At 48.5% G+C, this 107,097-nt stretch overlaps 4 protein-coding genes and 1 pseudogene across 7 annotated transcripts; all 5 read right to left on the minus strand.

Moving 5' to 3' along the window:
- Positions 1-1,314: 1,314 nt before the first annotated feature.
- On the minus strand, positions 1,315-52,728 carry TFEB (transcription factor EB). 4 transcript variants are annotated; one of them, XM_039536816.1, is made up of 9 exons: positions 52,598-52,728; positions 12,468-12,715; positions 12,098-12,352; positions 11,446-11,526; positions 9,403-9,523; positions 9,112-9,168; positions 7,885-7,960; positions 7,060-7,207; positions 1,315-5,198 (listed from the first exon to the last, which is right to left on the minus strand). In XM_039536816.1, exons 2-9 carry the CDS (start codon positions 12,663-12,665, stop codon positions 4,755-4,757), a joined length of 1,380 nt encoding a protein of 459 aa, XP_039392750.1. In that variant the 5' UTR covers positions 12,666-12,715; positions 52,598-52,728; the 3' UTR covers positions 1,315-4,754. The 4 variants fall into 4 exon arrangements, with proteins under 4 accessions (XP_039392750.1, XP_039392746.1, XP_039392749.1 ...); XM_039536812.1 differs by having other exon boundaries at positions 9,394-9,523; XM_039536815.1 differs by lacking the exon at positions 52,598-52,728 and adding an exon at positions 50,549-50,566 and having other exon boundaries at positions 9,394-9,523.
- Positions 52,729-58,519: 5,791 nt separating this feature from the next.
- Positions 58,520-68,348, minus strand: LOC120404383 (gastricsin-like). The gene is made up of 9 exons (XM_039536817.1): positions 68,243-68,348; positions 65,156-65,306; positions 64,582-64,699; positions 63,053-63,171; positions 62,206-62,405; positions 61,415-61,537; positions 60,839-60,986; positions 60,246-60,344; positions 58,520-58,766 (listed from the first exon to the last, which is right to left on the minus strand). Exons 1-9 carry the CDS (start codon positions 68,266-68,268, stop codon positions 58,614-58,616), a joined length of 1,137 nt encoding a protein of 378 aa, XP_039392751.1. The 5' UTR covers positions 68,269-68,348; the 3' UTR covers positions 58,520-58,613.
- A 2,369-nt stretch (positions 68,349-70,717) lies between these two features.
- On the minus strand, positions 70,718-76,400 carry LOC120404013 (annotated as a pseudogene).
- A 1,235-nt stretch (positions 76,401-77,635) lies between these two features.
- LOC120404384 (pepsin B-like) lies at positions 77,636-83,702 on the minus strand. Its single transcript, XM_039536818.1, has 9 exons — positions 83,647-83,702; positions 83,180-83,333; positions 82,459-82,576; positions 81,291-81,409; positions 80,128-80,327; positions 79,497-79,619; positions 78,791-78,935; positions 78,111-78,209; positions 77,636-77,810 (listed from the first exon to the last, which is right to left on the minus strand). Exons 1-9 carry the CDS (start codon positions 83,700-83,702, stop codon positions 77,658-77,660), a joined length of 1,167 nt encoding a protein of 388 aa, XP_039392752.1. The 3' UTR covers positions 77,636-77,657.
- An 8,257-nt stretch (positions 83,703-91,959) lies between these two features.
- On the minus strand, positions 91,960-99,072 carry LOC120404577 (pepsin B-like). Its single transcript, XM_039537355.1, has 9 exons — positions 99,017-99,072; positions 98,553-98,706; positions 97,849-97,966; positions 97,012-97,130; positions 95,838-96,037; positions 95,512-95,634; positions 94,750-94,894; positions 92,443-92,541; positions 91,960-92,117 (listed from the first exon to the last, which is right to left on the minus strand). The coding sequence occupies exons 1-9, from the start codon at positions 99,070-99,072 to the stop codon at positions 91,965-91,967; spliced, it is 1,167 nt and encodes a 388-aa protein (XP_039393289.1). The 3' UTR covers positions 91,960-91,964.
- Between the last annotated feature and the right edge of the window lie 8,025 nt (positions 99,073-107,097).

Below are 107,097 nucleotides of genomic sequence, written 5' to 3' on the forward strand. Positions count from 1 at the left end.
GCCCACCCACGCAGCTCTCAGTGCAGAATCAGGGCTGGAGATGGGGCCTGATCTAAAAAAAAGCCTGAATCCGAGTGCTCCTGAACTTTGAGGATTGGGATCCAGACATTACTAATAAAAGAAGGATATTACATCATTCTCCAGTAAAGGCCCCACACACTACAATTTGCTGTAGCCTTCCTGCAATACTTAAGGCAGTTACTGGGGTATAATGTAATATCATTACTAGGGCTGTCAATTAATCGGTGTTAACTCACGCAATTAACTCAACAAAATTAATCACACTGTTAAACAATAGAATACTAATTGAAATTTTATTACAAATATTTGCACTGTAAAAATGATAAAAGAAATAGCATTTTTCAATTCATCTCATACAAGTACTGTAGTGCAATCTCTATCATGAAAGTGCAACTTTCAAATGTAGTTTGTTACATAACTGCACTAAAAACAAAACAGTGTAAAACTTTAGCATCTACAAGTCCACTCAGTCCTACTTCCAGTTCAGCCAATCGCTAAGACAAACAAGTTTGTTAACATTTACAGGAGATAATGCTGCCCACACCACTTTCCCTGCAAATTTGATAAAATGCAAAGAAGATACCAAAGTGAAATTTCTAAAGATAAGCTACAGCACTCAACCCAAGATTTAAGAAACTGAAGTGTCTTCCAAAATCTGAGAGGGATGAGGTATGGAACATGTTTTCAGAAGTCTTAAAAGAGCAACACTCTGATGTGGAAACTACAGAACCCAAAACACCAAAAAAGAAAATAAACCTTCTGCTGGTGGCATTTGACTCAGATGATGAAAATGAACATGCATCAGTCCGCACTGCTTTGGATCATTATCAAGCAGAAATCATCATCGGCATGGACACATGTCCTGTGGAATTATGTTTGAAGCATCAAGGAACACATGAATCTTTAGCGCATCTGACATGTAAATATTTTGCGACGCCGGCTACAACAGCGCCATGCAAATGCATGTTCTCACTTTCAGGTGGCATTGTAAACAAGCAGATGGCATTATCATCTGCAAATGTAAACAAACTTGTTTGTCTGAGTGATTGGCTGAATGAGAAGTAGGACTGATTGGACTTGTAGGCTCTAAAGTTTTACATTGTTTTATTTTTGAATGCAGGGTATTTTTTGTACATAATTATATATTTGTAAGTTCAACTTTCATGATAAAGAGATTGCACCACAGTACTTGTATTTGGTGAATTGAAAACTTTGTTTTTTACAGTGCAAATATTTGCAATAAAAAATAAATATCAAGTGAGCAGCGTACACTTTGTATTCTGTGTTGTAATTCAAATCAATATGTTTGAAAATGTGGAAAACATCCACAAATATTTAAAGAAACGGTATTCTATTTTAATTGCATGATTAATTGCGATTCATTTTTTTTAAATCGCTTGACAACCCTAATCATTACTAAAGATTGCCCCATCTTCCCCATATACCCCTTAGGCTCTTACTGTAGAATACTGTTGTCTTTTCTTTTAAATAAAAGTGATGCCCCCACCACTGTTCCCCACCCCAATTCCCCTTGTGGCTGTGCCGACATCAACAGCACTGAGAAAGCAGAAAGCAATTGAGCTACAAAGCTGTGCAAAGAAACTCTTCAGTGGTTTGGCTCTTTAGGCCAAAAACTATCTGAGGATAGCCGGAGGGAGAGGGGATTGACTCTTAGAAGCCAAAGAGCCCTGGCTAAGATTTTGGCAATCGTTACCAATGTACAATCCTCCTCCTGCTGCTTCACACCAGGGTGGCTGCCCTGTTACCCAGTCTCTATGTGGGGGCCCAGATACAGGTTTACATTAAGGATCCAGAAGACATGGTATAAAGACCGATTTGCCTTCTGTCTGAAGAGCCCCAGCTCAGAATTATGACAACATGAATGAGGTCAGGAGCCAGTGCTGGTCATGTTGAAGGAGTCCTCGATTCCATTCTCTTAATGGACCAAACCTTGTTTTGGTCAGGGATGGAAATATCCTCTTCCAATCAGCGAGAACATAGCTTGTGTTGCCAGAAACATGGAAGCAACTGGGGGCGAGGGGGAAGACAGAGAGCCACGATGAGGACACAGAAGAGACCTTTCCCAGAGTAGGATAACTCCTTAATATTTGCTTTTGACCTCAGCAAGGCTAATTTCCATGGTTTCTAGGATGCCACGCCCAGTGAGAGAGAGACGAACCTGAACATGAAGACACAGGAAGTCGAAGAGGGACTTGTTTCCTCGTCAAAGGGATATTGGTTCTGGGATCAACCTCAAGAAAGGGCAGCATGGGTTGGAGGAGCACCCACCTGAGAGATTTAGAACTCCAGTTTCCCCATATCACTGAGTTCCTCAGTGCTGCCCGAGAACCCAGTAGAACAGAGACCTTGTTCTCCTCCTCTTCAGAGCCAAGTTCACTGAGCAATGAACTCAGATTCCCCCTCCATCCTTCCCCTCCACCCCATGTAACTTCCCCCAGCTTCTACCCCTGGCTGGCAGGGCCGGCTCCAGGCACCAGCGCAGAAAGCAGGTGCTTGGGGCAGCCAATGGAAAGGGGCGGCACGTCCAGGTCTTCAACGGCTATTCAGCAGCAGGTCCCTTAGTCCCTCTTGGAGCGAAGGACCTGCCGCCAAATTGCCTCTGAAGAACGAAGCGGCACAGTAGAGCTGCCAAAGTGCCACCAATCACGGTTTTATCTTTTTTTTTTTTCCCCCCACTTCGCCACTTGGGCAGCAAAAGAGCTGGAGCCGGCCCTGCTGGCTGGGTTTGTGCTCTTCAAGGGCAGAAAAATTCCCTCCCATGGACATTTCAGCAGAAAGCATTTGGATCCAGGTCACTTGACCTCATGTGGCCATCTTCCACGTGTTCGTGATGACACTGAACACACTGAGCCAAACCCAGAGGCCCCTTAACTCAGGCAAAACCTCCCACTGGCCCCAATGGGTGGCTTGCCTGAGTAAAGACTGAGAAAGAAAACAACTCAGCCAGGTTTTTCACTTATTTCACTGGGAGCAGAGGGCACTCAAAGCCTGCCAGGATTTGGCCCCCTGAGTGTTTTAACGGAAGACGAGATCTAAGCTCATCCTGACAATAACTGAACCAGTTATTTAGGGTGCCTTCCATGAGCTTGATTTGCTAGGTTCAGGCACTGGGGATGCTGGGTATGAGGGTCCTAACTTGGAGGTTTCAGTGCACAGGGGCACATGCAAACCCCTTTTCCAGGTGTGGTTCATAGGGGAGGTTCCCACACACATATGCCCCCAGGTCTCAGGTTCAGATGCAGCCCAAAGACGTACTCGGTAGTTGCAAGTCATTCAGGGCACGGCTACGGGTGCAGATGGGAGCGCGCCTCCCAGCTTGGGCAGGCGAACACATGCTTGCTCTGCTCCAGCTAGCGCACTAAAAACCACAATATAAATGGCACAGCACAGACAGCAATGCACGCCAGCCTGAGTACAAGCCCGCCTCAACCCCTGGCTCGCAACGCAACCAGCATATTACTGTTCTTAGCCTGTTCGCGTGAGCCCCGCTACCACGTGTCTGCCTGGGCTGGGAGGCTTGCTCCAGCTAGGGTGACCAGATGTCTTGATTTTATAGGGACCGTCCCAATATTCGGGGCTTTGTCTCAGGCGCCTATTACACCCCACTCCGATTTTTCACACTTGTTCTCTGGTCATCCTATCCCAGCTGCAGTGTGAATACACCCTTAAGTGCATTTGAAAAAGCCACCCAAGTGCTTTATAGTGCAAAATGGCTGGCACCAATAAGTGTGGGTGCAGAGCCAGAAGCTGGTATCTGGACACATCAGTAAGGGTTTAGTTCCATACCAGGCGCACACTGATGGTTTTGACTGAATGTCACTTGGAAGTTTCGGGATTCATCTGAACAGACTGAGAGGAAGCAGAGATGGGCCCAAACCAGCATCCCAACCCCCTAAACGCTTTCGAGTGTTAGGAACCCATCTCTAATGGGACGGAAGTTGAGTGGGTCTCAACAGGTCCACTCTCAAAGCCGTTGCCTTTACAAACCCTGGTGACAAATAAATGAGACTGTTGCATCCAACTCCTGCTCCTGGCTTTGAAAGTGTCCCTCTGGTATCACTAAATAATTTGTTCAGATTACCCTCCTCCTCCCCCCTGCACCTTCTTACCCAATGAGCCTCCCCTATGCCGTGACGGCCAGGGACACCACACCCTCCCTCAGGAAAGCTGCACAAAAAGAGAAGGGGAAGCCTAATGCGGGAACACGGTACGAGGCCGTCTCTGCCGACGTCTTCAGGACGATAGTGCCAGGGCTTGGGAAGACTTTGAGGGAACGCGAGTTCAAGTGGTAAAGCTTGGCTGGATGCACATTTGCAGCAAGGCGCTCTGAGCGACAAGCCCCCTGTTAGCCTCCACCAGGACTCGAAGGCTCCTTCTCATACCTGACGGGCCAGCTTCCAGCCTCCACTCCTGCATTGCGTGCGGCTTGTGGGAAGTTTAGCTGAAAGGCAAGGCAGCTGGGCTGTAAATCTAGGGTCATTCGAAGCCAGGGAGCTCTGCTCAGTTAATGGCAAAGCAAGAAAGTTTGCAGATCGAGTTGTAGCAACAAGGGTCTGACTTTCCCAGTGACTGTGACAACACTTGCATAGAGAAACGTATTTCTATGTAGGCTCAAGTGTGGACTGGGGTCCTCTTGGGTGTGTGTGTGGGTGGTGTCTTCACAGACAAGCCTCACTCCTCGTCCTTTTCCCCAGGCTCCGAGCGGCTCCTTGTCACAGCATGTCAGCATCCTCCATGCTGAAGCTGCTCCTGCGACTGCTGGCCTTGGAGGCCTCGGGAGACATGGCGGAGAACAAGGGGTCAGCAGCCAGAGGTAACATGGTGTCCTCCATCAGCATCAAGTCCAGCTCCTTCTTGGATAAAGAGGGGAAAGAGACATTGTGGCTGGGGTCCAGCTGGTCGCGGAACCCTCTGGAGCCATCGTCAAAGCTCAGGCCGTGGGTAAAGTCCAGCTGGTAGGAAGACGGAGGCAGCAGCGCCAGGGGTGGCTGTTGCTGCGTCTCCTGGTCTGGAGGTAGCTGGGGCTGCTGAGGCTCCATCGACCCGTCCTCTCCGGTCACTTCTTGCTTCACGACCTGCTGAACTAGTTCTGCCACGTTCACGCCGGAGGGCGAGGAGGCGGGCAGCCCATGGAGGCGTGCCTGCATCTCCAACTCCTGTAGGACAGAGCACACAAGCCAGGAGTCCTTACTAGGGGCACCAATGACACAACTGCTCTGTGGGGAACCCTCCCCCAGCCTGAGAGCTGAACTGACACACACTGGCAGCCAGGCATAATGGGTGAAAGGCGCCACTGTCACATTAAGGACCGCAGGGTTTACAAAGCTGCCAGTGCAGACGCTACAGGCCAAGACTGTCCAAAGTGACTAGTGATTTTGGGCTCCCAACTTGAGACGCCTTCAGAGGGCCTGATTATCAGACATGGCTGAGCACCCACCCCTCTGAAAATCAAAACGGTTTCAGATGTCTTAAGTCAGGCACTTTTGACCACCTTCGCCCTGACCACCACTCACTCCAAGTACGGCAAATAAGACCCATGGCTCCCAGAACCACTAGCAGCATTATTGTGGTTACTCCCACCTCTTCCCATTGCCACTAAGAGTGGTTCACTTCAAATCCTCAAGCTTCACCACCCCTTTCAAACATCCTGTCAGGGGACTGAACTGGTGACAAGGCCAGCTGGAAAAGGCAGACAGCCGGGGACCTTGGGAGAGGGGTGAAGAGATTCCAAGAGAGACAGCAGAAGAGAAAGATAGCAAACTACACAAAGAGAAGGGGGGTGGGAGGGGATGCCTGGGGAAAGAGAGAAGGAGAAAGAGACAAAGAAGAAAACAGCACTTCAAACTTTAACCTATAAAGTCCCCAGTCTCTGCCAGGTTTGCTATTTCGTAGGCTGAATTCCAGCGGTCAGTGACCCAAGGATAAGGTGAGACAGACATTGCAGGCTCAGTGCTTTAGTGCAAGCAGGCTGCTCGCTACCCTACATGAAATCCCCGGCTAAAGCTGGCGCCAGCATCCTCACCAGGTACCATAAACCCTAAGTCAACCTGGCGGCCTGGTAAGCCTCCTAAATCCACACTGAGGCTCCTTAAAAACCTCTCTTTAGGTGCCCAGAGATGGATTTGAAGCCTGCCATTAGCAAACAGGTTTGAAAGCGTTAGCCCAAGTGCCACAGCCCGGGAAGCACAGGTCACCCCACGGCAGGGACAGCTACAAACACAGCAAACCTGGCTCCCATGCGAATGCCATGAGCTGCAAGTGTTCCTTGTGCCAAATGGAACTTCTCCCAAACTAACTCATCCCTATCACTGGTGGGCACCAGTCAGCTGCAAGCCAAGGGCCTGGCCTGGAAAGCAGCACTCACAAGTCAGAGTCACAAGTCACAAGACAGGAGCAGCCCCCACCACACCTGAATGTCTGCAGTAAGTGAGCTGTGCAAACAGCATTTCTAGGGGCCTGATGCAAAGCCCATCGAAGTCAGTGGGAATCTAGCCAGTGACTTCATTAGCATTGGCTCAGCGTGTGGATGGAGCATCTCAAAAGGGACAGAAACGAATTTCAGGTGATTCCAGTGTGAGTCTGGATGGACTCCACTTAGGTCAATGAAGATGCTCCAATTAGGGCCCAGAATCTGGCCCAGACCCACTGGGAAGGGGCAGGAACAAGATTGGAGCCCCTGAAGATGTTTTAGGGTATGTCTACACCAAGAAAAAAAAAACGGTGGCACCTAGTCTCCAAGTCTGAGTCAACTAAGTCAAGCTCGCAGAGCTAAAGACAGCAACGTAGGTCAGGCCGGAGCCTGCCCTCCAATGCCCTTTCCTGCACAGGGCTTCAGAGTCCGGGCTCCAGCCCAAGACTGCACGGCTACACTACAATTTTTAGCATGCAGCTCTAGCCGCGTGAGGCCAAGTCAACTGACCCAGGTGACCCGTGGCCGTGCCATGGGTCTCTCATTACAGTGAGGACCTACCCTCGGGCTGGGTTAGAACAGAGGGACGGGGAAAGATGGGAACCCACCTGGATACGGATCAGTAACTGCTTATTCGTCATTTCCAGACGCCGAGAGTGATTCTCCAGATCCCGCGACCTCTGCAGGTCCTTCTGCATCCTCCTGATGTAATCAACCGAGGCCTTCAGGATCGTCCCTTTGTTCCAGCGAACATCCCTGGGGTACAACATGGGAGAAGTCATTACAGTCTGTGCTGTCAGTTCCTTCTAACCAGCTCCAAGGCCAGACAAGTTCTGCAGAGCACGGCTGTACTGAAATGCCCCTCTGCAAATGTAGTGCCCTGAATTACCTCCTGGACACACTGATGAAGGGAATGACACTGGCCTGGGTCAATACACACACGCCATTATCCCAGTCTCTGAAAACACCAAGCACCAGACTCCTAGGGAATCCAATGTGGGACCAGACACTGACACCCGACCGGCCAGTATCAAAGCAGTTGCCCAGCTGGAAGATCAGATGAAGGAATGAAAATTCTCAGTGTGTGAAACAGAATCTGACTTGGCACTGGAACAACCTGTTACCAGGACACAGCAGACAATCATCTATATCTAGTCCATCCCCTGGCCAGGGCAGGCTTGATCTCCATAGTAAATCCTCAGGTGCCTTGTCCAGTCAAGTTTTACATGTCAAACAATGGGACCCCCACTGTTTCTCTGGGACGAACATTCAACAGTTGCCATTAGGAAGTTTTCTCCTGATCTACAGAATAAGTTTCATCCCCCAGGACCACACCATTTGGACCATCCTTAACAATTCCTCTGCCATGCACCACCAAATCCACATGGGATATCTAAGACAAGGCGACTCATACTGCTTGCAGTGATACTTACAGATCATTGGCTTTTGGGATCAGCATTCCGAGTTCTTTGATGCGATCATTGATGTTAAACCTTCGTCTTCTCTCAACTAAAGAGAGGGAAGAGAAAGAGAAAGATGGAAACTGACCCAGGTTTAGGAACTTGGGATCAGCCTCAACGCTCTGCGGTCTGTACCACGCTCAGCCCGCACTGTCCCTAGCCTGGATTATGGGAATCACCAAGTTCCCCAGAGAGATTCTCGTCCCTCGTTCTCCTCACCCAGCTTTGGGCGAAGGGACTAGGAGAGCAATTCAGAAGCTGGCCTGTCCGTCACCCAAACATGCATCCCTAAATTCTGGAGGACTGCAGTTTACATGTGATCGATTCCACAGGCACAGGGCAGTCAGAGGTGGGGTGGCAAAGGTCTAGATGGGGAAACATTCAGTGGATGAGGGACGGTTTAGAGAGGAGGGTGGGTTGCAGGAGACATTGGGAAAGGTGGGGCCGTGTAGAGCCACATTGGATGGGAGAGAAGTGGTTGAGGGTAGCATGTGGTGTCATAGGAGGTACTGGATATGACAAGAGGGCTCGGAGGTGGGGTGGGAGAGATTTAGGGTGCTATTTAGCATAGGAAACCATTGAGACCAAGAGCTTAGCACTATTCAAACAAAGGAAGAGACATTTCTATGGAGGAAGAGAATATTAGAGTTACATTAGACATGGTACCAATATCTATGGGATACAAACCCTCATATTTCAGGGCACAAGCCAGTGATGAGGGCCTGACAGTGCTCATGAAGAAACTTCCCCCAAAACAGGTTATCCCATAACTGTCCAGAAGGGACTGTCTCATCTTACTTCGATTGTAAGACCTTTATGGCAAGAACTGTCTCTCTGTTCTGTATGTACAGCCCCTAGCGCAATGGGGGCTTGGTCCATGATTGGGGACCTGAGGCACTACTGCAATAAAAATAAAATAATCACAATAATGGGGTTTCTTATACTTTCCTCCAAAACATCTGGGGCTGGCCATTGTCAGCCAGGGTACTGGGTTAGATGGAGCCCTGCTCGGGGGATGCTGTGGGGATCCCTACACGCACACCATGCACGAGAGGTGCTAGGTGGAATGGGCTGTTCAGACAGATGAGTAGGAAACCAGCGATACAGACAGAGGGGCCTCCAGGAAAAGAATAGGGGTTGGGCTGAAGGGAACTAGGGCAGGAGACCCAGCCGTGCAGCTAGAATGAACCATCCACTCACTCAGGTTGTGATTGTCCTTCTTCTGACGCTCTTTAGCCAAGGCACGGCTCTCGGCATCTACAAGAAAGACCCAAGAGGTCACACCATGCGTGTTACAAAGCTGTGTTTTCTCACCATCTCTCCCAGCATCACTCAGTATCTAATGTCAAACAGGCTGGGCAGGATTCTGTTTGACCCTCACCCCACGTGACCCGCCCCACCATCAGTGGCACGAGCATTGACGCAGGATTTGGCCCGACCTGACAGACATGGACACACATATAGGCTGCGGTCAGAACTCACATGCGTTACCTGTCAGGTCTCTCTTCTGAGTGAGGTCGGCGGGGCAGGAACTGCTGGTGGCACCCACCAGGGGGGCCATCAGCTGGGGGTCACCACTATATACATTCATGTGACTGCTGGACATTGGAAGCTGAAAAATAAGGGAGCACGTGACTAGTATGGTTCTCGTCCAGTAGGAGGAGGAGCAGGAGATGGGATCAGGGAGCTAGAAAGCTCGCTCAGGGCTGATCTCCGGGAATATTCCAAATCATAAGGCCTAGCGTTAAGGGCACCACAATCTAGGGGCTGCATGCAACCGGGATCTGGAAACTCCTGATTTCTACTCCCTGCTCTGCCGGACCTTAGGCGAGTCACTTCACCACTCCGTGCCTCAGTTTCCCTATGTGCAAAATGAGACCAAGGCTGCTGACCTAATTCACAAGGGGCAGGGTGCTGATGACTCGGACACTGAATCCATCAGGCTGAGGTTTTCTAAGGGAGGTATTGACTTTCACTGGGCGCTAAGCACTAACTCCCGTAAGCCCCACTGAAAACCCCAGCTAGAAACATTTACAAAGCGCTAAATAGCCTCACCGCTGCATGATACATTCTCACGGTGGGATGCTAGGTGACGGAAAGGGAGAGGATGTTAAAAATATCAATCAATCAATCTTCACCTTGCTATGGTGCCTTCCATCCAAGGACAGGATCTCAAAGCACAATCAAAAAAGCCTCACCACGCACCCTGAGAGTTAGGTATCCTTAGCCCTATTTTACAGATGGCAACACAGAGGTAAATGGACTCGCCCACAGAGACACAGTGGCTGAATCAAGAACTGAAACCAAGACTCCCGATTCCCCTGCTCTAACCACCAGACTGTGATCCTCAGAGTCAGGCCAGAAGTTCAAGTGGTAGCAGCCTGTGCTGGGAGTGCAGGCCTCAAACCCTGCTGAGTTTGCACAATGGGGGACAGTCGCGGTTGCACGAAACAGAATCTGGGTTTTTTTAAATCAAGACCAGAAGTCTTTGGGAAAAAAAATAAATAAATCAGGCATCAGCTCCTGCACAAGGAACCGCTGGGAGAGGTTCTAGGGCTGTCGTAGAGGACGTCAGACTAGATGATTATAATGGTCCCTTCTGGGCTTAGAATCTGTTACGCCCTCCCAGCCCTTTGGGGCTAAGTAGGAGCCTAAGGAAAGGGTTCGTGGAGTCTCAAAGCAGTCAGTCATGCAACTGCACAGCTTTCCCCTCCCCCAGCCCACACACAGCAATGCCAACCTGATGTTTACTGTCTCTAGGTCAGGCTGCAGCCAGCTCAGACTAGCACTTGTTGCTGACTTACTCAGCAATAATAATCACTACAACTCTAGGGGCTGGGCAGGGGGAGAGAGGCTCAGTCAGTTTGTACACACCACGACACATGATTTCCCACTGCCTGCTGGGAAGAGCCAGCACTGACATATGGAAAGTGTGCAGCAAAATCCCAGGCTGCGGCCTTGACAGCCAGTAGCAGCAATCAATGCAGGCACCCTGGTTGCCAGATTCTCAGTTCCAGCCAAGCTCCGCTCAGGGCAGGAATTGAGGGGACAGCGTGGTAAAGGCAGCTTTATGCCTCCGGTGAGCCCCACTATATTTTGAGCCCAGCCAAAAGCCTGTCTGGCCCCCAGTGTGAGTTAGAGCAGCCACTGAGGCTGCTCTAGCTTACTCTCTGCTCCCCACAGCCCTGAGGGGTTGGCCTGGCAGCTGAGAATAGCAAGAACACAGCAGTGCTCCATCCACGCCCCCTGTGCCAGGTCTGCTAGACTGCACCAGTGCATAGCAGTTACCCTGGCTCTCGGCCACCAACAGAAGGGGCAGAGAGCCACAGACAATCCGGCCCAGAGGGTATGGGTAGCAGAGTCACTACTTTCCCCGGAGGGCCCCCTGCAACTACTCTTTAGGGTTAGGGGAGACTGAGCTCTTCCAGCTAGAGCATATATACTGTAATTGTTCCCTAGCCAGCACATGTCAAATGCAGGCTCCTCCCCTTCCTCCAGAGTCAGGATAACAGGCCAGGAGTCAGAGACACTCACGGTGTTGGGCATGTGCATTTCCGGGTTAATATAGCCCAAAACGTCATCCAGACGCATGATGTCATCAATGACCTCGTCTATCTGGAAGAGAAAGTTGCATTTTGATAGAGCACATGGCTGGAGGTGCGGGGTCACTGGGCGAAAACAAAGACAGCTGAGGGTTTCCTCAGTTCAGTGGTTTCATTTTTGATGCTATGTGCTACCTTGTCCATGAAATGCGCTACAGGCGAGTCTCATCTTACGCGGGGGTTCCGTTCCGCGGTTAGCGCGTAAAGCGAAAACCACGTATAGTCAAAATTACATTGAGTGGATTGGCGGGCGGAATCGCCCACACTACAGGTACAGTATTAAAACTATTTTTCTCTTTTGGGGTTTTTTTTTGTTTTGTTTTTGCCGACCGTGTAAAGCTGAAATCGCGCATGTTAAATGCGCGTAAGATGCGACAGACCTGTACATGCTAGCTAGGTATTTGTATCTCATGTTCCACCGCGCCTCCTGCTGGGAAATCCCAGCTCTCCGCTCTGCTCCTTATCGCGCCTCCTGCTGAGAGAAGCCAGGACTGGAGAGACCCTGATCACATGCCACTTTTAAATCCTTCCCCTTCTCTCCCCTAGTCATCTTGGTGCTCTATAAAGCCAAGCCATTTCCTTACCTCCCTCTCCGGGTTGGAGCTGATGTTGAGCAAGGCCATGGGACTGTTGGGGGCGCTGTTGCCGGCTGAAGAGGGCATGACATGGCCGGGCCTGACGCCCGGCGAGGCGGCAGGGGGAGGCTTCGGAGATTGCCGGATAGGACTGATCTGAGCAGCAAACTTGTTCCCGTAGGTTTCAGAGATATACTCCTGGACCTTCTTGTCCCGTGACTTCTGCAGATGATATGTGGTGGGGTTCTCCAGGTACGACTGAACCTAAAAATCCACATACACCCCAGGCAGGGAAAAACAATTAGAGCTCTCAACACAGCCAAGACTTCCCCCTCCCCTCCCCCAGGAGAGAAGGGAACAAAACTAATCCGCACTGTACCTTTAAGACCTCTCCTGGCACGGATGGCGGGGATTGGAATTGGACTGGAGTGTTGATGGCAGGCGTGGGGGCCAGCGGCATCTGCTGCTGCTGCTGCATATAATGCATCACTGCCTGCTGCTGCATCCGCTCCCTCTGCTCCTCCTGCTGCGCTTGCTCCCGCATTAGCTGCATCCGCAGGCCGATTCGCGACGCCATGGTGCACGTGTGGGACAGGTTACAGCTCCTCCCGCGGCACAAAGGAATTGCTGAGAGAGAGAAACAGGATGGTTTGGACCATAGCAAAGGCTGCAATATGATTAAATCAAGCCCCAGGGATCGGGCTCTAATGGCAGTGCTCTTGGGTTGTGCCCATCACCTAGCTATCTCAAAGTGCTTCATGTGGGGAGAGTCAGTAATGATATCCCCATTTTACAGATGGGGAAACTGAGGCACAGGGCAGCAAAGGAGTTTGCCCATGGCCACCCAGAATATTTCTCTGTATGACAGCTGCATCCACAGCCAAGTGACCGCTACCACCCAGCCAAGATCAGGGCCCCAGTGTTCCATAAGGACTGCAAGCCTAGTCCTACTAAGGCAGCGCCAGCCTGTGATTATTCCCTGGGGGGTCGTTCTAAAAAGCACGATATAAGGGTTAACTATGAGGACACGAGGTGCTGTACATACACGTAATGAAGCCCCCGCCCAGAAGAGCTTACAATCGAAATACACGAGGCAAAGGAAGGATTATCATCCCTGCTTTATACGTGGGGAGCTGCAGCAGAGAGAGGCTGAGTGACCTGCAGGCAGCCTGTGGCAGTGCAGGGAACTGAACCACGGGAAGTCAGTTCTCTAACCAGTGTGTCAAACTGCCTCCCCGACTGAGGAAAAGACCCTCTGATTCCCAGTCAACACCGAGCAGAACAGGGCTTCCATCTTTGGGCCCCAGCAAAAACAAACAGCCACAGCAATAAACCAACCCCCAAAAGAGGAATACACAAAAAAGCCATCCACTGTTTCCCATGACAGCTTCAAAAATTGTCCTTTGGTTTGTAAAATCCTAGGGGTTAAAACAAACAAACAAAAAAAACCCCACCACATTAAACTTGGGGCCAAAATCATCATCTTTCCACCTTCAGCCACTGATCTGGAATGACCCACTGAAGGCACTCGAATAAATAATAATCCCTAGCTCTTATCTGGTGCTTTTCATCAGGAGAGCTCAAAGCTCTTTATAAAGGAGGTCACTGACCAGATGGGGAAACTGAGGCACAGGGCAAGGCTGAGACTTTGCCCAAACTCACCCAGCAGACCAGTGGTAGAGCTGGAAATAGAACCAAGTCTCCTGAGTCCTAGTCCAGAGCTCTATCCATTAGGCCATGGTGCATGCTCCCCATTCATTGACCCAAACCCCTTTCTCAAGGGATGCTGCCATATCAAGGGAACAAAGGCACAGCCCTCTGCTAGGGAAGGGGGCAGACGAGTTTCCAGTGATTCAGGCCTGGTGTTCTCCACCTCACAGACCTCAATAAGGCCATCTTCTGCTGGAAATTCAGCCAAGATTTTCAAAAATAGGGGTCTAAAATGCGGTGCCCTAGTCGATATTTTGGCACCTGGATAAGCGAGACCTGATTTTCAGAAATGCCAGGCACCAGAAGGCCCTGTGGGCATAGCAGCTGCACAGAGTCACATATCTAAGTAGGAGCCAAGGAGCCTCAGTTCAGGCCCCTCCATTTCTTTTCAATCTTGGCCTTCGTCTCTCTAGTTCCGCTGTGCCTGGACTCGCTGCTGTCCCTGCTCTGGGAGAGGAAATGATTCAGGTCTGGACCCTGTGTGTACTCGGATGCCAGGCTCTTTCATGACAAACTCACTTTGCCTTGCTGTCAAACCCGGGCCAGTTGGCAGAAGACGGGGAGAGAGCTCCTAACCAGAGCCAGAGCCCGACAGGAGCGAGAGAAAGTGGGTGGGTGAAGAAAACCAGCAGTGCGTGGAATCCTTGCAGTGAGGCGAATCCAGACCCCAGCGCTCACTGATCTTTTTGTGCTGGTTTCTCCTGGAAGCTGGAAATCGATGCCCTGGATTGAGGCACTTCCCAGCTCTGAGACAAGGGACCAGTCAGGGTTCCAGATATTCTGCCACCCACCCAGACCCAAGACTGCCTCTTATGTCCATGGAGAGGTTCCAGGTGATGTCTCTATTGCTACAAGAGAAACCCAAGGGCCAGGAACCCAGCTGGGGGTTGGGGTGGTAGCACAAAGGGAAAGACAAGAGACTAGGCCAGAGAGAGAAGAAAGAGGGTAATAGCCAGTTAGTTATTCCTGGATTTCAAGGGAAATCCCATTGATGTGCTGCTGGTGGGACTCAAAAGAAAGATGTGAAGAGAAAGAACATGAACGAGAAAGACGGCCAGAGAAAGAAAGAGGAAGAAAGAAAAGAGCCTTCCACAGGAAGTGGAATGACACGGTTTAACTGTCTCTTAACTGACCTAGCACGACCCACACCCAGTCTCTCTTGTCCCCTAAACCTAGAGGTGTTTCCCATAGCATGGTGGTGAGGAGGCTGTCAGGAGTAATTAAACCCAAAGCCAGAGGGAAACCTTAACCCTCGAACAATGCGAACAATGCTCCTTCTGTCCCACGAGCCTGCACGCAAGAGTCTGGAGGCGAGAGAGGCAGCACGAGGCAACGGAGAGCGACGCAGCCAGACACAGACAGGGCTCTTGTTTGTCCATACAAAGGGGATGGGAGCCCATTCGGGTGCAGTGAAGCAGTGCTAAAGAAGCCTGCAGAGACGAGAGGGCTCCAGAGGGAGCCGCCCTACCTGAGCCATAACTGAGTGTTACTGACTCATCTCCATCCTGGGAGGTAGGTACGGCTCAGTGTCATTACTCCCATTTTCCAGATGGGGACAGGGAGTCAGTGGGAACAGAACCCAAGAGTCCTGACGTGACCATCTGCTCTACCCACTAGACAAGAGTCGCCCAAATGGTGGGTCCCAGGAAGGTTCTAAGTGGGTCACCACATCCAGGGCCAGATTAACACATCACGGGCCCCTTGCCGAAGCAAACATACACTCCCCCTGGCCCGAGACAGAAGGGAGTTCCTGCAGGGGTGAGGGTGAGCCCGGAGCTTGGCCCAGCCCTGCTGGGTCAGTGCAGGCGTGGCTCACTGGGGTTAGGGTTGTAGTGCCGGGGCAGAGAGTGCATGTATGTAATGATGGGTTGCAAAATATATATATGCATGCAGTTGGTAAGTCACCTTAGGAAAAGGTTTGGGAACCAATCCACTAAACCACCCACCCATGCAGGCTGTGCAACTGAACCCAGGGGTCTTGACTCCCAGTCCACTGCTCTAATTGCTAGCTCACACTGGGACAGCCCATCATCCATAACCTGGGGAAGATGGCGAGTGGTTCAAAGCAGAATTTTCCCTCCAGACTGCAGTGGCTGAAGACATGTTGGGGGAGGAGGGAAGAGGAGAAAAATTAGTAGAGATGAAGAAGGCAGGAGGTGCACAATTCAGCAGTAGGAGCAGTGAATCTGGCAGTGCAGGGAAGGGATGCTTCCCTGTATATTTTGAATGGGACTTTTAAGGAACTGAGTGTGGTATGGGGGAAATGGGGTACCTTTCCCACTCAGCCAAGACATGCCACTCCCACGAATTGTGACACTACAAAGTGTCCTACAGAGGCCAATCCAGAGCAGAAAAATGCAGCAGGGGGAGAGGACTTGTCTAACTCCCATCCCGCACAGTCCTGTCGGCGCTTCACTTCTGACCCTTGCCTCTCTCTCTTCTCCAAGGTTTGCACACTCAAACACCTGGGAACCCATGATGCTGATAACCAAGGAAGCAGGAGGAAGGATGATCTTGTGTTTAAGGCACAAGCCTCAGAGCCAGGACCCCTGAGCTCCATCCGTGGCTTTCGGACCACGAGCAAGTCCCCTAAATTTTCTGCGCCTCATTCTCCCTGTTTGCAATGCGAGGCTATTGCTACCTATCTGATGTGGAAGGTGTGGGGTACATGGAGACACTGTCTGAACAGGTGTGTTGTTTTTAAATACCGTATCTTTGCTCCCCAACACGCACGCACACACACACAAACCAATCAACAGCTCTGGATAATAATCCAGTCCAGAGGCCAGACAATGACTTACATTTACTGAGTGTTTTTCATTCAGAAAGGCCCCAAAGCATTTTAATATTCTAGGGGGTGGGAACACATCAAAACTGGGCTCAGAATGGAAACTGTCTCTGCCCCTACACTACAGAGTTGCTGCTATATTAGCAATCAGTTCTCGCACTACTAAAATGCAGTCACCTCTGAGGCAAAATACAAGGTGCTGTTTAAAGATACCCAATAACAGCAGCACTGCATTTTGGAGAAAATGAATGCCGTGGAAACTGCAAAGGGTATTCGTGGAGGCAGGATGCAATTAGCTCAAAGGGAATTTGTCCAGGACACCTGAGCTAACATCACAACGCTTGCAAAAAGAGCCATACATGACCCAGGGGGGATAGGGCACTGGAGACAGTGGGGCTGAGTCTCAGTGATATCAAGGCCCTTCTGTGCTACTCTGGCAGCATAAAGGGGCCTTAAAGGGTGTGGAGCGGGCCCCTGAGAAAAGACATTGCACGACCAAGTGTGAACTAGTGAAAGGGCTCCATACGGCCTCTGCTCCCAGCCCCTGGCATGGGGCATCAGAGGCATGGGCAGAGTGTACTGTGCTGTAGTTATTCTTTGCTTCCCGAGGTCTGTAGGGGACTGGGCAGGCCCATGCATGGCTCCAGAATCCAGGCAGTGCAGAAGTGGCTTAAAGCCGCCTTCCCTCCAGCATGAAAATGGAGCAACTGAGAATCAAGCTCTAGGGTCTGGTCCTGGCACAGCCACTGATTTACGGTGTGACCTCAGCCAGGCAAGTCACAGCCCCATTTCGTGCCTCAGTTTCCCCCACTGGTCAAACAGGAACAATGATACTGACCCACTGTTATAAGAAACTCAAGATCTATGGGGGTGGGGGGTGGGAAGAGAGATGCATCATCATCATCTATCCTTGGCACTTACTGCACCATATATCTGAGCACCTCACAGTCTTTTCTAAAGCATTTCTCCTCACAACCCTCTATGATGCAGGGCAGGGCAGGGCAGGGCAGATGAGGAAACTGAAGCACAGAGACGCTAGGTGACTTGCCCAAGCTCTCACAAGAAGTCTGTGGCGGAGTAGGAAACTAAACCCAGGTCTCCCAAATCCCAGATTAGTACCCTAACCACTAGGCCATCCTCCCTCTCATGCCCTACAAGTGGGCAGGGAGTTTTACATCTCAGGCAAAAGACACAGGCCAAGAGTTTCAGAAGTGCAGTGGCGCTCAACCTTTCCATACGACTGTACCCATTTCAGAAGTCTGCTTTGTCTTGCCTGCCCCCAAGTTTCACCCCCCCTTAAAAATGACTTGCTTACAAAATCAGACATAAAAATACAAAAGTGTCGCAGCATACCAATACTGAAAAATTACTTACTTTCTCATTTTTATTATATATTTATAAAACTAATACACTGGAATATAAATATTGTACTTGCATTTCAGTGCATAGTATACAGAGCAGTATAAACAAATCATTGTCTGTATGACATTTTAGCTTGTACTGTCTTTGCTAACGCTTTTTATGTAGCCTGTTGTGAAACTAAACAAATATCTAGATGAGTTGGTGCACCCCCTGGAAGGCCTCTGCCTACCCCTGGTTGAGAACCATTGCACTAGAGATTTGGGGGCCTAACTTGAGACCTCTTAAAGGGGCCTGACTATCAGACAGCGCTGAGCCTCTCTGCCCCTTTACGGTGTCTCTAACTAGGCATCCAAAAGCACTAGTCACTTTTGAAAATAAATAATAAAATAAAATAAAATAAATAAATAAATCGAGGCCAGGGTCCATGGGGGGGGGGGGGGGAGAACTGCACCAACTAGTAGCTTATTTGGTCTTTTTTCCATTCATTCCAGGGCACAACCTGTGCCAGCCTGATACCAATTTTTAAAGAGGGAACAAAGAACAATCAGGGTAAAGACCCTCTTTGTGCGTTAACTCACATCCTCTACCAAAAGGAATGAGGAAATATTTAAAGGGGAAACACAGAAGCCAAACAACCCGGGTTTACTTAGGAATAAATGTAGTCAGACAAATCTAAAGGGTTTTTCTATTTAAACAAAATACATAATGTTGGCCAGAGGAGATGTGGTGGATACAATATATCTGGATTTCAATGAGGCATCTGATACACAGTGCCACGCGATATCCTAAGGGGGAAATTAAATCAAGTCGGCTTGGACAGAAATACGATTACATGGATCAAAAGCTGGCTATTGAACGGCAAGAGGAAGGTAATTAATTATATGTGGTGGCTCATCTCGCTGGGGGTGAGGGGAAGAGTTGTGAGAGGTGCCCATGGGGTCCCACTGGCAGGGGAATTAAGTGTCATTTCGGTTAGATGACTTTTGCAAACTAGCTAGAAGACACAGCAGAGGACATGGCGAAATTTGTAAGATGATGCTAAGCCTTGAGGGGCAGCAGTCAAGGGAAGTGCAAAAATAAACACCACAGGGATGGAGAGACAAGAGTGGCCTGGAACTAATAAAATGAGGCTGACTGTGGACAAGTACCAGCTAATGCAAGTGAGGAGTAATAATCATAAACATCAAGTGTCCCATGCAAGGAAACGCCTTAGAGCAGCAATGACAACAAATCATATGCGCCCATCTTTGGAGGCACCCAAAAGCATTTTGGAAACCGTCTTGAAATTGCTTCCCTATTAAACAGCAGCTGTTTAAAAGCCACACCGCAACTCTACATAGCCAGGAGAGCAAGTGAAAATTAAACCCTGAACTGGAGGAGCACATTTCATGAATATACCTGGGGCACGCTTTGGCAATGAAGCAGTTAATAATCCCTTCCACTGAGGACAGGGTGGCTTGGGGAGGCTGATAGGAGAACAGCTGTGCAGGTGAGGGATTTCAAATCCAGCCCTTGTGAAGTTGCTTCGTCACCTTTGGGATGAGAGTGGGCCTCGGTCTATTTCCTTGCATACCGGTATCCACAGCACAGAACCCACCAGCACTCGCTAGCAGCAACCAGGCCAAGGCCTGCCTGGACCAGAGAGGTCCAACTGCCTTCTCACATGCACAGGTGGTCCCCTTGGGTCAGGGAATAGGAGGAATTAGTGCTGCCATTGGAGGCTCTGAATTTGCATCCCCAGCTCATGTCCAAGGCCAGCAGGGACTGGAAGCGCCCAAAGAGGGGGAAGCTGTAGGAACAAACCTAGAGATGAGCAGGATAGGAGAGGGAGGAGTAGGAAATGAAAGAACAGAATGGCTCTCAGCCTAGTGCATTGAGTAAGCTCTGCTTCCGCTCCAGGATGAGTCTGCCTCTTTGCCGAAACAGAGGCCGGGTCCTACAGGATGCCAGTAGCCCACTCTCGGCCCTTCAGAGTCAGAACAGGCTATCTACTGGGGAGGAGGGGGTCATGTGACGTGCACCAAGCCATGACCACCCACCTCAGATTACAACGCAGGCTTGTCCCTGACAGTCACCGTAAACCAGAACCTGCTTCCCTTCCTGCCCCATCGCTGCAGCCCAAAGTCCACATTCCCATGGGAGCAGACCCAGGCGGTGCAGACAGAACGATGGCATCCGTCCCCCATGCCCAGCAACGGGACCATCCATCCAGTCCAGACCCTGCTTTCAGCGACCCTGTCAGAAATGTGGAACAGCTGCGCTGACTTCAGTGGAATTACTCCAGATTCATGGCATCGCAACAGAGCACAATGCAGCCCCTCTCCATCCAGGGTCTTACATGGCCCCTTCATCACTGCAGTACCAGAGCCCCCAGCAACGCTCTTTGCCTCCTCACTCTGCCACGTGATGCCCAAGGGACCCTGCTCCTCCTGACTCCAGGTTTCTGGTCGGGTTTGCATTTCTCCCTCCTTGCTGACGCAACCAAGAGATGAAAGAGATGACATGGGGGGTGAACTCTGTCAGGTGCCGAGTGCCTTCATGTTCCTTTGGGGGGCTGAGGGTACTCTGTGCCTTTCAGGATCCAACTTGGGATTGCCATGAAAGCATCTGAAATATCGGCAGATCAAAGACAACTGGAAGCACTGGGGAGTCTACACGGAAACATGCACCGGCACAGAGGATCAATGCACAGATTAGCAGGTAGCAAGGAGGTTACCTCACACCACTGTAAAATATGCTAGGGGACAAGAAAACCATCCATGGCGTATCTTGACTGAGGAACTTATTTACATGCCCTGAGTCAGCCATCAGTGCCTAGCAGTCGGTGTAGCTGAGCCAGGGCTGACCCCTATGCTTAGGCAAGTCTTGCCCTGAACATTGTTGATAAGAATGCTGTAGCTTGGCATGACCAGATTGCATACACCACGTAAATAAATACAGTTTAAGCCCAGAAGAGGCCACCAGATCCACCAGTCTGACCTCCTGCATATCACACGCCACCACCACCACCCCCAAGAGCAAGCTGGGGTTTGCATCTAGTGAGCTAACCAGGCATTGATCTTCATTAGCTCAGTGGGTGCAAACTCCTGCATATCTGTCTTGATGCTTAAGAGGTCACCATCATTGTTCATTATTTCTATGAGAGTAGCACCTAGAGGCCCTATATTAAGGTCAGAGCCGCACTGTGCTGGGTGCTGTACATGCACAGAGCAAAAAGGCAGCCCCTGCCCCAAAGAGCTTGCACTCTACATACAAGATAAGAGCAACAAGCAAGAGTGAAATGACTGTGATTGCTGGCCACTGGTCTCACAGTGGGGCTGTCTGTGAACACAGACACGGCCTAAGACAACCAAGAAATCTGCGCCACTCAGTGCCTCTCTCCTTCCCCTAACTGTGAACTTGCTTTACAAGAAACAGGGGGTGGCGGTGAGTGGAGAATTCTGCTATTTCCCCTTAGGAAATTCCTCAGCCAATCACCTGAGGAGAGGGAGAGGTGAGGGTGAGGGGAAAAGGGAAGCCGAAGTGAGGGCAGGCCCCTGATGTGAAATGGGGAGGGGGAAATCAAGCCGGTTTTAAAATAGCCCGGCTGGTTCTGCTTGGCTTCACCCTCGGCAACGCTCAGCAGCTTCTGCTTTCGCTCTGACTCACCCGCAGCGTGGGGGGAGGCTAACAGGTCTGACAGAATGAGAATGAAAACCACTGGAGTCACAAGGGCCGTGAAAACCGAAGGCAGCAAGCTCAGCCTGGAGAATAGCCACCACAGACTGGGGTCTCATGAACCCTCCTGAACTAAGCTGCGGGAGGGGAGCCTGTCAGCACTTGGAGGAGAGACCTGCCCTAGGAAAGCCCAAGGAGCTACAGGATGTGGTGCTGGTGATTCACTAGGGGGCGCTCTTCCCTCCGAGAGCCAACGAAATCGCTGGCCCAGAGCAGTGCTTTCTTTCAGGCTGGATGTACAAGTGAGGTCCCGGTGAGCTGTTGACCATTAAAGATTCTTGTTATTCTTTGCAAGATGAGCGGCATTAGCCTCAATGTCATCCAGTAACATCTACATCTAGAGACAAATAGCCACAGACAAACTAGATCTAAGTATAGCTAGACATAGATGAGGTAGATTACAGCTCAGATCATTCTCAGGTTCCAGCTCTCACCCAGTCACCTTGCCCCCTTCACTCCACCACTCCAGCCACGTTCCCCACTTCTGTAACCCCTTCCCCACCTCTGTTAACTCCGTCCCTCCCTGCAGCTAGAATGTGATATCCCATTGACTGGCTCCTACCCCGGAGCAGGAAACAAGTGACTCGCAGAGAGGCAGGCCTCTGGCAGGGGGGAAGAAAAAGGACCCTTCCTCGTGCAAGGTCTTACAGGCACTAGTGCAATCGCATCTGAGTCTAAACCCAGATTAAAGCTGGACAAGGACAGGGAGAGGGCCCATCCCAGCTAGGCAGGGCCTGACATGAATCTAAGCAATTGCTCCTCCCAACCAAGCCAAGTCCCCAACCGAAAGGCACCACCTGGCTGCTCTATCTTGGGCAGCAGCCCCCAGGCCCGTCCTCGGGGCTTGTAGGGTGCATCAGTAGTCAGCCAGCAAGGCAGCCCTGCCAATGGGATTGGGTTTCCTTCCAGCCCTGCAACCTGAGCACCTGTTCCCACTGGCCCCGCTCAGAGCAGTGCCTCCTGTCAGTCACTGGGAGGTAAGGCAAGAGGACACGCAAAACAAAGGAGGGGAAGGGGAGGGAGTGGGAACGGCAGACAGGAAGGAGAGAGAGTGTATAGGCATCGGAGGAGGGGAGGAGAGAAAGGAAGGGAAGAAGAAAATAGAGAGAAGAGAGGCAGGAAAGGGAAGAGAGGGGGCAAAAGAGAAAAAAGGAGGAAGATAATAGAATTTCTTTGCCTTCTGCCCCAGAATCTGGGACAGGATCATCTGAAACAGAGCTCTGGACACCCACCCCAGAAGCCACCCTCCCTGCTGGAAGCTCAGGGCAGGGGGCTCCAGCAAGCAGGGCAATTACTCCACCACCCAGGCAAGGATCATGTTCTCAGGTTACAATGGGTCTCAATGACCCCCGGGGCTGGTGCTGCTGCTGCTGACCTGGGGCTGAGAAACGGAGAGGAAGGAACTCAGAGGGATGAGCCTCCAGGAGCCCTGTGGCTGCCCCAGGGCGGGAGCAGGAGAGGCAGGGACCCACCAGGCTTCTGGGAGTGATGCTTTCTCCCTGCAACAGCATCTGCTGTTGCACTGCAGGAGCCTAAATGGCACAAACGGGGAGCTGCAACCAACCAAACAGCCCAGGTGCCTTCTATAAATCACTCAGCTCATGCTGTGTCCCTGGATGACCCTTCACTGGATTCCAGGCTTCTATATATTTAGGAAAACATTGGATTTCATGTCAACTGTGGGGCAAGGGAGAGGCAACCAGGGTTGGAAGGAGGTCATATGAGGGCCCCAAGAACACTCACCCTCACAGGTGTAGAGGTGCCTTGGGCCGGATCGACCAGTACCACTCCCCTCCCCATTATCAGGTACCTCCAGCCCCAGGATGGGAGAGCACTTTACAGGGAGGGGAAGGGTCACTTCAGAGGCCGACCATGCTGCTTACAGGGAAACATTCGTCCTTGTGCCTTTAACTCACCACCAACCACATTCTCGGTTACACAGCAGGCACTAAGGGGTTAACACCCTATTCCTTTCCTTTTAGGGTCACTACCTGTGGGCTGGTCCTTACGGTCACTGATCTGTCCCATGCTGGCAGGGCAATTCTATTACTGGACATACACCCACATCCATGCGGTCTGTGAACTTTTCTAGATAGTATGTGTTGCTACGTCTGGTCTGACCCCACGCCAGATGTAGGATAACTTCCCCTTTCCCTTAGCTTCACTGCATCTCTTGCACCATGATGAATTATTGTTTATTGTGTGCATTACCACAGCACCTAGGAGCCCCAGTCACAGGCCAGGACCCCATCACGCAGGGGTACATTATGTTTCTCAGAAGACCAGATCCTCAGCGGATGTAGATTCATGTCAATGGAGCACTGCCGATTTACACCAGGTGACAAGACAGCACAAGCAGCTTTCAATAGGGGTGGAGGATTTACATCAGATTCTGAAGATCACCTCCCAGCCAGACTGCATGCGAGCTGTTTCGCAGGGCTCAGTCTCACACGGTTCGGACAAAGTCCCGAGCCTGGGAAAATACAGGCGTCCGGTAGCCTACGCCTCAGGGAAGCCTGGAGTTGTGCAGAGGGCAAGCAGTAGGGCCAGGGAGACGGACAGGTCTGGTCAGCTGCGGGGCTGGAATACCTGCACAGGAGTCCTGCTGGGATCTCGGAAGCTGGAGTCTTGTTCACACCCCCCAAAACAGACATTGTCCAGCCTATGAATGGTGAGCAGAGGGTGGATCCTAAACTCAGACGGATTAGGGAGCAGCAGGGAGGCGGAGGGTCCAGAGCAGCATGGGAAGCGGAAGAGGACGGGAAGCAGGCGCAGAGCAGTAAGGGAGACAAAGGAGGAGAAAAGAGTCCTGACCAGCAGGAGTGGGCCCAGTGTGCACTAGGAACTCGATACCCAGGGCCTGGTCCCCAACTACGCTGCTGAGGGCTGGTGTCTTGGCCCCTTGTATCATCCTGCTAGATGTCCCCGAGCTAAAGGGCTGCTCACTCCCCTACGCAGTCTCCAATGGCATCCTTGAACTTGCGCCCTGCCTGGGGGACGGAGTGGCCCACTCAGAAGCAGCGATGCTCTGCAGTTGACGTGCTCTGCGTCCCAACCCCACTGGCTGGAGCTCAGGCTAACAAAGGCACTGTGTGTGCAGCCTTGAGCTACAAATGGGAGCCTCGCAGAGCCGCAGCTGGGGGTCAGGCCAAGAATTCGACAGTGCAGAGAGCTGCTCCTCCCTGGCTTGCAGGACCTGTATGAGACACATCGGGGTGGGGACTGGCTGATTCATACCTCACGCTAACACAATGCTGATCACCCACTGGATGCCAGCCGGGGACCAAGAGAGGAAGATTCATTCCCTGCAGAATCTGGGGTATATTCCTTGCCTGAGCCAAGGTGCAGGGAGGTTGCTGCTATCACCTGTTGGGGAATTTCCACGTTGATACCATGATGGCATTTGCTCTCTGGCAGGTGGGACTCTAGGAACAACACGTTGGGCCAACAGAGTTATGGCAGGAGAGAACTGACCTATTTCTCTGATTCTCCTCAATTACCCCTGATACTAATGTGGTTACTCCAGATTTACACAGGGATAATTTAAAAGGACAATCAGACTCAGGCCCATCACATTTAAAATCCTTTAATCCCAAAGGATCCCAGTGAGCTTTAAAAGTTGATCTTCTAATTCTACATGGGAATCACCTCACTTACCACTCAAATGGAGCTGTCTCTGGGGTGGAATGCGGCAAATCTTTAACAGTGCACACAAGGGTAGGTTTAAATAATATCTGTATGGTTCTGAATTTGGATTCAGATCCAAATTTAGCACTTTAGGACCTATTTCCAGAGTAAAGAGAAAAGAACACACACAAAACCCAACAGTTTGGATTTATATAGCATGGATCACAGTTGGAGATCCGCTACACTAAGAATCAGTTTTTCTAAAGAGCTGTGTTCCCATTTAGGTAGCATAATAAATGGCCAATTTTTCCAAAAGACAACACATTTAGGTGCTGAGCCGTTTAGAAAGCCTGGCCCCAATCCTGAGCACTTGTAAATCTAGCCTTCGGATCTTTGGAAAATCTAGGATATATCTACGCTAGAAACACTGCAGCAGCACAGCTGCAGCATAGATACTTACTACAGCGATGGAAGGGGTTCGTCCATTGATGCGGTAAATCCACCTCTCCTAGCAATGGCCACGCTGGGTTATATGGTGGCTTAATTATACCGCACAGGGCGTGACATTTTTCACAGCCCTGAGCAACGTAGCTAAGCCAACCTAACTTTGTAGTGTAGACCAGCCCCTAGTCATAGGTTTGCAGGACCATGCCCTAAGTTTGTGAACTGCTTTGGGATCCTGTGGGGAGAAGTTGCTGTGTAAACATAAAATACTAGGCTTAATCCCAATCTCATCCATTTTACACCAGAGTAAATGACACAATCACACCCACTGTGATTTTGCAGAGAGTTTGTAGCATGGGAGCTAACCGCTTCTTTCTGATATCCCCAGTAAATTAAATTAATGGACTGAAATACAACAGATGATGCCAGAATAAAGAATTAATCTTCCTTAAAAGTATCTCACTGTTATTTACTGATGCACATTTTGTTGATGGATCTTTTTCATTTTCACTGGGGTCGTAATCTTATAGTTCTCTCATTTGCACCAGTGTCCATCTGAAGTAATTCCACCAAGAACAGAACTGGTGTAACCAAGGACAGAACTGGTCCCTGTCTGTCTATGATCGGTTTTATACAGCATGCGTCACCATGGAATGAAAGCCCGCAGGGTCTGATTCCCTACCTGAGTTGTCCCTTGCACCTGTGCAAAGTGAGTACAACACAGGTACAAAAACGTTACCAGTGGTGGGAGTGGAAGGCTGTGCTTTGGGAGGACTTTGCACTCCCTATGCACAGGTGCAAATTACACTTGTGACGCACCAGAGAATCAGACCCCTGAAGTCGTTTTTACTGACCGTTCATGCATCTACCAACAGACAGCAACTCCTGGTGCATCGGGACAGTTGCTTGGCAACAGGGTGTATTTTCCGAAGTTGCACACAGCCATAGCTCAGCGACTGACCAGGCTTGTGGAGCTGCCTGTTACCAAGCACCGCTGCGCTTGCCCAGAAGCTAATTATCACTCAGTTGGCTCAGTACGCCCCGTGCCATTATAAAATATGCCCCGCAGTTATTTATACAGAAGGAATGGCAGCCTAACACCCAGCGCTGCTTATGGCTCAGCTTCTCCTTCACACAGCAAGGTGCTGCCATTTTGAACTACCCAAGCCCCCAATCTCCTACCGTCCAGATCTCCCAAGCAATGGGACCCTCCTTGCCACCAAATGACTCTGGGGAAAGTCTGAGCCACGCAGTCAGTGGAAGCGAACAAAATAAAAATCAGGACTAAAAATAAAGCTTGTAACGAGCCAGTTTCCAAATATAGCACATGCAAAGCACACAGGATGGCTCGGGTTACAGGCCCCCACCCTAGCCAAGGGGAACCAACTGCCAGCCTGATCGTGGTACTCACTGGGAGGCTGAAAAGGAGGTACGATAGGCACTCCTGTAGGCCTCATGCAGGGCTCCCCGGCACAGGGGTGAATATCAAGGCTCATATGAGACTTCAGCAGCTCTTCCTGCTAGCACCTCCACTCTCAATTTCATTCTGTGAGTACAGTGTGTTCCAGACAGATGGGACAGAAGGAGGGGATGCTGCCTCTCCAAGCACTATCGGCGCTTCTGGTAATGGCTGACAGAGATTCACACAGGCAGGAACACTGTCCTGCATAGCAGAGGAGAAACTGGGCCTCACCATAGAAGACACATTTAATGCACCATAAATAATATATCTATAGAAGGACCACAGATAAAAGCTGTAAGGTAGAGGGGCCAAGCAGTCACTTGGTGACAGGGCCCCTGGATGCAATATCCTAGGCACGGTTGCCTGTCCCTGCCACGGATAATATACGTCCAGCTGCCAAGGCACATGCACAGCACCATTCTTTCAGGGCACAGTCAGGGCAGAGCAGCTGCGCCGTTACAGGGAGGTGAGGTTGTGTGATCTGGTATCACTGATACATCAGCTTTATAAGGAGTCACTCTGACTTACATCCCTGGGCACTGGATGCTACGCACAGGTGGACAGGATCCCCTGTGGAGTAACAGATTTGCCTGGAGTGTCCCACAATCCTAGAGCACAGGCACAGGTGCTGGAACTAGGGGTGCTACTGCACCCCCTGGCTTGAAGCGGTTTCCATTGTATGCAAGGTTTACAGTTTGGGGTTCAATGGCTCTCAGCCCCCCCGACTATACAGAACTGTTCCAGCACCACTGAGCACAGGGAGCCAGAGTGCCTGCCCCAGAGACAGATCCACAGTGCCACGTACAGCAGGGCAAGCTTCCTACATAGTGCCCTACAACCCTGCTCTCAAAGGATCTCTGGGGAGCAGGGGGAAGCCTCTCTGCTCAGACGCCCAACCCAAGGGACTAACCGTGGTGCCTTCGACACCTTTCAGCTGGAGACGGAACTACAGGCCACCAAACTCATTCCACAAAGGCCTGCTGAACAGATACAAACTGGAGGCCGAGAACGGGGAGGCTTAATGGCCCATTGCTAATCTCCTGAGCCACCCAGACATGGTTGATCATGGCGTTTTATGAATGGAAAGATCAATTAGAATATTGACTCCCAAGCAGTGGAAAGGTTGCTACAGGAAGCCAATGGGGAAGGCCCGGTGGGTGGGGGGAGATCTGACCTTTGATACTCAGTTTGTGCTGCTTCACTGAAAAACACAAGTGTTTAGGAAAGGAAACAGAAAAGAAAGAAATGAAAAAAACTGTTTCTTTATACCAAAAAAAAAAAAGCAATCTTCCTTCCTTGTTTCTCTTTTCTGAATGCCACTAAGGGAAGGAAAGGGCAGTGCCCACCAAGGGGTGGCCCGGCTCGGCAGCAAAAGCCTCGCACAGTTTTGGCAGAGGCCCAGGAAGCAGACCCAAAAGATATACAGACATACCTAAAAAACAGGGGCACCCAAACTCACCCCAACCAAGCAGCTGCTACTGGCTCAGAGCCACACCCAGTTTGCAGGGCCCTAAAAAAAGGCCAGGCGATCACCACCATCCTCGAGTTTAAAACTTAGGCACAGCCCACAGAGACTCCGGGGCCCAGTGATGCAGGCCCCAGCTCATGGTTAAAAAGTTGAAGGTCACGTCACAGGCTGATTGGGGGGGGGGGGGGGGGGAGGACAATCTGAGCGTCCCTGCGCTAGATTTGTGCCACCAGCGATGGGCTCACAGGATACCAGAGCCAGGAGGAGTCAAGGAGGGGACTCTACTCACAGCTGGCACAGAGGTCACTGCACAGTTGCATCTCTCAGCTGGTTATTCCACACTGAGCTCACTGCCACCCTGCATAGCTGTAACAAACAGGCCCTGCACTGCAGATGGCATGGAGCGTTTTATCCCATGGAGGTGCTCACGCTGTGCACGTCACACTGCGAAGGCTGCACTGCACAGCAGGTGTAGGCAGAGCTGCCAGCTGCACCCCCGCACCACCCAGCTGGTGCCCAGAGGGCACTGCAGTGGTGCTGGCATGCACCATGGGGATGAACAGGGAGCAACAACGAGGGAGGCACACAGACGTAGGGGTGACGAAATTGCCCCTATTCCCTTCTGAACCGAATGCTTGTTTGTCTGGTTCAGGACGCAGAGCCGGTAAGAACCAGCAACCGAGACAGGGTGCAGAGCAGAGACGCTTACTCTGCATTGAGATTTGCTCTGACAGGTGCCAGGCCTTTCCTGTCCTCACCCCACCGTGACCAGTGGCTTTGGTTTGTTCTTGTTTTCCCCACTATGAAATTGTAATGACAACAAACAGCTGAAAGCTCGGACATCCATCTCCCTCTGGACAGCTCCCCCTGCCCTCTGAACCCCAGTCCCACAATCCCAGTGCTCTCTGGGGGCACCACGAAATTGCAGAGCCTTTTTCCTCCCCACCCAGAACGGGCTACTCTCCTACAAGGAGTCCCAGGAACAGAGCCCCCTGGCACTTTAAACCACACCCGCTTTCAGCCCTCCTTCCAGCATGGGGGAACCAACACGCTCTGTCATCACATAGTCCCACAAGTGCCCTCTGCACCCACACCCCCCTCTCCTGTCCTGCAAGGACAGCCACTTGCTCTGCTCTATCTGGCACCCACTGGGCGTGGGGCCAGAGGAACGTGCGACACGCCCGCTGCTCAAGATTATCGTTACCTGAATGCCGAGAGTGGCTCCCCGCAGCCAGGAATAGTAGAGAGATGATATCAGATCCACCCTAGGACAGGGACACCCAGCAGCATCCCCCTCTCACTGTCCGGGTAAATCTGTCCGACTCTTAGACCGCTCCTGCATTTCCTCATTTCCTCAGGGCCCCGCTTTTAATGTAGCGCCCGGCAGCAGTGGGAGAGAGGAAGTTGCAAAAGGCCCCCGGGACCGCTTGTCTCATTCTCTTAACGAGACGAAGAAATTACTAAGCCAGGCTAAAATAAATAAATAAATAGACCCAATGGCCACGAGGCGTCACCACATCTCCTGCCCTCCTACCGCACGGACTGTGACCTCTCCAAGAAGAGACACACATTTCCCGCACCTCCCAACTGCTGCCCGCTAGCTGGAGGGGACGTGAGCAGCCACCTGTGATGTGTGGGAAGGAGGCAAAGCTTCTGCAGTCACACTCAGATGCCCCTTGCATGGGGACAAGAGGTCGAGGGAGCATGTCTATAGTTCCTCTCTGCCAGCATGTAAGGCTTCGGCAGCTCTGTTCAACCCTGGCATAGTCTTATCATGGCACTCATAACAGCCAGGCACTATTATTACATGATATTATCCAAGGATCTCACAGTGCTTTGCAGTCATAAATCAATTAAGCAAGCTTCACAACCCACCACACAAGACAGGTCATTATCCTCCTTTTACAGATATGCAAGCCAAGACACGAAGCAAAGCTACAGAAATTGCCCAAGGCCACACAAGAAGTCAGTGGCAGAGCCAAGAACAGACCCAAGGAGGCCTGACTCCCAGTCCTCTGCTCTAATCACTAGGCCCACACACGTCTCCTAGAGGCTAATGAACCTCCAGTGAATAATACTCTGCCCTTCCTTTGCAACTTCTGCCCACTGATATCAAAGCGCTGCACAGATATTTATTAACCAAGCCATGCAACACCTGTGTGGCAGGAATTATCAGCTACATTTTACTGACAGGGAAACTAAGGCAAAGACAAGTGATGCGACTTACCCAAGGCCAGGGGGAGTCTTTGGGATACCGGTCCCAACACCTGTGCTTTCAGCACTAGACTTGCCCTTTGTCCAAAGGGCACTCAAAGAGCTTTACGAATTTGGAGGGCTCAGAGTTCCCACAGCTGAAATGCAGCTGCCTCTGGGGAAGGAGAGACTTGTTTAACAGCTGCATAGCAATTCTGAGCAGCAGCAGGAAGAATCGTGGATCTCACTGAAATTGCACGGGGAGAGGGTGGAATTTTAATAGGAAGGATCCAGTCACCCAACTTAGAATTTGCCCAGGACCCTGACACTAACACCCTTATTCTTGAGAAAAATTCCATGTGATCCTTATTGACCAAGAGAGGTCAGGGCCTTGATTTCACATCTCACCCCAAAGACGGCACTTCTGGCAGCAGAGAAGCCCCTGATATGATGCAATCAAGTGTTGTTACTCTGGGTAGAGTAGGTCAGTGACAGGGTTAATGAAACAGAGGCTGCTGAGCTCACATGGCCACAAATGGTGAGAAGCCATGGGACCAACTCCTCTCTCACACTACGCTATCTTCTCCAGCAAAATTCCCCTGATTTCCCCCTAAAACTCCCCCTTGCTATCACCTGCGGGGCTCTATCAACAGAGCCCTATAGTAGACACGGTGACAGCATTTTAACCCTTGCGTCTCCTAGACTTGCTCTGAGTAGGGCTAGACATCCCGATGGCCAGACCCTGAGCTGCCAACCAGAGTCCTGTCTACCCCTGTTGTCCTACCACCAGTGGGATCAATGATGGGGAAGCAGTAGGGAAAGACAGCTAATATGCACCCTGTCATAGCAAAGCTGGGAAATTCAAAGGGAAACAAGGTGCATTTCAGAGATGAGTGAGCTCTGCTATTTGCGTTTGCCCTTGCAAATGAATCGCATTCTAGTCCAGTGGCTGGGCATATTTGGTCAGATCCTGAGCGAGTGTAAGCGAGCGTAGTTTCACTACTTTCAAGGGAGCTGTGCTGATTTACAGCAGCTGAGGATCAGGACATGAGCTGGGTCCCAGCCAGTAGTTAGGAGCCAACGTAGAGCTAAGCCAACACCCCGAGCCAAGCCCTGCTTTGCCGCTTGCAGACTCAATGCCACCTAGGCAAAGAGGACATTGACTGTTGCCCCGAGTGTGAATGAGGGAAGAAGCCTGGTGTGCTAAAGTTTTACACCCACCTTGCACAGGTGTTGTCAGTGACCACACCAGGGGCCTGATTCTCCCTACACCTCGGGGGGTTATTTCCACCAGAACAGAGCAGATGTAAATCCTTGCCAGTCCCACTCAGTAGTGTTTTACGCTCCCTTTTGTGGGATCACGAAGAATCAGACCTTAGAATTTCCAGTGGCCCGGGGCATGGCCGTCAGCTCCCAACCTGACAGGTACAAAGTCCGGATTCGGGTCCAAACTGGACCCCAAGTTCAGGGTGCCTTGATGTGTGTGTGGGGGGGGGGCGCGTTGGCTTGGCCTCATCTCTGCTCCTAACAACCCAAGCCCCTGTCCATTCTGAACACACAAACCTGTAGGTTGTCTCATGCTTTGGTCTCCCGCGCACCCATCATTTGTGGTTTGCACAAGCTGGGGGGGAAAGCACAACCGCTGCAGCTTTTGCCCCCAACCCACGTGAAACAGCACTAGCCTGTTGGGGCAAACGAGCATGCAAAGCTGCTGCGCTCAGAAAGATGGTGCATGTGGAAAAGCGGGGCTAAGCAGATGAGAAGCAGCTGTGGCTACAAACCAAAACCCCATTTGCAGCATTTCCCCTGCCCCTGGGCACACCCACAGCTGACAGTGCCCAGGTAATGGTGCAGGACATTCACAGCTAGCTCCCATACTCTGGGGGAAGGATGATGGCTCTTGCACGCACACAGCCAGCTGTTCCTTCCCCAACCCCCCGCTACACTCTCACTAATATCTGCCCCCACCCAGGCTTCAATAGCAGGAGCCTCGCGCTCCCTGTGGCCATCGGAACACTCCAGAGACACAACGGTAGCTCAGACAGACGCGGCATTGACACCAGGAGCCTCTGACTCCAAGCTGGCACCGGCGGGAACCCCCGGGGCGAGAGTCCGATTCAGAGGGGGACAGCGACAAGGACTCTGTGTGAAGGCTCACACAGCTGGCTCCACTGCCCAGGGACTCCAGTACACACCCTCCCTTGTGGAGAGTCTATTTATTACCTCCCCCCTTTGTGTTTGGGGTCGGAGAGGCCCCTACAGCAGGGCTCCCGCTGCCAGTATTCCCAGGCCAGCTGAACTGAAGGGCCTATCTTTATCTTTTCACTTGTATGTGGATTTAAATAGCTAGGAGGGACACGGACGGCCTCTGTTTATTTACCAGTTAATGCATACAGACCTCGTCCACACGCTGCTGGAGGAGGGTGCGGGGCTGAGCGCCCTTCTCATCAGCAGAATCCTTCTAGGTCCTGTTCACACAGATCAGAACTGGGCACCTACAACTGCAAGTCAGGGGCTAGTTCTCTCCCCCTGTGTATGGGGATGGGGCACAGATCTCCTGGGCATCCTATGCCTCCCTCGGCTGGGGGGCCTCCTAGGGTTTAGGAGTCCCCCATTACGAGCACAGAGCAGGGACAGCACTGGCAGCCGCAAGGCAAGCTTCCGCCACTGGCCCCAGCCTTCCCCTGGCGGGACCCTGTGGGGCATGAGCGGGGAGTTCAGTGTGACAGCCCTTCCGGTCCTTGCCCCTCCTGTTAGACTGACACACAGGGCAGCACTTCCCACCCCCCTGCTCCCAGCCACATGATGGCAACCTATGCGACCTGGGCACCTGTCTGCTACCCAACAGACCGACTCCCACCTTGATCACGTCGCACAGCCAGACGCCAACAACTCTGGCCCCTACTGACTCGGGTGGGATCAGAACCAGTGCCAGGCTCCACAGTAGCCCACCCCCAAGCCAGTCAGTTTACCGCAACACGCATCTCTCAGTGAGCCACGGTAACGAAGGGGCCGGTCCAGCTAATCCTGCCACCTCTCCAAAGGCCTGATCCTGATGGATTCCAAACTGCCATGCCCTGCAATTCCCAGGATCAGGCCCAAAATGAGCAGAGAGAAGAGACCACAAGCTGCCGAAAGCCTCCTCACCCAAGCCCTCTGAAACAGAAGGGTCAAAGCAGCTAGCACCAGAGGTACATCCCACCCCAGGCAGGCATGAGAGGGGCACTATGAACAAGAGGCTAGTGTCCCCAAAGGACTGCAAGTCTTGTTTTACATGGGGGAGCACAGGGCAAACCTGAGGAGACGTATCCTATGAGCCCACACTGAGACAACGACTGGCTGCTGTCGCTCGGGCTATTTACAGCCCTTGGCAGGCCCTGGAAGACTATCATCGGAAAGCCATCTCTGTGGCTCAGGCAGCTTCCTGCAGCTTCCCGCGAGGCTATGTCTCTTCGCATGCTGAACACTGAAGGGAGGGCTGGCCTGTGAGACACAGGAGGTGAGATTAGATGATCTAATGGTCCCTTCTGGCCTTAAACTCTAGGACTGATCCTTACTACCTTCTCCATAGCGCCTGCCATCTTTGTGGTACTTCTCAGTCACGGGAAAGCCCTCGCGACCCCAGAAAGGCCAATGGCAATAGGGGTTTGCACACTCACATCGCCGGGGTCCATCTCACGAGCTGGTGGCATGCTGGAGTGCCAGCAGTGTAGTTTGGGCGTACTAATAGTGAAAGAGCCGACTGCTGGTGCACTGGAGGAGCAGCAGTGGCATATTTCTGGAAAACTGGTTGTGAATTGGCAGAGTAGCCTTAGTATGCTATTTTTGTACTGCCAGTTCACTACTGGCATACTAGTAATGCACCACTGGTGTACTATTCATGCACCAGTGGCACACTTGCTGTGCACTGCGGATGTACTAGCTGTGCACTGGCATACTAGTTGTGCCTTGGTAGTATATCACTGGTGTCCGAGCTCTGCACTACTTGCACGCTCGCTGTGCATTCATGGTTCACCACCAACATACTATTATTATTTTTGTCACACTAGTGACGTTTCGTGGTGGGCACTAACGACAGTTCAACCGACTCACTCTCCGATCCAATCCCATCTAGTGCAGGCCCCTAGACTAAGCAACATGGGCAAAACACAGGCGAGACACCTATGTGGAAACAATGCCCTGCTGCTCACCAGCAGATGGAACAGGAATGAAACCTGCCAGCCATTCACTTGGCTTTGTGAAGGGGCTGAGACGCAAGGGAACGGAGACCAAAGGGGAAAGCTAATTGATGTCGCTGTTTCCAAACATCCTTGGCACCCGGCTGCATAAGCCCAGTGGCAAACTGTGAAATTCTGCCCTCGCTACCTCACAGCTGAAGCAGGCAGGAGCGGAGAAATCGATTAGGCAGATGGACGGAAGACAACCGCCCACAGCCGCATGGGCGGCATCCTGGGCTGGGCCCCCTTCATGTCACCAGGGACACGCAGCCTCGAAAGGGAGAAGCGGCCCTTTAATAGGCATGGCAGGCCCCCCAGAGCCCCTCAGGAGAGGAGACCTTAGCAAATAAGGGCAGGAGGCCAACGAGCGACTGAGTCACAGGGCCTGTTTTTAGCTCCGGCATCTCAGCAACGTGGACCACTGTGTTGTTAACAGGCACTTGGGTCAGAGGCCAAATGTTTTCCCTTCCCTTACTTTAAATACCACAGTCAGAAGCAGCCCAGACATTTAGCACAGTGAAAACATTACCCTCCAGGCGGGCGTGGAACAGCAGGACCTGGGCTGAGGGGGACACGCAAGCCCTATTTACCTTGGGGGCACTTCCACTTGTGTCAGGGTTTCCGGAGCATCCACAGCCACCTGAACTGGACAGGTGCTGCCCCAGGCACACAGGAGGATCCGCTTCTGACCCAATGTGCCAGGTACATCCATCCCCTTGGACAAACCGCCATGCCCCTAGCTGCTCTCTGTGGCAGCAGCGACAGGGTTAATAAAAGCAGCTCTCTAAACCTACCAGTGCCCTCATCCTAGGTGAGGGAAAGCAAACCCAGGGCAGAGAGATCAATGATCAATCACACTTCAAAGCATGGCCCCTAGCCCAGCTGGAGGTCGTGGTCTCCAATGGCCCTATATGTGGGAGGAGGAAGGAGTAAGATCGGCTTGGCACCATGCCCGTCCCTGGATCTGGTCCTCCTCGAACACTGAGTGCCTTCGCACTCATTCCCCTCGTCCCTTGACTTAGAAACCATGCAACTGCTGCAGAGGATTCTGGGTACGCATTCAAGTTGCTGGAAGCGGAAAGGCGGTATGGAAAAACACACAGGGATCACCGTAGCTGATCAACCCAGTGTTCCGCTCTGCCAGGGGAGCCGTCCACCAAAGGGAGAACTACTCCGTAGTCCACCTGGCCAGCTGTGCGCTCACAAGGAGGGGTGGCAATCCCCCGCCAGAATTAATCACCACAAGCCAGGCAGCGGGGGAGGGAAGGGGACAAGTGAGCAAAGCTCACTAAAACTGTGTCCTGACCGAGTCCCAAGACCACACACCCTGGAGACACGGCAGGAGATCAATCCTCCATTTAAGATAAATCAACTCCAGCTCAGTGACCCAGGAAACGAGGCAAAGGGAACTCAGCAACACCCAGGGACCGAGTGTTTAAAACACCCCCACCCACCCCAATCCTTTTTATCCTTGAGCAAAGGGAAAATCAGAATGACCTTGGCCAAACCCTTGGGAAAGGCTCTCCCCACATACACGGGGAAAACGGCAGCTCTTCAGATTAATTTCAGCAAAAGCCGCACTTTCTAATGGCTACCCCAAGAGGAGCGATCCCTGTACAGCTCATGTGAACGGAGCGGGAGAAGGGGGGAAAACCTACCAAAAAAGGATCATGGTCCAGTAGTTAGCACAGAAGATCAGTACTCAAGCAAAATCTGAATCTGCTCTGACTCAGACAGGTTAAAGGAGATACAGCAATGTAAACTAGAGGTAAGGCGGATCAGAATCTGATCAGTACACTAGCTCTGAGCTCGCATTAGGACTCCTTGAGCTGGGAATTACAGCTCCAGCTCGAAGCACAGATATACCTGTAAGCTCCTGGCAATCTCAAACGAAAGGAACAAAGCAGCCAATTGTTGAAGGAACCTTCCTAAGGGAGATGGACCTACATGAAACCTCTATCCATCCCCCTCCTCTCCCCTCACCTTGGCTGTTTTGGAAGATGCACCACAGTGCTGGGAAGCAGGTAGTATTTATAAATGTGCATCAGCCAGCCCCCACTGGGCTGCTGGGAGGGTTAACACAAGGTGGATTGCATGTAATTGTACCGTGCCTGCGTCGCCCCGTGAGTTCTCGGCCTCTCTGGACACAGGAGCTGCAGCTGTTACTCATACCCAATAATAAACAAGTCAAAAGGACAGAGTGTGACTTGACTTCCCAAATAGCCCTCACAACTGTCCCTGCTTTCACACCCGGATCCACCTTTGTCCCAGCCCAGAGCCCACTTCTCAGGCATGTTAATTAATGGAGGGCAGAGTTCCCAGCTGTAAAAATGTAACTGACAATGGAGAAAACAGCAACACCAGCTTTGCTCCTCCTCCCCCTCCCCCAGCCCTGCATTTTAGTGTTTATTGAAGGTGACGTTTGAGTCTGACCTCAGAGTAATCCCACTGAAAACTATGGAGTGATGCTGGCACAACCAAGATCAGGGTCTAGCCCTAACGGGGCACCCCCTTGGCCTGGGTTCTCAGTGGGGTCGAGAGCTGCCACGAGGCTCCGACTATCAGGTGCCAACTCAAATCACTAGCGAGCTGAGAGATTCTGGCCCAAGCAGCTGGGTCTGATTATCAGCACTGTCACTTAGCTTCCCAAGGAGGGTATGGTGAGGAGACGCTTGGGGAACAAAGGGACAGAGCCTATGAAAGGAACAATCCAGAGGAGCAGAAGGGCATAGGTTAGAGTCCTGAAAGACAAGAGAAGGGCCTTCGCTCGGAGGAGATGGATCAGGCCCCTGTGCCCTGAACCTGTTGCAGACGAGGAAAGAGGTGAGGTGACAGGGCTGTATTTCCCACATTAGTGGCTATTAAATATATTTAGTGGTTTGGAGAAATATCTGGCAATTCGACTGACCCAGGGTGGCTCGCATCATTCTCCCCATGCCCCTCTGGCCTGAGATAGAGCTCTGCAGGGCAATAGCATGGAACAGCTCCCTCCGCGCAAGGTTACACAACTCTGCAGTCCCAATTAATTGGGCATCTTCTTGGGAGCCTCACCCCATGGATAGGGTGTGGGTCTCCTCTCACACCCCCTCCTCCTCCCAGTCACTCCATGCTGAAACCAAACCTCACCCATCATCTTCCCTCAAAGGAGCAGGGAAGTAGCCTTCATGCTAGGAGGAAATGGTCTAAAGCTAATGCTGTCCTCAGCGATTCAGGAAGCTAGAGGAATCTCTTCCCATTCCCTCCCACCTTTCCAAAAAGTCCCCTCTCTGTTCTCTGGCTGTAAACGTGTCTTTCCAGTCAGGGGAGGGGAGCATGTGTGTTCCTTTTGCCTCCCTCCTCCTCTCCCCCACCCCCGGCTTGCCTGTGGTTTTGCATTATCATCTGCTAATATTACAACACACTGTTTACCTCAGTCTTGCTGCAGCTTTGAGGCCTTTCTGAGAGTTCCCACCAGGCTGCTAGGGAATCTGACAAATCAGTCAGGTGACTGGCTGCTCTGATTCCAGCCTGCACCAATGAGGCACCCTGCTCTCAGAAATACAAAGGATGAATCAGCAATTCCCTCCTCAAGCAAAACCTCACCCACATTAAATATTTGATTGGCTCACTTTTCAACACTGATGGCACAAGTGCTGGTAGTACCATCTAGGGCGCTAGCCCCACATACAACCATGAAGCCAGCCTGGTCAGTTTCACTTTCTGTTTCTGCTAAGTTTCCATTCCTGGTTCTCATGCAACAATTGCACAGTTGTACTTAGCTTTCAGCCCTCTGGGGGGCTATTTAAATCCAAAACAGAGCTACTCACATGTCACAGTGATGGAGGAGGACGACGGATAGATTAGATGCATGCAATACAATAAAATCTTCATGTAGGTATCCTGAAATATTCTGGGATTCCTCCCTTTAACACAAATACCTACCTATAACTTCAGTTTCAGGATTCTTTATGTCTGAAGCAAATTTTCAACAATAAAAGTGGGGAGACACTCAATCTGCATGAAACATTAGTGACCCTGGGTCTTGGGGTTTATCTATACAAGAAAGTTGCACCAGCTTAATTTAAAGTATGAACTTAAACAGATTAGACTGTAAGCTCTTCGGGGCCGGGGCTGTCTTTTTGTTCTGTGTCTGTGCAGTACCTAGAACAGAGGGGGCTGGATCCCAGACTCAGGTTCCCAGCTGCTCCCTCAATACAAAAAATAATAATTCAGTTCAATTCGTCACACCCCTGTGTGAATACTCTTATTCCAACAAAAAAATGGCATTTTTCAGTTCCGCTTACATTTGTCTGAAACCTGTTCCCAGTCAATCAGGCTAAGCCGCTCTTAAACCAAAACAGGACCATCAACGATGGCATTCACACCAGTTTAATTATATTAGTTTAAAAACTGATTTAAATTAAACCAGTGCAATGTTCCCATGTAGACAAGACCCAAGACGATGGACATTTGAAAGGCGTGGATAGAGAGATGCAGAGAAATGCAATGAAATCCATTTCATGACTATTTCCATTAGGTTTGAGCCCGCCTTTTTTCTTCTATTGGACACGCTACCCAGGCAAAGTCTCTTTAAATCCTGGGCGTCCACATTCTGTTCCCCATTACAACCGTGGGACCACATCAATGTCCGTAGGAACTGCACCAGCACTGCATTTGGCTCTAAGTTGTTCAAATTTCTTAAGTACCGTATTGTAAGCCAGTTCATTTATAAGCCGACCCCCACAAGATAGATAAGTAAAAATGGCAATTTTTTATGACCCATTCATAAACCGACTCTATAATTCAGGGGTCGGCAAACTTTGGTTCCCGGGCCATCAGGATAAGCCACTACAGGCATGGAGATAAACCTAAGTAAACAAAGTGTCCTGGCCTGCCAGCGGCTTACCCTGATGGGCCGGGACAGCAACTGGTGGGGAAATATTTTGGGAGGGAAGAAGCTGGAGGTCAGAGGAGTAACCCTGTGACCACCGCCCACATGACCCCACCCCTAACCTGGAACCTCCGCACGTGACCCCTCCCCATGTAGCCCCTTCCTGTCCCACCCCTAGCCCAGGACCTCCACATACTCCCCATCCCATCCCTTCCCACCTTAGCTGGGGCGGGCCAGGGGAGGATGTCTCTGGCTTGGCCGCAGCGTGCTCCAGCAGGCGGGGCTGGGCGGCGCGGTCACAATATGCTCCGGCAAGCAGGGCCGAGCAGCACGGCCGCAGCCTGGCAGCCCCGAAGCTGCAGCTGCTTCGGAGGCTGTGGGGAGAGCAGCGTGGCCAGAAGAGGAGAGACTCTGGCCCTACCTCTTCCCTTCTGGCTCTGCTGCCTCTCCTTGCCCCCTCTGTTGGAGGATGGGGCTGTGTCTCACGTCTCCCCGCTTCTATACCAGTTCATAAACCGACCCCCTTCTCTGGTGCTTCCCTTTTTTACTAAAAAAATTTGGCTTGTGAACAAGTATATACAGTATATATTTTAAATAAAAGCTTTAAAAAAGGCAAAACCACCACAAATCATTGAATTACCACCCCAGGTGTTTTGCTTCTAAAATTAAAACAAAATAAAAATAAAAATCACTCCAAAGCCTCGTGCCAAGTTTGCCACACCATTTAAATCCATAAAAGCAAGGATTTATACCACATGACCTAAGTTAGAGCCTAAACATATCCAATAACCCCCAAAAACCTGCTGGATTTTGCCCTTGTTAATAATATATGATGAAAGCTGATAATACATAATCGACAATAATAATAATACCTCGAGAGTAACTCTTAGCCAAGAGCCTCAAGTCACTTTAAAAATAGTAATGAAATCTCACACGTTCCCTGGGATGCAGTTACGTATTGTCATCCTTATTTAGGTGGTATTATTATCCCACTTAGGAAAATGGAGGCACAGACAGAACAGAGAATGAGCAGCATCCTGGAGTTAACCTACTCAGCCAATGAAGGCCTCCCCAAAATATATTTCAAGGCTGAAATATGGTCTAGATCCACATATTTTTAAAATCAGAAGGCATTTTGTGATCATCTAATCTAACCTCCGGTATAACACAGGCCAAAGAATTACACTTCTGTATCACAGATTCATAGATCTAAGGTCAGAAGGGGCCATCGTGATCATATACTCTGAGCTCCTGCACATCACAGGCGACAGAACCTCACCCACTTGCTCCTGAAGTAGACCCATAATCTCTGGCTGACTTCAAGAACTTGTGTCTGACTAAAGCTTATCTTCCAGAAAAGCATCCAGTCTGGATCTGAAGACACCAAGAATGGAGAATCATCACTAGTTTGTTCCACTGGTGAATCATCACCACCGTTAAAAATGCATGCCTTATTTCTAATGGTCTAGTAGCTAGAAACAGAGCAAGTTAATGACAGAATCTTGAAAAGAATCCAGGAGTCATTCAGCACCTGTGGCCAGTGCTAAATTCACTTAAACTTTTCTGAAGTTACATTCTTCTGAAGTTCTTGTACTGTCCTCATCACCATAATACGAGTGCTTCCCAGACGTGCACTGAGCAATATGACTAACATCTGTCACATGTGGTTCTTTATCTCTCTCTCTTCCTCTATTCACAGGGAAATTGTGTGGCATTTTTCTCTCTTTATAATGTACTATCTATAGGTACATTACTTGTTTACATCAGCAAAAGCAATGTTGAAATGCAAAATTTTCAAAGAAGTTTGTAAAGAATTTTGGCATTTTTCAAGGTGACGGGTACTATATAAACATGAGATATCGTTGCTATGGGGCAGTCAGCAGATGGCAATGTAAAACTGTGTAACACGGGGGCGGGGTTCTTAGTGTGGGAGCAGTGTCTTTGAAGATATGCTATATTTGTACTAGCTTTTTGAGGCAAATTATCTGGAGGGAGCTGTTGCATACAGCAAGAAGGATTGGTCTCTCCCTTGATCTCTCTCTTTCTAGAGTTAATTCTCAGTGCAGGATTGCTTCTGGAGAACAGGACATAGGTGTTTGATATGAGATTTGTAAAAGAAGGGATTGCCTGTATAGCGTTTGTGATCACCAGGGTTCCCAGACTAGTGTGTCTTTGTGTAAATAAAGAAGTCACACTATGAAAACGCCCTCTCTCAGTCTCACTGATTTCTCCTCCAACAGGAAACCTGCAAGGCCTCAAAATCTATCAGGAGGCAAAGGCATGGTATTATTATAAATCACAGGGGATCTTCTGGGGATCTTGCTGAGGAAGATACATGGAGAAAAAAAAGTTAACTCATACTTCTTGTCACTGTGATACATCAGGGGGAAAAAATCCCTTTGTCTTCCAGCACATTAAAGCCCAAACTTCTCTTTCTGCACTTCAGAAAGCATTTCCTGCTATTAAAATAAGAACAGCAAATTTGGACTCTCTAACACGGCCCCCTCCAGCTTACATCTTCCTCTCAGTCACTATGTGGCTCACCAGAAACCTTTTCTGGGAAACAGCCATCAGCCAACTGGGAAGCGGGACGAGGCAGTGAGAGTTGCCTTCTGGTGATTTCAAAAAGTGGGAAGACGTGCTAACAAGCTTCTCCATGCTGATGCAACACAGTCCTAACCTAGAAGGTACTAATATGGTACGGTTGGGGTACCATGGTTTTCTATGCTGGCATAGAGTCCTGCAGGCATCAGTTGCCTTCCAGAGTGCACCACTCAGAGAGCCATCAACTGCAACAGAGCCATCTCTTGTTGTCACCATGGAGAAATGCAGTCTCCATATTCATCCAGTCTTGAGCTTCCACTGAAACCATGTTGTTTCCCCCAACATGACACCAGGTTTAAGCTAGGACCTGAGCGGACTGACCACACCTGGTGCAAGAGGAATCCAGTTGCTCATGCAATCCTAGGTTCTCTCCTCCCCCTCCCCGCATACTGTGCTTTACCAATATCGACCATGAGTACAGAGACAATTGCGTTGTCTGACTACGCCATCCACAGCTTCAAGAGCTGGTACCCCGGCACGTCTGCTTGCCTGTTGCATAGCCCAGCTGCGATGCAGTGCTACGTTAGACGTGCGCTGAGCCTCAACCCATGCACTCTTGTACAATACCATAAAACGCTGAGTATATCAGCTTCTGTAGCTTATAAAGTTATTTGCTTTTGGAAATTACAAAGATGGCACCATGGCAGCCCCTGACCAGAAACGGTGACCGTGAGCCAGCATGAATCAGACCCAGGAAAACACAATCCCATGCTTTTTCCAGCCGGCCTTGCCTTTTTGCACTGGGGAGTGCTACAAAGAGAGGCATCCTGCCCTGGAAAATCACAGTTCCTGACACCTTGCCAGACTTAGAATAATGGAGTAATCAGTATCATTGACAGGCAGCATGGGCTAGTGGCTAGGGCACCGAACTGGGACTCGGTAGAGCTAGGTTCTACTCCCAACTCTGCCACTAACCTGCTGTCTGATCTCCGGCAGGTCACTTCCCCTCTGTTTCCTCTCCCACCCTTTTCCCTCTAGGTGCTGCCACAATAAATATGTGTAACAATAACAAACATTACAATAGATGTCTGCCCCCTGGATATGGCTAGATTAGCCCGCCCAGAGAGAATTTATCCTTAGGGCTCACATACCCATGGCAAGGAAGCATTTTCATTAAGAATAGGCCAGGATACCCCAGAGTCTTAACTCCCACTGCCATGACTTACAATTGCCCACATTCTCTCCTACCAGTATAATTCAGATCCTCCTCAGGATCAATTCCAGCAAATGCCCTAAACAGACTTCTTTCTGCCAGCTGGTGCTGCATCCTTTCTTGAGTATGAGAAAGCATCATTGGTTAAATGAGGAAACAAAGGGATGGATGCATCAGTCCCTGACCCCTCCTGTCTGGGAAACACACTTACCCAGGACAGGAAACACACTTACCCAGGACAGGAAACACACTTACCCAGGACAAGGGGGTTGTTAAAGACTAATGACTTGGCCCTTTAAAAAAAAAAAAAAATCAATGGGAGTTTTGCTATTTATTTCTATGGGAGCAGCCATAGTTTCTTGAGGGAGAATTTCTGTGGGAACCCTTTGATGAATTATCAGCAGCATGTTGCAGGGTATCAAAAGCCTGAGAGTTGTTAAGTCTAAGAGGCCAAAAAAATTACTGGTGCAGCACACACAAGAGCTCCAGTTGGATTGGTCCTGACTACCTGAGAGGTCCTCTCTCTCTCTCTCTCTGGAACCCCCACTTCCCAGAATGGGTACATCCAGGGGTGAACTGCAGACGGTTCGCAATGGTTCGTGTGAACCGTTTGCTAAAATTAGACGCCGGACAGAGAACCGGATGCTAAAGTTCTCGGTCCGGCGTCTAATTTTAGCAAACGGTTCGCGCGAACCGTTGCGAATTCTGCCTCCACCTCCTGCCATGAAGCTCCTCCTTGCTTCTCCTCCCCCACGGCTTCCCGCGAATCAGCTGTTCACGCGGGAAGCCTGGGAGGGCTGAGAAGCAAGCAGGCTTCCCCGGCCCAGGAAGACAACGCTGAGGTAGGAAACTGGGGGCGGGGGGCGTGTGCCCTGGCCGGTCCCTGGCCGCGGCCCGTCCCCGCCTCCCCGGCCGCGACCCTGCCCGGCAGGGTTGGATGAGGTGGTGGGGGCACTCAGGGACAGAGAGAAGGGGTAGTTGTATGGGGTAGGGGTTCTGGGGGGCCATTGAGAATGAGAGGAGGGGTTGGGTGGGGCGGCAAGGGGCAGTCAGGGGACAGGGAAGGGGGGATGGGTCAGGGGTCTCGGAGTGTGTGTGTCAAGGAACATGAGGGGTTGGATGGGGCACGACCCCCCCCCCCGAGGGGGGGGGGAAGGAGGGAACCTGTTAAAATTTTGGCAGCTCATCACTGGGTACATCCCATCAGAACAGTGAAACAATTGACCAACAGGCAAAGGCTCATAAATGCAGGAGATGGAACTTTCACATGAGATTGACCTAGACTGTGGAACTCACTGCCTCAAGAGACTGTCTCATTCCTTGCGCTCCCCTATCTATCTGTCTGTCTGTCCCCACCTGTTGTCTCTTGCCTTATACTTTGATTGTAAGCTCTTTGAGGCAGGGACCATCTTCTTGTTGCATCTGTACAGTGCCTAGTATAATTGGGTCCTGAGCAACGACTCCAGCTCCTAGGTACTACCACAGTACATAGATAATGTAATGAAGAACAACAACGAGATTAGACACACAGGCCTCACCGTGCTCAGAACTAAATGCAAAGCTTAAGACTCAGCTTCCTCTTAGTAATCATCTCATGCACACACACCCCCAAAGACAGACACGCAATGCAACACAACACAACCACATGAACACACAACACACCCACTTGCAGACACACAATTAATCAGGCTATTTCTCCTACAGACCAGGAGGGAAGAAGGGAGATTTCAGTGCTATTTCTAAACACACTTGGGGAGCGCTCAGATGCTATCCAAATGTTGGCCATATAAGCACCTAGACAGACCAAAATCTGGATTGTCAGTGTTGCTAAAGGAAATCTATATGGAGAAGAAAGTGAGACTCACCCTAGTTTTCTGTGTTTAATGGAGGCCTTTGGACTTCAGCTAATCCCAGTGGGAGGTTTACAAATACACCATATCTATGGACAGAAACAGGAAGAAAGTGACCAAGAGCTAGCAACACAGACACTGATGGAAAGAGGGAGCTGGATCACCCTGAGATGGAATCAGTTTGGTGGGCGTCAGTCCAGTACCTTCTGGGCCCCATCCCAATTCTATTCCAACTAGGTTCCTTTATTGCCCTCCTCACGGCAGTGCGTGGGCACCTTCCAGTGGTGCATTAAATGACATGACTAACAGGTGTGGTTCACTCACTCTCTCATCCTTATCCAAGGGGGAGAACTGTGCCTGGAGTGGAGAGTTTTGTTTTTGGGGGGCTGGCTTTTTCAAATGGCCGCGCTGCTTTGTGTTTATGTCAGAGAAGGCAGGTTGAAGAAACACACCTTGCAGAGGGAGGGGAAGATAGTGAGGTCTGTGACCATTCTTTGTTCCTGTGGGAGTTCGTTCCACCCCTGTACCTGGCCTCATCATCAGGGAAAACCACCCTGGAGAACTACTCGCTAGGGGCCCCTTTAAAAGCCAGTTGATGTATCGTGATGGAGATGCTTGCCCTGCCATGGCCCGGGCCATACTCTGAACTAGAAGCTGTTATTCTCCAGGGCTGTCATTCTAGCAACTTTCACTAGGACTAAATTAGATTACAAGGAATAAGAGATCACATCACAGTCTGCAGTTCACCACCTACGTTACTCTCCAGAGCCTCCCTGTCGGCTACAGGTGCTGAGAGACTCTATAAACCTCAGCTAACCAGGCCATTAAAGCAATAACCAAACCCCGGGGAAAGCCATGCTGAGCCAGCGCTCCAGAGATCTGCAAAGAGCTGAATGCATCTTAACTGCCAGAGCAGCCCCAGCACCCTCAGCCCAGGGCTGGCATCACACCATATGACTCAACGACCCCGGCCACGGCACCACAACACTGCACAGAGCTTCCCAGCACATCACACAGTGTCATGCCACGAGACAAGAGGTCAACCAACACAAAGCCATGACAGGAGAGCACCGGGTTTCCCAGACTGAGCCCCAGCTTCGTACTTCTCGGCAGGTTGGGAAAGGTTGTAGGGGAAGCAGAAGGGCGTTTACAGGAGTGGCCCTTCAACCCCTTTCCCCAGCGTGGCGCTGGGGAAGTCCCTTGCATTGCCTCCACAGCCTCTCTGTTTTAAATTATACAATAGGTTCTGCTGCTGCTCCTGCTGCAGGTCAGGCTTTACCATTACATCCTCCAAGCACTGTGGCTGACCCTCACCCCCAAACACACACAATGACTAATCACTTCAGTTCCTACGAAATACAGGGCTCTCTCTCTTCCCTTTCCAGACAGCGTTGCAGAGAGATTGCTGTCTCCCCCGGCCGGCTTTGCAAACCTCATCGCAGGGTGGGAGGCGGAGCCTGATTTCAATCGCTGGGACCTGCTGCTCTGGATCGAAAAACGGAGGCTTCAAACAAAGCATCCGGAAACTGGACTCATGCTGTCCCACCGAGCCACACCTTGGTGTAATTTCCTACTGATAAGGGCAAACCCTGGAATCAGGCGAGCCCAGTGTCCCTTTGAAAACATCCCTGACCTCCCCCGCAAATACCCTGGATGTTAGAGTGTGTACTTTGAAGTTATGTAGACACACAAGTTGACCTGCTACCCTTTTGCTCACCCTCCCACAAGGTGACCGGCCCACAGCACACACACGGATCACTAATACAGCAGGAGCCTCTACAGCAACGGTGGACAAACTTTTTTGCCTGAGGGCCGCATCGGGTTTCCAAAATTGTATGGAGGGCCGGTTAAGGGAGACTGTGCCTCCGCAAACAGCCAGGCATGGCCCAGCCCAGCCCCGGCCCTCCATCCCCCCCGCCCCCGCTTCTAGCCCCCAACGGCCCCCCCCCGGGACTCCTGACCCATCCAACCCCCCCATTCCCTGTCCCCTGACAGCCCCCCCAGGACCTCTGCCCCATCCACCCCTCCCTGTCCCCTGTCCCCTGCCCCTGACTGCCCCCTGCCACCCCATCCAACCCCTCCTCTCACTACTGACTGCCCCCCGGGACCCCTGCCTCATCCAACCACCCCTTCTCCCTGACTGCCACCTGCCACCCCATCCAACCCCTCCTCCTCTTCCTGACTGCCCCCCCGGGGCCCCTGCCCCCATTCAACCTCCCTGTTCCCCGCCCTCTGACCGCCCTGACCCCATCCACACCCCTGCCCCCAACCACCACCCCGAACTCCCCTGCCCTCTATCCAACACCCCCTGCTCCCTGCCCCCTTACTGCACTGCCTGGAGCACTGATAACTGGCAGCGCTACAGCCGCGCCACCCAGAGCACCAGGACAGGCAGTTGTGCTGCCCGCTGGAGCAAGCCACGCCACCATGCAGCATAGAGCACCGGGTCAGGCCGCGGCTCTGCAGCTGCACTGCCCGGCAAGAGCTCGCTGCCCCACTCCCCAGAGATTGCACTGGCAGCGCAGTGAGATGAGGCTGCGGGGCAGGGGGTACAGCAGGGGAGAGGGCAGGGGGTAGTCTCCCAGGCCAGGAGCTCAGGGACCAGGCAGGAGGGTCCCGTGGACTGTAGTTTGCCCACCTCTGCTCTACAGAAATAGTTCAAGTAGCAGTGACAATGTTCAGATACCACAGCGATCATCATGGGATGAATAGAGAGGCAGAACTCTTTGGGGCAAAGAATGTCTTTCTGTACTACAATCAATTAAATAATAATAGCGTAGAATAGTGCCACATGTACATTTATGCATGCAAATACAGAGACAGGTATAAATGCAACAAGTTCCTTGAGTACACGCACTAGAGATTGGTGAGCCATTTGTAGTGAACAATCAGACGCATGAATGAACCCAATATGTTGGGGGAAGGAGTGATTTCCCTTTACAATCTATCAGAATTCTTTGAGGGGGTCAAGAACCATGTAGAGGAGGGTGATTAAGTGGATATAGTGTACTTTGACTTTCTGAAAGCCTCTGACAAAGTCCCTCACCAAAGGCTCTTAAGCTAAGAGAGCAGTCATGGGATAAGAGGGAAGGTCCTTACAGACAGGAAACAAAGGGCAGAAATAAATGGTCAGTTTTCACAGTGGAGCGAGGTAAATAGCAGAGTCCCCAAAGGACCTGTACTGGGACCAGTGCTGTTCAACACAATCATAAATGATTCAGAAAAAGTGGTGAACAGTGATATGACAAAGTGTGCAGACGATACAAAATTACCCAGGATAGTTAAATTCAAAAAGCTGACAGTGAAGAGTAGCCAGGGGATCGCACAAAAAAGGGGGGACTGGGCAACAAAATGCAGAAAAAATTCAATGTTGATAAATGCAAAGTGATGCACATTGGAAAACACAATTCCAACTACCCATACAAAATGATGGGGTGTAAATTAGCTGTTATCACTCAAGAAAGATTTTGGAGTCAATGTGTATAGTTCTCTGAAAACATCCGCTCGATGTGCAGCAGCAGTCAAAAATGCTAACAGAATATTAGGAACCATTAGGAAAGGGATAGATAATAAGACGGAAAATATCATAATGCCTCTTTATAAATCTATGGTATGCCCACAGTTTGAATACAGCATGCAGATCTGGTCACCCCATCTCAAAAAAGATATATGAGAATTGGAAAAGCACAGATAATGGCAACAAAAGTGATTCGGTCTATGGGACAACTTCCATACAATAAGAGATTAAAAAGGACCAGGACTCCCCATCTTACAAAAGAGATGACTAAAGGGGGATAGGACAGAGATCTACAGAATCATGAATGGCGTGGAGAAAAAGTGTTATTTACCCCTTCACATAACACAAGAACTAGGGGTCATCCAGTGAAATTAACAGGCAACAGACTTAAAACAAACATACGGAAATAGTTATTCACACAGCACACAACCTGTGGAACTCATTGCCAGGGGATGTTGTGAAAGCTAAAAGTATAACCAGGTTCAAAAAAGAATTAGATACATTCATGGAGGATAGGTCTATCAATGGCTATTAGCCAAGATGGTCAGGGGTGCAACCCCATGCTATGGGTGTCCTTAAATCTCTGACTGCCTGCTGGGACTGGATGATGGGATGGATCACTCGATAAATTGGCCTGTTCTGTTCATTCCCTCTAAGTATCCGGCACTGGCCACTGTCAGAAGACAGGCTATGGGCGAGAGGGACCATTGGGCTGACCCAGTCTCATCATATCTTCTTAACTATTCATTGCACAAGCTCCGCCCCTTTTTGCATTTGCAGATTATCCACCAGTAAACATGTTACTGAGCTGCTTGCTAAGGATTGCTCCCTGACTACTGCTTCAAGTACTTGGGATTCATCGTTTGCTTCTGGTGCTGCACAATTGGTCACCTAAATCACATGGCTTCTGCTGTCCAATTGGATTATTCCCAAAACCTAAAATGCTTTCAACAGTGGCTACTCCATAGCCCTAAAAGTATATGGCACCACTTTTCCTGCTGCCTGCTCTGTGGTTAGCCTGCAGGGATGTCAATCCAGACCCTTTCACCAACATGAACTCTACATATGTAGAAATAATCAGTTGACAAATCCCTGATCCTGCAGTTGGATCCACTCAGCCAGAGTCCTAAGCATGGAAACCCAGCCCACATGGACCTGATTGGAGGATCAGGGCCTTGGTAGTCCTGTTCTAATTGTCTTTGAATCAGACACACACATGCTCTGGAAATAAAGCAAGCCACTACTGCTATTTACTAGATCCGTCCACCTGACAGAGAAAGAGAGAGAGTCATGTTTAGGTGTAGATCCAGCATTCATAAACAGAAGTACAAGGAGAAGCACTAAGCAGGGATCTTTCCACCCAGCCCCAGTCCAAGCCCCCACAGACAGGAGCACTGTGGCATGAAGTCAAACAAACATGGCAGAGGAAATTAAAAGGCAAAAAAAAAAAAAAAAGAAAGAAAAAGCTAACCATTTACCATCTGTTCAACTCTCTTCAATAAAGTCTCCAGGCCCTCAGAGAGGCAAGAAGCAACCCAAAATCATTGCAAACAATTCAAGGAGAAGCCCCCCTGGTCACATGAAGAATCTGTTGCGTTTTAAAAGAAACAATAATAAAAAAACCACGTTTTTTTAAAGGGAAATTTCCCCATCATCTGACTTGCTGAGGTTCAGTGGAATCAGGAAACATGCTGGAGGGCTGTTGCAATCCTTCCTGCTTTATAATTAATCAGAGGCAGTAGTTGCACCCAATCTGAATCTGGCACAGTGTGTTCTCACCACTAACAGCACAAGACTGGAAGCCAGGCACCCCTGCATTTTATCCCTGACACTAACACAATTAATTGCTTATCAAGTGACCAGCTTCCCTAGGCCCAACTCACAGCTGACCTGTACTTTGTGGAGTCATTTACGCCAGTGCATCATGGATGTGAAAACCACACCAAATCAGAAGGGCAGCATTTTACATCCACTCTACACTGGTGTAAATAGCAAGGTGCAGAGTAACAGCAAATATGGATTCGCTGCCTCAGTTTCCCCATCAATAAAATGGGGATTAACAACACTTGAAGTCAGTGAAATCAGTACAGGCAAAGGGGCTTACACTAATGGATCCCAAGGCAGGACTGGGGCCTTCTACTTCAGAAGGGGTTGGTGAGTACTAGCTAGCTAAGGTTTGCAACATGTTTTGAAAACATGTAAAAACTGCACACAGATTAAGGCTGACAGTGTATCTTCCTTTATGTCCGGAAAGTGCCTGCAGCTACCACAATCTAAATAATAACAGTAGTGTAATAGCAGTGCTAAGTTATTATTAATAATGCTATTAATAATGAACTCACAATTTTAAAAAATAGCTCTAATACAGCCCGTTGGGTATGATTTGTTTTGTGTGTTAAAGGTTCTGATCTTGAAACAGGATCTGCACAGGCACCACTCACCTCCTCCCAGATACAACTGCAGGATCAGGGCCTCAGAGTCTAAACATTAGATGCAGCATGCATCACCAAACGCGTACACTCAATCCTTAGATAGTAAATAATAAAGCACAGGCCATGTTTGTAGAGTGCTTTAAAAGCAAAAAAGCACTGTTGCATCCACACTGCGCCCATTGCGAGCTGGACTCTCAGGTGAGCACTAAGTATTTATTCATTATTCAGTCTAAACATCCCACTGCAATCACACAACAACCGCCTAGAGAGTTTGCCACCCAATATTTTCCAAACACTTGTCAGTATCAATAACAGCAGAAAGCTCCTTCCTACTGGACTTCTGGTGCTGTTTTCACGCACAGGGAAGGACTTTCCAAAGTTGATTTCATCTTTAAAGAAAACCCTGAGCAGTCACTTCCAGAAGGCAAAAGGAAGAAGTACAAAACAACTCTGCTGCTTGGCGTTACTGAGAGCAGCGCAGCCCTGCCTGACGCTCACACGAGCACTGGCTTCCCACCGTAACAAGTTACATAAGATCCATAAGACTCACTTTTAATCTGCTTTCTGCGCGGCTGCAAAAGCAGACACCCCCCGCCCCAAAATACACACCCCCCCTCCTGCTTTCCCCCCTCCCACAGCCATGGGGTCTGCTGGGAAAAGGGGTAACTCCCCCCCCTCGTTTGCTGTGCTCAGCTCCGAGCCCCTGGTTCTGGCACCGGGTCCAGAGTGTGCGTGCCCCCCGCCCGGGAGGGTGCCCCATCTAGCCACTCATGCCTGCCCCTCGGGTGCTAGTACCGGAGTCCAGCCTGCCCCCTCTCTCCCTGAGCGGCTACAGACCCCTGCTGCCACCACCACCCCGGCCCGCGGCAGCGAACCCCCGGCTGCACCCCCCTCCCGTGGCAGGGAGCCCACCTGCCCGCTCGCCCCCAGCCGGTCCTGGGTCCGCCACCAGATCCAGGGCCGCTCTCCGGCCACGCACTCGGGGGTGGGGACCCCAGCGTCCCCCCAACACCCCCTGGGCCCCAGCTGCGTCCGCCCCCCACCCCACGGGCTGCTCTGCAGGCGGGGGCCGCCGCCCCCGCCCCGCGCACTTACCCTCCCGTGAAGGTCAGCGCCCGCCGCGGACTTTCCCCAACTTGCTCCAAGTCCCGGCGGCCCCGCGCGCCTGGCCGGACACCCGGCCGCTCCCCGGGGGGGCCGCTCCAGCCGCCGCCGCCCGCGCTGCGCCTCCGGCCGGGCTCGTCACCCCTGCTGGGACCCCGGGCGGGCAGCGCTCCCCCCGCCCGCTGTCAGGCACCTTCTCGCCCGCTTCCTCGCGGCACCCAAAAGAGGGCAGCACTCCGCGGGCGCGCGCCGCCGCGGGGCATGCCGGGGCTTGTAGTTCGCCGGGGCCGCTGAGGGGGGTTTGCCCTTCCAGAGCCACCCGGCGCCCATTGCATGCCGGGGCTTGTAGTTTCGTCCTTGTTCCCTGGCGCTTTTTTTTCTCCCCGCCCCCACACATAACTTTTCTTTTAAATTTTTCATTTTTACTATATTTTCCCCCCAGATTGATTTTCACTGGGAAAGTTTTAAGAGGTATTTAGGCCTCTTTTTCTTCTGGGTTTGTACAGCGCCGAGCACAGCAGGGGTCCAGATCTGAGACCGGGGCTCCTAGGTGCTACTGCAATACGAAATAAAATAATAATAATAATTAATAAATCATAGTTAATAATGAATAATAATAAATAGAGATGAGACAAACAGGGAAATACATCTGGGACATTTCGTCACACTGGGGTCTGGTCTCCACTACAGCCCCGTTTTGTTATGACTACTTCGCTTAGGGGTGTGAAAAATTCACACCTCTGAGTGATGTAGTTATATCAACCTAAGCGCTATATCAGCGGGAGAGCTTCTCCTGTCGCCAGAGGCGGATTAAGATTTATTGGGGCCCTTGGCACAAAGAACATTTGGGCCCCTCACACCCTAAGGGCCCAGGGGTGCCAGATCCAGGGAGGCCGGTGGGCTATGGCTCCCCACACTTTTAAAAGTGGGAGGGCCATGTCTGTCCACTTTTTAACCTGGGTGTAGTAGCCTCAGGCAGGCGCAGAGTGGTGGCAGCATGGGCGTAGTTTGGGGGGGCAAAGAGGCATTGCCCCCAAAAGCTGCAAGCCTCAGGCCAGAGGCGATAGGAGGAGTGGTGCCATACATGTGTAGCCCTGAGGATTAATCTGTTGGTCTGTATAAAATGTCTTTTTGATAAAAGTGTGTAGGCTTTATAGATTATAGAATTATTTGCAATAGAAATGCAAAACACCTACAGACATCCAGGCCAGACACCCTGGCCAACATCCTGCGTGACGCTGAAAGCAACCTTTAGGACCCTTACTCAGAAGAGTAATAATAGAATACAGACCTTTGAATGTCTGGAGACCTTTCACCTAGTAAAGGGTGGAAAGTGGGGATTTTTGCCCACAAATCTAACAAGTACACCACAGTTACGTACATATCTGTCACTCATACGCACATAAAATGTTAGCCTATGAGGATGTGTACCCTAACATTTCCGTGGGGGAAAGACAAATTTGGGCATAGGAGGAAGAATTTCTCCCTATAAAAAGGGTGATAATACACCATTAGGTAGGCGATACATCCATCTTTCTATCTTCCATCGTCTCACCCTGTCTCTCCCCTACGAAGGCTGTCAATTACTGACAGGTCGTGGTGGTATTTCTTTTCAAAGCTGTGAGTATAAAGGACTCTAATTTCTGCTTTATCTTTAAAAGCATCTAGTTTATAGTGGGTTAAACTTATAACCATTTTATTACTTCCTTTATCAAAGGTGTGAACAACACCCAAGTGTCTATTGCACAGAGTGAATTTGTCATAAGTATATCTCTTATAGAACTGTGATATTTGTAACTTTGTAATCTCAAACTGCTTCTAATATTTTTATATTTACTTATTGTTTCATTGATTTTAAATAAAAGGTCTTGATTGACTATTTCTGTCTCAGTGTAAGTTCCTGTCATATACCCCAAAACTCCTTATATAAATTCTGTGAAGCCTGATTTAAGACGAACCTTATCTTCTAATCACACATATTGGCAAACCATATCCATATTATTAATATCTATTAATTATTACTAACATTATTAATTAATTAGAAAATTATCAAATAAAACTAAATTAAGTGGATAAACTCCACTGACCCTACTAACACACCCCAAATCAGGCTACACATGGTTGCTGCCTTGGGCACAAAGCCCAGGCAGCAGCGGGGGCAGCCTCTCACTGGGAGCAGGAGGGACCTGGCGGGGGGGCAGCCTGGCAGCAGGAGGCCAGGAGCCAGGTGCAGACACTGAGCGAGCCTGGGCAGAGTGTGGTGGCCGCTAAGGCTGGGCCAGTAGCTGTGAGAACTGTCCTGGAAAAGCCCTCCCTGCTCAGCTCCTTGCTGGCTGTGACCTTCCCAGGGCTCCCCACTGCCTCCCAGCCGGCGCAGGGCTTCCTCTCCCTGCAGAGTGTGTCTGCAGGCCCTGGGGAGGCGTCAAGAGGCCGGAGCAGAGCCCTTGCCCCTGGGTCCCACCAGCAGCGTCGTGCCTTGGAGGGCAGAGACACAGGATGGCGGATGCTTTTGGGCACCCCAGCCCCCATCCAGGACAGGTGGCGGGTCTAGAGCTCCCCACAGCAGCCTAAGCTCCCTGGGCAGCTCTTACCACTGCCCGTCTCTGGCTTCCGGCCTGGCCAGGGGGCAGGGCCTTGTAGGGTGACCAGATGTCCCGATTTTATAGGGACAGTCCCAATTTTTGGGTCTTTTTCTTATACAGGCTCCTATTACCACCCGCCCCCTGTCCCAATTTTTCACATTTGCTCTCTGGTCACCCTAGGGCCTTGAGGGGAAGAGGAGGAGGAGCAGGGGCGGGGCCGCAGTGGAAGAGGAGGAGCAGGGGGCGGAGCCACAGTTCCAGCACCGGTGTCCCCCCACACTTCTACCCAGGTTCCGGCGCTCCTGCGGAGACTCTCAAATTGTCCGGGGGCCATGCATTAATCCGCCACTGTCTGTCACATAGCTACTGCCTCTCAAGGAGGCGGATTAACTAAACTGATGGGAAAGTCTTCATTAAAGTGCTACAGCAGCATTTTTAAGTGTAGACATGCCCTGGGCCTGGTTTTTAAATGTGTCAAGCACACCTCACAAGTCAATGGGGGCTGCACGTGCTCAGCACCTCTGCAAATGAGACCTAAACAGCCAGCTTTCCAAAAGCACTCGCCTCCCATTTAGGCCTCTCACAAGAAGTTGTCAAAAATGCTCTCATTAGCTCCCATTGTTCTCAGGGGAGGAGGAGTCTCTGTTGTTCTCAGTGGCTGCTGCTGAGCCCTTTTGCAAGTCTGAAGACGGGTCTACACTTCAAAAGCTGCACCGATGCAGCTGCACCGCTGTAGTGCTTAAGTGAAGCTGCTCCAGAAACTCTCCCGTCGGCGTAGTTAATCCACCTCTGTGAGAGGCAATTGTTGTGTCAGTGGGATACGCTCTCCCACTAGCATAGCGCTGGCTACACCAGGGGTTAGGTCGGTTAAACTACGTCAGTCGGGGGGGGGGGTGGATTTTTCACACCCCTGGGCAACATAGTTATATCGATATAGGTCTGTAGTGTAGCCCTGGCCAGAGTATTTTTATTAGGTGTCTAAGTGAGTGCTAGGCTCTTTTGAATCATTTCCCTGCCACTGCAGAGCCTCGGGCACTGGTGCACCTGAGTCCCTCCTGTTCCCTGCCTGCAGCACATAATAGTCTAGTCTCCCGTGGTTTAATTTCAGTGGGTGAGTCTAGTAGGTGGGTGGTGTTGGTGGCCTTGGGCAGGAGTTCTCAAACTGTGGGTCGGGACCCCATTTTTATGGGATCACCAAGGCTGGTGTTGGCCCTGGGCCCCAGCAAGTCTCGAGCACAAGCTCCACTGCCCAGGGCTAAGGTTATGTGCCCCCGCCCCTCCCCCCATGCCTGGGGTGGTGGGGCTCAGGCGGACTCAGTCTTTGGTCCCCACTCCTGGGGTCGTGTTGTAATCTTGTTGTCAGAAGGGGGGGGTCACGATGCAATGAAATTTGAGAACCACTAGCCTAGGGTGACCAACTAGCAAGTGTGACAAATTGGGGAGGGGGTAATATGGTCCTATATAAGACAAAGTACCTAATATCGGGGCATCTGGTCACCCTATGGTGGCCTGTGCTATATAAGAGGTCAGACTACATGAGCTGATAGTTCCTTCCCAGCCTTTTGATTCTTTGACTATAAAAGCTGGGCTATAGTGTGTGGTTGGCCTGTGGAACTCCATGCCACAGGAGGTAAAAGAGTCAAATACCAGTGGTTAGATTTTTTGTAAAGGATGGGATACTTTTATGACCAATATTAATATTTGTCATTATGCAGATAAGATCCCATGTAAACTGATCACTGCAGGAAGCTGGAAGGAAGTTCCCCCTCCCACGTGTAACCCTGCCCAAGAGCAGTGTGGGAGAGTTCCCCATCATGTGACGCATCAGGTGTTGGATTTAGCAGGAAGCGGGAGACTGGGTTTCATAAACTGCTCACCTGATCCAGTTTTTGTCATACCCCAGTGCATGCCGGTGAAATTAAAGGCATTTTTGTCTTCTCTTTCCCCTAAATATCGCTATGACTATAGGGCCAGATCTCACTGCAACTGTCTGCAGCTGTCCTGCTGCTTCACCAAGTTGGTATTGCAGTCTTTGCTGTACGGGTTACTTCTGGTCACCCACTAGGTTGTATGCAGTATTGTTGTAACCCTGTTGGTCCCAGGATATTACAGTGACAAGGGGTGGAGCAGGAGATATTTTTTTACTCTCTCATCAACAGAAGTTGGTCTAATAAAAGATACGACCTCACCCACCTTGTCGCCCTTACCACTAGATTATCAGTTAGACCGCTAGATGGCAATATAGTAGCATTGATATCACCTTACATAAGGCATTGCCTACAGTTACCACCTTCTTCATTTGTCCTATAGGACAAAAATCTGGACATTGCAACATCTAGATGTGGGGTTGCATGTTGGGATAGATTCCAATACCTCCAAACTTTGGGGAAGTTAGAATCCAGAGTCAAGTCATGAAGCTCTGCCCCGCTCTGCTCCTCAATTATTTGCAAATACACATGAATGATTCATGAAACATTCATGCACGCACTCAAATATTTGGGCACACTTAGTGAATTGTTCAGGAACAGCTCGTGAACAGCTTTGACCAGGGGGTTGGACTAGATGACCTCCTCAGGTCCCTTCCAACCCTGATATTCTCTGATTCTATGTGATCATTCCTGTGTATTTGTGACAAAGCCACAGACACTCCCTTAGGCTAGTGAACAATCAGCGACTGCTCAGGGGTTCGAGAATGCTGTGCAAGCTGTTTGCAGGGCAATTCTGCATTGAGGTCCCGATTCTGCTATGTATTTAAGCACATGCTTGAACATGGACCTCAATGGGACTTTAGCATGTGCTTAAATGCTTTGCTGTTTGGGGAGGGTCTTAAAGCAATTCTGTGGGTCATACTGCTGCCTCAGCGAAGTGATCATTTATCTGTGATAGCAGATCAAAGGTTGCTGTACTCTTCACTGGCCTTCTGATGAGAAGCTGGCAGCAGCGCCTCCTTCTTCCAAACAACAGGGTGGCAAAGATCCACGGGGAAAAGATAGTACGTATGTTGAGGCAGAGCATGAAAGGGAAAGGAAGGGGAACTTGCAGCATGGAGAGACTGAGGCTATAGAGACCCCAATAACCTACCCCAAACTCTTTGTGGCAGGTGCTGGGTGTCAGCTTGGCTGCTGTTATCTGACCTTGCGGACCATTACAGGTAGAAACTGAGCATTGTAGCAATACGTGTTGCTCTCTCGCACCCCCCTGGGCAGGAACAGACTTTGAGACAGACTTCGAGGCATACATGACAGACATCGAGGCATACATTGCTTTTAATGATTTATTGCAGCAAAGGTTATTATTACTGATTGAAGGAAGGAAAAAGAGAGCCCAGAGGAAGGTTAGTTCAGAAGGATCCGTCCACAGGAACTGAAGTGTGTGGGAAAAAACAGACAAGCTGCCCAGCCCAGCTCAAGTGATGATCTGGAGGTCTAGGCAACGGCAGCAAAACCGATTCTGTTGTTGCCCATGTCGTAGACGGAGTAGTACTGCCTGAGGAAGACATCTCCCAGGATCCAGAGGGGCTGCCCGTTCTGGGAAGGCAGGTACGTGGGCTCAACCCCAACGGAGCAGTAACCATTGTTCTGTGAACCAAGGAGGTAGGACATGATGAGTGAGACTCAGAAAGGTTGGGACATCATGAGCACAAGGTAGCTCTGGGTGGAAAACTGAACAAATTACATCCAACCCGTGTAAACACCCCCCTACTTCAGCGCCCTCTGCGGGGATTGCGAGAATGCAAGTGACAGGCTGGCCATTACACAATGGGCAAGGAGAAGAAAAACAGGTGACTGCAGCATCCCCAGGCGCATACAGCTCTGCTGACACCCTCTTCGTTGCAGGAGCCAGCTCAGAGCTTCCCGCCTCATCTGTAAAATGCGCCACAGGCTTGTTGCTGCCAGCCTGACATGTGATTTATTTATTATATTGCCACAACGCCCACAATGGGCTACACCTACTCCAAACACAGAAGGAGAGAGGATCTCAAACTTCTGCCTTCTCTATACCCACTGTTTGCATAGCATCAGCCTCCTCTCTGGCCACCCCTATCCATCCTTCCAGCACTGTAGCTAACTAACTCCCTCAATATGGGTGTGGTTTTTAAAAGCCCCAGCTGCTGGAATCTGGAGAAAGCATGAGATTCTAAGCTTTTTTTTTTTAAAGTACGTTTCTAGTTCTCATGGTTGCAAAGAAAAGTTGAAAACATGAAGCAAATGGGCCTTCAAGGCTCAGAATTCAATAGGCAAATAAAAAGCACCCAAAATGTATTGTTTTAAAGTTCTTAGGATTTGTAAGTGAATTTCATGATATTTGCAGTCTCACACATGATTTTTATATGCTTGCGGTTGGCAATACTGGAAGTTTCTCTCTATCTAGGTATTTATACCGCACTCACCATAGCTTTATCTGAACTCCCCACAAATGTCTATTTTATATCAACAAAGAGTCAGATTCTCCATTGTTGTCAATGCAGCTACACCAGTTTACACCAGCTGAGGATCGGGTGCAAAGAAATCTATTATTCTTACTCTTCTGTTCCACCTGTCATGATTCTTTGCAGCTCCGAGTCCTGTAGTCTGGAACTAACTGCTTGTGCCTGCTCTTCATTGATTCTCCATCTCATGCCCAGTCTCAGCTGGAAACATCCCTTTTCTCTTTTGCCTGTGACTATTAATTTTTTCCTCACTCTCCTAGTGATTATTTAGTTGTGTAAAATTATTTGGAACGCAGTTATTGTGTGAAGAAGGCTATGTTAAAAACAATTATATTGACATGCATTCAATTTTATTCTATTGCATTGCATTGCAGTGCACTGTAATACACTCTGTTGCATTGCATTAGTCTATATTGTAGTGCATTGTACTGTACTGCATGATACTGCATTGCATTGCTTTGCATTCTGCTATGTGGCACTGCAGTGCACTGCACTGTATGATATCATATCATCAGAAATATTTCCACACAGTCCCACTACTGACTACGAATCATGGCTCTCCTCTCTGTCAATCAGATTATAAAGAGATATCAGAGGAGCTTTTCCCTTCCAAACCCATAATACGTACGTTGAGGATGTAGGCCGAGGGAGGCAGAGGAAATGAAACTCCATTGATGGTGAAGGAAATGGTGGGCAAGCTCTGGACACTGCTGCAGTCAACCACATACTGTGAAAAGAAAAGCAAGGTCACATGAATAGACTGTACCAGCAGAGAGCTGGGACTCTGGGAGGGACACTGTAGCACTGACCATGAGGTGGTTCCCTGGCCTCCACAGTGCACTGAGCACTTTCGGAGGATAGAAAAGCTAATTATCAGCCTCATTCCTTCCTCCACCCAGGCTCTCATAAGCACTGCGGGGTGGGGGGGGGGCGTACTCAGCCTCACCAGGCCCAATGTGCCATGCTTCTCAATTCCTGGCATTCCATGAGCACAGAGCAGTGGCTCTCAACCTCCTTACCACTGTGGGCCACATATGCAGCTCTCTGTGTGTTATGTGGGCCTCATCCACACAATATATATACTACCTCTATGACCCTGAGGATGTCACATGAGCCGCAGCTGTGTGCTGATTGGGCCTCAAGTAGCCAGTGGAGCACGGGTTGAGAACCACTGGCATAGGGATACCATCAGTGACTCTGTAGTGCAGCTTCTCCACCTACCTCGCCGTACTCATTCTCCTGAGCACCTACATCCTGCAAGAAGGTGTTCATGAGCTGCTGTGGGACAGTGAGGAGGGAGGTTCCTGTATCCACGATGGCCTGGCAGCCCTGGCTGCACCAGCCTGTTGCCTGTCCACCAATGGCAAACCTAAGGAGGAGATAAATGCAGCTGGGCTCACGGTGCAAACATTGAGCCAAGTGTGAGAGGCTCCCCCTATACACTAATGGCTTACGGATCCTTACTCAGCATTGCCCACCTGCTAGGAAGCCAGGCTCCAGTGCTAGCTCCTGGGCCAAGTTATGCTTTGTGTCACACCCCTGAAATCCCACTGAGCTCAGTGGGAGAAGTATGAGTCAAAACAAGGGCAGAATTCAGCTCCTTATTTTGAACCCCTAGAGCCATGAGTTTTCCTTGCTCATGGGGGCATCAGTGCATTTTATACTGAGGATGATAAAGTCCCCTCCTGAGCTGCGTGCAAGGGTCAGACCCAGCGATATGGCCCCACATGTTCAGTTGCAGAAGCCCACTACAGACGATGAATGATTTTGAAATCAGGGCTCGGAAACTCAACTCACTCATCAATGCCGATCTGCCAGTATAGCTCTTGAGTGACGGGAGCCCAGTAGATCTGCCCAGAATAAAGGCTGCTGTCTACTCCTCCAAAAACGACCTCCCCACCGTATTGAGAGCTTGGCTGGCTGTGGGCACAAAGGGAAAGGATCAGCTATACACAGTCATCTCTAAATGATCTAGCAAAGACACTGTATATCTGGTGGGATTAGAGACTTTCAGTAGCTCTCCAGACTTAAAAGGACAAGAACATCATTCCCTGCCTGGTGATGGGGATTTGTCAGCATACAGAAAAGCCCCTTCTTGTTTGTCTTTGGTTTCCCAGCAAAGCACATGGGTCTGAGGCAGATCGACAGTTAACACAGGGGTGGGATTTCAATTCAAGGTAAATTAAATGAAAACACGCAAACAAAGGAAGAATGTCCCTCTGGCTCTTGACACTACCTACATTCACAACACAATACAGCCAAGGCCAATGGAGTGCAAGGAAGGGAGCGGCTGGTTACATCAAAAGTGATGACGTCCTCGGTTAGCATTTCTACAGCCGACTATGTTACCAATGAGAAGAGAAAGGAGACACAGAGAGCGAGAGAGTGGATAGTTGAGGCAGAGAGAAATAGAGGAGAAAAGAAAGATAAAGAAAAGCAAAGACAAAAGAAAAGACAAAGCAGGGAGAGAGACGTGAGAAAACACGGAGAGATGGAGCCCGTGTGAGCGCTTTGGGGCCTAGACTGCCTTTATTTCTTGGCACTAAAATAAATAATAGGATAGATGGATGGTTCGATTGCTCCGTTACCTGCTCAGATAGAAACTGAAGATTGGCTGAGAAAGCAGGTTTTCCTGCAGCATCCCTTGCAAAGCAGTGGTAGCGCCTCCTGCCGCCAGGCTAGGGTAAGCCATACCCAGAATGCCATCAAACTGAGCATAAATGAAGTTGGTGCCAGGCTCGTTTTCACTCAGACCGAACTCCTGGTTGGTGACGGCGATGTTCTGGAGCTAAAGAGAGGACAGGAAAATGTCACTAAGACTGTTTGCAGTGGTGGTGTAGCCGTGTCAATCCCAGAATATGAGAGAGACGAGGGAATAGCTTTTACTGAACCAACTTCTGTTGGTGAGAGAGACACGATTTTGAGCTACACAAGAGTTTTGTCTCTCTCACCAACAGAAGTTGATCTAATACCAGATATCACCTCACCCACCTTGTCTCACTGATACAACCTGTGAGGTATGGAGAGGTAGAATGCTTCATGGTTGTCCTATGGCCGAGTGGCCTCACTGATGCCATTCGAGGGTCTCCTTGTCACCTTTTCCACTAGTGATGGGGGTGGGGGACACAGGGAGCAGAGTGGCTACCACAGCCCGAAGGATGAGGGGAAGCTTCCTAAGTGGTGACTGACACCAGTACTAAGGGACTGTGAAAGGCCTCAGATTAGTGGCCACAATATGTCCCGGAGCCTGGTTCTCCTCTCACTCACACCAGAACAACTCCATTGTGAGAGGGAGGGAAGGCCTAGGGATTCATGGTGGAGTGCCACCCCAGGGCTCTGTGTTGATAGGTTTTGGCCAGAAAGATCCTAATGATTGTTAGTCATCACTAGACTGACTCACTTGATGGACTGTTGTGTCACAGAAATAACACTTACTTTCATGGTGTCATAGCCGAAAAACCCAGTGAGACTGCCACTGCCATACTGCAAGGAGAAGGTCTGCCCGTTGGATGAGTAGGTGGAGGACTGGCTGGGGTTGAATCTTGCATGGTTGCCTAGAAACACAATGCAATTTTACCACTAGTTGTCCTCCTATCTTGCTTTCCATATAAACTTGCATTAATATATTCTGTGGTCTCAGAGTTAGAGGATGGGAGTAGGAGACCAGAGTCCTGGATTTGATTCCCAGCTCTGAAGGGTTGAAGTTAGGGTTGCTAACTTTCTAATTGCACAAAACCAAACACCTTAGCCCCGCCCCTGCTCAGAGGCCCCACCCCCTTCCTGAGGTCCCGCCCCCACTCACTACTTTCCTCTTCCCTCGATGGCTCGCTTTCCCCCACCCTCACTCACTTTCACTGGGCTGGGGCAGGGGGTTGGTGTGTGGGAGGGGGTGAGGGCTCTAACTGGGGGTGCGGGCTCTGGGGTGGGATCAGAAATGAGGGGTTCAGGGTGCTGGAGGGGGCTCCAGGCTGGGGCAGGGAGTTGGGGTGCAGGAGGGGGTGAGGGCTCTGGGATGGGACTGGGAATGAGGGGTTTGGGCTGCAGGAGGGGGCTGCAAGTTGAGGCAAGGGCTCTGGGCTGTGGGTGTGGTCTCTGGGGTGGGGCCAGGGATGAGGGGTTTGGAGTACAGGAAGGGGCTCTGAGTTTGGGGGCGCAGGCTTGGCTCAGGGCTGGGTCAGGGGGTTAGGGCTTGGGGTTGGGACATGGGCTTACCTTGGGCAGCGCCCGGTCAATGGCACAGTGGGGCTAAGGCAGGATCCCTGCTTGTCCTGGCTCCACGCTGTGCCCCGGAAGTAGCCAACAAGTCTGGCTCCTAGACGGGGGTGCTAGAAAACTCCATGTGGTGCTCTTGCCCACAGGCACTGCCCCTCCACCACACACCTGCCAGCTCCCATTGGCCGCAGTTCCTGTGTGGAGCCAGTGCTCGAGGTGGGGCACAGTGGGTGCCAGGACAGGTAGGGACTAGCCTGCCTTAGACCCGCAGCACCACGGACCAGACTTTTAACGGCCTGGTCGGCAGTGAGCGGAGCCACCAGAGTCCCTTTTCAATGGGGGTGTTCCGCTCGAAAACCGGACACGTGGCATCCCTAGCTGAAGTGAGGGAGCTAGGAGCCCTGACTCCTGGGGTCTATTCCTGCTCCATCCCTCTGGTTACCCATTTGTATATTGGAGGTAGTAACACTTCCTGAACTCCCATGGAGTTTGTGAGGCCTAATTGATGCCTGGAAAGTGTGTTGCAGTTATCTGGTGAAAGGGCCAGGTATTCATGATTCATTATAGGGGCTATTGTATAGAGATCGGCCTTCAGAATCCAGTTGGCTGTGGCTTCTTGACAGATGAAAATTCAGTATGAATTCAGTTTCTCAGGAATCGAGCTGTCCTGAGGACATGTCTGTGCATTAACTGAAGGCTCTAATCTCCTAGAAGCAAAATTCTTTAACAGCCGACCGGGATGGATTACTCACTGCAGGCCTGGCTCTGGCAGTACGTCGAGGGCACCCACAGGTTGGATGAGCCAGTGTCGAAGAGCACCAGGAAGTTCTGGGGCGGGGTTCCAATACTGATCTCCCCATAGTAAGATGCCTAGAGAGGGCATATTGCAATATGAATTTCAACAGAGGTTCTCCCAGAGAGGACAGTGAGCTGGACTGAGTTGTGGTGTAACTCCCCGTGCAGCCAGAGAGTTACACCAGAAATAATGCTGGTCCCTTGTACACTCTGGAGAACAGACAGTAATCCCCAAATCAGATAAATTTCCTGTTTCTTCAGGATGGTCACTGAGGGCTGGGCACTCACAGAGGGAAAGGGAGATTTGAGTCCCAGATGCGCCCCTTGGCCAAATGAACGTGAAATGTGACAAGATGCCTGTCAAAGATCTTGCAAGTCGGGGGCATCTTCTCTGGCACATGGTACAAGCCATGTCCCTTAAAGATAATGTATCCTGTGGTGACAGGGCCTATGGAAGAGAGATGAACAGAGAGTGATTTGTGTTGAAAGAAAGAAAGAAAGAAAGAAAGAAAGAAAGAAACCATTACTCACATCCATATACGCCATTGGTTCAAAAGCAACACTGTACTCATTGAAACGGTACTTGCTGGCTGGATCGGTTTTGTGGTGCTTCAGATATTCCACCAGCACTCCCTTCTCCTTCATTACCTCTCGGATAGTCTTACCTTTCTTGAGGGTCAGTCTGCACAGAATGAAGAGAAGAGGCCAGGGACTCAGCAGGGAAATTGCTCATCCTTCAAGCATTTGTCCATCTAGGGACCCTACCATGATGCTGTTCCCTACTTTTGAGTCCCCCCACAACTAATTATGTTGCCACTCACAGGGCTTGAGAAGTTGTGGCAATTAAAGGTTAGCCATGAACTCACTATAGACAGGGACTGTTGTGTTTAGCATCATGTCAGCAGCTGATTGTTAATTGTAGAGTTTGCCCTTGGGTTAAGCATGACTAGCTGGTGCAATGGCCTTGTCTTCACCGAGAGTTTAACATAGTATTAGTTACCGTGGCTCTTCAAGGGTGAGTTCTAATATGACCTACTCTGCTAGTGATAAAGCCAGGTGCTGCCTTGCTGCATACGTGTGCACTGCTCCAGCTATCTGGCTGGCCAGTGAATTACTCTGACCACAATCACCACCATTGCCTCTGAGCTGAGATACTCACCTCACCAGCCCCTCTGAGAGCTGGAGGCAAACCAGGGCCAGGATGAGCCACTTCATGGTGCCTGGTTTCTCCACCAACCAGCTCCTATACGGGACACGTTGGGTACTGCAGCAGAAGTGATTTGAAGTCTAGCATCCCTACTTTTATACCCGGGGCATTGTCCCATGGTGCCCTATCTGTTTACACTTCATTTTCCCATATCACTGCACTCACCCAAGGGCAAACCTTTGTGTGTGTTTTCTTGCCTTAAGTATGCTAAGAAAGTCCTTTACAGCTCCACTGACCTTTCAGTAAAAGCAAGTATTGCCAGTTACAGTAGCATGAGGTGATTAGGATCTGATAAGGGGGAATAAACTTGCTGATAAATTAGGAAGAAAATTGAGGTGATCAAGAAGTCAAAAGACTCAGTTATTTTAGTCACCTCAGTCCAAAGTTTCTTTCAGAAAATAAAACATCCATTAAATGGTGGGTGTTTATAAAATTAAGCAAAATGGATTTTATTTATGAGACACTTCACCAGAGTTTAAATATTTTAGTCCTTGTCCATGCTGTGAGGTGAATTGTGTTCTCATTTAAACCAAAATGAGTCTGGAGTAATGGCACTGAAGATAATGACATTACAGCCAGATTTACACCCTCAATCAGAGCATTCAGCTCCTGCGGCTTTTAAACCATGTAAATGAAAATAACATGTTTTTTAAAGTGTTAATGTAAAATATTTTTAAAGTATGTGTCATGTCCTCCTCTAATGGCTGGTTTACATGTAGGATAACAGCCTACTTCTGTCGTTTGCTTCATGTCGTTTACTCCTTTAGCTCAAGTAGTGGTAGGGGTGTGTACTTTGGTGCAGAAGTTTCAAGATTCTAAATACTGTTGAAGAAACATCTTTGACCTCTGCTGGTCTTGATCTCAATTTGACTGAACGAGGTTAAAATAGGGTTAGAAACAACATGGACTAGGCTTTATAGGACTGTCTTAGTCAGTCCTCAAGGGCAATCCCACAATGCCATACAGAGCATGCGTTTCCAAACTAGAAAGTCAACCCAACGCCTGTCATCTGATTTCACATTCAAATAAGGTGATTGACATATTCATTTGAATGTCCAATGTTTTACATGTATATATGGTTTTGTAATTTGAATGCATAAGCATTCAATTCAATTGTATTTGGGTGCATTGCTGTATCCAGACCGATATACCAGGGTCCACGCATTGCTAATTCCATCTGGACCGGTATAGTTGAGTTTGCATGGTCTCAGAAAGGAGAAGGGTTAACCAAATGTAACCAACACACCTTCTGAGTGTGGTGTTCTGTCCCATCTAGTAGCACTGAGACCACTTAAGAGAGAGAGGTAAAATGAGTCTACTCTTTAGCTCATGCAGTAGAGGCTCATGCACTAAGCTCCAGAAGCCCCAGATTTGATCCTACCCATCCATGACTGGGGCTTGTTGCTTTTCCACTAACACATTTTAATCCACGTTAATTTATTAAAGGCAGTTTTGGAAATTGTGCTTATCAGTCCCCTGCTATTCAGCGGGAGCGGACAGATAAGATTTGTCCACGTACTCACCAAGGAAAATTATCAGTCACAAACTGAATAAACAATGGCAAAGGTTCACCTCAATTTACCAGGTATGTTTTGCTTAAGAGAAATCCAAGAAGGTTTTTTGAGAGCTCATGAAACAGAACACCAGGTATGGAGTCTACGGGATCCAACAAACCTCTGCGTCCTGAGGCATAGAAAAGTAGCAACTTACTATTTTCATTTCAGCCTCCCCTCTTTTTTCTTCTTGTCCCCTTTTATTTGCCCTCTCAGTCTGCCTGTCTACCTGCATTAGTGTTATATGGTCAGATTTTTAAGGCTAGAAGGGATCATCATGAGCATCTAGTTTGACCTCCACCATAACCCAAGCCATAGACTGTCACCCAATAAGTCCTGCATCAAGCCCATGACTTCTGTTTGAGCTATAGTACGTCTTTCAGAAAGACATCCAGGCTTGATTTTAAAACCTTCAAGTGATGGAGAGCCCACCACATCCCTAAATAAATGGTCCCAGTGGTTAATTTAACCCTCATTTAAACATGTGCACCAAATTGCTAATCTAAATTCATCTAGCTCCAGTCCACCCACTGAATTTCAATAGGTTTATGTTAAAGAGCTGGCTTGCATCTCTTCCCCAAGATGGTCTCCATCACGATAGTACCTGAGCACTCCCCAAATATTGAAAAATAGAAATGGCTTAAGTTATTCCATGGGCCTATGATGATTGCCAAGGCAGACGCTCCAGGGACAGATTGAGGACTTGCAGGTTCCCCTGCTCAGTGTAGGTGACCAGTGATAAATTAACTCAGCTGAAGGGAATTCAGCCCTCAGGCTCCCCTCCTTACACACTTCTTCAGTATAAATGTTTGGTCAAGAGAAGGTGAGAGAAGAGAAAGAAGTACAATGTTTGCTCACCTGGGCAGTTCATGAACCAGCTCCATTCCTGAAACAGGTTTGCTCTATTGGCTGCAACTGAGTCCTGCTCAGACCTCAAGAGCATCTCTTAAACCATCTTCTCCTGATGCCCCAGCTACCTCCATTGATTAGGCATGGGAATCAGTGCAAAGGATTCTGGGAACACATCCAGAAAGGGTTGGTGGGTGGCTGAATGTGGAAGGGGTCAGGGGAATGAGAAATACTGAATCTGTCTGTAATTGTATCACATAGGAAACCCCACTATAGTAGTGCGAGATCAAACCTTCCAGAACATGGTAATAACAATCACAAGTTATGCATAACAAACAGTTAGGTTGTTCCTGGTGCCTTGAGCCCATGATACATCTCTCAAAGGAGTGTGATCAGTGAGCCAAAGCCAGCTTTCAGTTACACTCATGTCACACGCTGAAGTAGCAGAAGGGATAGGAGAACACCTGGGCTCTGTTCCCCATTTTGTCACTGATTCACAGTGTAGTCTCAGGCAAGTCAATTCCATGTTCTGTGCCAAGGTTTTGCCCATTGTAAACTATTTACCTCCTTGCAGGGAAGAGGGGAAATTATCTCACCATTGAGATCCAAAGATGAAAGGCCTCTGTCTGTGCAAAGTATTAATAGACCCTTCACTCTCCCACGTGGGTCTTTAGACTTAACTTTTCAGTGTTAGTATTTGAAGACAGAACTCATTTTCCTTATCCTGCTGGACCCTGAGCAATCTTTACCCCAGTTTAGGTGAATACAGCCAGCTGCTGAGGCTGGAATTTTCAAAGGAGTGTAATGGAATTAGGAGCCCAGATCTTACTGGCTTTCACTGGGGTTTGGACATCTAGACCTTTCAGACTCCTTGGAAAATCCCACCCTGAATGCATAGGACCTGATGTTTATGTGCTGAAAAGCACTGAGGTCTTAAGACGATAAAGGGATGTTCATGTCACTGCTCTGTCTGCACACCCAACACCTCCTAAATTAGGCATCCGTCCATGTGGACAGGTTGCTGAGGATTTCCATGATAATGCTAAATGGTGTATATGATGGCTCACTCTATTTCCTCTCTGCTGTAGTACCTAGCCAAATTAGCCTGCAAGCTGCTTGCAGCTGATGAACCAGGTCGGACAGGGATCGTAAAGCCATTCACCCGACCCTGTGATTCTATGTTAGTAATAAAGAGATAGACTATGAGGACTGAAGAGGAGAATAGAGTGAGGCTAGCAGTTCAGAACCAAAGCCAATTTGTCTAGAAGTTTGGGTGGCTTAGAACTTTCCTCTCCACACCCGTTCCCCCAATTCAGGCTCATCTCGAACTGAGAGCAACTGTTCAGGATGAAGTTTTTCAAAAGACCTTCAGACAACCCCTAAAATTGTATCCATACATTTTCACCTCTACGTTTTTGTGTGTGCGCATGCAAACACCTGGACTTGTGTGTGCAAACTGCATTTACACATGAAAATCAAACAGTTCTGTATGTTGCGCCCTGATCGGAGCAGTCACACCGTAACAGTTGACATTTTTTCAGCTGCCTTCCAGCTGATAATCTCAATGCACTCTACAAACATTAACTAATTTAAATCTCTCAATCCCCCATGAGGTCAGTCAGTGTTATCCCTGTTTTACAGTAGGGAAAATGAAGCCCCTGATAAGTAATGGGTCAAATCCTGAAAGGTGCTGAGCACCTGCAACTCCCATTGAATTCGATGTGAATTCACGCTATTCAGTAGGTTTAAGTTATGATCTCAAGTGGTCACACAGGGAGTCTGCAGTAGATCAGGGAACTACAGCCCAATTGTCCTGAGCCCCAGTCTTGTGCCTCAACCACATGGTTTCCCCTTCCCCCATCCAGTTTGTGTGCAAAGATGCAAGGGCCAGATCCTCAGCTGGTGTAAAGTGGCACAGCTCCACTGAAGTCAATGCAGTTAAGTTGATTTACACTAGCTGAGGCTCCAACCTGATATTTGTCCATGTAGAAACATAGACCTGGAAATCTGCTAGTGCCATTTCAGAGGCTGTTTTGGAAAGTGTGACCCTTAAATTAAAAGTTGACTAGGAAGGACTATATTTTCCATAATGCTCAGTTCCCATTTAAGCACCTAAATGAAATGGCAGGAGTTTTACAAGTGCTCAGCACAGAGTAGCACCCATTATTCCCAACAGGAACATAGTGGAGATTTTCCACTGTTCTCACTGGGAAGCTACTGAGGTCTCTGCTATGTTGAAAGTCTGGCCAGAAACGTATGACAGAGGGATTAATTTGCCGCTTTATACCCACTGACTAGTTTGTGTGCAATAAGAAGGCTGCAGGACTCACAAATAAACAGCTGTGCTAAATCTTTACTCAACAGAACGCCAAAGAAGACAAGAGACAATTTGACTCATTGCCATTTTCTTGCAACAATAGATGTAGAGAGCACTGATTAATATACAAAAGCAGAAGGCAGGTTCACACAGTACCCATGGTACATTTAGAATGATACACTCTGTCCATATAAACTTAGTATGATTCCATCAGCGTCCAGGAGAGAAGATTTAGGCAGGAGAGGGACTGGTATGGTCCTTTCCAGCTGACTCCTGGCTGATGGGGCAAAGCCCGCTCTGTTGATGGCCATGTCATAGACAGAAGAGCATTCCTTGAGAAGGACATCACCCAGGATCCAAAGAGGTCCTCCGTTCTGAGAAGGCAAGTAAGTGATCTCAACCTCGGCCATGTTTCTGTAAGAGAAAACAGACAGGGGCAGCTTCAGTGCTGTGGTTTGACTACGTAGCCTAAACCCTGAAGCCCTGGCATAAGCACCGGGAGATTTAAGTGGCTTTGATGGGAGCAGGAGCAGGTTCCTAGAAAGTCACATTGCTAGAAGACTAACCCCATCATTTAGAGATCTGTTAGAAAGGACAGTCTAACAGAGCTGCAGCATGGGGGAAAGGTCTCTGAATCTGCACCGAAACTCACGGGGGCAGAGGGAACTGGGATCCATTAATGAGGAAGGTGATGGTCAGCATGTTTTAGACATTGCTGCAGTCAACCATGTTCTCTGGAAGCAAAGAGACAGAGGGGTTAAGTCTAACAAACGAGAGCAGAGGATGCCCTTGCAGTGCCTATCAACAGAGGAGATTGGCACTTCCAGGTATCAATGCTTCTATCCAGCAAAGGGGAGAAATCACCCTGCTGCACTCTGCCATCACACGGGCAGCAGCTTCTTCAGCCTCACTCATGCTCCCTTGTCCCCTGCCTTGCATGGGAACAGCAGCAAGGTTACGTTCACTAAGCCTGCTTCAGATCTCCTGCTGATTTTACACTGGGCCAGCTGAGATTAGTCAACATAACTCCTCTGGCTTCAACAGAGCTCCGTGGATGTACACCAGTCAGTGATAGGCCCCCCGGGCTTCAGTAGATTTATTTTTGATTTACAGCGATATAAGGGAGGTCAGGATCTCTCTCTCAGAGAAGGACTTTCTGTGCTTACTTGCAAATGTAGTTAATGTTGTTACCAGCTCTAAGCCTCCAGCTCCTGGGCTCCTCTATGAATCTTTGCCTGAACACACCACAGCCCAGCTTTATGATCTTGGAGTCCTTGTATCATGCATTGCAAAAACCCTCACAGGACATCCTCAGCATCTGTGCAAACCACTCGTAGCACCTACATCCAGGTTGTTCTGCTGAGCACCTACAGCCTCCAGGAAGTCCCCCATGTACTGCTCTGGGATGGTGAGCAGAAACGTCCTGGTGTCTACAATAGCCTGGGCTGGCAGCGTTGGCTGCACCAGCCAGTCACCTGCTGTCCAATAGTGAACCTAAGGAGGGAAGCCCAAGAGATTTCACTGTACACGTCTGTCAGCCACGAGAATGCCTCTGATGCAGGCTGAGCCAAGAGCACAAGGCTTCTGATACTCAACCTGCAGTTCAGAGACCCTTATTCTATAGAGCCAAGCACTGTCACGGGCCCCGATTCAACAAAGGGCAGAAGCACTCACTTAACTTTCAATGCATGCTTAACTCCCTCTCTGTTCATCAAAGCATGCAGCTAACTTTAAGGGCTTTCATGTATCTAAAGTCTAGGACATGCTGAAGAACTTTGTTGAACTGGGGCCTAGGATAGAAGCTTTTATCATTACTGGCTCCAAGCACCTTTTGAGAGTGTCTGAAATCCAGATCCCGATGCCAAGCTCACCTGGGCCAAGTTCAGACCTCTCTTTAAGCAGTAATCCCTCCATTTTATCTTGAGGATGGCACAGAGGTTTCTTCCTTTGTTCTGCCTCCTGCCCAGAGAGGATGGGTTGACACAGGGCAGCTGACTCCACTGATGACATCTGGAGAGGCTCCCCAAAAGACAATAAGAAGGAAAAGTTCATGCCCACATTGATAACAGGGATTCGCCAACAGGACTTACTCCTCAGTACTGAACTGCCAGTAATGGATGTCCATGTAATCTGACCAGGGAAAGGCTGAGGGTCAACACCTCCAAACATGATGTCCCCTCCATAATTATACGTTGGCAGACACAGAAGACAGACTGGACAAGCAACATTTGGTGATATAGAGAATTATAGCAAGAGAGACGGAGATCTTACCGGGAGAAATGGAAATTGTAGATGGGTTCAGTAAGCTGGCTCTGCTTTGTACCATCTCCTGCATAACTGTGTTGTGTCCTGCTAGCACTAAGACAGACTAAACCATTCCCCAAATCCCACTGAAATAAGTATAGCAGAAGGGGCTGGGAGGCTCATCCTCATTCCGAGCAAATGCCTGGTGTTTGAGGACAATGTTCTGGACCTAGAGGGGAAGAAAATAATTGCTCCCAACTAGAATTTTACACAAAATTATGGTAACTTAATCAAATGACTGTCTCATTATTAAGGGTAAGTGACACTCAAAAAATGAGATAAAGCATCTCACAAAGGTTAGATGCTGATCTGATGCTTTTCTTAACAGCTGCATATACTTGATCTGGGTCAGGAGTTAGTGGAGACCACACTGCCTCAGAGAAGAAAATTCAAGGCCACTATATAGACGAAAAACAGCAAATAAATATCTATATCTTTATATATACAGACACTCCCCGGGTTACGCAAGACCTGACTTACGCAAATTCACACTTATGGAAAAAGTTCCATAAGCCAGAAATAGGATTTTCAAGTTGCAGACATTTTTGCGTAACGTATGAGTATACGTTTCCGGCTTACACAAAATTCGAGTTACTCAAGGCTTTCCGGAACGGAACGATTGCGTAAGTCGGGGAGCATCTGCATAGCTATGGAACTTATGCCTAGTGATGGTCAGTGTAGCTAACATTATTCCTAACTGACCCACGCCCTGGTTAAGTCAGAGTTTGGCTCAGTGAAAAAGTTGCACTAGTTTAACTTAAAAAGCTTTTAAAACCAATTTAATTAAACCACTGCAAACCCCTCGGTGAATGCTCTTGTTTTGATAAACAGTTAGCTTTATTTCAATGTAGCTTAAGCAAATTAAGCCAGGCTTATGTTTCAAAGATAACGAGGTCAAATGATTGTGATCCAAACTGCTAATCAGAACAGAGAAAGCTCCTATCAAAATGTCAGGCCATGGGCGTGTTCTCTCTTTGCTTCAGAGGGGTTAATTTGCTGCTCCAGACCTTATATATCTGTACAGCATCTAGCACAATAAGCCTCAGAGCCGTCCAGAGGATTCAGGGGGCCTGGGGCAAAGCGGGGGAGTTGCGGCGCTTGTACTCACCCAGCGGTGGTCCGGGTCTTTGGCGGTATTTTGGCGTCAGGGGGCCCTTTAGTCACTCCGCGTCTTCAGCAGCACTGAAGGGCCCCCTGCCACCGAAATGCTGCCAAAGATCTGGACTGCCGCCAGGCCAGGGCTCACGGGGTCCCTGCGGGGCCCGGGGCAAATTGCCCCACTTCCCTGGCCCCCTGTAGTATCTAATCTCTCTCACACTCTCCAGGCCAGACGCCCCTTTTCACTGGTGCCCACAGGCACCAATTAGCTAATCCTGCATTCATGGCTGATGGAGTTTTCTCATCCATTCACTGGTAAATGATGAAGTTTTAGTAGCCAGCTCCCCACCAACAGCTTCATCACATAACAGAACCTTCCTCTGTCCTGAATCCTCAGCCACTCCAGCAGCTCATCGGTGCTGTCTGCTTCAGTCTGTCTGCGCTGCACCGCCGAATCCTGAGCGCATTGAAGTCAATGGCAGAACTCCCAGAGACTTCAACGGGCGCAGGGTTTGCACAGCTGCTGCTCATGGTTTCTTCTAGTCCATCGCCTCTTTAAGGCTGAGCTTGTGTTTCCGTATTAGGGTCTGCACTGGCAACATGTGACACAGTAACGAGTCTCAGGCAAAACTAAATCTACAGAGGTGCAACTATGAGAAGGCAGGGGCACCACATACCACTCCACTGGTTAGGATAGTCTTGGCAAGGAACAGAACCAGAGCCTCAGGACGTCCATGCAGTGTTACAGCATGTGAATTATACTGGCATTAGAAAAGGTTCAGAGAAGGGCAACTAAAATGATGAGGGGTTTGGAACGGGTCCCATATGAGGAAAGATTAAAGAGGCTAGGACTTTTCAGCTTGGAAAAGAGGAGACGAAGGGGGGATATGATTGAGCTATATAAAATCATGAGTGGTGTGGAGAAAGTGAATAAGGAAAAGTTATTTACTTGTTCCCATAATATAAGAACTAGGGGCCACCCAATGAAATTAATGGGCAGCAGGTTTAAAACAAATAAAAAGAAGTTCTTCACACAGCGCACAGTCAACTTGTGGAACTCCTGGCCTGAGGAGGTTGTGAAGGCTAGGACTATAACAGGGTTTAAAAAAGAACTGGATACATTCATGGAAGTTAAGTCCATTAATGGCTATTAGCCAGGATGGGTAAAGAATGGTGTCCCTAGCCTCTGTTTGTCAGAGGGTGGAGATGGATGGCAGGAGAGAGATCACTTGATCATTGCCTGTTAGGTTCACTCCCTCTGGGGCACCTGGCATTGGCCATTGTTGGTAGAGCTGGATGGACCTTTGGTCTGACCCAGTACAGCCGTTCTTATGTTCTTATGAATACTGTACATGGGTAAGGAACATAGAGGGTCCTTCCCTCCTTCACCACAACCACATTTTGTTCTGTTACACCCTCTCCCATCTGAGAATCTCAAAATATATTACAAACATCGGTGAATGAAGCTTCTCTGTGTAAGCTAGGTAACTATCAGCCTCTCCACCACAGCTGTGCAAAGAAAGAGAATTCAGAAATTTGGTTTCCTATAGGAATATAGGAGGAATTCTCCATTGTTCTCAAAGGGTCTGCCTACACTGCAATGTAAGCCTAAGGTTAGTGGGATTCAAGTCAGCTCACCTTGGTTTAAAAACTCCAGGCCTTGAGCATCTACACCACTAGTTCCCAAACATTAACAACCCATGAATTGTTGTCAAGTCTCACGAACCCCCTCCTAAAAATGAATATTTCCAGGGATTTTCTCCTTTACCTGAGTATAAATTATAAAAGCAGTGATCTTGGAAATCAAGGTGCATCAGATGGGAAACAGAATGAAGCCTTATTTAAAGAAGCCAACACAAGCATTCAGGTCTTGAACTGTCCAGGCAAACACACATTACAACAAAGCTTAAACTTGTTCTTCATAATAAGTTTAAAAACAATACTAGCTGCCTATTTCATTTTAAAAGCAGCAAAAAAGATGCACCTCCCTTTCCATTTCTTCTAAGGAGTCTTGAAGTTTAAATCTCCTCAGTGTGATAGAGATGCTTGCTTTGATCTGCTGGGCTCTTGGAAATCCAGGGACTCTGGGCTGCTGGTCCCGTGCTGCCCGAGGTCCCTAGGGACAGCTCTGTCCGCCATTAGGGAATTTTTTCCCAAGAACCCCCTGTAAAATTTCGTGAACCCCAGTTTGGGAACTACTGATCTACACTGATGGTTAACCCTACGTTAAGAATTTTCTAATCTGGGTGCAAACCTGGAGCTCTGGTGCCCACACTGCAGCACGCAGACACGAGTCAAATCAACCATTCCCCAGACTCCCCAGCACCCTGCAGAAATGTGGCTGTTCTAGTCCTTTCACTGTGGTGTAGAGTGGGAAATCTTGCCTGTCCACCCAGCATGTTACAGGACGTTTGAACAGCCCACCAAGACAGCCTGCCAGGCCGCCATTTTGGTCTGTGTGCTCCCATCTACCAGTGCCAGCAACATGGAGGAGGCGCCTTTTGAAGAGCTTCTGTGGCTTGCGCTTTCACTCCTGTGTCAGGAAACGGGCAGAGCTTCCAGGACTTACTGGTGGACGTTTTGACGGCGTTTTCTGACCCACCAAAGGCACCTGGCAGACTTTATGGATGGATCAGGAAGAGGAGGAGACAGACACGGCAGACGTGAACTGGCTGATGTGGCTCAATACAGCCGGTATAGCCACTGACACCCCCTATACAGACCGGCCCTTCTGGAGCAGGGCCACAAGCACAGACTGGTGGGATCACATTGTCATGCTGCCCTCAGACAACCAGCAGCAGGTCCAGAACGTGCATATGGAACTTTGTGAGCAGCTTGGCCTAACCCTCCAGCGTAACAATACATGCAAAGGGGCAGCCTTACCAGTCCAGAAGCAGGTTGCTATAACTGTCTGGAAGCAGGCCCTCATAGACCACAGAGGTTGACTTATAATAGGAAAGTTCATGATAGGACCCTAGGTCTGGGACCGAGTATGAGGGATGTGTGTGTAGACAGAAAGGGGTTTGGGCTCAAGTCTGGGTCTGAGCCCAGGCTTACACTGAAGTGTAGACATAGCCTAAGTGCCCAGCTCTTTCAAAAGTCTGGCCCAGAGTGGATAACAGAGGGTGCGTTTACACTGCAATAAAAAACCCAGGGCATGGCCTGGCTCAGCTGATTCGGGCTTGCGGGGCTCAGGCTGCGGAGCTAAAAATGGCAGTATAGCTGTTCAGGCTCAGGCTGGAGCCCAGGGTCCAAGACCCCACGAGTGGGGAGGGTCAAGCCTGAACCTCTACACTGTGATATGTAGCCCTGCAGCCCCAGCCCACGTCAGCAGAGCTGGGCTCGGAGACTCGGTACTGCAGGGTTTTTACGGCAGTGTAGAAGGACCCAAGAGATTAACTTGCTGCTTTGTGTCCCAGTGAGTAGTGTGTGCACCATCATACGGTCTGCACAGACAGACAGCTGGGCTCAACCTTCACTCAACAAACTCCAAAGACGACACAAGACCATTGGATTCACTGCAGTTTATTTGTAACGATACATTTGGAGAGCACTGATTGTCGCATGCAAACCAAAGAAAAGCTATGCAAGGCATATGAAGAAGGATGCAATCTGTCCATATGAATTTAGTCTGATTCCATCAGTGTCCAGCGGAAAAGAGGAAGGGGAAAGGCTTTGTCCGAATCAGGTGGATGAACTGCTTGTCTAGGCTGATGGGGCAAAGCCCACTCTGTTATTGGACATGTCATAGACAGAATAATATTCCTTGAGGAAGACGTCTCCCAGGATCCAGAGGGGCTGCCCATTCTGGGAAGGCACGTACGTGGGCTCAATCCCAACTGTGCAGTAGCCATTATTCTGTCAGAGGGAAAAACAGAGAGAGGTCGCATCAGGGCTGTTTGACTAGGCAGAGGGCTATGTAGGCTAGCCATGGAAGCCCCAGCAGAATTAGTGGCAGCTTTGCAGTGATTGATGGGAGCGGCAGCAGGCCCTCCTACAAGTTCACAGTGTTGGAATGCAACCACCCCACCCCAGGCAAACAGAGCTGCAGTGCATTTGCACAGAAAGGTCTCTGCATTTGCACAGAAACTCTGGCTCCCTGCTGGGTCACTGTCTCGGTGAGATAAAAGTGTTTTATGCTGTTAAAATGATACATACATTGAAGACATAGGCAGAGGGGGGCAGCGGGAACTGGGATCCGCTAATGACGAAGGTGATGGTCGGCATGTTCTGGACGTTGTTGCAGTTCACCACGTACTGTGGAAACGACAGACAAATGAGGGTTACAGCTGTGACTATCGAGAGCAGAAGCTGCTCTTACAGGGCCTCCAATAGAGGCGAGTAGCACTGCCAGGTATCGACCCTTCTAGCCAATAGAGGGGAGAAACCACCCTGCTGCACTCCGCCCTCACATGGGCAGCAGCTTCACCAGCCCCACACACGCTTACGTTCACCACGCCAGCTTCAGATCTCCTGCTGATTTTACACTGGGCCAGCTCCTCAACTGGGGTAAATCAGCACAACTCCAGAGCTGTGCTGATTTACACCAGCCAGATCTCTGGCCCACAGATGTCAGTAGAGTTACTTCTGATTTACACTGGGGAAAGGAAGATCAGGAGCTCTCTCCCCAAATTCAGGAGAGACTTCCTGTTCCCCAGCTGTAATTAGTGCCGTCACCAGCTTTAATACTCTGTCCCTGAGCTCCTCTAGGAACCCGTGCCTGATCACCCAAAAGTCCATCATTCTCATCTTCTTGTGTCTCAAATTCCTCATGTCAGGCATTGCAAAATCCCTCACAGACGTCCTCGGCAGTGCGGCAAGGCACCTGTTGCTCCTACCTCTCCATTGGATTCCTGAGCACCCACAGCCTGCAGGAAGTCCCCCATGTACTGCTGTGGGACGGTGAGCAGAAACGTCCCAGTGTCCACAATGCCCTGGCAGCCTTGGCTGCACCAGCCAGTCGCCTGCTGTCCAATAGCGAACCTAAGGAGGGAAATACAAGAAACATCATTATAGCAATTTGTCAGCAAAAGGAACTGCTTCTGATGCAGGATGAGACCAGGTTTTGGATACATGATAACCTGCAGCCCCGGGACCCTTATTCTATACAGCCAAGCATTGTCCCTGGCCCTGATTCAGCAAAGCACAGAAACACATGTTTAACTCTTAGTACAAGCTTAAGCCCATCTCTGTTCATCAAAGCACTTAAGCATACACCTCACTTTAAGTAAACGCTTAAGTCCCATTAACATGAACGGGATTTCCTCATGTGTTTAAAGTTCAAATTGGTTTGCAGAATAGAAACCTAGGTTAGGAGCTTTCATTACTATAACCAAAAACCTGGATCCAAATTCCTTTTGGGGGTGCCTGAAATCCAGATCTGATCCAAATTCATCCTCCTCCAGGGAGAGTTTGAGTTGACACAGGGCAACTGACTCCACTAATTACAGCCAGAAAGGCTCCCTACAGACCATAAGGAGGAAAGGCCGATGCCTATGTTAATAAAGGGTAAGGGGGGGTGGAGGGGTTGCAAACAGAACTTACTCCTGAATACCAATCTGCCAGTAAACCTCTTGGGTCACGGGTGCCCATGTAATCTGGCCAGAGAACAGCTGGGTGTCAACACCTCCAAAGATGATTTCTCCTCCATAATTATATGTTGGTTGGCTGGAAACATACATGGTTACGCATCAGACATATGTTACACAAACTACCCTCCTGTGGAGCAGGAGCTGTAACATATATGTGGATGGGGGGTGGGATGGTATGTGAGGTGTGGGAGGGGGGTCAATGGTTAGACAGAGAGAAAATAAACAGAGGGGTACTTATGGTAGTAGACCGACAGACAGGACATAAGAATGGCCATACTGAGTCAGACCAAAGGTCCATCTAGCCCAGTATCCTGTCTTCCAACAGTGGCCAATGCCAGGTGCTTCAGAGAGAATGAAGTAACAGGTAATCATCAAGTGATCCATCCCCTGTCACCCAGTGGGTGAAGAGACATAGCAGTGGGTGTGTGAGCAGATATATAGATACATAGAGTCAGATAAAGAGTGGGTGGGTGAGTTGGCATATGATATATATAGAGACAGGTACAATGTGAAAGAGAAATGGGAAAATAGAGTGTTATATGTGGTAATGGAGACAGAGAGAGGGGTACTGAGAGAGATCTTACCGGGAGAAATAGAAACTGAAGATGGGTTCAGTAAGCAGGCCCTGCTTCAACATCTCCTGCATAGGTGTATCGGAGGCTCCTACTGCCAGGGCAGGATATGCCATTCCCAAAATCCCATCGAAATGAGCATAGTAGAAGGGGCTGGTAGGTTCATTTTCACTCAGACCAAATTCCTGATTGGTGATGGCAATGTTCTGGACCTACCAGGGAAGAAAATAATCGCTCTAACCTGGAATTTTACACAAAATTACGGTAACGAAATCAGATGACTGTGCCCTCTTATGTTTCTGATCAATTCAGCTATACCCAAATAAGCCACTCTTAAACAGCCATAGGACTGTCGACACTGGGGTTTGCACTAATTTAACTACATCCGTTTAAATTCACACCTTAAGTTAAAACTGGTGCAAGCTTCTCATGTACACAAGCCCTTATTGTGTCCTGTATTAACAGGGTCCAATCAACAACATAAAAATCAAATGTACAGGACCAAATTCATCCCTGGCGTCACAACACTGAAACCAATGGAATCCAATCATGGATTCATTTAGCTCATAAAGTGTCCTCAGATAAATGTCCCCAAGTCCCATGCAGTAAAACTGGAGCAATGTGTCACATATTCTAGAGAAAAGTTTTATCAGTGACTTCTGCTGTTTTTAATACTAATGCAGTCTGATGATTTTAGAGATGCAGCGCAAATAGATTAGAAAACATGCCTTATAGCGATAGACTCAAAGAGCTCCATCTGTTTAGCTTAACAAATAGAAAGTTAAGGGGTGCCTTGATTACACCCTAAAAGTATCTCCACGGGAACAACTGTTTAATGACAGACTCTTCAAGCTAACAGAGGAAGGTCTAACACAATCGAATGGCTGGAAATTGAAGATAGACAAATTCAGACTGGAAATAAGGCATACATTTTTAACCATGAGGGTAATTAACCATTGGAATAAGTTGCCAAGGGTTGTGGTGGATTCTCCATCACTGGCAATTTTGAGATCAAGATGGGCCGTTTTTCTAAAAGCTCTGCTCTAAGAAATATGTTGGCGAAGTGCTATGGGCTGTGTCATACAGGAAGTCAGACTCCATGATCGCAATGGTCCCTTCTGGTCTTGGACCGTGTGAATGGCAATGCAGGATAGGGCGGTGTGTATTTCACTTACTGTCACTGTGTCGTAACCCAAAAGCACAGTCAGGCTGCCACTACCGTAGCTCAGGGTGTAGGTCTGTCCATTGTTGGAAAAGGTGGATGACTGGTTGGGGTTGAACCTGGCATGATTGGCTGGATTAAAAACAAGATCGTGGTGACTCTCTTGGATTTGACCACCTCCCATCCACCCGGTGACTGAGTAGCCTGACAGGGCAGCACTTCCCAACAGCTGACGTCCCATGGAGTGAAAGAACAGAGCCAAGAGTTAGCCCAGGAGTTTCTGCATAACAGAGAAGAGCACTAATGCAAACCACATCACCTCATTTTTTAACGTGCGTCTTCTGTATGTACCTGTCAGGAATCAGGGCCTGTAGCAGAGCCCTGGGCAACCTAACAAGCATAGCTGGCCTGTGGTAGGCTGCCTGATTGCTGTGAAGAGTCAGCAAACTAGCGCCTAAGGCAGCAGCAGCGGCACCGCATTTGCTCAAAGCATCTGCGTAGAGCTATGATAGCTCCTGTGCCTCCCGCCTTGGCTGGCTCCAGGAAACCCAGTCCTGACTTTCGGCTCTGATTCCTAACTTGGGCTCTCTGACCCTTGCTTCTGGCATGGGGCCTCTGACTCCAGTTCAGACCCTGAGCTCCAATTCCTGACTACCACCTTCTCCTCTAACCTTTAGGCCTGACCCCTGCACTAACCACTGGGCTTGAGCGCTTACGTCACCAACATTATCTATCTTCTTATCTCTATTGACCCCAACAGCAGAGTAGCTAAGAAATTTGGGCAAGATCCTCTGTTGTAAATCAGCGTCACTCTTTTGAAATCAATGCACCTATGTCAATTTACATCAGCTGAAGGCTGGCCAATAGTTATGCCATTCAAAGCAGTAGTTGTCTCCCAGCGTGACTCCTTGAACGTCAGAATACTCTGCAGCACCACTGCTGACGTTGTCGACAATGACTTTAGAATACCATAGTACCTTTTTATGAGGAAAGAGCGATCCATATTGTCGCCATAGCTTAATGAAGCTCTCCAGAACAGGAGTAGCAGATACGGGTGTATGACATTCCCAAAGCCTGTCTGAGAGGACCAGTTCTTCTTGCCTGGTTGGAATTTGACTATGCTTCTCAGGAACAATGCACCCAGGACATGCACCTACGCTAAGGAGCTAAGCAGTACTCACAGCAGGCCTCGCTCTGGCAGTACGTCGAGGGCACCCACAGGTTGGAGGAGCCAGTGTCAAAGAGAACCAAGAAGTTCTGGGGCGGAGTTCCAATGCTGATCTCTCCAAAGTAGAAGGACTGCAAAAAAGAGAAGACGTGTGGGCAGGTGGATTCCTTTGCGCTATTAATCATTTAAAAATAATATTTTGCCCTTCTCTAACTACTTCCAGGTGAGGAGCCTAAAGGTTTTTAGTGCCATTAACGAGCTAAGCTTCACAAGGGGTGATATAAGAGGTTTACCATTATCCCCCTGATGTACACTGGGCAAAGGAGTCATGGAGAGGGGAAGTGACTTGCCCAAGCTCACCCAGAATTCAGTAGCACAGCCAGGAACAGACTCCAGATCTGACTCCCCGTCCTGCACTACAATCCTAACACCTTTCTCTGGAAATGTCCCAGAGAACATACAGCAAATACTTGAGAGTAAAAGAGCAGAAAATAAACAGCAGAACCCAAGCACCGCTTTTTCTACAAATACTTGCAGTTTTCCAAGGTCTGCGAAGAGGGATCAAACCCTTCTATTGACTTATCGCCATAAAGAAGAATAGGTACTACACTAATGGGACCATACAAGTACATAGACGCATTAGGTAATTATGTGGGTGGGTAGGTAATAAGCAAGGAATAGCTAGTGAGAGCTATAGAACAGCAAAGGAATAGAGAAAGAGCCTTAATACTCACATCCAGGTAATTGGCTATTGGTTCCTCAGCAACATTGTAATTATTGAAAAAGTACTTTCTGGCTGGATCAACCTTGTGTTTCTTCAGGAAGTCGTCCAGCACTCCCTTCTCCTTCATGACCTCTCGGGCAGACTTGCCTTTCCTCAATGTGACTCTGCACAGAATGAAGAAGAGAACTCAGAAATCAGCAAGGAAAGCGTTCATCCTTCCGTCACCTGTCATGTTGTCCCTGCCACGATGCTGTTCCCTCATCTTACGGACCTCTTAGTGGTCAATGTTCTACCACCCAAAGTGAGGAAGGTCATGCAGAGGCATAAATAGATTTGCCCATATCACAGAAATAGTAGAAGGTCTAAAGAAAGATAAGGGCATGGCTTAGCTGAATACAGAAATGCTGATGTCTGTCTGTTACCTGTCTAGGTACTTCTATGTCCTCATCACTACAATACTGGCACTGGGATACTCACCTTACCAGCCCCTCTGAGAGATGGAGGCAAACCAAGGCCAGGATGAGCCACTTCATGGTGTTCGATTTCTCCACCAGCCGGCTCCTGTACAGAATGTGTCAGTCACCGCAGCAAAAGTGGGCTGAAGTCTGTGATATGGAGTCCCTATTTTTATACCATGGGCATTGTACCCAGGATACCCATTAATTGCTGACACCCAATTTCCTATCTCACCGCACTAATCCAATGTCAACACATTCTGTGTATTTTAAAATTCATTTCTTTTCTTGGGTGCTGAGATTCTAAAGCAATTAATGCCTTCGATAGCAAGATCAAATGTTTGAGGTCCAATAAGAAGGAAAATTCTGCTTCTGACAAAGGAATGTCTTATCGAAAAATCAGCACACTGGAATATTATCTGTTTGCTTCAAACACTGGCTCATTCTTTTCAAAAACAAAGGAAAACATTCTTTAGACTGAATGGAAATTGATAATACTAATGAAGGGGCAGTTATATAAAGTGTATAAATGTATATAAAATTTATTTTTTCCTACAAAAAATGTTAATGAAAGGGAAACATTTTAATTTGCATCAAAATTTCTTGACCTTCCACTGAAAAGCAAAAACTTAAACAAAAAACAGTGTAAAGTGTTTGCGTTTCTTTTCTTTTGTTAAAAAAAATAAAAATTAAATCAGAATTTTATTTGGAGCAAGCTTCAATTTTTGTGGAAAAAAAAGCCATTTACGCGTTAAAAACAAACAACAACAAAAACTTAGGACAAAAACTTTTCAACCAGCTCTAATCTGAAGTCACTTAGTGCTGGAAGGCCTTGTCACCACTAGGAAAAACGTGTGTTCTTACCTCAGAAAAGCTGGTATTAAGGGCTTGTCTACATGGCAAATTACTGTGGAGCCAGCCAGGATGTGACGCTACTGGGTCCCCATCTTCCTACTCAGTAACATCCCACGCAGACGCTGCTCCGGCACACTGAAAGTGCGAGAGTGTGGCTTGGCGTACTGCTATTTGAAAGCACAGTGCACCAAGCTGTACCCCAAGACTTTCTGTGCGCTGTAGAAGTAGCCATTACTGTGTGGCAAAAAGGTGCACTGTAGATCGATGCCCTCGCTTGCTATACAGTAATTTACCACGTAGATAAGCCCTGAAATGAGGTAAAATCTAGCAAAGAAAAGGTGTTATGATTTTAACATGTGACCAGGAAAAGGTAAACCGTAGGCTCCATCACAGTCTTAATCTTGAGCCACTCCAACACATGAAAACTCCTAACTGCCTTGTCATCGCTAGGATTTTACCATCCGTCAGCAAACACAAGGCAGGAAAACCCAGGATTTGAATTCTGTGGAACTGTTTTCCCAGGACAGGATATAAGATACTCCCACTGATTGCAGCCTGACATCACAATCAGGCCCCAACTTCCTAAGGAGTTACTTCAACACAGGTAAGTGTCATTGACACCAACTCACCTTCTGTAACATGAACTCAGGGGCCAAGAATTCCCACAGTCCTAGATCTGCACAGGATCTCAGGACAAAGCTCATTGTGAGAACATAAGAACGGCCATACTGGGTCAGGCCAAAGGTCCATCTAGCCCAGTATCCTATTGTCCGACTGTGGCCAATGCCAGGCTCCCCAGAGGGAATGAACAGAACAGAGAATCATCAAGTGATCCATCCCCTGTCGCCCATTCCCAGCTTCTGGCAAACAGAGGCTAGGGAATGGGCCATCCCTGACCTATCCTCAATGAACTTATCTAGTTCTTTTTTGAACCCTGTTATTGTCTTGGCCTTCACAGCATCCTCTGGCAAGGCGCTCCACCAGTTGACTGTGTGTGGTGTAAGCCTTCCTCTTCTTGCCACTTGAAATAATAGGAAGGGTGAGGCCTCCGGGAACTCTCCAAGATAGCCCTGTAGCTACACAGGTGGACCTTTTTAACCCCTTCTTGGATGCTGGCTCACATATGAAAGGAGGGATAGCTCAGTGGTTTGAGCATTGGCCTACTAAACTCAGGGTTGTGAGCTCAATCCTTGAGGGGGCCATTTAGGGATCTGGGGCAAAAATCTGTCTGGGGATTAGTCCTGCTTTGAGCAGGGGGTTGGACTAGATGAGGTCCCTTCCAACCCTGGTTTTCTATTCTATGCCCTGACAACAGCTTTTTACTGATCCTCTGTTTGAACAGATGTAATACAAGGAGGCCCCAGGGACATCGGACAGCAACAGGGGCACAGGCAGCAGTGCATTGGGATTAGCTTTACCCAGGGTTTTCAGAACCCAAAGCAGTGGTAACTTAATAGTTTCACACCAGTCAGTGTCAGGAATAAATCAATGGGAGCACAGCGCTTCCAGCTGATGAAAATTGATAAAAGTCAGCATGCTCTTATCTAACTATAATTTATTAGATTTACACACACACAGACATAAGCGATAGGCTTAGAACATCCCACATAATTACCTAGAATCTGAGATGGTATGTTAGAAGGCTTTCCCTTTACCCTCTCCCCTGGTTCTTGTCACATAGGCAGAAAGCAGAAGACCAGAAGTTCGAAGCGCAGACAATGCGATGTTTATTGAGGCTAGTTTCCAAGCAAGCATATTCCAAAGCCCTTCACACCAGTCGAGCTTATCTCTATACACTGAAAGAATCTGTTCCTCAGGGTTCCCTTCCCAGCTCTAACACCGCAGAGCATTTACCCCGTGTTCCCCTTCCCAGCTCTGACACCACAGAGCCTTGCCTGTGTCCCTGTTCCCCATTCCCTATTCCTGTTCCCCCCCCCCCAGCAAACATGATTCCAATTTCCCTTTCCCCCACTTCCTGTTTGACTCCAGTTTATATAGTAATATTCTCAGCTATACCTTAATCAATCATTTTACTGAAATTTAACTAACCAATCTTTACATATGTTACAATTCATAATTTGGGCTTGAATAGGGACTGGGAGCGGCTGGCTCATTACAAAAGCAGTTTTGCCTCTCCTGGAATTGACACCTCCTCATCTATTATTGGGAGTAGACTACATCTACCCTGACTGAACTGGCCCTGTCAACACTGGTTCTCCACTTGTGGGGTAACTCCCTTCCCTTCATGTGTCAGTATATAAAGCCTGCAGCTGTAATTTTCACTCCATGCATCTGAAGAAGTGAGGTTTTTTACCCATGCAAACTTATGCCCAAATAAATCTGTTAGTCTTTAAGGTTCCACCGGACTCCTTGTTGATATTGTAACATAATTCTTTAACCAATTATATCCCACTATCCTAATTAACTTAGCTCCAGCAAAATTAATTATACAGCAGACAGAAACAATTAGAGAACCAGACAGATTAACAATAGAAAAGTGGGGGCCATAAAGATAAAACAATACTGAAATGAGGGTTTCACAACCACCACCACTGATAAGTGATTTCTTGCCTGGCAGGATGCTATCAAACAAAGTTTTCTTTAACCATCTTAAGAGCTGTTTCTTTATCTGCTGGTGATGGGCATTATCAGGACCAGATCGTCTTCCTAACAGCCCAATGCCACATTATTTCGATGAGACTGGTTTGGAATGTGAGGATGGCTGGTGGCTCCCCACTGGGGAGTAAGGTGTCAGGAAAGAGTCTCACAGGATAGCTTCAGAGAACTGCTCCAAAGTACGCTCTATTATCTAGTCTTTTAATAACTTTACAAAACACACAGTGACTCTCTACTGCAGTGGGTCTCAAACTTTTTTACTGCTGACTCCTTTCACATAGCAAACCTCTGAGTGCATCCCCCCACTTATAAATTAAAAACACTTGTTTATATATTTAACACCATTATAAATGCTGGAGGCAAAGCAGAGTTTGGGGTGGAGGTTGACAGCTCACGACCCCGCCATGTAATAATCTCATGACCCCCTGAGGTGGCCCAACCCCCAGTTTGAGAACCCCTGCTCTACCGGATCATCACCTCTCCTAACTTCAGTAAACTACTTATCAATAAACATTCCTCACAATCTTAGTCATAATAAGCCTCTCTCTCAAAGGCACCCAAATTCAAGGTTTTCATCCACTTATTTTCTTTCAGTCTCAATATGTTGACTCTTTTCTCCTCTCCTCCCATTCCAATTAGCAGAAACTGCAAACCTACAGGTAAGGTTGACTTTGCTTCCAGGAGCGCTGCTTCTTCAAATTAACCCTTAACTATGTGGTGTTCTGTTTTATTAATTCATGCTGGCTGAATGCACACAGTATGGTTTGTGCCCCAAAATCTGGGGTACACCCCCTCTCAAATCTGGGGCAACATTAGCACGCTCTCTCAGTTTTGCTTTGGCACATTCATGCCTTCTGGCTAGTTTATGAAGCACTTTCCTTTCCCAGCCTTCAGACAAGGAAGTTCCCAACTCACTGCTCCCTATATATTCTGCCATAGCGACACATGCTCCTCAGCATGCCACCACAAGGGGTCAAGATGCTTCCTGGTGGCAAACAGTTGGATCTGAAATGAGGGGCATTGGAAACTGAAACAAAGTACCCCAGCTCACAGCCCTTGCCCTGGCACATGACTACATCGAAAAGCTTTTCATGCCCTTCCTTGCAGGGCCGGCTCTACTGTTTTTGCTGCCCCAAGCAGCGCGGGGGCAGTCCGTGTGCTGTTAGGGTGGCACGTGCGTTTCCGCGGCAGCGACAATTCAGCGGCAGCTTCTGTCTTCAGCCGGAAGACAGAAGCTGCGCCGCCGCAGATAACTGAACACAGAAGCTGCCACCGAATTGCCGCCACCACGGAAACGCGCTTGCCGCCCTAACGGCGCACAGACTGCCCCTACCATCAGCGGCGGCAATTCGGCACGCTGCTTGGGGGCAAAAACACACAGACTGCCGCCCCTTGCAGATTGCCGCCCCAAGCACCTGCATGGAACGCTGGTGCCTGAAGCCGGCCCTGCTTACTTGTGCCAAATATAGAGGCCCAGGGACATTTCTCAGTGGTAAAATGATGGAGCCAAATTGGGCTTTCTTGCATCTGTGAAAATTGTGAGTAAAGGAACCCCACTAACATCAGTGGAATCTTGCTGGTTTTATGCCACTTTAAATGAAAGCAGGATTTGACTCTCTGGGTCCTTTATGCTGATCGTTTGCATTCAAGCCCTCAGGCTTTGAGGTCACTGTGTGCTTCCTTTCCCTCAGACAAAATGGGCTGAAGAAGAGTGGGCTGGGAAACCAACATTTATAGATAGACTACCAAAGCACTACTAGAATGCAGCTGCTTCTGGGATGGATAGCAGCAGCTAATTAGCACAGAACACAATACGCAACCATGAGGAGAAAGGATATTTTGACCAAGAGGCAGTGGCTAGTGCACTGGGACTCAGGAGACCTGCATTATTGCTGCAGCACTGCTGCTGACCTGCTGTGGAAATCACCGCACCTCAGTTTCCCCTCCCACCCTTTGTGTATTTAGATGGTCAGCTCTTTGGGGCAGGGACTCTCTCTTATATGTCCATACAGCACCTAGCACAATAAGACCTCAGTTTCAATTGAGGCCTCTAGCTGCTACTGTAATATAAATATTAAATAATAATAAGCAAGTTCTCCAGGGTAAATCCTTAACCTTACAAAAGTGCCCTGGAATCCAATAACTGTGGATCATAAAGTCTCATCCAACGGACCCACAGACATAGTAACACACACACAATGCTGGAAGGGCTCCATTGCATCTTCCTGGAAATTCTAGACTAGTCTACATAGATTCTTATACTGTGCTCATCACCATAGTATCAGAGCACCTTCCAGTAGCACACAAAGCGACAACATGCTTTAGACATGAACTGAACTATGCTGTGGACTGTAGTATCTAATCTCTCTCACGCTGTCCTGCTCAGATTCCCCTTCTCCAGCGGTAGCCAAAGGCCAATTTGCAAATGCAGCATTAGCAGGAGAGGAGTTTCAGTGGACAGCTCCCCACATGCATCAGCTGCATCACATGAGAGAACCCCCATCCACTGAGTCCTCAGCCATCCTGGCAGCACTTCTGCCGGCCTGCCCTGCACCTCCGAATCCTGATCCCCCTGAAGTCAATGGCGGAACTCCCAGAGACTTCAGCGGGAGCAGGGTTTGGACAACTACTGTCTGTTTTCTTTCCTAGTCCGTCACCTCTTTAAGGCTGAGCTTGTGTTTCCATATTAGGTTCTGCACTGGCAACGTGTGAAACAGTAACCAGCCTTTGGCAAAACTAAAGCTGCAGTCATGGGAAATCAGGAACTCCATATACTAGGGCTGTTGATTAATCGCAGTTAACTCACATGATTAACTCAAAAAAATTAGTCGCGATTAATCACAGTTTGAATCACATTGTTAAACAATAGAATACCAATTGGATTTTATTTTAAAAAATGTGGATGTTTTTCTACATTTTCAAAGATACTGATTTCAATTACAACACAGAATACAAAGTGTACACTGCTCACTTTATATTGTTATATTGTTATTGCCAAAGAGCCACAGTAATACGTCAGCAGACCCCCATCAGCTTCCCCACCCTGCTCCCAGCACCTCCCACTCACCAGCATCCCCGCCAATCAGCGCCTCCTGCTCCCTTCCCGCACCTCCCGATCAGCTCTTTCGTGGCATGCAGGAGGCTCTGGAGGTGGCAGGAAGGGGTGGAGTGGGGGCAGGGCCTGGGGCAGAGCCAGGGGTTGAGCAGTGAGCACCCCCCCAGCACATTGGAAAGTTGGCGCCAGTAGCTCCAGCCCCAGAGTCGGTGCCTGTACAAGGAGTCGCATATTAACTTCTGAAAAGCCGCATGTGGCTCCAGAGCCACAGGTTGGCCACCCACCCCTGCTTTAGCACATCTAACATGTAAATGTCTTGCGACGCTGGCTACACCAGTGCCATGCGAATGCCTGTTCTTACTTTCAGGTGACACTGTAAACAAGCAACGGGCAGCATTATCTTCTGCAAATGTAAACAAACTTGTTTCTCTGAGCGATTGGCTGAATGAGAAGTAGGACTTAGTGGACTCGTAGGCTCTAAAGTTTTACATTGTTTTGGTTTTTGAATGCAGGGTTTTTTTGTACATAATTCTACATTTGTAAGTTCAACTTTCATGATAAAGAGTTTGCACTACAGTACTTGTATTAGGTGAATTGAATAACACTATTTCTTTTGTTTTTTACAGTGCAAGTATTTGTAATAAAAAATAAATATAAAGTGAACACGGTACATTTTGTATTCTGTGTTGTAATTGAAATCAATATACACCTCTACCCTGATATAACACGGTCCTCTGAAGCCAAAAAATCTCACTGCATTATAGGTGAAACCGTGTTGTATTCACAGGTTAAAGTAAGCCGTGCCGGACTGGACCAGCTTCCCCGGAGGCGATTTAAAGGGCCTGGGGCTCCACACGAATTCAGACATAACGCGGTAAAGCAGAGGGGCTCGGTCGGCATTTTAAAGGGCCCGGGGCTCCCTGCTGCTTTACCGCGTTATATCCGAATTCGTGTTATATCGGGTCACTTTATATCAGGGTAGAAGTGTATTTGAAAATGTAGAAAACATCCAAAAATATTTACATAAATGGTATTCTATTATTGTTTAACAGTGCAATTAATTGTTTTAATTGCGTGGCTAATCGCAATCAATTTTTTTAATCGCTTGAGAGCCCTACCACATACTATTCCACTGGTTAGGGTAGTCTTGGATAGGAACAGAGCCAGAGCCTCAGGACGTCTATGCGATGGTAATAGCGTGTAAATACAGAGTGCAAACAGGATCGTTACCTCCTTCACAGCAACCACATTTTGGCCTGCTATCCCCATCCCATCTGAGAATCTCAAAGCCTATTGCAAACATCAGGGGAGGAAGCTGCCCACATCCCCTTGCCAGCTAGTCAAGAATCAGCATCTCCATTACAGCTGTGCAAAGAAAGGTCATTCTGTGCTGCAGAACATTTCCTAATAGGAACAAAATGGGGGGTTAATCCATTGTTCTCAATGGGAGCTGCTAAGTGCTTAGCTGTTTTGAAATTGGGGCAGAAATGGATCACTGAGAGGTTAATTTCCTCCTTTATACCTGAGTAGCAATTGGTGTGTGATGATAAGGTTGTGATACCACCAACAAACAGCTGGGCTCAATCTTCACTCAACAAAAAGGAATTTGACTCTGCAGTTTATTCACAATAATACATTTGGAGAGCACTGATTGTTACCCACAAGCCAAAAGCAAGCTACGGCTGTACGCAAGGTACATTAAGAATGATTCAATTTGTCCATATGAACTCAGTCTGATTCCAACAGTGTCCAGGAGAGAAGATTTAGACAGGAAAGGAAATGCCTTCATCCGGTTCTGGTGAGGCCTGGTTGGGCTAGGCTGATGGGGCAAAGCCCACTCTGTTGTTGGCCATATCAAAGACAGAATAATATTCCCTAAGGAAGATGTTACCCAGGATCCAGATTGGCTGCTCGTTCTGAGAAGATACGTAAGTGGTCTCAACCGCAACGCTGCAGTAGCCATTGTTCTGTAAGAGGGAAAAAGAGATAGACACGTCTCTAGGGCTGTGTAGGCTGCACTCTGAAGTGCCAGTGGAATTTTTAGGAGCTTTGCAATGATTTTGATGGGAGCAGGAGCAGGCCCCCATAAGCTCGCATTGTTGGAACACAAACACCCCATCGTTTTTTGAGTGCTGTTCGAAATGACAGGCAAACAGAGCTGCAGTGTGGTGGGGTGGAGGGGGAAAAGGTCTCTGCCTTTGCACAGAAGCTCTGACTCCTGATTGGGAAACCATGCATGGTTCATTGTCTCTGTAAGATAGAAGTTGGTTTTGCCTTTGAAGTAATACATACGTTGAGGACGTAGACGGAGGGGGGCAGCGGGAACTGGGATCCGTTAATGATGAAGGTGATGGTCGGCATGTTCTGGACGTTGCTGCAGTCAGCCACGTACTGTGGAAGAAAAGAACAAGAGGGGGTTAAGACAGTAACAACCTAGAGCAGAGGCTGCTCCCAACAGAGGAGAATGGCCACTATATGGTATCTACCGTTCCACCCAACTGAGGGTAGAAATTAGAGCTGGGAGAAGCGTTTTGCTGAAAAATGCAGTTTCAGGTGGACCAAAACTATTCGTGAACTTGACCTGATAGTTTCAGCTTTGGAAAGTTTTTCAGGGCCAGGAAACCATGTGCCAATGCTCAGACATCTGTTCCCTCTTTATAACTTTTAGCCCCATGGTGAGGGCCCTTTCCTGGGAGGTGGGACATGTACATTCAAATCCCCACCCGGTAGCCGGACTTGAACTCAGAGCTCTTCTGTGCCAAGTGCTCTAACCACTAAGTTATTGCAGGGTGTGTTTCTCTCAGTCTCTCCTGTTGAAGCTGTTCCATTTCAACATGAGAATCAGGCAGAGAACGATTTAACTCTCTTTGGCACTATACATATTTAAGCTTTTATACAAAGGGGAACAAGCTTCAACAGAAGCAATCGAGAGTAACCCAGCCCTATAAGCCTGTGACTTGACTCACCCCTATACTAAACTAGCCTTGATCAGCCACTAAAATTGAGAAAAAATTACTCCAGTGCTTAAGGCATCCCCACCTCAGGAATGCCCCTACCAAGAGTTATAACACCAAGGGCTGTAACGTAGAGACACCCAGGCACTGGGAAGTTTTAGGGAAGATACAGAAAGACCCCAACAAACGGTGAAATAGATCAGATAAGCTCTGACCAGAGAATTTATTCTGACCATCTGCACAAACAAAGAAGGTCATAAATAAGTGACAATTCGGGCATGAAAGATAAAGCACAAAAAAGATCTGAGCAGGGAGGAGGAAACATAGGTGCTAGTGCACAACAGGTTACATTTTGCTACTTAGGGGGATCGAATAATGTCATAGGTTTAGTGAAGTTAAAGGTGGTCGCTAGTTTACCTATGTAATGCAAATAAAAAGCAATGCTCTTTGGGAACCAGAGCTAGAACTCTGAGCGCTCTGCACAACCGTGACGTGTAGAGGTATCAACCGGCACTCCCGGACGAGTGAATCCTGACTGGGTGAAGTTTGTCTGTGTACTGGGAGTGGTGAGCATAAGAGATTGGTTTGACATATGTGTTCTCTGTATGTTGCTAATAAATAGGTGTTCAGAGCACAGCTGTGTAAGGCTCTTCACTGGGAAAAGATCCCGCAGACCCGTATGGCCCTGAGCACCGTGAGTAAGGGCGGGTACTTAAACTGACCAGGTTTTCCTTGAGCCCCATGAGTAAGGGTAGGTGCTTTACACCCATCCCTAAGCCCTCGGTAGGGAGAAGTTGGGGGTACCTAAATTAACCGGGTCACGCCTGGAGCCCTCGGTAGCATATAGGCGCAGTGCCCTAGATTTTTGCAGGTAACAGCCCAGAATAGCCTGGCCCTGGTGGTTAGAGCACTCTCCTGGGAGAAAGAAAAATCTGATTTCAAGTCCCTGCTCCAGAGCAGCAACTCAGACCTGGGGCTCTCCCAATCCCTAACCGTGGGGCTATCGGTTATCAAGGGAAACGCTCACACCAGCTTTGATGGCCTGACATGAACTTTACCAATCTGCTGAAAGATGACGACTATTTTTGGAACAGAACCAAATATTTCCCCGGAATTTTTGGTTGTCTGGAGAAACTGCAAAACCAGTTATTCACACAGCTCTAGTAGAAACCCCTCTGCAGCACTCTGCCATTACATAGGCAGCAATTCACCAGCCTCACACATGCTCTTCTGCCTGACGTGTGGCCAGCCGCAATGGTACGCCCACTCGGCCTGCTTCAGATCTCATGCTGACTTTACACTGAGACAGCACTTCAGGGTGTGTAAGTCAACGTCACTCCAGAGCTACGCCCATTTACACCAACTAATGATCTGGCCCACTGACTTCAGGAGAATTGCTTCTGATTTACACTGGGGAAAGGGAGATCAGAAGCTCTCTCCCCAAACTCTGTTCCCCAGATGTAATTAATGCTGTCACCAGCTTTAAACTTCTGGTTTAAACCCCTGAGCTCCTCTAGGAACCTTTGTATGATCACCCAAAAGCCTATCAGTCTCATCTTCTTGTGTCTTGGATTCCTCGTGTCAGGCATTGCAAAATCCCTCACAGATGTCCTCGGCAGTGCGGCGAGGCACCTGTTGCTCCTACCTCTCCATTGGATTCCTGAGCACCCACGGCCTGCAGGAAGTCCCCCATGTACTGCTGTGGGATGGTGAGCAGAAACGTCCCAGTGTCCACAATGCCCTGGCAGCCTTGACTGCACCAGCCAGTCGCCTGCTGTCCAATAGCGAACCTAAGGAGGGAAACCCAACAGACTTCACTGTGCATGTCTATCAGCCACAAGAATGCCTCTGATGTAGGCTGAGCCAAGAGCACAAGGCTTCAGATACTCCGTAACATGCAGTTCAGTGACTCTTATTCTATAGAGCCAAGCACTGTCACTGGCCCCGATTCAGCAAAGGACAGCAGCACACACTTAACTTTCAGTGCATGCTTATCTCCCTCTCTCTTCAGCAAAGCACTTAAGAATGCCCCTATCTCTAAGTAGCTGCTTCAGGACTTAGACGTGTTTAAAAATAATGCTTAAGAGCTTTGCTGAATTGGGGCCTAGGATAGGCGCTTTTAGCATTACTTGAACCAAAACCCTGGATTCAAAGTCTTTTGAGAGTGTCTGAAATCCAGACCCAACCTTTATCCTGGGCCAAGATCAGACCTTGTGTAAGTAATAATCTCTCTAGGCTAGCTAGAGAATGGGACAGAAACCCTCCTTTGTTCAGCCTCAAGCACAGAAAAGTTGAGTTCACCAAAGGCAGCTGACTTGACTAATTGCAGCTGGAAAGTGCCCATGGATAATAAGGAGGAAAGGCTCACGCCCATGTTAATAAACGGAGGACTGCAAACAGAACTTACTCCTCAATACCAATCTTCCAGTAAACTTCTTGGGTAACAGGTACCCAGGTAATCTGGCCAGAGAACAGCTGGGTGTCAACGCCTCCCAAGATGACTTCCCCTCCGTAATCATATGTGGGTTGCCTGGAAACACGAATGGTTAAAATATCAGACAAGGATCAGATTCTGCCCTGTGGAGCATGGGGCACAAGATACATGTGGATGGGGGGGCTAGGTGATGGATTGACAGTAAGAAACCAGACTAAGGGGTAAATATATGGTAGGAGAGAGAGATATGGAAATATAGACCGAAAATACATAGAAGGGGTGAGAGAGAGAGATCTTACCGTGAGAAATAGAAACTGAAGATGGGTTCAGTAAGCTGGTCCTGCTGCAGCATCTCCTGCATAAGTGTGCTGTACCCCGGTATGGCTACGGGAGGATAAGCCATTCCCAAAATCCCATCAAAATACGTATAATAGAAGGGGCTGCTAGGCTCATCCTGACTCAGACCAAATTCCTGATGCTCAATGACGATGTTCTGGATCTACCGGGGGAAAAAAATCATTGTTCTTGGCTAAAATTTTATTCTAAATTTTGACAACAAAAACAACCAACTATTTCATTCTCAAGGGTGGTTGACGCTCAAAACAGTCTGATAAAGCACATCATTAGGGTTAGATGCTGACCTAATGCTTCTCTATGCAGCTGCATATACTCCATATGGGGTGGGAGTCAGTTGAGGACAGTGTCTCAATCAGAGAAGAAAATTCAAGGCACAGCAAAATTGGATCAAAAAAACCCAAACCCATAGCCATAGAATTTGTGCCTAATAATAGTCAGTATAGCTAGTGTTATTCCTAACTGACCTATGCACTGGTTAACTCAAGGCTTGTCTACATGAGAAAGTTGCACAAGTTTAACTTAAATCATTTTTTAAACCAGTTCAGCTCAACTGGTGCAAACTCTTTTGTAGAAGCTCTTTTCTCGGTTTAAGAGTGGCTTTATGTCACTTTGCTTAATGAAGCTAACCCACTCTTATGTTCCTGATCAACTTCAATGACACCAAAATAAGCCATTCAAAACAACACAAGGACATCCACCCTGGGGTTTGCTCCGATTTTACTAAATCAGTTTAAACTCACATCTTAAGTTAAAACTGGTGCAAGTTTCTCATGTACACAAGCCCTTATTATGTCCTGTATTAACAGGGTCTAATTAACAACATAAAAATCATATGTACAGGACCAAATTCACTGCTGGTGTCACAACACGGAGGCCAGTGGAATTTAGCTCATAAAGTGTCCTCAGAGAAATGTCTCCAAGCCCACTGCAGTTAAACTAGAAAGACGGATCACGTAGTCCTGCTGCTATGTGGGGTACATGCTTCAGTAAGTTGCATTCAAAACAAGACTTTATTATCCACAACCCCACATGTTTTTAATCCCAATGCCCTCTGACGGTGCCAGAGAGACAGCTCAAATGACAATGTGTGATGGGGGTGGCGCAAATTTCACTTACTGTCACCGTGTCGTAACCTAAAACCACAGTCAGGTCTCCAAACCCATAGTCCAGAGTGTAGGTCACTCCAATGTCGGAAAAGGTGGATGACTGGTTGGGATTGAACCTTGCATGATCGGCTAGATTAAAAACAAGATTGCAACATCATGGCCATTCTCTTTGGTGGCTGCAATGTGATTTGAGCCGGTCCCATTCAACTGCGGACTGAGTGCCCTGACGAGGCAGCATTTCCCCAACAGCTGACTTCCCATGGAGTGAAAGAACAGGACCAAGACTCAGCCCAGGAGTTCTTATATGACAGAGCAAAGCACCGATATTAAGCCAGATAACCTCAGACTTTTTTTTAATGCCCATCTTCTTTATTTACCTATATTGTACCTGTAACCATAACATTTAAGAATTATGTGCCAGATCTTCAACTGATATAAATAAGTGTAACTCTACTGAAGTCAATTTATACCAGCTAAAACTCTGGGTAATAGTTATGCCATTCACAGCATTTGTTGTCTCCCAGCATGAGTGCTTAAACTTTAGTATACACACTACAATATTCTACAGTGCAGTATCTCAGCTGTAGAGTTTTGGACTACCACTTTAGAAAACTGTAGTACCTTTTATAAGGAAAGAGTGATTCATACTGTATTCAAGGCTTAGAAAAGAGCTTTAGCAGGCTAGCAGATATCTTAGTATGACATTCACAAATACTGTCTGAGAGGATCATTTTTGGTTTGGAAGATGCTGTAGTGTCTTGCCTAGTTGGAATTTGACTCCGCTTCTCAGAAGCAATGCACCCAGGACATGCATCTACTGAATATTTAACAGCTGAGCAGTACTCACAACAGGCCTCAGTCTGGCAGTAAGTAGAGGGCACCCACAGGTTGGAGGAGCCAGTGTCGAAGAGAACCAAGAAGTTCTGGGGCGGAGTTCCAATGCTGATCTCTCCAAAGTAGAAGGACTACAAAGAGAGAAGACGTGTGGGCAGGGGGATTCCTTTGTGCTCTTAATCGTTTTCCAACATTTTGATTTCTCTAGCGTCTTCCATTTGAAGATGCCAAAGGTCTTTACAGCCTTTAAGGAATTAAGGTTCTCAGGGGTGGTCCATTATTTTGCATATGGGGGAACTGAGGTATGAAGAAGAGAAGTGACTTGCCCAATTCACCCAGCAAGTCAGTTGCAGAGCCAGGAACAGAACTGTGACCTCTTGCTGCCCAGTCTCTGGAGAAGACACATGATGTGTCCCAGGGAACACAGCAAACACTTGGGAGTGATAAAGTGAGAGTGGGAGGAAGCAGGGCAATCTAGACTCTGCTTTTACTCCAAACGGAAATACAATTGGAAGCAGAACTTGTGTGTTCATTGTATTCTGTTCGATTTTTTCATCCAAACCACTTCAAAATAGTTACAGATTTCCAAAGACTGAAAAGAGGGATCTATTGACTTATAACCACAGAAGTACATAGATTGACTAGGTAATAAGGAAGGAAAGAAGGCTAGCAAGACTACATAAAGAAAGGAGACAGGGAGAGAGCCTTAATACTCACATCCAGGTAGTTGGCTATTGGTACATCAGCGACATTATAATTATTGAAGTGGTACTTCCTGGCAGGATCAACTTTGTGATGCTTCAGAAAATCCGCCAGAACTCCTTTCTCCTTCATCACCTCTCGCATAGACTTTCCTTTCTTCAGAGTGACTCTGCAAGAACAAGAGCAGCTCAGGAAATGGTTCGTCCTCCCAAGCATCTCTCATGTTGTTCCTCTCTGTATCCTGCCATAATGCTGTTCCTTCCTCTTAAGTACCTCTTACAGATCAGTGTGTTACCGCCCAAAGTGAGGACACCTGAGCAGAGGCATAAATATATTTACAAATATCATACAATCAGTAGCACTTTGTAAGGAACATAAGGACATTACTTAGCTGAATACAGAAATGCTGATGTCTGTCTGTTACCTGTCTAGGTACTTCTATGTCCTCATTACTACAATATCTGTTCTGGAATGCTCACCTCACCAGCCCTTCTGAGAGCTGGAGACAAACCAGAGCCAGGATGAGCCACTTCATGGTGCTCGATTTTTCCACCAAGCAGCTCCTGATCAGAACACGTCGGTCACTGCGGCAAAACTAGGCTGACGCATCTAATCTACAATCCCTACTTTTATATCCTGGGCACTGCCCCCTGCTCCATTATCTGCTGGCACCCAAATTCCCATATCACGGCACTCACCCAGCGTCAACACTTGATGTATTTTATTTCTCCCGTGAAGTATGAAGATGTTTGTTTCTTTTGTCGGGTGCTGAGATTGTAAAGCAATTAGCACCTTTGACAGCAAGATCAAACAATTAAGATCTGCTCAGAAGCAAATCTCTGCTCACAACAAAAGAAAGGTGTTGTCAAAATGTCAACACACTGGAGCGTTATCTGTTTGCTCCAAAAATTCCTTGCCAAAAATGAAGAAATCCATTGCTGGCTGCAATGGATGGAAATTTGATACAGTTCTCTCTTTTTGACCCTAGTGGTTAGCCAAAATTCAAGGCCTAGCTGATAGTTTTAAGTCATGTTGGAGTCAGGTATTTCTTTGATGCAAGCTGGTTCACTTACAAAGACCATACAAAATCCTGTTTCCCTGAAAACAACAGGAATCAAACATCAGGAGAAAGTTTCTTTACTCACAGTTCCAAGCCATTTTCTACCTAGCACTTATCCCCAAAATCTCCCTATTTCTATGCTCTGTCTCAGAGCCACTCTCCCAGGCCTTTCCTGAATTTGTTTCTGTGGTGTTTCTCTTCTTCCCTCACACACACAGACACACCACTCCAGTCCAGTCGATCCCTCGGTCCTGAGTTTATCGGATCACAGTTAGAGCTGTGTGAATAACTGATTTTTTTTAGATAATTGGATGTTTAAAAAAAATATATTTGGGGTCAAAGTGCATTGTTCAATGCAAAACAAAGCCTTTGGTTTTGCTTTTGAGCTTTTAAAAAAAATAAACAAACTAGGAATACATTTCTAAACAAAATTTGTTGTGACTCACTCAAAAAGCTTCATTTATAAAATGTCATAACTAAACACTTGTTTGTTTTTTCAACTGAAACAATTTGGTGAGTTTGAACCAAATTTTCAAAACATTTTGGTTGAAACAAATCTGCATTTTTTGTGGAAAAATTTCAGCCGAAAAATTCTGCTCTGCTGTGAGCGCAACAGAACTCTCCTTGGGCCTCAAAGCTGGCTCCTACTCCCGTCTTGCCAGTGGTTTTGCTTTGGGTGGAGGCTTCTATTGTTTCAAGTATTTATGCCTTAAAGGAGGTCCATTCTGTTTGACATTTATCCTGAATGAAAGATCGCCATTATGCCTACCAGCTTCAAGAAGTTTAACCCAACACATAGCAATCCTAATGGTGGAGCCGAGCAGTTATATGAGGTTACATTCGCTAGATTTGACTCTCACTTACCCCCATGTAAATCTAGGCCATATCTTCGCTACCACATATATCGGCAAAACTTATGTCACTCAGGGGTGTGAAAAAAAACAAAAACACAAACTGGGTGACATAAGTTCCACCGGCTTCTCCCACCAACATAGCTACCACCGCTCATTGGGGGTAGTTTAGTTATGTTGATGGAGAAGCTCTCTCACACTGGCATAGAGTGGCTACACAAGAGATCTTACAGTGGCACGGTTGCATCGGCACAGCTCTGCCACTGTAAAGTCTTTCATATAGACATAGCCCTAGAATAGAATTGGTTGGTTCATTTTTTTCCTGTAAAAAATTTCCATGTAAATGGAAACATTTTATTTCCATCAACATTTCTTTGCCTTTTTTTAAAAAAATCCTCCAAACTTTTAAATATTTCAATGTGAAGGTGTTTTGGGGTTAAAACATACAAAATTATCCTAATTTTTGAGGGAGACATTTTCCATTTTTGTCAAAACAACATTTCTTAATAGTAAAAAACTTGTGACAAAACATTTTCAACCAGCTCTGATCTGGCGTAACAGATATTGTCTTCACGGGAAGCCCTGGTCTTCACTAGGAGAGACGGTGAGTTCTTACCTCATCCTAGCTGGCATGTGGTGACTAACTGAGGTAAAATCCTAATGAAAAAAAGGCGGTTGTAGTTGTAACACTTGGGGCTCCCCCATAGCCTTCACCTCGAGACTTGCTCACTATGACCAGAGTTTCAGGGGAGCCAACTGAGGTCACTTAATTAGGATGAACTGCAAAGAATGGGGCAGGCAATCCCCAAAGCTGGTGGATATTCCAATACTTAGGGTATGTCAATCCGGCGGGTAGTGAACGGTTTATCGGGATCGATATATCACGTCTCATCTAGATGCGATATATCGATCCCCGAACGTGCTCCTGTAGACTCCAGAACTCCACCAGGGTGAGCGGCAGTAGCGGAGTCGACAGGGGGAGCCGCGGCCGTCGATCCCACGCCATGAGGACGGGAGGTAAGTCGAAATAAGATACTTCGACTTCAGCTACGCTATTCCCGAAGCTGAAATTGTGTATCTTACATCGACCCCACCCCCTAGGGAAGACCAGGCCTTAGATTTACCAAATCCGCACAGCCCAGTTTCTATAACACCTCACTGGCTACCCAGAATCCAACAACACAGTTCCCTTGAAGTAACCCAGCCTTAGGCCTCCACCCAGACACCCAAGGTAAACTTGATGAGGATTACTGAAAATCTTATTAATCATATAAAAAAGTTCTACCAATCCCAAAGGACCGGACACATTACCTCCCAGGTTAAGGAATGTTCCAGACCTTACCTAAATACATGCTTACAGCCAATCCTTATTAACTAAACTAAAATTTATTAAAAAAGAAAAGAGCGAGAGTATTGATTAAAAATCAGTATACAGAGAGACAGGAGTACAGTTCTGAGTTCAGATTCATAGTAGAGCTTTGCAGTTGCAAAGAGTTCTTTCAGAAATAGTCCATAGGTTATAGTTCAATGTCCATATTCAGGGTGAATCCAGTTTAAGACTGGAGATCTCAGCCTTGTGGCTTAAGCTTCCCCTGCATGAAGCATCAAGCAGATCGGAGATAAAAAGAATTGGGACCCAAGGCATCTTTATACAGTTTCAGGCTGCCTTGTGACAGCTCCAAGTCCTTTGGTGAACAATAGGCACTTATGGGGACTTTTGAAATAGATCCATTTCCTAAGCATCACTGGTAATTAGCTACGGATTAACGTAAGGCAATTGCCCATTTTTCTATCATTCTCAGGTGATTTGCTATACGTTTCAAAGAGAAACGAACACAGTGATGTTAACATGTTTACGGTTCATCTAAAAGTTAGTATGTTCTTTTGGTCTCTGAATCAATAGCTATAGTGACAGACAGAAACTGCCTGTTTACATGGCTAGCATCAAACAAGATATGAGTACACACATACAATTAGTATCACCTCTAATTTCTAACAATATAGGTTTGCATTTCAAAGTTCTAGCCTACCTACCATGGAATGGCCTTAATTACCATTTACATACTGTTCTAACATCTCTCTAACGGGGTTGGATCTGAGTTACTACAGAGAATTCTTTCCTGGGTGCTGACTGGTGAGTCTTGCCCACATGCTCAGGGTTTAGCTGATCACCATATTTGGGGTCAGGAAGGAATTTTCCTCCAGGGCAGATTGGCAGAGGCCCTGGAGGTTTTTCGCCTTCCTCTGCAGCATGGGGCACAAGTCACTTGCTGGAGGATTCTCTGCACCTCGAGGTTTTTAAACCACGATTTGAGGACTTCAATAACTCAGACATAGGTTAGGGGTTTGTTACAGGGGTGGGTAGGTCAGATTCTGTGGCCTGCATTGTGCAGGAGGTCAGACTAGATGATCATAATGGTCCCTTCTGACCTCAAAGTCTATGAGACTCTGGGTCAATTATGCTGCAGGATGCTTAACCCTTTCTGGCCATACATCACACTTTGTATAAGATTTGTTGCAATTATATAACAGCGGTAGCAACAATGATTTGTAAGGTCATATTGTAATTAGACAATGTCACACTCCCACACATGAAAACCATATATTGCCTTGTCGCCACTAGGATTGTACCTCATGTTAGTTGCCTTGTGTTCGCTAACATGAGGTAGGAACATACCATTTTTTCGAGTGAGCAAAATCACAACAACTGGTGATGAAGATGGATCCCTAATCCTGGGATGCCTGCAACACAGGGACTGGTAATGACCTGCTCATGTAGATAAAAAATTACTTTATAAATGTTTGTATGTCTGGGGGACATTTACTTGTCTGATTGCTCGCAGAGGGCTGAGCTACCTATATTGCAAGACTGGAACAGTGCACATAGCTAACGATATCTATGATGAAAAAAAGTTGGTGGCTTTACTGAGCGCAATGGCAGCTAAAACCCATAACTTGCTGCACAGCCTTACTCCTGTTAAACCACCCGATGAAAGATTTGCTGAGATTATGGAAATTCTGTTAAGTCACTGCTTCCAAAAGCAAATATAAGACATAAAAGCAAAAATTGTGCTTAATGATGGGAGCTCATCCAGAAACCTTTTGTGATACGGCCAAAAGGTAGAGGAAGAGCTGCAGCAGTTACAGGAGGCTGAAATTGTATCCAAGGTTAACTGCAGTGAATGGAGCACCCTTATAGCGTCAGTAGGGAAAGAGTGAGACTGTCGGTATTTACAGCGATTTCAAGGGAACACACATGAAAGCAAAAACTTCACCGGAGGGCAATGCCTACATTTTTTCAAGCTCATCCACTACTGTTTGCAATACAGCCAGGGACAGAGACAGCTCTGGAAATCTATCCAAGGTTAACTGGAGTGAATGCAGCACCCCCTATAGAGGCCATTTCAAGGATCCCATAAAGTAGGGTGACCAGATAACAACTGTGAAAAAACGGGACAGGCGGTGGGGGGATAATAGGTGCCTATATAAGAAAAAGTCCCAAAAAACAGGACTGTCCGTCTCTATAAAAATGGGACATCTGGTCGCCCTACCGTAAAGCCCGTATTGCATGCGGATCAGCGTACTTTACATGGAAGAGAGATTAGATTTGCGTCATTGGCTGTGAAGAGCATTTCTCCATGATCAACCTCGCCCAACCTTGTCTCCAAATTAACAGGCAAAGGTTTACCCAATCTAACAGGCTAATGTTTGGAATCGTTTGTGCACCTGCTATTTGGCAGTGAGCCATGGGCTGTATCCTAGGGCATTCCTGGGACGCAGTTTTACTAAGACAATATACTAGTCTTGGCGACAGTTATGAAGAGCATTTGGAGACCCTCCAAAAGTTACTTGTGAGGCTGGCTCGGCAGGGGCTTAAAGCAAACAAGGGGGCCTGTGAACTTTTCACAGAGTCACGTGTATCTTGTGGCCACATCACTGACCAGACGGGTTACACAGAGCCCAAGAGAGAGCTGACGCCGTCCTTAGCACGACCCAGCCACAAAACATGCCCTACGGTTACATGCCTTCTGGGGCCTGGTCATTTAGTACCATCGGTTCTTACTAGAGCTGGTGGGAAATAATTTGTCTGAACCATTTCCCAAGAAAAACACCCTTTTTGCAAAACCATGGGAAAATTTCAGGTTTTGCCAAAAAAATGTCAACTCCCTGTCAGAAAAATCAAAGTGACAGCTCCCCGGCAGGCAGGCTGGGATGCTCTTGTCATTTCACTTCTGCCCTCCTGCAGCTGGAGGGGGCATAGAGGCTGAGCACCCAGACTTTCTGCCCCACCAGTCCCGGATCTGGGTGGGGAGGCTAAGCTGCAGTCAGGATCCTTGTCTTCTATTGCTGAAGCCACTGGAATCCTGCCAGTGCAGCACCATACCCTTGTGAGCTCGTCTTTGTCTATCTGTGTACAGTTAGCAAACCTGGTTCTTTGGAACCAGTTGGGGCTGTGTGATTTCCACATATTCTTAACATTGTACAGAGAGCAAAGACACAACCATCATGTTCCCATGTGACTTAATTTTCTAGCAAGGAGCAGCCCGATGCTGAATTATTCCAGGTTATGATGGTGTAGCGGAGATAAAAATCCGCTCTTCAGAGTTCAAAGTGCTTTCACAAATGTCAAAAGAGGAGGCTGCAGGGTTGCCCACCCTCCAGGATCATCCCGGAGGCTCCAGGAATTAAAGATGAAACTTTAATTCAAGATTATGTCATGTGATGAAGCCTCCAGGAAGACGTCCAGCCAAGACTGGAAACCCTAGGCGACTGTGAGGGTAAATTAAGTCAGGAGGAAAGTGTTCCTATCCCCATATGGCAGAGAGAGAAAGTGACTTGCCCTCTGTCACATCAAATGTCAGCAGTATAGCCAGGACTGGAATTCTGGGGCACCGTTACCCAAAAGCAGGATACGAGCGACTCCCACTGATTGCAGCTGAGTGCGCTGTACCTGAAAGCAAAATTTGGCCCCTAGATTTGCCTGTGCTCAGAGTAGCTCATCAGGAGCGGCTAGATGTTTCTGCACATGAGTTCAATGTCCCATTGACATCAACTTGGATTCTTTTGCTTAAGATTAGAGGCCAACAAGTCCCCACCTCCAGGGTGTTGAAATGTGCCAGGTTCCCTAGAGTTCCACCTTCCTGGTTCCATTGACTCTTTAGTGAAATCGGGCCAGATCTGTGAAATCATAGAACCATAGCATCATAGAATTCAAGATCAGAAGGGACCATTATGATCATCTAGTCTGACCTCCTGCAAGATGCAGGCCACATAAGCCGATCCACCCACTCCTTAAGAACGCGACCCCTGCCCCATGCTTCGGAGGAAGGCGAAAAACCTCCAGGGCCACTGCCAATCTACCCTGGAGGAAAATTCCTTCCCGACCCCAAATATGGCGGTCAGCTGAACCCCGAGCATGCGGGCAAGACTCTCCAGCCAGACCCTCTGGAAAAAGGCTAACAATATCCTATCATTGACCCATTGTACTAATTATCAGTGTGGCACTTTATTGACCTATTGACTAAGCCAGTTATCCTATCATACCATCCCCTCCATAAACTTATCCAGCTTAATCTTAAAGTCATGGAGGTCCTTCGCCCCCACTATTTCCTTTGGTAGGCTGTTCCAGAATTGCACTCCTCTGATGGTTAGAAACCTTCGTCTAATTTCAAGCCTAAATTTCCTGACTGACAATTTATATCCGTTTGTCCTCGTGTCCACATTAGCACTGAGCTGAAATAATTCCTCTCCTTCCCTGGTATTTATCCCTCTGATATATTTAAAGAGTGCAATCATATCTCCTCTTATCCTTCTTTTGGTTAAGGAAAACAAACCGAGCTCCTCAAGTCTCCTTTCATACGACAGGCTTTCCATTCCTCGGATCATTCTAGTGGCCCTTCTTTGTACCCGTTCCAGTTTGAATTCATCCTTCTTAAACATGGGAGACCAAAACTGCACACAATACTCCAAATGAGGTCTTACCAACGCCTTATATAACGGGACTAGCACCTCCTTATCCCTACTAGAAATACCTCGCCTAATGCATCCCAAGACCGCATTAGCTTTTTTAACAGCCACATCACATTGCCTACTCATAGTCATCCTACGATCAACCAGGACTCCTAGGTCCTTCTCCTCCTCCGTTACTTCCAACTGGTGCGTCCCCAGCTTATAACTAAAGTTCTTGTTAGTCATCCCTAAATGCATAACCTTACACTTCTCACTATTGAATTTCATCCTGTTACTAATACTCCAGTTTACAAGGTCATCCAAATCTCCCTGGAGGATATCCCGATCCTTTTCTGAATTTGCAATACCTCCCAACTTGGTGTCATCCGCAAACTTTATCAGCCCACTCCTACTCTTGGTTCCCAGGTCAGCGATAAATAGATTGAATAAAATCGGACCCAAAACCGAACCTTGAGGAACTCCACTGGTAACCCCCCTCCAACCCGACAGTTCCCCCTTCAATACGACCCTCTGCAGTCTCCCCTTTAACCAGCTCCTTATCCACCTCTGGATTTTCATTTCGATCCCCATCTTTTCCAATTTAACCAGTAATTCCTCATGCGGTACCGTATCAAACGCCTTACTGAAATCAAGATATATTAGATCCACCGCATTTCCCTTGTCTAAAAAATCTGTTACT

The sequence above is a fragment of the Mauremys reevesii genome, linkage group 4 (assembly GCF_016161935.1).
Source record: "Mauremys reevesii isolate NIE-2019 linkage group 4, ASM1616193v1, whole genome shotgun sequence".
NCBI lineage: Eukaryota > Metazoa > Chordata > Testudines > Geoemydidae > Mauremys > Mauremys reevesii.

Coding starts and splice junctions, on each gene's coding strand:
- TFEB (XM_039536812.1), bottom strand. CDS start 12,665: ATGGCGTCGCGAATCGGCCTGCGGATGCAGCTAATGCGGGAGCAAGCG. Junction 11,527..12,097: donor GCTCCAACCCGGAGAGGGAG/GTAAGGAAATGG, acceptor TTTCTCTTCCAG/ATAGACGAGGTCATTGATGA. Junction 5,199..7,059: donor AGTTACTGATCCGTATCCAG/GTGGGTTCCCAT, acceptor TCTGTCCTACAG/GAGTTGGAGATGCAGGCACG.
- LOC120404383 (XM_039536817.1), bottom strand. CDS start 68,268: ATGGAGCTGGTTCATGAACTGCCCAG. Junction 65,307..68,242: donor CTGGTTCATGAACTGCCCAG/GTGAGCAAACAT, acceptor CATTCTGTGCAG/ACTGACCCTCAAGAAAGGTA. Junction 61,538..62,205: donor TTCAGTTTCTATCTGAGCAG/GTAACGGAGCAA, acceptor TTGTGCCCACAG/CCAGCCAAGCTCTCAATACG.
- LOC120404384 (XM_039536818.1), bottom strand. CDS start 83,702: ATGAAGTGGCTCATCCTGGCCTTGGTTTGCCTCCATCTCTCAGAGGGG. Junction 80,328..81,290: donor TGGGTTACGACACAGTGACA/GTAAGTGAAATA, acceptor CTTCCCTGGTAG/GTCCAGAACATTGCCATCAC. Junction 77,811..78,110: donor CCTCTGCCTATGTCTTCAAT/GTATGTATCATT, acceptor TCCCTCTGACAG/AATAATGGCTACTGCACAGT.
- LOC120404577 (XM_039537355.1), bottom strand. CDS start 99,072: ATGAAGTGGCTCATCCTGGCTCTGGTTTGTCTCCAGCTCTCAGAAGGG. Junction 97,131..97,848: donor CTGCCAGACTGAGGCCTGTT/GTGAGTACTGCT, acceptor TTTTTAATCTAG/CCGATCATGCAAGGTTCAAT. Junction 95,635..95,837: donor TTCAGTTTCTATTTCTCACG/GTAAGATCTCTC, acceptor TCGTGTTTCCAG/GCAACCCACATATGATTACG.